Raw genomic sequence first — 144179 nt, forward strand, 5'->3', positions numbered from 1 at the left:
TGCTCATCTTTATCAAAGGTGCCATTCATTTTGGTTGTGACCGTAGATAGTTGCGTGTTCTTAACGCACATTGTTGAAGAACATGACCAATTAAATACCATGCCAGTTTCTAATGAGGTTTATGGTGCTTTTGCGTTACGGAAATGTTGCCCCCTGTGAGATAACAAAAACGCACGAGCCATCGTCATCTACTTCCATTGGCCGCAGTTAGAGACTTCCCTATGCATGGTCTCAGGGGAGACTTGTCTGAACTAGATGATACGCACGTTTACAGTTGATGGTTCCCCCTCAGGTTAGATACAGTAGTGATTATCATCTAGGGACAACCTTAACACAGGAGAACCAAGTGGTGAATGAAAATGAAATGCATGATTAAAATAAGCCTACATGTCCTCTTTAGCCCTTATGGAGCATGTTATATATCCAGCTTTTCCATCTTAAACACTGGATCAAAACAAATCAAACTTTGTCACATGCGCCAAATACAACAAGTGTAGACCTTACTGTGAAATGCTTACTTACAAGCCCTTAACCAACGGTGCCAACAGTGCAGTTCAAGAAGAGTTAAGAAAATATTTACCAAATAATAAAAAGTAACAAAATAAAATAACAATAACGAGGCTATATACAGAGGGTACCGGTACCGAGTCAATGTGTGGGGGTACAGGTTAATCGAGGTAATATGTACATGTAGGTAGGGGTGAAGTGACTATGCATAGATAATAAACAGCGAGTAACAGCATTGTACAAAACAAATGGATTGTTCAGCAATTCCAACTTCTCCATAGAGTTAATGTGTCACACACTGTGTCCTCCCACCACCCATTTTGTTTTACCAACTTGAGCTTGATGAGGTGGAAAGTGCTGACAGAGAATGTTTAGTAAAGTATTCTTGGAGTAGCTGCCAAACATAGGTTATGTATTTTCGAGGGTTGGCACATGCAGCCTTCCCCTGAAAAACCCTTAAACATCAATTTTGTGGAAATAAAAACGTAAAAACAAGGTTGTTCATTTCAAAGAGCATTAACTTCTTTGAGTTTCCCATTATTCCACAAAGGTTGCAGAGTCCTCGGTGGAGATGTAAAACAAGGTCATGGATCAGACAGTGGCTCGTCAATTTGTTGCATTGGAGAGCTTAGGGCAGACGGCTGGAAATGCAAGAGATAAGTTCTGACACAATCTTCTCCAGAGAAACACGGAGTTGACTTGTGACTACTGTTTCAGCTGAATTTCCCACAGTCCCTGCCAGCAATGCTTCGAACGCTGGAAAACCTTTTTCCGCTATGGTGGACAAAGAATAATAATTCATTAACCAGTCAATCAATCACAAGCAGTGTATATTACCACTATATGTGTATGTCCTCTATATAGGCTTGTTGATACACACAGTCATGTTTCTCTGTCTCTCTTTTGGTCTCTCTCTCTCGTCTGTTTGTAGGGAAGGTAGCAAAGGTCATGCTCTGCCACTCAGGCCAGGGCCCGGTTTCCCAAAAGCATCCCAAGGCTAAGTTAAATCTCAGAACCATAGCATCCTATGGTTCTAACGATGACCTTAACCTTAAGATGCTTTTGGGAAACCGGGCCCTAACCAGTTCAAACACACCCTGACATTGTGACTGTTCTGAGATGGCCCTCAGCTCTCTTACACCGTGGCATTGGCAGGAGACAGAAAACACAGGTCAATAGATGCTCTCTCATGTGCATGCGTGTCATTACGCCGGTGTGTGTGTGTGCGCGCGCGTCTCTTTGTATGTGTGTGAATCTGCTTGCATGTTGTGTTCATGATTAACGTGACCCTAATGCGACTGACGTCAATCAATAAGACAGTGACGAAATCAACCAAATCGGATCCAATGATCTTCCCCCTGTCAGTCTACATGAGACAAAACCTCCAGCAAACCCTCTGAGCCTTTCCCTTCTCTGCATTGTGATGCACATAATGATACGCCACACTGAGATGCACTCTGTACACTGGCAATGAATCTGTTAAATCTCTCTCTCTCTCTCAACCCTTCCCCCTCAAACTTTTCCCCTCTCAAAATTTCACGCCAAGTTAAACTGTTTACACTGGCAATAAACCCAGAATCTGATGAGGAAATCTAATATTGCACTTTCTCTCACCCTCTTCTTCCCTCTATTCTGTCCCTCGGGTCGGGTTAAATGCGGAAGACACATTTAAGTTGAGGGCAGTCAGTTGTACAACTGACTAGGTATCCCCCTTAGGCTGTGTCTGATCTGCAGACATTCCCAGCATACATAGCATGCATTGTGGTCAGGGATACAAGCAGAACATGAATTCCAGCCTGCAGGCTCTCAGCTGGGCCTTGTTCACTGGAGAGGCCTGGGGGGGGGGGGGGGGGGGGGTCTGGAGCCTCCACTCCCAGAGAGATTTATGTCCCCAACAACTGCAACTGCCTGTGTAATGCATTACATCACCCTCACCCTGCATGACATCAGTGGCATAAGTAATCACTGAAGATGACTTCCAGGTTGTTACGGTAGAGGAGAGTTTGTTCCCAACAGCTTACCTGGCAGAATACAGGTTAAACGAATCAACAAATGGAGGGCACCGAGGGATAGATTAGCACTGCAGTGCAAGTAACAAACACATTTGTTTTATACTTGCAAGATGTTATTGAGTTAAGTTGAAAAACCCTCCTTTTTCATATCCAATACATGTGCCAGTTATGAGTTTAACATACTCTAGCTGAAGGCTAGAGTACCTTTGTCTGTACATAATGCCTTGACTCTATGCTATCGTGCCCAGAAACCTGCTCCTTTTACTCTCTGTTCCGAACGTGCCAGACGGCCAGTTCTTATAGCCTTTAGCCGTACCCTTATCCTACTCCTCCTCAGTTCCTCTGGTGATGTAGAGGTTAATCCAGGCCCTGCAGTGCCTAGCTCCACTCCTACTCCCCAGGTGCTCTCATTTGTTGACTTCTGTAACCGTAAAAGCCTTGGTTTCATGCATGTTAACATTAGAAGCCTACTCCCTAAGTTAGCTTTATTCACTGCTTTAGCACATTCTGTCAACCCGGATGTCTTAGCCGTGTCTGAATCCTTGCTTAGGAAAACCACCAAAACCCCTGAAATTTCCATCCCTAACTATAACATTTTCCGCCAAGACAGAACTGCCAAAGAGGGCGGCGTTGCAATCTACTGCAGAGATAGCCTGCAGAGTTCTATCTTACTATCCAGGTCTGTACCAAAACAATTCGAGCTTCTACTTCTAAAAATTCACCTTTCCAGAAACAAGTCTCTCACCGTTGCCGCTTGCTATAGACTACCCTCTGCCCCCAGCTGTGCCCTGGACACCATATGTGAATTGATTGCCCCCCATCTATCTTCTGAGCTTGTGCTGCTAGGTGACCTAAACTGGGACATGCTTAACACCCCGGCCATCCTACAATCTAAGTTTGATGCCCTCAATCTCACACAAATTATCAATGAACCTACCAGGTACAACCCCAAATCCGTAAACACAGGCACCCTCATAGATATCATCCTAACTAACTCGCCCTCCAAATACACCTCTGCTGTTTTCGACCAAGATCTCAGCGATCACTGCCTCATTGCCTGCATCCGTAATGGGTCTGCGGTCAAACGACCACCCCTCATCACTGTCAAACGCTCCCTAAAACACTTCAGCAAACAGGCCTTTCTAATCGACCTGGCCGGGGTATCCTGGAATGACATTGACCTCATCCCGTCAGTAGAGGATGCCTGGTTATTCTTTAAAAGTGCCTACCTCACCATCTTAAATAAGCATGCTCCATTCAAAAAATTTAGAACCAGGAATAGATATAGCCCGTGGTTCACTCCAGACCTGTCTGCCCTTGACCAGCACAAAAACATCCTGTGGCGTTCTGCATTAGCATCGAATAGCCCCCGTGATATGCAACTTTTAAGGGAAGTTAGGAACCAATATACACAGGCAGTTAGGAAAGCAAAGGCTAGTTCTTTCAAACAGAAATTTGCATCCTCTAGTACTAACTCAAAAAAGTTCTGGGACACTGTAAAGTCCATGGAGAATAAGGGCACCTCCTCCCAGCTGCCCACTGCACTGAGGCTAGGAAACACTGTCACTACCGATAAATCCACAATAATTGAGAATTTCAAAAAGCATTTTTCTACGGCTGGCCATGCTTTCCACCTTGGTACCCCTACCCCGGCCAACAGCCCTGCGCTCCCCACAGCAACTCGCCCAAACCTCGCCCACTTCTCCTTCACCCAAATCCAAATAGCTGATGTTCTGAAAGAGCTGCAAAATCTGGACCCCTACAAATCAGCCGGGCTAGACAATCTGGACCCTCTCTTTCTAAAATGATCTGCCGAAATTGTTGCAACCCCTATTACTAGCCTGTTCAACCTCTCTTTCGTATCGTCTGAGATTCCCATAGATTGGAAAGCTGCCGCGGTCATCCCCCTCTTCAAAGGGGGAGACACTCTTGACCCAAACTGCTACAGACCTATATCTATTCTACCCTGCCTTTCTAAGGTCTTTGAAAGCCAAGTTAACAAACAGATTACCGACCATTTCGAATCTCACCGTACCTTCTCCGCTATGCAATCTGGTTTCAGAGCTGGTCATGGGTGCACCTCAGCCACGCTCAAGGTCCTAAACGATATCATAACCGCCATCGATAAGAGACATTACTGTGCAGCCGCATTCATCGACCTGGCTAAGGCTTTCGACTCTGTCAATCACAACATTCTTATTGGCAGACTCAACAGCCTTGGTTTCTCAAATGATTGCCTCGCTTGGTTCACCAACTACTTCTTCAATAGAGTTCAGTATGTCAAATCGGAGGGCCTGTTGTTTGGACCTCTGGCAGTCTCTATGGGGGTGCCACAGGGTTCAATTCTCGGGCCGCCTCTCTTCTCTGTATGCATCAATGATGTCACTCTCGCTGCTGGTGATTCTTTGATCCACCTCTAAGCAGACGACACCATTCTGTATACCTCTGGCCCTTCTTTGGACACTGTGTTAACTAACCTCCAGATGAGCTTCAATGCCATACAACTCTCCTTCCGTGGCCTCCAACTGCTCTTAAATGCAAGTAAAACTAAATGCATGCTCTTCAACTGTTCGCTGCCCGCACCTGCCCGGCAGTCCAGCATCACTACTCTGGACGGTTCTGACTTGTATATGAATATGTGGACAACTACAAATACCTAAATGTCTGGTTAGACTGTAAACTATCCTTCCAGACTCACATTGAACATCTCCAATCGAAAATTAAATCTAGAAATCGGCTTCCTATTTCGCAACAAAGCATCCTTCACTGATGCTGCCAAACATACCCTCGTAAAACTGACCATCCTACCGATCCTCAATTTCGGCGATATCATTTACAAAATACCCTCCAACACTCTACTCAACAAATTGGATGCAGTCTATCACAGTGCCATCCGTTTTGTCACCAAAGCCCCATATACTACCCATCACTGCGACCTGTATGCTCTCGTTGGCTGGCCCTCGCTTCATACTCGTCGCCAAACCCACTGGCTCCAGGTCATCTACAAGTCTCTGCTAGGTAAAGCCCCACCTTATCTCAGCTCACTGGTCACCATAGCAGCACCCACCCGTAGCACGCGCTCCAGCAGGTATATCTCACTGGTCGCACCCAAAGAAAAGTCTTCCTTTGGCCGCCTCTCCTTCCAGTTCTCTGCTGCAAATGACTGGAACGAACTGCAAAAATCTCTGAAGCTGGAGACTCTTACCTCCCTCACTAACTGCACCTGTACATAGCTCATCTGTAAATTGCCCATCCAATCTACCTCACCCCCATACTGTATTTATTTATTTATCTTGCTCCGTTGCACCCCAGTATCTCTACTTGCACATTCATCTTCTGCACACCCTACCATTCCAGTGTTTAATTGCTATATTGTAATTACTTCGCCACAATGACCTATTTACTGCCTTAGCTCCCGTATCTTACCTCATTTGCACATGCTGTTTATAGAGTTTTCTATTGTATTATTGATTGTATGTTTGTTTATTCCATGTGTAACTCTGTGTTGTTATATGTGTCAAACTGCTTTGCTTTATCTTGGCCAGGTCGCAGTTGCAAATGAGAACTTGTTCTCAACTAGCCTACCTGGTTAAATAAAGGAGTAATAAAAAATAAAATAAATGTAAAAAAAGACCTCATGACCCCCACACATCATCTGCAATGAGATCTCTCCCTATGATAGCGAATAGGTCATTTAGTTCACCACCACTCCACAACAGCACACTCAGCAGCCAGAGTCACTGTAAACATAAACCAGGAGTTCAGGAGGGCCACAGAATCATTACATAAAGCGTAAGGACAGCTAGATGAATAGGAGGCCAAGGCTTCGATGCATGTAGAAACAGGAACACTGTCTTCCCAGAGGAAGGGTCAATGAAAACATCGGCCTGCCTACCTGCACAGCCCTAGGCTCACAGCTAACCAGAGACAGGAGGAGGCTTGTGATTGGCTGAGACAAAACACGCCCGCTTCACCACACCTCCCTCTCCACAGTCATATGATATGGCCTAGAGGACCTCTGCAGTTTTTGTCACTCCCACGTCTACTAATCTCTTTCCATTTCTATTATTCACATGAGAAATGAGCAGACAGAAATGTGTGTGTTAGAAATGTGATAGTCTAATGGAAATGGAAAAAATAAGAATGACAGACTATTACTTTCTCCATCCAACTTGTTTCCCCCTTTCTCTTCTTCCATGTCTCTCTCCCTCTATTTGCTCATTATCCAAAAAAGAAAAAAGCAGGAGGAATGAGAGAGAGAGAGAGAGTAAAGGAGATTGAACAATTGAAGGAAGAGAACTAGAGATTGAATACATAACAGCACTCTTCCCAGAGCTGGAGATGTCATGTGCTCATGACATGCATGTGCTCTGTCTAACTTTGGCTTTTATTGACATCATGAAGACACTGTGCTGCCCAAACAGCCGCCACGAAGTCAGTCAGCAAGTCTGTAATTAAGTCTTTATTTGTTGTAAAGCCACTTTCCTCTGACTTTGTTTGTACATTCTGGGGTGTATGTGTAGCTGTGATACCTGGCCCTGGAAAGCACAGAGTTCCAGTGTCTGTCTCCCCTCTCTCTCAGAGGTGAGGCCACATGACCGGACGTGTTGTGATTGGTATTTGTATTGGCACTGTGGCAAAGTCAGATACTTCATACCTGTTTTTCACGGCCCTTGTTTGGTGACCCGAGTGGTATACTAAGAAGCAAGCTAGATCTACTCAAGCTTTTATAAAGCTAGCCAGCTTCACATTCTTCACCCGTACTAAGGCAGATATTGCTAGTCCGTCTGCCGCTAACTTTAGCAGGCTTGTAACTTCTGGTTCATGTCGTACGTGGCTAGTTGAATACCAAACTCTTCATTAAGACAATCCTGAAATATCAACCCATGTGTGAGTCAGTGCCACCTTTTCTATTTGTCCCAAAATCAAAATGAAAGAAAAGTTATCTGGCAAATAAGGCACTTGCTGTATTTTGATAGGAACACACACATCCAAAGTTATTATTAGTAAGTTAAACAACAATGTAGGCAATGCGGGTGCCAGCCGGAAAATGTGCCAGGGCGGGAAAAGTTTGTGCAAGTTCTTTACTGACTGGAGAAGCGCAAATGTCTACATACTTGATCTGGGGACATACTGGTGAAGTGCTTGGTCTCGCTTCTTATAAAAGAGAGAAGTTTGTCTGGCTCATTAAAGCCTGAAACATAAATTGTCCACAACAGTGAAATGGGTTACTTCTATGTGAATTAACGAGGAGGCGGAACACACCTCATTTCAAACTGTTTGAAAATAAAACTTGTTTGAAAATAATTGGAAATTGACAAGTTGAAACATAGATAATATATCATTAGCAGGCTTGAGGGCAGCGTGGGTTAACTGTCCTGTGAAATAAAAATCACATGTTGGAACAGTGAGTGCATTCTGACATCAACCGCATAAAAAAAACTCATCCGGGGGCGACCATTAGAGATATTTGGAACTAACATGTGAAAAGGTTAATCGACCTACCAGGGTGTTTACAAACGCTACAGGAACAAGATCACCCACATGTATTGATCACATTTTAATGAATACTGTAGAACTTTTTATCTAAAGCTGTATCCGTACCCATTGGATGCAGTGATGACAATAGTGGCTATTTCCAGGAGAGCCAGAGTTCCAAAAGCTGGGCCTAAAATAGTGTATAAGAGATCATACAAAAGATTTTGCTGTGACTCTTATGTGGATGATGTTAAAAATATTTGTTGGTCTGATGTGATTAATGAGGTGCATCCAGAGGCTGCACTTGATGAATTTGTGAAATTGCTTCTTCCAATTATTGATAAACATGCATCTGTTAAGAAAATGACTGTTAGAACTGTTAAGGCTCCATGGAATTGATGAGGAGTTGAAAAACTGTAAGGTTGAAAGAGATGGGGCAATAGGAGAGGCTGATAAGTCTGGCTGCACATCTGACTGGCTGAGTTACTGAAAATTGAGAAATTATGTGACGAAACTCAGCAAAAAGAAGAAGGAACTGTATTATGAAACCAAAATCATTGATATAAAGAATAATGGAGAATTTTGGCGGGGGGGTTATATTAAATGAAATTATGGGTAGAAAGACAAATTCATCTTTCATCAAATCAGATGATTTATTAATCACAAAACCATTTGATATTGCCAATGATTTTAATGATTACTGTAACTGCAGCCTTCCTCCTCTTCGTCTGAAAAATAACAAATAACAAAAATAACAAAATAACAAACGTGGCAAAACCGAGACAGTCCTATCTGGTGCAGAGACAACACAAAGACAGGAAACAACCACCCACAATCCCCAACACAAAACAAGCCACCTAAATATGATTTCCCAATCAGAGATAACACAAAACTCCTGCCTCTGATTGGGAACCATATTAGGCCAAACATAGAAACAGACAAACTAGACACACAACATAGAATGCCCACCCAGCTCACGTCCTGACCAACACTAAAACAAGCACAACACACAAGAACTATGGTCAGAACGTGACAATTACTTCATTGGCAAAGTGTACAAACTTAGGCAGGAAATGCCAACGACGAACAATCAGCCATTGTACTCGTGCATCAAAAAACAAATAATGAAAGAAAAGCATTGTAAGTTAGAATTTTGTAAAGTTAGTGTGGGAGAGGTGGAAAAATGAGTTTTATCAATCAATTATGACACACCTGGCATTGACAACTTAGATGGAAAGTTACTGAAGATGGTAGCTGACTCTATAGCCACTCCTACAGTATCTGCCATATCATTAATCTGAGTCTAGAAGAAAGTCTTTGTCCTCAGGCCTGGAGGGAACCCAAAGTCATTCCGCTACCAGCCTTTACTGGTTCTAACAACAGACGTATCATTTTGCTGCCAGCTCTTTGCAAACTGTTGGGAAAAAACGGTGTTTGATGAAATACAATGCTATTTCTCTGTAAACAAATTAACAGACTTTCAGAATGCTTATAGAGAAGGGCACTCAACATGTACTGCACTGACACAGATGACTGATGATTGCTTGAAAGAAATTGATCATAAGCAGATTGTGGGAGCTGTACTGTTAGGTTTCAGTGCAGCCTTTGATATTATTGACCATAACCTGTTGATGAGAAAACGTACAGTACCAGTCAAAAAGTTTGGACCCACCTACTCATGGCCTCCACAATCCACAATCACCCGACCTCAACCCAATTGAGACGGTTTGTGATGAGTTGGACCACAGAGTGAAGGAAAAGTAGCCAACAAGTGCTCAGCATATGTGGGAACTCCTTCAAGACTGTTGGAAAAGCATTCCAGGTGAAGCTTGTTGAGAGAATGCCAAGAGTGTGCAAAGCTGTCATCAAGGCAAAGGGTGGCTACTTTGAAGAATCTAAAATGGTGGTTACTACATGATTCCATATGTGTTATTTCATAGTTTTGATGTCTTCACTATTATTTTACAATGTAGAAAATAGTAAAATAATGAAAAACCCTTGAATGGTTAGATGTGTCCAAACTTTTGACTGGTACTGTATGTGTTATGGCTTTTCAACCTCTGCCATATCAGGAATTCAGAGCTATCTATCTAATATAATTCAGAGGGTTTTCTTTAATGGAAGCGTCTCCAATGGAAAATATTCAAATGTGGTGTACCGCAAGGCATCTTTCTTTTCTATTTTTACCTGCCACTGGCATTAAACAAATCATGTGTGTCCATGTATGCTGATGATTCAACCATATACACATCAGCAACCACAGCTAATGAAGTCACTGAAACCCTTAAAGACCTGTAGTCTGTTTTGGAATGGGTGGCCAGTTATAAACTGGTCCTGAACATCTATAAAACTAAAAACATCGTATTTGGTACAAATCATTCCCTAAGTTTTAGACCTCAGCTGAATCTGGTAATAAGTGGTGTGGCTGTAGCACAAGTTGAGACTAAATTACTTGGCGTTACCTTAGATTGTAATCTGTCATGGTCAAAACATATAGATTCAATGGTTGTAAAGATGGGGGGAAGTCTGTCCATAATAAAGAGATGCTCTGCTTTTTTGACACCACAGAACACAAAGCAAGTCCTGCAGGCTCTAGTTTTATCTTATCTTGATTATTCTCCAGTCACATGGTCAATTGCTGCAAAGAAAGACCTAGTTAAGCTGCAGCTGGCCCAGAACAGAGCCACACGTCTTGCTCTTCATGTAATCAGAGGGCTAATATTAATACTATGCAGGCCAGTCTCTCTGTCACGCCCTGACCGTAGATTGCTTTGTATGTTTCTATTTTTTGTTTGGTCAGGGTGTGATGTGGGTGGGCATTCTATGTTTGTATGTCTAGGTTTTGTATTTCTATGTTTTGGCCTGGTATGGTTCTCAATCAGAGGCAGCTGTCAATCGTTGTCTCTGATTGAGAACCATACTTAGGTAGCCTGTTTTCCCACTTTTAGTCATGGGTGGTTATTTTCTGTTTAGTGTTTTATCACCTGTCAGAACTGTTTCGGTTATTCCTTTTGTTATCTTGTATTTAGTGTTCAGTTTCGAATAAATAATATGAACACGTATCACGCTGCACCTTGGTCATCACCTTCTTCCGATGAATGCCGTGACACTCTCTTGGCTAAGAGTTGAGGAAAGACTGACTGTGTCACTTCTCGTTTTTATAAAAAAACATTAATGTGTTGGAAATTACTAATTGTTTCCATACTCAACTTACACACAGCACTGACACACACACACACACACACACACACACACACACACACACACACACACACACACACACACACACACACACACACACACACACTTACCCCACCAGACATGCCACCAGGAGTCTTTTCACAGTCCCTAGGTCCAGAACAAATTCAAGTAATTGTCTAGTACTTTACAGAGCCATGAGTGCATGGAACTCCCTTCCATCTTATGTAGCGCAAATGAACAGCAAACCTTGTTTAAAAAAACAAATAAAGCAACACCTCACGGCACTACGCTTCTCCCCCATGTGACCTACTTGTTGTGTGTATGTACTGACATGTATGTTTAACTGATGGAGGCACACACACACACATTTTTTAAATGTATGTAAACTGTAAAGTCTTTTGTCTGTAATGTCGGATCCCAGTAGGACTAGCTGTCACCATTGGCGTCGGCTAATGGGTATCCTAATAAATCAAACAAACTTGTAGGCATACACCACCTGAATATTGATATTCATTGGATTTGTCTTGAAGGTTAGGGGATTTTAAGTAATTAGTTCTACTATAAAAAAATACAGTAGTTTCCCCAAATCACAAAATACAAAAATGTTTGTGTCCTTACCTTGAAAGTAGTCTATGGACAAGGACACAGCAATCTATGATTTGGTTCCCCACTGCCATCAACCATTAATATAAAAATGTCCTGTGCAGAGCCTTGGTGTGGTGGTGACACTCCCCGACACGTGTCGCATCCAACTTTCCATCCGAGAACAGGGATCACCCGGCACAGCCAGACGAGGACTGGCCACCCCTCATAGCCTGGTTCCTCTCTAGGTTTCTTCCTAGGTTTTGGCCTTTCTAGGGAGTTTTTCCTAGCCGCCGTGCTTCTACACCTGCATTGCTTGCTGTTTGGGGTTTTAGGCTGGGTTTCTGTACAGCACTTCGAGATATTAGCTGATGTACGAAGGGCTATATAAAATAAACTTGATTTGATTTGATCAATCCCTGCTTCCAACCTTCCCACTGTTTCTAGCATTTGCCTGTCTCCCTATCTCATTCAATTACTGTCTGAACATAGTGTCAAACCACCTACAAAATATGTTTAATAAAATGTAATCCCCAAAACATCTCAAATTAACAAAGTCGTGGAATTCTGAGTGTTCATGTAATGTTCAAAGCATCCTGAATACACCTGACTTGTGGTTTAAAAACAATAATAATCCCACCCTGGTCAGAGGCCTAAGCCATGTAAAAAATACGTAGTATTGCAGTAAATGAGCTATAAAACAGTAACATTTTCCTGATGGAGGACCCCCAGTCCCCCCTCTAGTGGTGGTGCCAGGGAGCAATGAAATTCACATAGCAAATCTCACTCCAAGCTTTCTTAAAAAGTTGTCAGCCCTGTTTTTGCATTGTGGCCATATGTAACGGATGTGAAATGGCTATCTAGTTAGCGGTGGTGCGCGCTAATAGCCTTTCAATCGGTGACGTCACTTGCTCTGAGACCTTGAAGTAGTGGTTCCCCTTGCTCTGCAAGGGCCGTGGCTTTTGTGGAGCGATGGGTAACGATGCTTCGTGGGTGACTGTTGTTGATGTGTGCAGAGGGTCCCTGGTTCACGCCCGGGTTGGGGCGAGGGGACGGACTAAAGTTAAACTGTTACATTGGTGCCGTGACCCGGATTCGAACCGGGGTTGCTGTGGCCACAACGCAGAGTACTAACCACTATCTGGGTCACGGGCACCAATGTAACAGTTTAACTTTAGTCCGTCCCCTCGCCCCGACTCGGGCGCGACCCAGGGACCCTCTGCACACATCAACAACAGTCACCCACGAAGCATCGTTACCCATCGCTCCACGAAAGCCGCGGCCCTCGCAGAGCAAGGGGAACCACTACTTCAAGGTCCCAGAGCAAGTGACGTCACCGATTGAAAGGCTATTAGCGCGCACCACCGCTAACTAGATAGCCATTTCACATCCGTTACACATACACATACAATCCATAGACGTTTTGGAACCTCTTACACTGGCAATTTGACTGTTACACTCATGGGTACACTGGCAGCAATGACTTCCAGTCGACTTGAATGGGAACTGCCATTTATGGATTATATGTCTATGGTTGGTTATGGCTGTCAGTTTGCCTATTGCACATTTCAAAATAAAATCGTGTGAAAAACTTAGTTTGGAAAGCAAATGTTGTCATTACTAAATGTGTAATGTGCTAGGTATTTTTTTACACACAAAAAAAAACCATTTGATTAATAAAATATTTAATAAGGGCCTCCCGAGTGGCTCAGCGGTCTAAGGCACTGCATCACAGTGCTTGAGATGTCACTACAGTCCCGTGTTCGATCCCAGGCTGTGTCACAGCCGGCCGTGACCGGGCGACGCATGACGCGGTGCACAATTGGCCCAGCGTCGTCCGGGTTAGGGGAGGGTTTGGCCGGCCGGGATTTCCTTGTCCCATCACGCTCTAGCGACTGCTTGTGGCGGGCCGGGTTCGTAGTACAGGGCTCTAGGCGTTTATAGGCAACGAGAAAACTTTAGAACGTAGGTTGAGAATTCACTCATTTGCAACACGAGACTACAAACATTATACACTAAATACACCAAAGATGCAGACTACTGTTATACATGTGTCGACGACTTTTAACACAGTGAGCTGTTACTACTGTGCATGTACTTGGTTGGGGGTATAGTCTGACTTATTTGACTTCAAAACAGGAAATGCTGTACAAATATCCACAGGTTTAGCTAAGACCCTCCATTCACTAAAAGTTCAGTTAAACCAACAGGATAGAAGTAGAGTAGAGGGGGGGGGACCAGGTCCTCTCTGGTATGGAGAACATGTTGGTGTCACTGAGTGCACCCAGGCCTTTGGGCTATATAGGTTTCAAGGGGAGTTCTACGTTTATTAAAGGAGCTCTTTGGGACAGAGACTCAGAACGTCTTTATTGTCCCATTACATCAGTAGGACAACTTTAAAACTATAAACACAGTGAAAACACCAGAAATAGTTTTAAAACCATTCATAACACATATATTTGCTATTAAAAGGCGTTTTTCTAGTGCGGATATGAAGTACTCAACAAATCAAAAACTTTGTTCAAAAGGTTTGTATATTCACCTAACAGTACAATAGTTGGGCAGCAGCCAGCACATTCTGATTAATAGCAGGTGCAACACACCAAGGTGGAAAGAATTTGAGCACGTGGAAGACTGGGAGGAGATATCTTCTGCTGACCTAATCATTTATATCTAACACACACATATATATCTGGGTTATCATGATGCAGATTGTTTGAATGATTGTGCGTTACGGCAAAATGTAGAAATTCCGCCTAAAAAGACATCCCAAAAGTTTTTTTCATGAGATGGCGATAAACAATAACTAGTAATGCTGCATAGTTCTAGAAAGTTTTGGAACTCAAAAAATCATGCTGATGACAGGTAAGCCCTTTGCTGGGGGAAAGGAGTTCCAATGACAGGGCCTTACGCCCCAAAGAATCGATACAAAACTAAGAGTCGATACAAAACTCCCCATCAAGATCCATCTGTTTAAGTTAGAGGTCTCAGTTTCTGAACGGTATGGCCTAGAAAACAAGTTCCAATGACGGGCCCTAAGGGTAGTATAGCTAGCTGGTGGAGGTGGAAGGTTATCGAAAACTGTTGCTGAAAAACAGCAAGTGAGAGAACATGAGTACGTTGACGTATGAATACATCCCAAGGTTTCCGCCCGTTGGTTGAGAGAGAGGAAAGTGATAATTGCAAGAATGAGCAAATAGGTTAAAAAGCAGCGTGCGGAATCTGCATTATCGTGCCGTGCTTAAAGGCTAAAAGTCAATATGTAGGTGGATGACATTCCGCACATGGCTAATAGGAAGAGGAGAAGAACGAGACGCTATGCTGATGACACGTTTGTATTAATTCCCTCTGCCCGTATAATAGGAAATAGACTGAATTGTTACGATGCTTGATGAAGTTAAACAAGCGTTCAGACCAGCCTTCCTGATTGAACTTTCCTAAACTACATTTGCGTGTAACAGGTAAACAGAATGAATGTCTATGTAACATAATGGTGGGCAGCACCTCTCTGCACCAATCCCTCTGGTCCACATGCCTCTACGGTGATGTTGAGGGAGCTGAGCCAGGCTGCTATAACCACCAGCGGTAGCCATGGTGACAGTGGCTGTGTCCCAATCCAAAGGCACCTACAGTACCTTACTAGATAGCATTTTCTCAGTAGGTAACTGCCATTTGGGATGGGATTCAAAGGCAGCATCATGTGACAACGCATTCGCATTCTGCCCCGAGCGCAAAATGTTTGTTTACGTTGTAGCCGCTTGAGCAACTAGCGCTAGCAATTCAGTGAACAACTATCCCAAAATGGAAATGTCTGACACGAATAACAAATAAACATGTAACAGAATCAATCTCCTCGGTACCTGTTCGCGAATTAAGTTGACACCGGCCAGAATAGTTATCCTACGGTCTAAGGTCCTCCCTCTCGCATATTGCTTAGTCTGCTGAGACGTCGTTTTAGACAGACAAGCGAGCTTGCGTGTATGATATAGGATAGGATTGTTGTTAGACGGCTGAATAAGATATTTAACTGACTGTTTAAGAAGGATTAATAGCCAGAATAGTGGTGTTTCACTGTGAAGCTAATATTGCATTCGAGCTGCTAATGTGTTTTCTCGTGCACAAGAGCAGAGCAACTCTGTAGTTCATATTCTGTCATTAGGACCTGTTACGAAGGGAAGACAGACTCAACCGACTAAATTACTGGCAAATGATTCTCCCTTTCCTAGAACAAGAACAGGGCACTACCTCTAAATTAGCCTAAACTGGCAGAGTTGCTCTGCTTTAGTTCATTAGTACTGACTGACAACAGTAGACGTTGATAAAATCAATGCTGTCTTGTACTGTGACATGTTATTAATGTCCAGTCAATGCCCTTTCTGTAAAAATATGCTTTGACTGACCAGTCGGTTCCCAGAACAGTCCATTTCACAAAGTTATACATTATTCTTCTGGAAAATGTTCTCCCAAAGCAGGGACTTGTGTCTCTCTCCCCCTCTCCTTCCCTCCCTGTGTTATGGGATAGCCTCCCTGGCAAAGGATAAATGGGATGCTGTCTTCAAAATTGCCGGAATGAAGGCACCTAAGAAAGTAGCATTTGAAGGTACCTTTAGATTGGAACATGCCAATTTTGACGTCCTGCCTTGTCGATTTGGACACAGCCAGTATCTCATCTTTACCTTAGAACATCATCTGCGATGGTCTGGTCCTACAAATCACAAAGTAAGTGTGCGTGGGCGTGTGCGTGTGTGAGCGTGGGCAGGGGGTCTGGGACTAACATTTTAGTCACATTTCCCTCCATTCCATAATACTGGGGATAAAGGGCTGAGGAACTCATTTCTTCATGTAACCCACTGAGTTTGTTTCATATCCTGTCATTAGGCACGGTTAGGAAGGGATTCTGCTCAAAATGAAAAGAAGACAGACCCAACTGACTAAATGACTGGAAAATGATCCTCCAAATCCTAGAACAAGAACAGGGAACTAGCTCTAAATGAGCCTAAACCGAGACTGCTCTGGGAACCGACTGGTCAGTCAAAGCATATTTTTACAGAAAGGGCATTGACTGGACATTAATAAGATGTCACAGTACAAGACAGCATTGATTTCTCGATGTGTACTGTTGTCAAGAAGTACTAATGCACAAGAACAGAGCAACTCTGTAAACATTCACTCTGTAAACTTTCGCCGCCTCCACGTCCACGCAGACCTGTACAGGGCCTGGTGTGAAGGCTGATGCTGTAAAGAGGAGAGGTGTCCATACATGCAAGGTGTGTGCCTACGCATAGTTGTCTGTGGAGTGCTTGTAGGGTTTTTGGTAGAGGAAGGAGACGTCGTTGCTTGTGTTAAGTCGGTTGAAAGACCATATGCAGATGTACCAGTCTCTCCAACTCTTTTGGTGGAAAGTTAGAGGGGTGTAGGGTGGAGTGTTAGCTCAGCGATGGGGTTAACTAGGTAGGGAAAGGGATGGGGCTGGGATGGAGAGAGGGATGGGTCTGGGAGTGAGGGGCTCACCAGTGGCCCAGCGTGGGGTCAGACGAGGGGTCAGCCTGTCTAAGCGGCCCTGTGTGGGAGTCGGCCACACACTGGCCTGCGAGAACAGCTACATAACCTGTTCTGCCGTGATACACGCATATGTAACAGTTTAGCTTTCGTCTGTCCCCTCGCCCCGACCCGGGCTCGAACCAGACAACAGTCACCCACGAAGCATCGTTACCCATCGCGCCACAAAAGCCACGGCCCTTGCAACAACTACTTCAGGTCTCAGAGCGAGTGACGTCACCGATTGAAACACTATTTGCGCGCACCACCGCTAACTAGCTAGCCATTTCGCATCGGTTACACATACATACCGACATATTTACACACACACAAATCCATACACACACACACACAAGTAAGGAAGCATACTATTGATTATAATCAAACAGATAGACAGATAAGACCTCATGGGAGAAAGTAATGTAAACGATGCCTCAGAATAGAAATCACTTTTCACCTGATTATCTGGACATAGAAACCTGTCACCATGGAAACTACAGCCATGACCTTAAAGGACATGGTTGACATGATGTTTTCTACAGGCCCAAGATATTCATCTATATCAGGTTGATATACAGTATTGATGGATGCGTTTGCTGAGGGTTCATTCTGACTTAAATCTTACAGAATAAGGTTCATGAGCAGTATGGAAGAGAAGAATAGGTTGTGAACGTGCAGCACACACATGCCATGCCCTTCTCTCTCTCCAAGAAGATATTGTTGTGGATACAAGGACACATTTAATTACACATGAGTTTTTAGTGTCCTTTAAAAAGTGAGCACAATGTTCCTTTGAATTCAGGAGCATTGGCCAGTGCTCTGGAATGTGTGGAATCTAGAAAAACAACTTCAAGTGCCAATGGATGTTCCCTTTCCCCACACACAACAGACAACATGACAAAACTGACTATGTGTGGATGAACAGGTAAAAAATAGAAAGAGGAGCAGCCCATGTTCAAGAAGAAAAACGTAAACATTCAAATGAGGACAGGATAGAAGAGAATCCTCCTTAATACCTCAAGTTGAAGTTGAAAGTTTACATACACCTTAGCCAAATACATTTTAACTTAGTTTTTCACAATTCCTAATATTTAATCCCAGTAAAAAAAATCCCTGTTTTAGGTAGGATCACCACTTTATTTTAATAATGTGAAATGTCAGAATAATAGAAGAGAGAATTATTTCTTTCAGCTTTTATTTCTTTCATCACATTCCCAGTGGGTCAGAAGTTTACATACACTCAATTAGTATTTGGTAGCATTGCCTTTAAATTGTTTAACTTGGGTCAAACGTTTCGGGTAGCCTTCCACAACTTTACCACAATAAGTTAGGTGAATTTTGGACAATTCCTCCTGACAGAGCTTGTGCACCTGAGTCAGGTTTGTAGGCCTCCTTGCTCGCACACACTTTTTCAGTTCTGCTGACAAATTTTCTATAGGATTGAGGTCAGGGCTGTGAAGGCCACTCCAATACCTTGACTTTGTAGTCCATTTTGCCACAACTTTGGAAGTATGCTTGGGGTCATTGTCCATTTGGAAGACCCATTTGCGACCAAGCTTTAACTTCCTGACTGATGTCTTGAGATGTTGCTTCAATATATCCACATCATTTTCCTGCCTCATGATGCCATCTATTTTGTGAAGTGTACCAGTCCCTCCTGCAGCGAAGCACCCCCACAGCATGATGCTGCCACCCCCGTGCTTCACGTTTGGGAGGGTGTTCTTCGGCTTGCAAGCCTCCCCCTTTTTCCTCCAAACATAACGATGGTCATTATGGCCAAACAGTTCTATTTTTGTTTCATCAGACCAGAGGACATTTCTCCAAAAAGTACAATCTTTGTCCCTATGTGCAGTTGCTGTCACACCCTGGCCTTTGTTATATTGATTTTCTTTATTAGTTTAGTTAGGTCAGGGTGTGACATGGGGGATGTTTGTGTGTTTTGTCTAGTTTAGGGTGTGTATATTGTTTAGGGGGTTTTGTAGAATGTATGGGGTTGTGTTCAGTGTAGGTGTTTAGGAAAGTCTATGGTTGCCTGGTTTGGTTCTCAATCAGAGACAGCTGTTTATTGTTGTCTCTGATTGGGAGCCATATTTAAGGCAGCCATAGGCTTTAGGTGTTTGTGGGTAATTGTCTATGTTCTATGTGTGCACTTAGTCTTTCATAGCTTCACGTTTGTTGTTTTGTTTTCGTTCGTTTTTCGTCTTCCAATAAAAGAGGATGTATTTTTCACACGCTGCGCCTTGGTCCACTCATTATCCTCAAGACGATCGTGACAGTTGCAAACCGTAGTCTGGCTTTTTTATGCCGGTTTTGGAGCAGTGGCTTCTTCCTTGCTGAGCGGCCTTTCAGGTTATGTTGATATAGGACTCGTTTAACTGTGGATATAGATACTTTTGTACCTGTTTCCTCCAGCATCTTCACAAGGTCCTTTGCTGTTGTTCTGGGATTGCTTTGCACTTTTTGCACCAAATTACATTCATCTCTAGGAGGCAGAATGCGTCTCCTTCCTGAACGGTATGACGGCTGCGTTGTCCCATGGTGTTTATACTTGCGTACTATTGTTTGTACAGATGAACGTGGTACCTTTAGGCATTTGGAAATTGCTCACAAGGATGAACCAGACTTGTGGAGGTCTACAATTTTTTTTCTCAGGTCTTGGCCGATTTCTTTTGATTTTCCCACTATGTCAAGCAAAGAGGCACTAGGTTTGAAGGTAGGCCTTGAAATACATGCACAGGTACACCTCCAATTGACTCAAATGATGTCAATTAGCCTATCAGAAGCTTCTAAAGCCATGACAATTTTCTGGAATTTTCCAATCTATTTAAAGGCACAGTCAACTTAGTGTATGTTAACTTCTGACCCACTGGAATTGTGATACAGTGAAATAATCTGTCTGTAAACAATTGTTGGAAAAATGACTTGTGTCATGTACAAAGTAGATGTCCTAACCGACTGCCAAAACTATAGTTTGTTACAAGAAGTTTGTGGAGTGGTTGAAAAACAAGTTTTAATGACTCCAACCTAAGTGCATGTAAACTTCCGACTTCAACTGTATATACTGTATTTTATACCATCTATTGCATCTTGCCTATGCCGCTCGGTCAGGGGTTGGAGCGGGGCTAGAATACCAGGTAGGGCCAGATGTCCAAGTGTTTCATAGTCCTCTCGGGAAGCCCGTCTAAGGCCATTGTCTCTGCTGCTGCTTGACAGAAAACAGAAGGCACTCCAGCTATTTGACGTATGCAGGATGTTCATCAAAGTAGGATTCAGAGCCAAACGTCACATTTCCTCATTTGCACGTCTCAAGGCCATAGCTCATACTAATCCCAGTGTATTGTGTGCCTCCTCTCCATGCCTGCCTGTGAACAGAATTCCAATGTGTGACTTCTAGCACTTACTCTGGCTCTTACTCATATCCCACTAGTGCTTACTAAACAGGGGTGCATGCATAGAATTAGGAAGCACTCACAGCTTCCCAAGAAAACAAAAACACTGACATGATCTGTTTATATATATATTTTAGAGGCTATTTAAACAGAAAACTGTTATAAAACTTGTATAAACTGTAAAGTACTACTCAAGTAGTTTTTTGGGGGTATTTGTACTTAACCTTTACTTCACTACATTCCTAAAAAAAAAAAAGGTACTTTATACTCCATACATTTTCCCTAACACCCAAAAGTACTTGTTACATTTTGAATGCTTAGCAGGACAAGAAACTTGTCACCCTTAACAAGAGAACATCTCTGGTCATCTTTACTGCATTTGATCTGGTGTAAATTATGTCTGAGTGTTGGACTGTGCCTCTGGCTATCTGTCAATTAAAATAACAAGAAAGTGATTTATACTTTTACTTTTGATACTTTTAAGGAAAATTCCACCCCAAAATATATATTTTGTTATTTGTTTCATTAGTCCATTGTTGACATAGTCTTCCAATGTTTTGCTCGTCAGCAGTCCAGTTTTCAAGATATGTAACTTTCAAAATACAGAAATCATCCCGTATGATGCATTTTGTTTGCATCCTATGATGGGGCGTTTTGAATCATATGTTGCAAAATGCAAAATGGGACTATGTCTACATACTACTCAAGTATGACAATTACTTCCTTTTCCCATCACTGCTTTTACACAATTTCTGATGTATCAGATGTCTTAGGCCTACTTTTATGATTATGTCTCTACTGCCATTCACTCTAAATAGACTGGTTTGGATTTCTCCCTCACCAATATGGCTGCCATTTTCACCCCGTTCTGGAACTTTGAGGATTTAATAGGGTCTTTATGGTTGCATGTGTTTATACGGACCCGTGCATACGCGCGATGCACACACACCAACTACTTCATGCATTCTAATCCTATTCCATTAAACTGATGGTGATAATCCACCTTTAGCCACCTGCATCAAAAGTAGAGTGTTGCATGATTACAGAAACACTCCACTTATACTAACAGAGTACTAATAACAGTCACTGTAAATGCTTCGATGTCAAGTACACTCAAGTATTATTTTATTATCCAATGAAGGCCAATTCATTTGTTTACATAGTTGGAAAACCTTAGAAACACATTTCTCTGTTTTCCAAAAATGAAAAAAAATACTCAGCATATTGACAACCTATACCACTGATATTGTTCCTGAATGTCACTTCATCCATTGTGTACCAATATGGCAGGAATGCAGCATCCACATAGACTGTGTTTGAAGCTCAGTTTTTTTACATATGGGCTGTGTTTCCTCAATAAAGACAGAAATGCAAAGTCACCACTCTAAATCCCGGTCTTTGAATCCAGATTGAAAGCGCCGAGACACAAGCACGCTAACATGCATGCAAACACACACCTCTGAATGAGCAAACCCTAAAATAATGATGAGTGTTTTCTTCCACAGAGCACCAGGGGGGGGGGGGGGGGGGGTGAGCACAAGAACTCCACCATCCTCACACTACATCCACCCAAGTGGCATGACACAAATTCTATCTTAAATTATCAACAAATCACATTTGCAAAGTAAGAGTTTACTTTAATTGAAAAATCCTATTTTAATAGTTCTTGTTGGATTGTGAGTGTTTGTCTCATTTTGAAGGTAAAGAAGAAGAAAAAAAAGTTATGAAATCTTTTTACGTTGCATGTTGGAATTTACAAGGATTGAAGTCCTCTGCTTTTGGGCTAAAGAGCAGAAACCCAGACTTCCTGAAAGAAATTGATGATGTTGATATTGTAGTACTACAGGAAACATGGTGCAGAGGTGATGTTTCCACTGGCTGTCCACTAGGTTATAGGGAGATAATCATACCATCCACTAAATTAAAAGGAATCAAACAGGGCAGAGACTCAGGGGGAATGCTAATATGGTATAAATCTGAACTAATTAATTAAATCGAATTGATCAAAACAGGAGAATTCTTTATCTGGTTAAAAATCAACAAGGAGGCTATCTTGACAGATAAAAACATCTTCCTCTGTGCCACATACATTCCCCCCTCAGATTCACCCTACTTCAACGAAGAGAGTTTCTCCATTCTAGAGGGGGAGATTAGTCACTTTCAGGCCCAAGGCAACGTACTGGTCTGTGGAGACCTGGATGCTAGAACAGCAGAAGAACAAGACACTATTAACAGTCATGGGGATAAACACCTACCAGGAAGCAACAACCTTTCCCTCACCACATACCCCCACAGAAACAACTATGACAAAGTGAAAAACAAAAACGGAGTACAGCTCCTGAAACTCTGTCGAACACTGGGTATGTACATAGTCAATGGCAGGCTGAGAGGGGACTCTTTTGGTAGGTACACCTACAGCTCATCCATTGGCAGCAGCACTGTAGACTACTTCCTCACCAACCTAAACCCAGAGTCTCTCAGAGCCTTCACAGTCAGCCCACTAACACCTCTCTCAGACCACAGTAGAATCACAGTGTATCTGAGAAGAGCAGAACCCAACCATGAAGCATCACGGCCCAATAAATTACATGGTACTAAACAGGCCTATAGATGGAGTGCAAACAGTACAGACATCTACCAAAAAGCAATTAGTAGCCAAAAATAACAATCTCTCCTGGACAACTTTTTAGCCTTAACATTCTCCTTCAGCAATGAAGGTGTAAATTTGGCCGTTTGGAACATAAACTTTATATTTGACAAATTAGCCTCCTTGGCTAATTTAAAGAAGCATAAGAGCAAACCAAAAATAACAGATCATGAAAAATGGTTTGATAATGATTGCAAAAATCTAAGAAAGTCATTGAGAAATATATCTAATCAAAAACACAGCGAACCAGACAACAAAAATATACGCCTTCAATATGGGGAAACACTGAAGCAATACAAACACACCCTAAGAACAAAAAAGGAACAGCACATTAGAAATCAGCTGGGTGGAATTGAGGAATCCATAGAATCAAACCACTTCTGGGAGAATTGGAATAAATTAAACAAACCTCATCATGAGGAATTGGCTATCCAAAATGGAGATATGTGGAGAAATCACTTTGCAAACCTCTACAGCAATATAACAAAGAACCCAGAACAAAAAGATATACAAGAAAAATGACAAATCCTTGAATTAGCAGTCAAAGACTATTAGAATCCTGTGGATACCCCAATTACAGAAGAATAATTATTGGAAAAACTATGCACTCTCCAACCCAAAAAGGCCTATGGTGCTGATGGTATTTTAAATGAAATGATCAAATATACATACCACAAATTCAAATTGGCTATACTCAAACTCTTCAACATTACTGCAGGTATTTTCCCCGATATTTGGAACCAGGGATTGATCACACCAATCTATAAAAATGGAGACAAATTTGACCCAAAAAATTACACAGGAATTTGCATTAACAGCAACGTGGGGAAAATTCTCTGCAGTATTATAAACAGCAGATTACATCATTTCCTTGACGAACACAACGTCCTGAGCAGAAGCCGGATTGGATTTCTAAAAAATGATCGTACAACAGATCACATTTACACCCTCCACTCTCTAATTGATAAACAAGTTAACCAAAACAAAGGCAAAATCTACTCGTGTTTTGTAGATTTCAAGAAAGCATTTGATTCAATTTGGCACGAAGGTCTTTTTTATAAACTAATAGAAAGTGGTATTGGAGGGAAAATACACTGCTCAAAAAAATAAAGGGAACACTTAAACAACACAATGTAACTCCAAGTCAATCACACTTCTGTGAAATCAAACTGTCCACTTAGGAAGCAACACTGATTGACAATAAAGTTCACATGCTGTTGTGCAAATGGAATAGACAAAAGGTGGAAATTATAGGCAATTAGCAAGACACCCCCAATAAAGGAATGGTTCTGCAGGTGGTGACCACAGACCACTTCTCAGTTCCTATGCTTCCTGGCTGATGTTTTGGTCACTTTTGAATGCTGGCGGTGCTTTCACTCTAGTAGTAGCATGAGACGGAGTCTACAACCCACACAAGTGGCTCAGGTAGTGCAGTTCATCCAGGATGGCACATCAATGCGAGCTGTGGCAAAAAGGTTTGCTGTGTCTGTCAGCGTAGTGTCCAGAGCATGGAGGCGCTACCAGGAGACAGGCCAGTACATCAGGAGACGTGGAGGAGGCCGTAGGAGGGCAACAACCCAGCAGCAGGACCGCTACCTCCGCCTTTGTGCAAGGACGAGCACTGCCAGAGCCCTGCAAAATGACCTCCAGCAGGCCACAAATGTGCATGTGTCAGCATATGGTCTCACAAGGGGTCTGAGGATCTCATCTCGGTACCTAATGGCAGTCAGGCTACCTCTGGCGAGCCCATGGAGGGCTGTGCGCCCCCCCCAAAGAAATGCCACCCCACACCATGACTGACCCACCGCCAAACCGGTCATGCTGGAGGATGTTGCAGGCAGCAGAACGTTCTCCACGGCGTCTCCAGACTCTGTCACGTCTGTCACATGTGCTCATGTGCTCAGTGTGAACCTGCTTTCATCTGTGAAGAGCACAGGGCGCCAGTGGCGAATTTGCCAATCTTGGTGTTCTCTGGCAAATGCCAAACGTCCTGCACGGTGTTGGGCTGTAAGCACAACCCCCACCTGTGGACGTCGGGCCCTCATACCACCCTCATGGAGTCTGTTTCTGACCGTTTGAGCAGACACATGCACATTTGTGGCCTGCTGGAGGTCATTTTGCAGGGCTCTGGCAGTGCTCGTCCTTGCACAAAGGCGGAGGTAGCGGTCCTGCTGCTGGGTTGTTGCCCTCCTACGGCCTCCTCCACGTCTCCTGATGTACTGGCCTGTCTCCTGGTAGCGCCTCCATGCTCTGGACACTACGCTGACAGACACAGCAAACCTTTTTGCCACAGCTCGCATTGATGTGCCATCCTGGATGAACTGCACTACCTGAGCCACTTGTGTGGGTTGTAGACTCCGTCTCATGCTACTACTAGAGTGAAAGCACCGCCAGCATTCAAAAGTGACCAAAACATCAGCCAGGAAGCATAGGAACTGAGAAGTGGTCTGTGGTCACCACCTGCAGAACCATTCCTTTATTGGGGGTGTCTTGCTAATTGCCTATAATTTCCACCTTTTGTCTATTCCATTTGCACAACAGCATGTGAAATTTATTGTCAATCAGTGTTGCTTCCAAAGTGGACAGTTTGATGTCACAGAAGTGTGATTGACTTGGAGTTACATTGTGTTGTTTAAGTGTTCCCTTTATTTTTTTGAGCAGTGTATATGATTTTATTAAATCAATGTACACTAAAAACAAATGTGCGGTTAAAATTGGCAACAAGCAAACATACTTCTTCTCTCAGGGGCGGGGAGTGAAACAGGGCTGCCCAATAAGTCCAACACTATTTAACATCTACATTAATGAATTGGCAAAAACATTAGAAGAATCGGCAGCACCTGGTATCACCCTACACAACACTGAAATCAAGTGTCTGCTGTACGCAGATGACCTGGTGCTGCTGTCTCCCACTAAAGAGGGGTTACAGCAGCACCTAGATCGTCTTCACAGGTTCTGTCAGACCTGGGCTCTGACCGTTAACCTAAAAAAAACAAATATAATGATATTCCAAAAAAGGTCCGGAAATAAGGATGGCAAATATAAATTATTTTTGGACACAGTTCTATTAGAACACACCAAAAACTACACATATCTAGGACTAATATCAGCAACACAGGTAGCTTTCACATGGCTGTGAATGAACTGAGATACAAAGCAAGAAGAGCATTCTATGCCATTAAAAGGAACATCAAAATCGAAATTCCAATTAGAATCTGGCTCAAAATTGTTCAATCAGTTGTAGAACCAATTGCTCTATATGGCAGTGAAGTATGGGGTCCATTCTCCAATAATGAATTTACCAAATGGGACAAACATCCAATCGAAATACTGCATGCAGAGTTTTGCAAGACTGTATTGCAAGTACAAAGAAAAACTCCAAATAACGCATGTAGAGCAGAATTGGGCCAATACCTCCTCCTCATTCGAATAGAAAAAAGAGCCATCAAATTTTACAACCATCTAAAAACAAGTGACCCCAAAACATTCCATCACACAGCTCTACAATGTCAAGAGATGAGTCCCCTCAGCCAGCTGGTTCTGAGGCTCAGTTCACCAACTAAAAACCAACCCCATAGAGCCTCAGGACAGCCCTCAGAAAATCTGGCCCAACCAAATCATCACAAAACAAAAATAAAAATATATCACCTATTGGAAAGACACCACAAAAAAATCAAAGTAAACTTCAATGCTATTTGGCTCTAAACAGACAGTACATGGTGGCAGACTATCTGACCACTGTGACTGATAGAAAACTGAGGAAAACATTGACTAGGTGCAGACTCAGTGAGCACAGTCTGGCTATAGAGACCGGTCGTCACAGACAAACCTGGCTGCCCAGAGAGGACAGGCTGTGCTCACTCTGCTCCAGGGGAGAGGTAGAGACAGAGCTGCATTTCCTATTACACTGTGACAAATACTCAGACCTAAGAGAATATTTCTTTCCCAAAATTATAATTCAATACAAAGAATTTGAAACTATAAAAGATGAAGAAAAAATCAAATATTTATTGGGTGAAAAGCCAAAATGTGCAGTTTTGGCAGCCAAATATGTGTCCTCCTGCCACAACCTGAGGGACAGCCAGTGAAAAGTGCAAAGTAATGTTGATAATATTTCTCATCTTGTTTTGTTTTGTCTTTCATACCAGGTCATGTGTCTTCTCAGTCATGTTGACACTGGTCTACTACCATTGCTTTACAGTTTTTCTCAATTGCTAAAACACTAAAACCCATTGGCTGAACAAAGTTCTCAGTTGCCTGGACTCATTTAGCTAATTATGCAGTCTATTGTCAATACCATGTGAATGAAACATTTCACATGGTGAAACACAATTTGCAGATCTCACTTAGACTTTTCAGCAAAACTCTAAACACATTCTCATTCTCAAAACACATTCTGCACTCTAATGCACATGTCATCCATACTGGTAAACACAAGTGGCAACAGTCAAATACAAATAGAGAACACATGTCATTGATTGAACACAACCACTCTAAATTGATTTAACCTGTTTCAAATGATGCGACACAACCAATATAAGCCAGTTCAGAGAGCAAACAGGTTGTTGAAGGTGGGAAGGAGAAAGTCTGAGAATGGATAGAAGAAACAATGTGAGAGGACGAGGACGTATGCGAGGTGGGCGACGAGGAGGAAGAGGGGGAGGAGGGCAAGAAAGAGGAAGAGGAGGACGAAGAGGAAGAGGAAGACAAAGAGTGGAAATATCTGATGAAAATCGAGCAACAGTTATAGACCATGTTCTTGTCCATGGACTGACAATGAGGGAAGCAGGACTTAGAGTGCAACCCAATTTGAGCCGATTTTCTGTGTCCACCATAGTAAGGACATTCAGAGAAGAGAACAGGTACAGTATACTACTGTATTTTTGTAATTGCAAATTTACTGTACTACACTATATGCAGCTGTTTCAATAGACATTTGTAAAGTTAATCACTGTTAATCACTGTACTGCATGAATATGTTTTGTAACTGCACAACTACTTTTTGTAGAATTGCAAGGCTGCCACATGCAGGTGGAAGGACAGCTATATTCACTCGGGAGCAAGAGGCCGTTATAGTTGGCATGGTCCTTCAAGATAATGCAATACGACTCAGAGAAATCAAGGAACGAGTGATACAAGACAACACACACTTCCAGGGAATCGACGGTGTGAGCATTTCCACAATTGACCGTGTCCTCCATCGTAACAGGATGCGAATGAAACAAGTATACAGAGTACCTTTTGAGCGCAACTCACCAAGGGTGAAAGAACTGCGAGCTCAGTATGTGCAAGGAAGTGTACATTTACTGTAATCCAGATTGTCTACAGTACTAACACATACTATGTGAATGACATTACTCTTCAGTACATACAATGTATGTGAATCAGAAGCCTAATTGTACTCTACAGTATAGCACTGTCTCTGTACGACTTACAAAATCCTACATACAGTATATTGTATTTCTACACGGACAATATTTGACTTGGAATCCTTGGACAGACCCCATGAGTTCATCTTTGTCGATGAAGCAGGCTTCAATCTAACAAAGAGGAGAAGGAGAGGCCGAAACATGATTGGACAGCGGGCCATTGTTGAAGTCCCTGGTCAACGAGGTGGCAATGTCACAATCTGTGCTGCTATCAGCAACCATGGTGTTCTACATCACCATGTTACACTCGGGCCATATAACACCCAGTACCTTCTAAGATTTATTGCCAATCTAAGAGATATTTTATTTGAGCAGCAGGATAAGAGCAGCAGGGTCAAGAGCTAAATGAGAATCCCATTCCCACCTATGTGATAGTGTGGGACAATGTCAGTTTCCACCGAGCTGCTCAGGTAAGGGAATGGTTTAACATCAATGGGCAGTTTATGAACTTGTACCTCCCTCCATACTCCCCTTTCCTGAATCCGATTGAGGAGTTTTTCTCCTCTTGGAGATGGAAAGTGTATGATAGACAACCCTACACCAGAGTAAATCTGCTGCAAGCCATGGATTTAGCCTGTGGTGATATAGGTGAGGAATCATGTCAGGGCTGGATATGGCACACAAGAGGCTTCTTCCCCCGTTGCCTCAGGAGGGACAATATTGCTTGTGATGTCGACGAAGTGCTCTGGCCTGACCCAGCCCAAAGACAAGAAGAAGCACATTGATCACATGTTTACTCCTTTGATTTTTGTCCCTTTTAGTATTGTATACTGTAGTACAGTGTATTGTAGGCTGTATACTGTACAATGGACAAATTGTATGGCCCTGAACATTGTGCTTTCCATTTATTAACAGTACTGACTGCTCAATAGATTTTGACTGGTTGCAGGTTCATATCAACAAAGAACAAGAATTACAGTCTCACAGAGACAAAGGACAAGAATTACAGTATCACAGAGACAAAGGACAAGAATTACAGTATCACAGAGACAAAGGACAAGAATTACAGTATCACAGAGACAAAGGACAAGAATTACAGTATCACAGAGACAAAGGACAAGAATTACAGTCTCACAGAGACAAAGGACACGTTTGTGAGATGCAGGGTACAGTACTGTAAAAATAGGGGTACAAGGAGGAGGAAGAACAAAAAACAAAATTGCAAAGAGCAAAGCAGAGTAGTAATTTCTGATCAATTTTGAGCTACTATGATAGAACATGTTTTCGTTCATCAAAAGTCAATGATGGAAAAATATGAATATTTTTTTAGATAAAAAATGTTCTCCCTGAGAATTGTATGTTTTGAACAATGTGTTTTCTATTTTTCGGTGTATTGTTTACTGACTGCTTGAGAGTGTATATCATTTTGATCACTTTGTTTATGATTTGAGAGCAGTGTTTGATTTTGAACACAGGTAAAACTGTTTTGAGGCGAATGTTTCATTTTGCGAGAGGAGTCAGAGGTTATGTAAATAGTGCTTGAAGATGAGGTTTTGTGTTTAATGTTTTCAGGAAATGGAGCAAGGTTTCAGAAGTTGTGTTTTAGCAATTGAGAAAAACTGTAATGTATTGTTGTTCTGATTAATATTGTTGTTGTAGTTGTTAATGGTATTCCCATGTCCACTATAACTATTATTGCGTATATATATATTTTGCATATATATACATATATATTTAATTTTTTCGATATGTATACTTTGACAATGTAAGTAATAATGAACTTGCCATGTCAATAAAGTCAATTGAATTGAGAGAGAGAGAGAGAGCAGGACCATAGGTCCTAATCAACAGAAACCCACAAAGACACAACAACAGAGAAATTATGTCAACTCACTGAGCCAAAACAGAAGAAGAATACAAGTACAACAATATGCCCTCTTCCTCTGTAAAGAAAAAGTTGAAAAATAGGCAATTCACAATGAAATTCCACACATTCGATGAGGACATTTTCCTATCATACACTCTGAACGACAACAGCTTGGACATCTCTTTCCCCTGTTCCAATCTCCCTCTGCGGCCATGGCCTTGCTGTGTCTCTGTCATAACTCATCAAGTCCCATCAAGTCTCAGGGGAGAGATGTTCCGTTTCCAGGGAAGATTTACTGTAGCACGGGACTTGAGTCTTACACTGCATCAATCAGACACAGACACACTGCATCTATGGCTGCTGCCAGGGTTGGGGAGGTTACTTTCTAAATGTAATCCGTTACAGTTACTAGTTACCTGTCCAAAATTGTAATCAGTAACGTAATTTTTGGATTGTCCAATCTCAGTAACGTAATCTGATTCATTCAGTTACTTTTAGACTACTTTCCCCTTAAGAGGCATTAGAAGAAGACAAAAATGTATGTTACCAATTGAACGACATCTTTTGCAGGATAAATCAATGTTAAAGTTTACATAGCTGGGCATATATGGATGTTCAATTTTACTTTATGGGTTGGTTATGTAGGCTTCTTCTAACCCATCGCTTTCTACTACATATAATAATACAATTAAATTATATCTTTACATTGATATATATATTGTATAAGTCCAAAAATGGATGTAGCAACTACAGATTACCCCTTTAAGTCTATCAAATATTTACGAGTTTGAACATGTCCATTTTTTTTTTCATCAGCATGAATTAGATTGAGCAATAAAAGCCCCACTTTTATTTCATAGGCTGGGATCCGCACTGTGCAGCTGTTGCAAGAGCGCATTTTTCACTGGCTGTCCACTGGTTTCAAAAACAATGATTGATAGGCAGCTTAAACTTCTTGAATTCAACCATTTTTGGGTTCAAATACACATTTAGATTTGTGAACAGCCATCCACAACAACCACAATCAAATAGCTAAATGAGAGAGCAGCAGTGTGGTTCACATCAATGCACTATGTAGATATCAATAATAAGTGATATCCGTATGGCCGTAGACTACACCACTGCTGTCATCCTTACCACCAAGCGTTTATTCAAGTTGGATAATCTTTGGATGCCGACAGCAGTCGCACCATTGGAAGACACAGCTTGGACTGTAGCCTACAAAAGCCTGTTCCTGCTCTTTTCCCATGATCCATCAAACACATTTGGTGTGTCATCATAGTGGTATCTGACTTGTGGTCAGACTCACTCAGTTGGAACAAACTTAAACGCCTTTTTTCCCAATGCTGATTTGAATGTCATTGAGAAAACCGAGAAGTGTCAAAGACATTTGAAAGTAATCCTCAAAGAAATCCTCTAGTTTCTCAAAAGTATCTGTAATCTGCTAACAATATTTTTGCTGGTAACGTAATGGATTACAGTTACCGTTTTTTGTAATCCCTTACATGTAACGGATTACATGTAATCCGTTACTCCCCAACCCTGGCTGCTGCATGGGCAATGGAGCTGGGCTATGTGATTTGTTACATCACAGCACAGGTGTCAGATCACCTATGATGATCTGCAAATAATTAGTGTCGCACACACAGACCGTCCGTCCGTCCGACAGACGGACGGACGTTCGGACAGACAGACGGATAGATCCAGGGTGCGTGTGTTGACCACAGATGAATAAACGGACGGGACTGGACACAGAGTTAGATGCTGAGGACAGTGACAGTACAAGTGAATGTCCTTTATGAGTGTGCTGCTGAAGTGAAACTCTCGATTTAGGGTGTCAGGGTGCAGATGGTGCAGCCAAACAAGAAGAACACAAAACAATCCCTTCTGGGGTGTTACGAAAACACGTCCAATCTGATTGAAATTGTCTACCTGGATTGAAGTTCATCACTGTCATCTTCATAACAGCTATTCAACAAGGACCTGAAGCTGGTAACAAGACATGATACAGTAATGTTACATCCATGCCTGTCGTCTGTGATATGTGATAACAAATGTGATAATGATTGGAACCAAAGCCTGCATACAAATGTCTTTGCATGGTGCCAGAGAAGGGAGGGGAGGGTAACTGGAAGGAGATGGTGTTTATGGTTAGAGCGTTGGACTAGTAACTGAAAGGTTGCAAGATCGAATTACCGAGCTGACGAGGTACAAATATGTCGTTCTGCCCCTGAACAAGGCAGTTAACCCATTGTTCCTAGGCCCATTGTTCCTAAGGTAAAATATGGCGTGCATGTAAGGTTGCCTGGCTACCCAAACTCGGCCAAACGCCATGCCCACGAATTCTTCTTCTCCAAAATGACTATGGATTCGAGTCCCTCCTCTGCGATGTCTAGAACACAAACACATTCTAACAGTTCTGATTGGTCCCAGAAACCGATGGGTTGGGCCAGAACCAGAACACACGTGGGTAAAGTGGCGTTTGGAAAATGTGTCATTGGCTTTGATACTGGGGGTTCGAGACGATCCAATCGCTGATGACTTTGTTTTGTACAACACCCCTCGTTTTGACGTCACCACAAATGACTTAAACGACGGCAGTCTCAGACTGAAGTATGTAGCGAACACAGAGCAGCGGAACAACTCAATTTGAGTTGTCAGGCAACGTGTAACGTGTGTTACAGGGCGCTCGGTCAGAGGGTGAGAGTAAAACATCCCCTAACAACTTTCCCCCGCACTGACTAGAAAGGAAACTCCTGCTATGAAATCAGGTTGCAATTCACAGCTTTGTTACATTAAAGAGAGAAAGAAAATGAATCACGATAGGATAAGTTGGGAAATAAAAGCCGCTTGATGGCCAAGAAAAAGAAAGGCCTTCCAGAAACATTACATTGCAAAACTCCCTGAGTAACCATGCAAACATTGATCTTCCAGGAATTGCATCAGTGTTTGCCTGTAAATGGATGAAGAGGAGACCCAAATTAGACCAATGAATTGTGACCTATGTAGGCGTGCGCATGTGTGTGTGAGAGTGTGTGAGCGTAAATGTGAGTGTGCATGTAGCAGTGGAGGCTGGTGGTAGGAGCTCTAGGAGGACAGGCTCATCGTAATGGCTGGAATGGAATCATTGGAACGGAGTCAAACGTGGTTTCTATGTGTTTGATACCGTTCCAATTCTTCCATTCCAGCCATTACAACGAGACCGTCCTCCTATAGCTCCTCCCACCAGCCTCCACTGTCACGTTGGCACGTTTGAGAACGTGGTCATGTGTGGACTACCGGTAATTGCATGGTGTTTTGTGTATCTAATATATGTGAATGTATTGAGTGAGCGAGCGAGAGAACGATTCTGAATGTATGAACAGCTGCAGATTCCCCTCTCGGGGAGCACACCGACACTAAAAGCCTTCTGTACACAACAACACGGAAAACTCACTCACTCACACACATACTTACCAAACACACACCCATGTGCTGTCCTTACCTCCCCCACACCCACAATCACACGTAAATATAACATAAAATTGGTTAATAAAATGCATGGGCACAAATTTGGGGGGGGGGGGGGGCAAAAATGCAATTTCAGAATGTCACCAGTGAAAGCTGCGCCCCTGATAAAATGCGTCATTAGGTTATGTAGTCAACTGACAGTTTGAGTTACATCACACAATCAAACAGACATCATCAGAACACGAGGCTGCATGGGGTATACTAGCTATTCCGGTAGTTTAGTTTCTGTGACAAGAGGCTTGACATCCAAACTTTTGTCGTCTCGCCCTGTCCTCTAGTGGACATGTTATGTAACTATAGCAGGATTCAATTGGCTTCACTTGAGAAATAGGAAATAAGAATGTCCTGTTTTCCATAGAAATTCTCTGTTTTTGTCATGTGATTTTGTCACAATCCTGCTAACTGAAAAGGCAACGCAGACTTCCCAAACGTAACTAGAAAACCTAACATTTCTATTTAATATGTGGACCTATTATGATTATACGTGCTGATTAAATCAAAATGAAATGAAAATAAAACACAAGGAATTAACCAAAACTATTATTTTCTTATGTACTTCCTCTAATTAGTATCTGGTTTTACAATTAAACCCATCTGTTCTTCAAACTGCTGCGGGATGAGTACTCACCAGAACGTGGCATAAGACAGCAGTACAACACAGTGTTCCTGATCAAGGCTTGCTTCTGAGCTACCTGTATTTCCTTTTCCATGTGGAGGCAGTAATACACTATAGAGCATCTCTGTGACAGCAGGACACAATGTTGGCCAACATTCAGATAGAAATGTATTATGTAGAACAAACATGCCTCTCTGGCATGTAGAATAACATCATCTCTATTGATGACATGTCTATCAGCAACATTCAGATAGAAATGTATTATGTAGAACATGGCCCAGGTAAGTGGGCCATGTTCTACATCTCTATTGATGACGTTTCTATCTGCAAAATTCCACAATGTTAGTGTACTGAGCATGGCCCAGGTAAGTGAAGAGGTGTGCTGAATAAGGGAGAAGGCCCATGTTAAAAATACTAAACTACAAAATATGGTTACACCCGAATGTGCGTGCACATGCACACGTACATGTACACACACACACACACACACACGCTTATAGCTCCATTTCCTGTACTGTAGGTGTGGTCCAGGCAAGCAAGGTTCCCAAGATCCTTTGCAGGACAAATTGTATTTAATGGTGGAGTCTTGCCTGATATAGTGACGTCACATACACTACCTGTCAAAAGTTTTAGAACACCTACTCATTCAAGGGTTTTTCTTTATTTGTACTATTTTCAACATTGTAGAATAATAGTGAAGACATCAAAACTATGAAATAACACATATGGAATCATGTAGTAACCCAAAACATAATAAACAAATTCAAATATATTTTATATTTGAGATTCTTCAAATAGCCACCCTTTGCCTTAATGACAGCTTTGCACACTCTTGACAATCTCTCAACCAGCTTCACCTGGAATGCTTTTCCATCAGTCTTGAAGGAGTTCCCACATGTGCTGAGCACTTGTTGGCTGCTTTTCCTTCCCTCTGCGGTCCAACTCATCACAAACCATCTCAGTTTGGTTGAGGTCGGGGGATTGTGGAGGACAGGTCATCTGATGCAGCACTCCATCACTCTCCTTCTTGGTAGGAGAGTGAACTTTTGACCGGTAGTGTACTTAAGTGAGAACAAGGCTGCATATGTGTTGTGTGTGTCTTGTGTGTGTGAAGTGGGAGGTGGGACGGCAGCTCGTGGAAGCTCTCTTCCTGCTATTGATAACATTTCCCTGTCTACTGGAGTATTAAAAACTCTATTCCCACTATACAGCCACCAGCAGTGAAATACACCATTATAAACACAAGCTATCAGGAAGTGATTAAACTCACAAACACACCCATGGAAACAGATACAAGGCACATACACACACGCACAACGATGTTCTCACACCAAATGTATGATGTAGGTTCGATTCAATTTCCATTGTAATTCACATTAAATGTATAGAAAAAGACAACAGCAGCTGACAGAAGAGAGCCTGCTGATGCTGATCTTTGACATCTGATCTACAGCCAAAACAAAGTCGTTAAAGCAGGAAGGAATCGTAGCCTGACAACAGGCAACAATGTGGGGTTTTGCTTGGACAATGTTTCCACAACATTACTAAACTTCTGGCTGCAAGTCATATTGAGGACACTGAACGGTATGGTAAAGCTTCCATCCTGGCCTCTCATCTGACCATGTAAGAGCAACAGGATATCATTTATTAGGCTACATATTATTATAGAATCTCTTTCCATCACATGTAGCTCTATGCGTCCTACTTACAGTGAATTCGGAAAGTATTTCAGACCTCTTGACTTTTTCCACATTTTGTTACGTTACAGCCTTATTCTAAAATTGATAAAATTGTTTTTTACCCCTCATCAATCTACACACAACACCCCATAATGACAAAGCAAAAACAGGTTTTTAGATATTTTTGCAAATGTTTTTTATTTTTTATTACAGAAATATTACATTTACATAAGTATTCAGACCATTTACTCAGTACTTTGTTGAAGCACCTTTCGCAGCGATTACAGCCTTGAGTCTTCTTGGGTATGACGCTACAAGCTTGGCACACCTATTTGTGGTGTTTCTGCCATTCTTCTCTGCAGATCCTCTCAAGCTCTGTCAGATTGGATGGGGAGTGTCGCTGCACTGCTATTTTCAGGTCTCTCCAGAGATGATCGATCAGGTTCAAGTCCAGGCTCTGGCTGGGCCACTCAAGGACATTCAGAGACTAGTCCCAAAGCCACTCCTGCATTGTCTTGGCTTTGTGCTCAGGACAATGACCTTCAACCCCAGTCTGAGGTCCTGAGTGTTCTGGAGCAGGTTTTCATCAAGGATCTCTCTGTACTTTGCTCCGTTCATCTTTCCCTCGATCCTGACAAGTCTCCCAGTCCCTGCCGCTGAAAAACATCCCCACAGCATGATGCTGCCACCACCATGCTTCACCGTAGGGACGGTGCTAGGTTTCCTCCAGATGTGACGCTTGGCATTCAGACCAAAGAGCTCATTCTTGGTTTTAGAGTAAGGCTGTAACGTAACAAGAATGTGGGGTCTGAATACTTTCCCGAATGCACCGTACGTATTGACACACACACACACCCAAACACACACACACACACAGACGTTGAACCGATTAACAGAATATTCTTATCTTTCAAAACATCCCAAAATAAACGATTAAATAGAGTAAAGGAAGAGCAAAAGAAACCTGTCAGAATTAGATGAGAAAACAAAGGATGGGAACACACACCTGTGCCCATAAATAATTCTTCCCACAGCTTCCTGTTCCCTGTAGCGTTCCAACTGGAACACGACTTACAGTATCTGTTTGTGAGGAGAAAAACACCAACAATAAAATGTAGTTACATTGTAATATCCTATCTAAACCATTAACTTCTATCTGATAACTGAAAGCAAATGGTTTTGTGTACATCTATGGAAACAAAGTAACAGATGAGATATTGGTTGTACAGTGTTTATTTTATTTGACCTTTGTTTAACTTGGCAAGTCAGTTAAGAACAAATTCTTAATTTCAATGACGGCCTAGGAACAGTGGGTTAACTGCCTTTGTTCAGGGGCAGAACGACAGATTTTTACCTTGTCAGCGCGAGGATTCAATCTTGCAACCTTTCGGTTACTAGTCCAACGCTCTAACCACTAGGTGCCGCCCCAAGTGTAGATTACATATCGACCGACACTTATCTTTAACACTTATTTCCCAGAGCAGAAAAACATTGTAACAATCTCCAAGGTCACAGCTCCCTATACAGCTGCACTGGAGTCCCCCAACCTGAATTTCACTGAGGAGTGCTGCTCAGCACATCTCTCTCTCGCTGTCTCTATCTCTGTGTCTCTCTCTGTCTTTGTCTCTCTCTCTCGCTACATATTTACAGTACCAGTCAAAAGTTTGGACACACCTGCTCATACCAGGGTTTTTCTATATTTGTACTATTTTCTACATTGTAGAATAATAGTGAAGACATTAAAACTATGAAATAACACACATGGAATAATTTACTAACAAAGTGTTAAACAAATATCAGTTGTGTTGTGACAAGGAAGGGGTGGTATACAGAAGATAGCCCTATTTGGTAAAAGACCAAGTCTATATTATGGCAAGAACAGCTCAAATAAGCAAAGAGAAACAACAGTCCATCATTACTTTAAGACATGAAGGTCAGTCAATTCGGAAAATTTCAAGAACTTTGAAAGTTTCTTTAAGTGCAGTCGCAAAAACCGTCAAGCACTATGATGAAACTGTCTCTCATGTGGACCGCCAAAGGAAAGGAAGACCCAGAGACCCAGAGTTACCTCTGCTGCAGAGGACAAGTTCATTAGTTACCAGCCTCAGAAATTGCAGCCCAAATAAATGCTTCACAAGGTTCAAGTAACAGACACATGTCAACATTAACTGTTCAGAGGAGACTGCGTGAATCAGGCCTTCATGGTCGATTTGCTGCAAAGAAACCACTACTAATGGTGTGGGGGTGCTTTACTGGTGACAACGTCTGTGATTTATTTAGAATTCAAGGCACACTTAACCAGCCACGGCTACCACAGCATTCTGCAGCGATACGCCATCCCATCTGGTTTGCGCTTAGTGGGACAATCATTTGTTTTTCAACAGGACAATGACCCAACACATCTCCAGGCTGTGTAAGGGTTATTTGACCAAGACGGAGAGTGATGGAGTGCTGCATCAGATGACCTGCCCTCCACAATCTCCCGACCTCAACCCAATTGAGATAGTTTGGGATGAGTTAGACGCAGAGTGAAGGAAAAGCAGCCAACAAGTGCCCAGCATATGTGGGCACTCCTTCGAGACTGTTGGAAAAGCATTCCAGTGGAAACTGGTTGAGAGAATGCCAAGAGTGTTCAAAGCTGCCATCAAGGCAAAAGGTGGCTACATTGAAGAATCTCAAATATAAAATATATTTAGATTTGTTTAACACTTTTTTGGTTACAACATGATTCCATATGTGTTATGTCATAGTTTTGATGTCTTCACTATTATTCTACAATGTAGAAAATAGTAAAATAAAGAAAAACCCTGGAATGAGTACATGTGTTCAAACTTTTGACTGGCACTGTATATTGGTACACTTGTTTCAGTTCCTGTATTGGCTTTGACAGAAAAAAATACAGATAACTTTGCACAGATGTATTTTATAAAGTAGTGTGTAGGCCTATGTGGTGAAAATATTGTCTGTGAGTATCAAAGGAAAAATCCACAGATTTTAGTCTATTGTTGATACAGTCCCAACATATTTTGCATGGCAGCAGTCAAGTTTTCAAGATGTTAGATTTTCAAGACGCAAAATGTCACTTGCCACATCATCATGATGCTGCTTTATGCTAGTGACATTTTGTGTCTCAACAGTCAAATGATGTGGCAAGTGACACTGCTTGAAAGTCCATTATCTTGGGACTGTATCAACAGGGGACTAATGGAAATATACCAAAAGATTGTTTTTGAATGGTGTTTTCCTTAAGGCTGAAGGTTGTGGAAAGTCCCTAAGGAAAGCCCCATACCATGTACACCACTTCCTAATGGTTATGAGTGTCAGTCACAGAGTTGCTGACCCTGTAACCTATGACATAACGGTTTGTTTGGATTCCCCATTGATCCCTGTGTCTAGCCTGTAGGCTTACACTATCGGGCATATCTCCTCTCTGGACTTTGCCTTATTGTCTCTCCATCTCTCTGTCTGGTCTGTGTGCATCTGTCTGTATTGTCCTGTAAGTATTGCACATGTGCCTGCCTGTCTCTCTCTCTCTCTCTCTGTGTGTGTCTGCTGAGGTGTGAGGATGGACAGTGAGGCTGGTGACCCAGTCACTTCACACGGCCCCTGCCCGTACTATTGTTCCTGGAAAATAGTAGACGAGAGTGGCATGCACTGCAGTGACAAAACACCTCCCTGTCTTTAATCCCACAGAGTGGAGCACTAATCCACTGGCCACAGGGTCACATTATCTCACCTCCTCCTTCAACACATATACAGTGGCAAGAAAAAGCATGTGAACCCTTCGGAAATACCTGGATTTCTGCATAAATTAGTCACACAATTCATCTGATCTTCATCTAGGTCTCAACAATAGACAAACACAGTCTGCTTAAACTAATAACACACAAACAATTATACGTTTTCATGTCTTTATTGAACACACCTTGTAAACATTCACAGTGCAGGGTGGAAAAAGTATGTGAACCCTTGGATTTAATAACTGGTTGACCCTCCGTTGGCAGCATTAACCTCAACCAAACGTTTTCTGTAGTTGCAGATCAGACCTGCACAACGGTCAGGAGGTATTTTGGATCATTCCTCTTTACAAAACTGTTTCAGTTCAGCAATATTCTTGGGATGTCTGGTGTGAACTGCTAACTTGAGGTCATGCCACAGCATCTCAATCGGGTTGAGGTCAGGACTCTGACTGGGCCACTCCAGAAGGCCTATTTTCTTCTGTTGAAGCCATTCTGTTGTTGATTTACTTCTGTGTTATGGGTCGTTGTCCTGTTGCATCACCCAACATCTGTTGAGCTTCAATTGGCGGAAAGATAACCTAACATTCTCCTGCAAAATGTCTTGATAAACTTGGGTATTCATTTTTCCGTCAATGACAGCAGGCTGTCCAGGCCCTGAAGCCGCCCCAAACCATGATGCTCCCTCCACCATACTTTACAGTTGGGATGAGGTTTTGATGTTGGTGTGCTGTGCCTAATTTTCCACACATAGTGTTGTGTGTTCCTTCCAAACAACTCAACTGTAGTTTCATCTGTCCACAGAATATTTGGCCAGTATCGCTGTGGAACATCCAGGTGGACTTTTGCAAACTTCAGACGTGTAGCAATGTTTTGTTGGACAGCAGTGGCTTCTACCGTGGAGTCCTCCCATGAACACCATTCTTGTTTAGTGTTTTACGTAACGTAGACTCATCAACAGAGATGTAAGCATGTTCCAGAGATTTCTGTAAGTCTTTAGCTGACACTCTAGGATTCTTCTTAACCTCATCGAGCATTCTGCGCTGTGCTCTTGCAGTCATCTTTGCAGGACGGCCACTCCTAGGGAGAGTAGCAACAATGCTGAACTTTCTCCATTTATAGACTATCTGTTTTACCGTGGACTGACTTTTAGAGATACTTTTGTAACCCTTTCCAGCTTTATGCAAGTCCACAATTCTTAATCTTAGGTCTTCTGAGATCTCTTTTGTTCGAGGCATGGTTCACATCAGGCAATGCTTCTTGTGAATAGCAAACTCAAATTTTGTGAGTGTTTTTTATAGGGCAAGGCAGCTCTAACCAACATCTCCAATCTTGTCTCATTGATTGAACTCCAGGTTAGCTGACTCCTGACTCCAATTAGCTTTTGGAGAAGTCATTAGCCTAGGGGTTCACATACTTTTTCCAACCTACACTGTGAATATTTAAATTATGTATTCAATATAGATAATATGACTGTTATTACTTTAAGCAGCTATGTTTGTCTATTGTTGTGACTTAGATGAAGATCAGATCAAATTTGATGAAGAATTTATGCAGAAATCCATGTAATTCCAATGGGTTCAGATCATTTTTCTCGCCACTGTAGATGTATGATCATCATTTGATCACCCTGTTGTTGTAGGAAATGTCCTGCATAGCAGGAAATGCAAACTTTTAGTGTATTCTAGGTTTAAAAAGGCTTCTAAAATGTGTAATTTCCACTTGCTTCCATTCAGCCACAAGAGCATTAGTGAGGTGGGGCACTGATGTTGGGCAATAATTAGGCCTGGCTAGCAGTCGGCATTTCAATTCATCCCAAAGGTGTTCGATGGGGTTGAGGTCAGGGCTCTGTGCAGGCCAGTCAAGTTCTTCCACACAGATCTTGACAAACAATTTCTGTATGGACCTCGCTTTATGCATGGGGGCATAGTCATGCTGAAATAGGAAAGGGCCTTCCCCAAACTGTTGCCACAAAGTTGGAAGCACAGAATCGTCTAGAATGTTATTGTATGCTGTAGCGTTAAGATTTCCCTTCACTGGGGGGCCTAGCCCAAATCATGAAAAACAGCCCCAAACCATTATTCATCCTCCACCAAACTTTACAGTTGGCACTATGCATTGGGGCAGGTAGTGTTCTGCTGGCATCCGACAAACCCAGATTCGTCCGTCAGACTGCCAGATGGTGAAGCGTGATTAATCACTCCAGAGAAAGTGTTTCCAGGGTCCAATGGCGGCGAGCTTTACACCACTCCAGCTGACGCTTGGCATTGCGCATGGTGATCTTAGGCTTGTGTGCGGCTGCTCGGCCATGGAAACCCATTTCATGAAGCTCCCGGCGGTAGTGAGTGTTGCAACCGAGGACCAACAATTTTTACACACTACACGCTTCAGCACTCTGTGGTCCCGTTCTGTGAGCTTGTGTGGCCTACCACTTCGCCACTGAGTCGTTGTTGCTCATAGAAGTTTCCACTTCACAATAACAGCACTTATAGTTGACCGGGGCAGCTCTAGCAAGGCAGAAATTTTACAAACTGACTTGTTTAAAAGGTGGCATCCTATGACAGTACCATGTTGAAAGTCACTGAGCTCTTCAGTAAGGCCATTCTACTGTCAATGTTTGTCTATGGAGATTGCATGGCTGTGTGCTCGATTTTATACAACCGTCAGCAACGGGTGTGGATGAAATAGTCGAACCCACTAATTTTAAGGGGTGTCCACATGCTTTTGTATATATAGTGTATAAGAGTTTAAGTAAAACATTTTCAACATAGTAGTGCACCCATAGCAATACTGTAGGCCTACTTTTAGGCCCAATCCATAACAAATCCAAATTTCGAGGGTGTCAATGTCAGCTTTAAGTTCAAAAGGTTTCAAAGGCTTTTCATCATCACACTGGGAACAACTTAATAGCCACTGACTATCATTGACTTTTGGACCCATTTCCTACAAACAGGAATGTGATAGCCTACATTGTTGCCAAACTCATGACAGCCAACTTCCTCAAAACAGTTACATTGTATCACAGAGGTTTTCCTATCAGTAGCAGTGCGTGGGTAAAATCACTAGGGAAGCCAGGCCAGTTAAAAAGCCATATTACAACCCATGTTGTGATATTTGCGTTGCTTCGTCTATAACCCATTAGTTCATACACCACAATAAGGCTGTGACAACAAAAATACAACAACTACACAGTAGTGTAAAGTACTTAAGTAAAAAGACTTTCAAGTACTACTTAAGTCGTTTTTTTGAGGTATCTGTACTTTACTTTACTATTTATTATTTTGACCACTTTAACTTTACTATATTCCTTAAGAAAATAATGTACTTTTACTCCATACATTTCCCCTGACACCCAAAATTACTTGTTACATTTTGAATGCTAACAGAACAGGAAAATATGGTCTAATTCACATACTTATCAAGAGAACATCTCTGGTCATCCCTACTGCCTCTAAACAGGTGGACTCACTAAACACATGCTTCGTTTGTAAATGATGTCGGAGTGTGCCTTTGGCCATCTGTAAATTTAAAAAAAAATAGAAAATGTGTCCCGTCTGCAATGCTTAATTTAAGGAATTAGAAATGTTTTATACTTATATTTGTACTTTTGATACTTGCAATTGAAGTCAGAAATTTACATACACCTTAGCCAAATACATTTCAACTCAGTTTTTCACAATTCCTGACATTTAATCCTAGTAAAAATTCCCTATTTTAGGTCAGTTAGGATCACCACTTTATTTTAAGAATGTGAAATGTCAGAATAATAGTAGAGAGAATGATTTATTTCAGCTTTTATTTCTTTCATCACATTCCCAGTGGGTCAGAAGTTTACATACACTCAATTAGTATTTGGTAGCATTGCCTTTAAATTGTTTAACTTGGGTCAAACGTTTTGGGTAGCTTTCCACATGCTTCCCACAATAAGTTGAGTGAATTTGGCCCATTTCTCCTGACAGAGCTGGTGTAACTGAGTCAGGTTTGTAGGCCTCCTTGCTAGCACACACTTTTTTAGTTCTGCCTACAAATTTTCTATAGGATTGAGGTCAGGGCTGTGATGGCCACTCCAATACCTTGACTTTGTTGTCCTTAAGCCATTTTGCAACAAATTTGGAAGTATGCTTGGGGTCATTGTCCATTTGGAAGACCCATTTAACTTCCTGACTGAAGTCTTGAGATGTTGCTTCAATATATCCACACAATTTTCCTCCTCATGATGCCATCTATTTTGTGAAGTGCACCAGTTCCTCCTGCAGCAAAGCACCCCCACAACATGATGCTACCACTCCCGTGCTTCACGGTTGGGATGGTGTTCTTCGGCTTGTAAGCGTCCCCCTTTTTCCTCCAAACATAACGATGGTCATTATGGCCAAACAGTTCTATTTTTGTGTCATCAGACAAGAGGACATTTCTCCAAAAAGTACAATCTTTGTACCCATGTGCAGTTGCGTAGTGTGGCTTTTTTATGGCGGTTTTGGAGCAGTGGCTTCTTCCTTGCTGAGCGGCCTTTCAGGTTATACCGCTATAGGACTTGTTTTACTGTGGATATAGATACTTTGTACCTGTTTCCTCCACCATCTTCACAAGGTCCTTTGCTGTTGTTCTGGGATTGATTTGCACTTTTCACACCAAAGTACGTTAATCTCTAGGAGACAGAACGTGTCTCCTCCCTGAACGGTATGACGTCTGCGTGGTCCCATGGTGTTTATACTTGCATACTATTGTTTGTAGAGATGAACGTGGTACCTTCAGGCGTTTGGAAATTGCTCCCAAGGATGAATCAGACTTGTGGAGGTCTTTCCCATGATGTCAAGCAAAGAGAAACTGAGTTTGAAGGTAGGCCTTGAAATACATGCACAGGTACACCTAATTGACTCAAATGATGTCAATTATCCTTTCAGAAGCTTCTAAAGCCATGACATCATTTTCTGCAATTTTCCAAGCCTTTTAAAGGCACAGTCAACTTAGTGTATGTAAACTTCTGACACACTGGAATTGTGATACAGTGAATTATAAGTGAAATAATCTATCTGTAAACAATTGTTGGAAAAATAACTTGTCTCATGCACAAAGTAGATAAGTCCTTACCAACTTACCAAAACTATAGTTCGTTAACAAGACATTTGTGGAGTGGTTGAAAAACGAGTTTTAATAACTCCAACCTAAGTGTATGTAAACTTCCGACTTCAACTGTAAGTATATTTGAGCGATTATATTTCCTTTTGATACTTAAGTATATATAAAACCAAATACTTTTAGACTTTTACTCAAGTAGTATTTTACTGGGTGACTTTCACTTTTACCCGAGTCATTTTCTATTAAGGTATCTTTACTTTTACTCAAGTATGAAAATTGGGTACTTGTTCCACCACTGCAACTACACATAAGTTTGCTTCATCACAAAACCGAAGAGCAACGTCTGTCCAGCAATGTTCCCTTAATTATTTAGTTTTTGGGGCAAATTTTTAGGTCTTGTGAGCAGAAACTTGAACCTTGTGAGAATTTTGTGAAACTTCTGACGCACGTTTACAGTGAACACTGAGGCTGTACCCTTACAGTTTTAGACAGTAGCCAATAGTCTATTGTGGCGATTTGAGCATAATGTCGGCCTTGTGGCCTACCAACAAAACCCATAACATTTTCACATGGAAATAGCTTTGATTTCTATGATGTAGCCTACAGTAGCCTATATGCGGTGTTCAATGCAGGCCTACATTGCATGAGACTTATAAAACGTTTTTACATCATAAAGGGCTTGACATTAATTAATGATTTGTTAACTTAGTCTGTAACACATTGGGCCAAATAGATAACTGTAAATTGCACTGTATGATGCAAGAAACCACTTTACAAAATATAAAAAATATTATTACCATACAGACAATTATGGTAATAGATGTAGGCTACCCCATTGCTGACCTACACTTATCTAGAACGGGGCTGATACCTCGCTAACTTGCAAAGAATGTCAACAACTGTGCACACAACCGGCTCTGATCTGAACTGTTCTGAATGACGTGTCCATGTGCACGTGCAACTGACAGGATCTTTCATGGACAGGAGAGGGCGAGCGAGCGGAGAGAGGGGGGGAGATAGAGATAGATGCTGGGGGAATTACCGGCGGAGAGACACGGTGGAGAAATGGAGCGTACTTTTTAGTGATTGAGGGGGACCTACTCTGACTCCCGTGGCAGAAGCGGTAGTTCTCTCCCAAGGACAAGCATCTGTTTTCAAATTCCACCCTGGGTGGTGGACATATCTGGATATTAATTAGCTAAACATAAAGAAAATCGTGTGGAACAACAGCAAGACAATCCCGGAAATAACAGACGTACCCTCAGCCGGGCACGTAGGCTACGCTACTGGAGCTCTGCGTTACATATAGGTAAGTGTACAACCAGCTGACAGAGGGCTATATTTTGCCCGGGTTACTATTATTATGCACTTTATTGAATTTATTTCAAAGTCATAGCTAAACTCACTCAAATAATCCAATATAGGCTATTTGTATCTTGGAAGGAATACAAACACGTGTAGGCTATATTTCTTAGTTATAGCCTATGAATACAGGCTACACACTAAGTAATACGAATGAATAACAAGGTGGAGGGGCATGTGTTCTTCAGAGTAGCTGCTCACAATGTGCTTACCCCCTTCTTCGTGACGTGGGGAATTATTCTTACAGATATCCGTATTATTACTTTAATGTGTTGTTATTGCCTGAAATATTTCATGAAAATTAAGTCGCTTTACACAACCCCTTTTTGTAAGCGAACCTTGCTTTGATATTTTAGAATTTAATTGCTGTAACAAATCAATTCCTATTTAACTACCCTGGCCACTATAGCCCAATGTCTGAATATAATATATTATTCGAATATTATATAAGAATATTTTAAAGCAATTTCGACATATTTAAAGTTGGTCAAATGTGAGCCACGCTACAAAAGATATTAGGCCTACAATTAAATGTGTCTAGCAAGTTTCGGGTCCTTTACAGGTTTCTTGATTTAGGGAATGTGAATAGCCTAGGCCTGGTTTGGAAATTAGGCTGCTTTGAGTTTAGCTTGAGTGTGGGCGATACAATTAGCATATTTATTGTAGGCTAACGGTAATCACAGTCAAGTAATTCTTGTATTATTTGGTTTTAGAAACATCGCAAGCTTCAGAATATCAGAAAACATTTCAATAGAAGACAAATGTGAAACCATTTCAAGAAAAACCATGAATGAAAGAAACTGAGGCATATTCGGAGCTATTCGGACTTTTTAATATGAGACTTTCCAAAGCTGTGGCAACGCTCCTCTCTCGCAGACTCGGCAGTTGTACTACACACTCCCTCTCGCACAGTGGCTCTGGTAAAAAATGAGGCGAGGACGTGGGTTACGTGCACATCCAGCACTAGATGAGATGAAATGGAGAGCTTGGAACACACGGACCTTTTAAATCCAAGCTCTTCCCACGCACATCACAGTTTTTCAGCCTCGCATGAGAGAGTGACAAACGGTGAACACATATTCGGAGCTGCCGAGCTTCACCCTTTCCAGACCAACATGGGACTAAATGGACTAAATAGATACTGCCCGGGCATGGCGCCTGTTGGGAGCGCCACGGCTGCGGAGTTACTGTCAGGTCTGGCTTCCAAAGCAAGCTCTTCCGGAATCATGGTTTTAAAGAAGCAGCCGAATACTGGGCTGCCGTTCTATAACGGCGGGATCGTGTCTCCGTGCGCGACCATTGAGGGCAGCCACAGTGGGGTTTTGGCGCAAACTCCCAACGGTTGTCCTCCGCAAGTGAGGGGGGTGGGGGAGACACCGAATGGCCTTGCGCAACCCCTCGGCAACAGAGCACGCCTCGTGGAGAATGGGGACAGAGCACAACATGAGAAATGTGCTCTTCTGGTGAAGAGGGCCAATGGTGACCCGCAGGTCAAACAGCACCATCGGAAGCGGAGAGGCGGGGAGAACCGGGACATGGGTCTGGAGACGCCCAAAGGATGTGGCTTGTCAGCGGGGTCAGGTTTAGGATCTCTAGGTATGATGTTCTACGGACCTGGAGAGTCGATAACCCCGGACTGCAAACGGAGACTAGTGGCGGAGAGCGACGTTCACAAAGCAGAGCCCTCCAAACCAGGCAAGGCGGTTCCGCCCGCTGCTAATGGCGACAACAGCATCAACAATAACCTTAGCAACCACAACCACAACCACGGCGCCACCCCTCACCCCCCTTTGCCCGCCCCTCACAACAACAAGCTGCACCACAATGTACACAAGGTGACACTGCTGAGCACCGGGGCCATTCCAGACCAGACGTCCCCAGTAGAGTCCAACAGCATCCCGTCTCTACGGTTACAGGCCGGGGCGGGCTGGTCGGCGGAGCATATCGCCCAGAAGTACATCGTGCCCTGTATGAATTCCTACGGTATCTGTGTGAAGGACAGTTTCCTGGGGCCACGGCTGGGTGAGTCGGTGATGGGCGAGGTGGAGAGTCTGAATCGCAGCGGGAAGTTCCGCGGCGGTCAGCTGGTTAGCCAGAGGAGCATCCCCTCGCGGAGTATCCGTGGAGACCAGATCGCCTGGGTGGAGGGGCACGAGCCGGGGTGCGAGGGCATCGCCACGCTGATGTCACACATCGACGAGGCCGTGATGCACAGCGCTGCCAACGGGCAGCTGGGGGACTGTGTCATCAACGGACGCACCAAGGTGAGTGAACGGGGAGGGCGGCGGGAGGGCCGAGGTGGTGGGTTTGGGGACAGGAAGGGATGGCGTCATCAATGGGAGCACTAAGATGAGGGGAGATGGGGGGAGAAGTTGGCGAAGAGAGAAATGTAGAGAATTGTGGAAGGGAACAGTGTGAGCTGGGGACTCAGTGTCATCAAATGCCATATCCTGCTGAGAGGAGGATGAGGGGTGAGGAGGAGGGGAGGCTGACTGAAATAGAAAGGATTAGTACCCAAATCAACGTTTATATAATTCTACTCTATAGATAGGGGGTGATTAGCTGTGGAGTCCCATTTTGATTGCATCATCTATTGCGATGTTGAGCTGTCACTGTCATCTCACTGATAAAGGGTGGGTATGTAATCCCATCTGTTCTGCTCCCTGTCTGATTCATTGTGATAGGGCCACGCCCTCAGGTAAGTGGGGCCATAGCTGTCCTATATGCCCCTGACTTCTCCCATGCCACTGTGTATGCCAGTATGCCCCTATTGTCATGCCACTGTTTATGCCAACGTTTCACTAGATTTGAAGGCAACTCTTTCAATCTATATCTCTCACTCGTACACAAACAAGGTATTCTTGTGGCTGGTTTGGTAAGAGTGTGTGTGTTTGTTTGGTTAGTCGGTGTCTGTTTGGATGGCTGTGTACAGTATGTTTGACTGTTTGCTTGCCTAGCCAATCGTAGCTTTTTGTATGGCCATGTATGTATGCGCTTGTTTGGATTGTTTTTGTCTTTGTGCGATTTGAGAATATGAATGTATGAAAGAGTGGTTATTTTTAACCTTCCTTAGCATAGCATTAAACTTTGATTTTACAAGCTTAGACAATGGCCAGACATGACAAACAGGGTTGAAAATTTGAATTGAAGTCTGTGAATTCAGGAAATAAACAAACAAACAAAGACAAAAATAAAATTTTCAAATTAGTAGTTTCTCCTTTTAGGTTTATTGAGAATTCACTCAAAATAAAATGCCTTTTTCAATTATTGAATTGGAATTTCAGTTTACTTCCTGAATTGACTGACTTCAATTAGAATTGACTTCAAATCGAATTTACTCCAACCTTGATGACCAAAGAGTGGTAGTTGATTTTGCCCCATCCCTACTAGCCGTACAGAGCCTAGTTGGCTGCAGTGCTGTAAGTTGTCAGTGACCTTGCTCAGTGACGCAGGTCTGGATATTTGAGCCAGGTTATGTCACGGTCCTACATCGGTCTCACCCACTCTCACTGCATTCCCCCAGGTTTCCACCCCACCCTGAACCAGTTTCTCAGCCCACTCAGCCCTCTCCTAAAGCAGGGTTCAGACCTATCTAGTCCTTGGTTCAACTAGACTAGAGCATGGTTTGAGACCTGCATAAGCCGCAATACATTATACTGAAAATAACCCTATGTAGGTCGCTTTGATATAATCTGCTGCCTAGTCACTATGTTATATTAACATATTATCTCAGTTGTTCACTACTGCACCTTGAGCCCAGGGTCTGCCTCTTATCAGTGGTGTTAGCCATTGCAGAACTGTCTAGACTCTGTTACGCCACCTTTACTCTAGGAGGTTGGAGTGGAATATTTCATAGAAATGTGTATGGTCGCAGAAGTAGTGGTGGTGGGGATAGTAGTCATCCTAGAAGTAGCAGAGGGGGTAGTAGTAAGAGTTGTGGTAGTTGTAGTCTTAATAGTGGTAGTAGCTGTAATGTACTGTAGGGTATTAATAGTTGTGGTAGTTGTAGTCTTAATAGTAGTAGTAGCTGTAATGTACTGTAGGGTAGTAATAGTTGTGGTAGTTGTAGTCTTAATAGTAGTAGTAGCTGTAATGTACTGTAGGGTAGTAATAGTTGTGGTAGTTGTAGTCTTAATAGTAGTAGTAGCTGTAATGTACTGTAGGGTAGTAATAGTTGTGGTAGTTGTAGTCTTAATAGTAGTAGTAGCTGTAATGTACTGTAGGGTAGTAATAGTTGTGGTAGTTGTAGTCTTAATAGTAGTAGTAGCTGTAATGTACTGTAGGGTAGTAATAGTTGTGGTAGTTGTAGTCTTAATAGTAGTAGTAGCTGTAATGTACTGTAGGGTAGTAATAGTTGTGGTAGTTGTAGTCTTAATAGTGGTAGTAGCTGTAATGTACTGTAGGGTAGTAATAGTTGTGGTAGTTGTAGTCTTAATAGTAGTAGTAGCTGTAATGTAATGTAGGGTAGTAATAGTTGTGGTAGTTGTAGTCTTAATAGTAGTAGTAGCTGTAATGTACTGTAGGGTAGTAATAGTTGTTGTAGTCTTAATAGTGGTAGTAGTTTGACAATTCCATGGTAAGGCAATTATCCTGAGACTCACATTTTCCCTTTAAAATGTATACCAAACAAAAACCATTGATTTCAAACTTTACTTAGGAACATTTCATGCAGGAAGTTTTACAAAAACGCATTAAATGAAAAACTGTGCTGATACAAAGTTTGGTAACCGGAAAAAAACTGGGATTTTACCGTAGCTCTGTTATCAAGCTCTGCATCGGCACAGTTTTTCCTGTAAATGTTTTTTTTATTGATTTACTGTGTAAATTGTTCAAAGAAGTCTTTGGCGTACATTTTCGAGTCTCAGTGTAATTTTCTCACCATGGAATTGCCCAGTTGTAATGTAGGGTAGTAGTAATAGTTGTAGCCTTAGAAGTAGTAGTAGCTGTAAGGGAGGGTAGTAGTAGTGGTAGTTGTCGTAGTGGTACTGCAGTAGTTGTGGATTTAGGCTAGCGTGCGAACAGGGCACCAGTTCCAGGGTTGACAGTGTGTGTGTGCAGTAGAGATGTGAGGGGTAGCACCAGTTCCAGTGTTCAGTGGGTCAGGGCTGTCAGAATACATTTTGGGATCTACACCTCACCTGAACTGCAGTCAATACCAGCCCTGTGCATGTGTGTGTGCTGTGAGGTGACCCAGTCGGAGAAGTGAAGAGCGACACCTTACTCCCACAGTGATGTACTTTGTGTAATACCCAGACACCATGTGTTTTAACAGAGATGTCACTATCCCAGACATCGGCCCTTTGCTCCTCTGTCATGGAACTGACTATTATGCTTCTAGGTCAAATGTTATGCTTGCTCTGCTCCATAAGTGTGGCAGGCAGGCAGCTGATGGTAAATGGGTTAGTTGAGTCTCAAGCCAATGTTGCAGCCTATATGTTTCATACCCAACTCCTCTAATCTAGCCTTGGCATACTGTGCCATCTTGAATGGAAAGAATGTCCTTGCTGTGTGTTGAATAGTGTAGTTGAAGTCGATAGAACAGTAGGAATGAGTCATAGATCAAGGAATCAATTGAGGGGGTGGGTGAGGCAAAGGTTAGACTGAGGAACAGTCTAAATTACTGCTGCTAAATTACAAGGCCATTGTACCAGCAGTTCTATTCTCTCTAATATACAGTTGAGTCGGAAGTTTACATACACCTCAGCCAAATACATTTAAACTCAGCTTTTCACAATTCCTGACATTTAATCCTAGTAAACATTCCCTGTTTTAGGTCAGTTAGGATCACCACTTTATTTTAAGAATGTGAAATGTCAGAATAATAGTAGAGAATTATTTCTTTCAGCTTTTATTTCTTTCACATTCCCAGTGGGACAGAAGTTTACATACACTCAATTAGTATTTGGTAGCATTGTCTTTAAATTGTTTAACTTGGGTCAAATGTTTCGTTTAGCCTTCCACAAGCTTCCCACAATAAGTTGGGTGAATTTTGGCCTATTCCTCCTGACAGAGCTGGTGTAACTGAGTCAGGCTTGTAGGCCTCCTTGCTCGCACACACTTTTTCAGTTCTGCCCACAAATTTTTTATAGGATTGAGGTCAGGGCTTTGTGATGGCCACTCCAATACCTTGACTTTGTTGTCCTTAAGCCATTTTTCCACAACTTTGGAAGTATGCTTGGGGTCATTGTCCATTTGGAAGACCCATTTAACTTCCTGACTGAAGTCTTGAGATGTTGCTTCAATATATCCACATAATTTTCCTCCTCGTGATGCCATCTATTTTGTGAAGTGCACCAGTCCCTCCTGCAGCAAAGAACCCCCAGAACATGATGCTGCCACCCCCGTGCTTCACGGTTGGGATGGTGTTCTTGGGCTTGCAAGCGTCCCCCTTTTCTTCCAAACATAACAATGGTCATTATGGCCAAACAGTTACATTTTTGTTTCATCAGACCAGAGGACATTTCTCCAAAAAGTACGATCTTTGTCCCCATGTGCAGTTGCAAACCGTAGTCTGGCTTTTTTATGGCGGTTTTGGAGCAGTGGCTTCTTCCTTGCTGAGCAGCCTTTCAAGTTATGTTGATATAGGACTCGTTCTACTGTGGATATAGATACTTTTGTACTTGTTTCCTCCAGCATCTTCACAAGGTCCTTTGCTGTTCTGGGATTGCTTTGCCCTTTTCGCACCAAAGTACATTCATCTCTAGGAGACAGAACGCGTCTCCTTCCTGAGCGGTATGACGGCTGCGTGGTCCCATGGTGTTTATACTTGCGTACTATTGTTTGTACAGATGAACATGGTACCTTCAGGCGTTTGGAAATTGCTCCCAAGGATGAACCAGACTTGTGGAGGTCTACAATTTTTTTTCTGAAGTCTTGGCTGATTTCTTTTGATTTTCCCATGATGTCAAGCAATAAGGCAGTGAGTTTGAAGGTAGGCCTTGAAATACATCCACAGGCACACCTCCAATTGACTCAAATGATGTCAATTAGCCTATCAGAAGCATCTAAAGCCATGACATCATTTTCTGGAATTTTCCAAGCTGTTTAAAGGCACAGTTAGCTTAGTTTATGTAAACTTCTGACCCACTGAAATTGTGATACAGTGAATTATAGATTAAATAATCTGTCTGTAAACAATTATTGTGCATGGCACAAGTAATTTTTCCAAAGTAGACTCCGGGATGCTGGCCTTCTAGGCAGAGTTCCTCTGTCTAGTGTCTGTTCTTTTGCCCATCTTAATCTTTTATTTTTATTGGCCAGTCTGAGATGTTACATTTTCTTTGCAACTCTGCCTAGAAGGCCAGCATCCCGGAGTCGCCTCTTCACTGTTGACGTTGAGACTGGTGTTTTGCGGGTACTATTTAATGAAGCTGCCAGTTGAGGACTTGTGAGGCGTCTGTTTCTCAAACTAGACACTAATGTACTTGTCCTCTTGCTCAGTTGTGCACTGGGGCCTCCCACTCATCTTTCTATTCTGGTTAGAGCCAGTCTGCACTGTTCTGTGAAGGGAGTAGTACACAGCGCTGTACGATATCTTCAGTTTCTTGGCAATTTCTCGCATGGAATAGCCTTAATTTCTCAGAACAAGAATATACTGACGCGTTTCAGAAGAAAGGTCTTTGTTTCTGGACATTTTGAACCTGTTATCGAAACCCAAAAAAGCTGATGCTCCAGATACTCAACTAGTCTAAAGAAGGACAGTTTTATTGCTTCTTTAAATCAGAACAACAGTTTTCAGCTGTGCTAACATAATTGCAAAATATTTTCTAATGATCAATTAGCCTTTTGAAATTATAAACTTGGATTAGCTAACACAACGTGCCATTGGAACACAGGAGTGATGGTTGCTGATAATAGTCCTCTGTACGCCTATGTAGATATTCCATAAAATAATCTGTCGTTTCTAGCTACAATACTCATTTACAACATTAACCATGTCTACACTGTATTTCGGATCAATTTGATGTTATTTTAATGGACAAAAACAAGAATTTCTAAGTGACCCAGAACTTTTGAACGGCAGGGCATAGAAGAAGAAACAACAAGGTGCAATATGCAGAAATTGTTTGCCTATATTCAGTTTGTGACAAAACAAGCAATTTATAGTGTGGAGCATCATTGTACCATCTAAACTGCTGTGAAATATCTTTTCAATAACCCAAAATATTGTATTTTCAGCTGTTTGAAGCTGGTGCACAAAACCGAAAGTAAAAAAAAAAAAAGAAGCTAAATTAAATTTAAGAGACGCATAGAAATAGCGCACATAGAACAGATCTACCGCTTCTTAGACCTGCTTTCAGTGAGAATGACAGATCTGTAACTCACATTTCAATGTGAATTTAGTCGGGTCTCCAAAACAGTTACATATTGTAGATTTTAATACTTTTTATTCATTGGCTTTTAAATCACAACAGAATCACAACAAAATATATACACATTTACCCCCTTTTCCCAATCTGAAACTTGCTTTCCTTTTCATATGTCGATGTGTACGTAGCTCCGATCTGTAATAGCCTACTGTCTATATGGTTCAGTAAGTACTATGTCCCCCGCTGTGGTTTCTCTCTATAGTTGTATATTCTTTCCCTTGCCCTTCTTTCTCATTGTTCCCTCTCCCCCCCTTCTCTCTTTCTGTTCTCTCTCCCACTCCCTTTCTCCTGCGTCTTATCAGCCCCTCTCTAGCTTGTCTGCCAAACTATTTCCCCTCCGTTTCCTTGGTAACGGGACCATACAGAGCATAGCACTGCAGTGTGTGTGTGTGTGTGTGTGTGTGTGTGTGTGTGTGTGTGTGTGTGTGTGTGTGTGCCCAGACTAATGCCACCAATAGCACCAGCTAGAGCTCAACCCAATGCGCACTCGGCAAACACACACCAGCTCGAGCTGCATCCAAGCACAACCCAGCAGCGCCGGCATATCGCCAGAAAGAGGCGGAGAGAAAGAGCGGTGGAGAGAGGGATGGATAGAGAGAGAGTAGTAGTAGATGAAGAGAAGGAAGAGGGAGATATGTTAGGTAGGGAGAGATGGATGTGCTTATCGAAGGCGTGAGATGAGAGGAGGTATAGAGGGGTAGATTGAGCGCGATGCGGCAGCCGTATCATAAGGAGTGTCTGGTGCAGCGTGCCCTCAGATGCCCCTCCCAGAGAGTCAGCCGCGCTGCTGCACACAGGATCAGCCAGGGAGATGCTAGCAACTAGCATTTTGCCTTGCGCACACACGGTGCAGTACCAAGCTAGCTGCTAAGACAAAGAGATATCTGAAACCAAATGATGAGAGCTGCATCTAGCCTTTAAGGTACTGAGAGGATCACACTGCTCTCACTTTCTGTCCTTACCCATTCCGTTTACAGAAGGCTGAAGGATAATGTAACCATTGCACTTGAATGCAAAAATAGTTTTAAAGAGTATTTACTTTTCTCTGGGTGGCCTCCTAGGAGATTTTAGTGCTTGTTGTTTCTCCAGGGAGAATAGGCTTTGGATGGGCCTGGTTCGTGTGATCTCATCTTGTTTTGGAGAATTGCACAGCAGGGGTTGATGACTCATACGGACTCTGAGGGCAGTCCGGGAATCTGGTTTGGTGTCCTTTGCTAAACATGAACCCACCCACCTTTTTTTCAAGTGATTCTCACATACAGAGAGCACTGGCCAAAATGCATTCCATCTTGGGTTTGACATTGTGTGTCACTGTTTGTCACGGTGTTAGTGTGTGAATGCCTGTGCGTTTTAGATTGTGTTTGTTTGCGCGCGATCTCAAGATGTTGCCGACAGTAGGCTGGCTTGGTTGGGTATGTGTTTGCATGCGGGGGTCACTGGTGGTTAGTGTGATGTTTTGATGTACAGGGCAGGGGAGACAGTGTCGGAACGTTTAAATAGAGAGTGTACATAGTGTAAATGACTGCTTTGCCATGTTACCGGGGGAAGCGCGCTCACACACACACACCCTCAAGCCTCACACACACACACCCTCAAGCCTCACACACATCATCAAGGCTGATCAGTTTTTATCTGCTTGACACTTGACATATTAACAAGTATACACTGGGAAAGTGATAGGAGTTGATTTTAGTATGGAAACTGTGAGAAGATGGATATAAGATTCGAGAGGTGAGGAGAAAGATGGAAATATAATTCGATGTAATGGTTGAATATCCAATAGTTTCTATCACTAGAAATAAACCTGTAATAGTGCACTCCTGGTTATTCAGGCCCGAGACAGACAGCTTACAGTAGGTCCACAGAGAGCCATAGAACCCAGTGCGGCTCCGTCTGTCCTTAGCTCAGCCTTACTGACTCATCAGGAAATACACAGGCCAGCGGAGCACACAGAGTTCACCCCAGTCTGACATTTATCACTGTCTGATCGGCGCGGAATTCGCCAGCACCGCTCACCTCAGCCCAGTCCAGTATAAATCACACAGGCCCACTTCAGCTAAATCCCCAGCCCATCCCAGCCCAGAATACACCAACCTATCCCAGTGCTAGCTAGTTAGCGTAGCACTACCCTGATGCCCTCCCCTCTCTCCTGTCTGTCTGTGTGTCTGTCTCGCCGGCATCAGGCCCTGTATTTGTTCAGCCCTGCCCCCCTCCTCCCTCTATCCTCCATGCCTCTTATCTGCTGGCAGAATGCTATGCCTGCGTGCTCAGCCCTTTATTTTCCTTTCCAGGAACAGCCTGTTCTCTCTCTCTCTGGCCTTCATCTTGGCAGGCAGGCATGCGGGCTGAGACAGGAGGCAGCGCTATTAGGGCATTAATGCTGGTGCCAGTGGTGCCCATTAGATTGGCAAGGAAGCGCAGAGAGATTGAAGAAGGCTGATATGATCGCGACACGTCGGGTCACGCTTGTCGTCACGCCGTTTGACTGACTCGGGGCTGGGAGCAACAGGAGAGTCAAGCGACTGGGATGCCGTTGTCCGTGACGGCGTTTGTGACATTCGTATGCCGGTTTGACTGACTCTTACAGTTCTGGTTGACTACTGGCTTAGAACTGAACGAGCTCTGGTTTGGACTGTCTCATGTCTATGTGAGCGCTGGTGTACAATAACTTTGTTTTCAGGTGTGTGTGTGTGTGTGTGTGTGTGTGTGTGTGTGTGTGTGTGTGTGTGTGTGTGTGTGTGTGTGTGTGTGTGTGTGTGTGTGTGTGTGTGTGTGTGTGTGTGTGTTACAGACTGGGTAAGAGAGAAGTAAAAAATATCACTTTTCAGAAATGCTATCTGTAAATGATAACTGATGATGTCCTCCAGGCTAGGGCTGTGCTGTGGCACGGTACATGTTAATTGTGGTTAAGTAGGGTCATCAAGACTGCGACAGTTGCACGTGCTCTCAGGCCAAGAAAGACGACTTGTAAAAGACTACACACTAATACATACAGTGGGTCAGTGCATGCATCAAACATCTATTGGCTGTAAATCTACTTCGATAGTGCTTTTCCCTTTTTGTTCCGTTGACATTTTTGCACGGTCAATGAGCGAGGTTAGAGGACGCGAGGTTAGAGGATGTGACTATTAGCGACTAAAACGTTCTGGAAGCGCTTGACAACATATAAATGTTTACCAGCATTTCTCTGTGCCCTTGACACTGATTGCTTAGCAACAGAGCAGAGTGAATGGAGACGGTGGGATTTTTCATCATTCATTTCTTTCCCACAATGCAACACCACCGCCCATGGTGCTGATGACGTCGCATTTCCCAGAAGCAGCATGGCCCACTAGGGGCTCACCCTGACCCTGGCGTGAACACCGTTGACTAACTGTGAGCCTCTCCCCCTCCCCCCCACACACACACCCATCTGTCAAAACACAATACATAAGATTTGAGCAACCAGGACTATTCTGAGTGTTTTTACTCTACTGATTATACTGTATTTGTTCACTTGCCAAATCCTTAATCAAGTCTTACTTACAGCTCATGTCCTGTGTGTTATACGCAACAATGTTATCAGTTGAATTATGTAGCCACGTTCAACAGTCCCAGTACAGTAAATCACTGGATTACGGCCATGTGTCGGTCCTCTGAATCCTGGAGGGCCTTCAGATGAGCTCTGGCCTGGCTCTGGTGTGTGTGTGTGTGTGTGTGTGTGTGTGTGTGTGTGTGTGTGTGTGTGTGTGTGTGTGTGTGTGTGTGTGTGTGTGTGTGTGTGTGTGTGTGTGTGTGTGTGTGTGTGTGTGTGTGTACGTGTACGTGTGTGTGTACGTGCGTGCAGGACTTGTTGGAGGGTAGAGATCAGCGGGCTGGAGTCAGAGGTTAATGAACTCCCACAGCATGTGAGCGTCGCACGGTAATGAGGCGAGACAATGGCGGCCGGCAGGCTGGTCAGAGAGTCACACAGACAGAAGGGAACACTTGCACTTTGGCCTGTATCACTCTTCCATAATGAGACTGAGCCAGATTTCATGGTTTGACTACAGATGGGCGTATTTGCGTGTCATTTTTGGTTTCCTGTGACTGTTCTCTATGTCGGATCTGATTATTGAGGTGTGTGTTTGACACCGCTGCTTTTCACCGGTCAGTATGCAAAAGGCTGACCAACACTGTAATGGATTGTGTGGATTTGAAAGTGAAGGACTTTGTCGTCACTCTGTATTGAAGCTTCTGGGCTTGCCACTTCAAGGGGTGACACTGAATGATACTGTGTTCTCCCCCTGCTCGCTCCTCATTGTTTGCTGATAACTGAGCCAATACTTGTGCCACCGAGCCTAGCTGGAGGGAAAGAGGAGCCCAGTCCGCCGCTCTTCACCAGTGTTTACTCCTCCCCCTAGTACTCGGTGATGGGCTGGGAGAGGGGAAGAGAGAGAAAGGATCTATGGAGGGACTGAGGAGAGGAGAGGGAAGGTTTAAGACCGAGAGAAAAGAAGATCTCATTATTACGAGAAGAAGGGAAGACTAGGTGAGAGAGAGAACAAAGGGAGGCGGAGAGAAGAGGCGGTGGAAGAGTGAGACGAGAGAGGAGGAGAGAAAGTTGAGAGTAAAACGAAGGGAGAAAAGGTTGTTGTTTTAGAGCCGGTGAGAGGATGAGGTGTACTGTACTCTCCAGGGTCTGATGAGTTCTGACCCGTATCGTGATAAAGTATCAGTGCCCGGTCGGAACACCACGTCACCGGGACCCTGATGGCTCACATTCCTACACACACACACACCCAACACACACACACACACACACACACACACACACACACACACACACACACACACACACACACACACACACACACACACACACCCAACCTGACCCAAACAACCTCCCCAGCAGAGATACAAAGGCTAGGGGACCGTAACGTAAATAAATGTTTACGCACTTCTCTGTGCATATTCTGACTTTAAGCATGAGGATAGCGTGCTATTCACCTGCTATTCGTTTTGGGCGGAAATTGAATAAATGTAGGTGTGGCAGACGTGTATCTACAGATCCGCCGTATTCTGACCTTGGTGTGTTTCTGTAGAGCTGACTAAGACTTGGGGCCAGTTCTACGGACGAAGATTAACACTAGTCCTGGACTAAAAAGCAAGTTCAATTGAGAATCTTTTTGAAAATGCTTTTTAGTCCAAGACTAGTGTTAATCTGTGTCCGTAGAACTGGCGCAGGGGCGGCGGGTAGCCTAGTGGTTAGAGCGTTGAGCCAGTAAACGGAAGGTTGCTAGATCGAATCCCCGAGCTGACAAGGTCAAAATCTGTTAACCCACTGTTCCTAGGCTGTCATTGTAAATAAGAATTTGTTCTTAACTGACTTGCCTAGTTAAATAAAGGTAAAAAAAATAAGAAAATCTGTGTCCAGAAAACCACCCCTTGGTGTTGAATCAGAGCCTTTGTTACACAGTATTATTATTAGGATTAGTATTGATTCAAGGTCGTTCACCATGTGTGGTATTGGACATGAAGTGCTAATATGGCTACGTTTACACAGGCAGCCCAATTCTGATCTCTTTTCCCTCTAATGAGTCTTTTCGCCAATCACATCAGATCTTTTTCAGAGCTGATCTGATTGGTCAAAAGACCAATTAGTGAGAGGGGGAAAAAATGATCAGAATTGGGCTGCCTGTGTAAACGCAGCCTATGTGATACGTGGCGTTAGTGGCAGTGAGCTTTTCACATAGTTGCGTGCAGCGGAGGAATGTGTACTCCCAGCCCATTCAGACACACTCATCCCTAGAGAAGCACATGGACATGATGTGCTTTAGTACAGCCTTGCCGAGCAGGGGAAATGCCAGCCAGAGGCCATTGTTACTCTACTGATACTCAAAGGACTGTTTCCATTCCAGTACAGATGAGGTTGAAACATTAGCTGATTAGTTACATGCTCACTGTCCTGTCCTCCACAGGACCAGCTAGTTAAGAGTTTTGGAGTACCGTCTTGTGAAGACGGTAGCCCATTTCTCTCTCCGTATGAACGTTTTTAGAACAGTCAGAGTTTATAGTAATGTGTGACCCGTAATGTAGAATCGTAACCGGCCTACACAACAGTGTTTAAGTCACAGAGAAATCACTGGGACGTTGACTGTCTCTATGCAGAACCACGGGACTGTGAAGTGAGTACAGTAACCTATATGGTTCCCCATGGAGTGGAATTTCATCCCTACGAACACCAGTGAAGGGGTTAAGTAACCGTACACACAGCAGAGCCTTACCACTGCCACTGCTCACCGCCTAAAGCCTCTTACCTGATTGGTGGGTAAAGGGTTCCGCCCACGGATTATATGGTATCGGCTCAATGGAATGGGGGTGGAAACATGGCTGCCATACCCGGCCATCGTGGCTTAAAGGCACAGCGTTTAGTTTCACAGCGCAGTGCGTGCTTCACACCCAGTCTTGTGTCTTAAAGGGGAACTGCGCCTTACGTCTTAAAGGGGAACTGCACCTTCTGATTTGGCCTAGTTTTTTTTTATCTTGCTCCTCAAGAAATGCTGGCGGCCATGGTTTGATGTGGGTGTTTCTTGGGTGTGTCCTTGCCACCACCAACACACACCATAGAGTACCACAGTATGAGTCATAATACCCATAAAACCTAGCGATCAAACAGGGAAATGGTTCCAATAGTTTTTTCCACCATTCATTTTTTTGCCATAGGAGATTTTAGAAACACTGCAAATAAGGGCTGTGTTTTGTGTAGGCTTACCCTGGCGTGACGATTTGATAACCATGTAAATCTCTCTCGGACAAGGTGACTTTTATCAGTATATTCAGCTCTATTTACTCTCAGATTCAAAAATGGTAATTAGCATCAAAGTAGACATCATGCAAGACTACAAATCCCTGCAAGCTCCAGCATGTCATCTCTAGCTGACTATTCTGTTCCCCACTCAATCACAACAAACACTTCTCCTGCAGGTTGAGTTCAATAACTACAGGCAGATAGATGTATGGTGAGATAGATATGCTAAACTGTGTTTTTGATAACTTTCAAATGTAGTAACAGTTCCATGTAGAACAGTGGTCAACAGCCTTTTCTGGGTCAAGATCCCTTTCATAGTCATAAAGCAAGCCGAGATCTACCGCTGTAATGTAACATTAACCTAATAAAAACGGTTCTGTAGGAATGAGATTTGTGCAGTACATGATCACAGCATATTGACTATATGCCTGCTAATATTGTTCTTCTCTGACCATATTATATTTCAAAACTCGAGCTTTGATAATAAATTGTATCACTCCCCAAAAATACAAAATAAAAGATGTCTACGTTTCCGACTTGAAATTCCGTGTTGGATGAAACGCACTGAATTCCCAAGTCGGAGATTTCCGAGTTCCCAGTTGTTTTGAACACAGCGTTAGTCTCAGCGGAGGGAGGGAGCAGCAGAGGGTCCGTCTTTCACGGTCCCTGCTCTCACCTTCCTTTCCTCCGGTGAGACTGACCAGAAAGAGGGGACACCGTCTTCCACCTGATGGCGAAACTCAAGTCGCACCTCATCTGCCTCATGCACAAGTTCATGTTGTTTCTGTGACCACAAAGATACATTTTCCTTGCTATTAAAATAGACACGACGAGCTGCTAATAATAATAATAATAATAATAATAACGCAGGGCTATCGATACACTTGACTACTCGTTTCATTGCCGCTGCAGTGGAAGTAGGGAGAAGCACGTTTTATGTTTTGTAATAGTGTTGAATAAAAACAGTGTTGACTGTGCTGAATAAAAACTTAGTCATGAACTCACTCAGCAGCTCTTTGCTGTATTCTTTGACAGTCTCTCGTATCAAACTTTGCTGTGGCCGGGGTCGTGGAAGCTGTTGGCACGGTGATTTTGGGCTATCCGATTGGCCAGCGCAGTAGGCACACTCGATTTAGCCACAGATAACACGGTCCGTCGAGAAATGGTTCCAAATGGAAACACTTTGCCTACCCGGTTCGCAGGGCTTCTGAATCAAGTGTACCTACCGACCAATAGCGCACCAAGGAAACAAAAAAAGGAACGCAAGCCTTTGATGTTGGCTTTTCTACAGAAATGTTTGGTGATCGACTAGGAATGCCTTGAAGATCGACCAGTCGATCGCGATCGCCCGGCTTGTGACCACTGATGTAGAATAAACAACCCTTTACATAATACCATAGAAGCAGTGTTCTGCTAATACTGTGTAACAATGTGCACCTTTCATCTTTCATTGTCATTCCCAGCTGATAAAGACACTGCCTATCTGCATTTTGTCTGGTGGTAATGGGGGCTACCTTGGCAAACATGTCAGAGTGGTCATACCTTCCTTTGTGGTGTCCCATATACAACATGAGTTCCCTGACCCTGGTGCAGAATACACAGGATGTCTTCCTCCCCATATTGACTGACACCATTCAATTCAATAATAAAAAAAGACAATATTGTCTAGTAAAATGTTAATGCAGAGTGCCAGGTCTCTGTCCATTCAGGGACATCAGTATCAAGCCCGTCTGTCAGTCTGGACTTCATCACGTCATCTTGCAAGTTTCCATGTGCTGGCTCCATACATGTTTCTGTGAACACTGTTCAGTTAGGCCTCGTGATGGCATGTCCTTTTCATTTGAGTCGAGGGAGACTGGCAACAATAGAGGAAGTGTCAGAAGGGTACTGGTGTCACATAACACACTTTATTTTTGTCTGACAAGCTGTGAAAATAGCAAGTGAACAGTGAATAAAATCATTTGGGGAGGTTGCTACACCATTGCAATCACATTGCTGGACATGTTATGATACCCACCTTTGCTCCTTCTGGTAGGTCCCGGCATCCATCCATGACCAGGGGATCACTCTGGCACCCAGCTGTGCACTTTGTCTAACAGAGAAAACAGGGTCAACGATTGTCATCATCCCTCATTTGTAAACATTCTGGAAGCTAATTCTAAGCTTTACATTTGTAGACTGACTGGGTGCAGATTGGATTAGATTCAGACCGGTGACGCCGTTACACTATGCAAACAACTGTGACATGTTTTGCTAAAGTCCTGGGTTGGTTTAAGTTTGTTGCTGCTAGTTAGTACACTGTTGACATGAGTTAGCTAGTTAGTACCAACATAGCTGCATCCAAAATGAATGTGTGCCCTAGACATGGGTTGTACTTCAGAGGCTAATGTGACTGTTCAGTCTAAATTACACTAATTTAGAGTGGCATGGAAATAGGATGGCATTGCTTAAGTAGGTAAATAACTAGGAAACAACTTTGCCATAAGATGTCATTATGTTGCCATTACTCTTAGCAAAGTTTGTCAAAAATAGCAAGCTAGCAATGATAATGTTAGCTAGCTAACAACCGAGCCCCATTCAATAAAGAAAAGCGAAGTAGGCAGAGGTGCAATTTGCACTGTGGAGCTTGCCAAAAGGGGGGCGTAATTTATTGACATAATTGTAATCCAAACCCAACCTTCATTTACTCGCACTGAGGTCCCAAACACCATTTTAGACGAGACTGACCTTTAAACCAAAATTATCATATTTATAATTTGTAGTAAATTTTGACACTAGAATAAATGTTTCTGACTCATATCGATGCAGTTTAAGGGGATATTATTATTTTTTTAGGGGCAGTCACTCTTTAAGGGCACTCTTGAGAGGTGTGTGTGTTCTTACTGTAACCGACTGTTAAACATCCCTGCCTTCTCTCCTCAGGCTATGGTGGCCTGTTACCCAGGTAACGGCACGGGGTACATCCGTCACGTGGACAACCCTAACGGTGACGGCCGCTGCATCACCTGCATTTACTATCTCAACAAGAACTGGGATGTCAAGGTACAATTGAAAATGGAGTCTCATACATCCAGAAATAAGTCTCTCGCTGTTGCTGCTTGTTATAGACCCCCTCAGCCCCCAGCTGTGCCCTGGACACCATATGTGAATTGATTGCCCCCCATTTATCTTCAAAGTTTGTACTGTTAGGTGACCTAAACTGGCATATGCTTAACACCCCGGCCGTCCTGCAATCGAAGCAAGAAGCCCTCAATCTTACACAAATTATCTAGGAACCTACCAGGTACAACCCTAAATCCATAAACATGGGCACCCTCATAGATATCATCCTGACCAACCTGCCCTCTAAATACACCTCCTCTGTCTTCAACCAGAATCTCAGCAATTACTGCCTCATTGCCTGCGTCCATAATGGGTCCGCGGTCAAACGACCACCCCTCATCAATGTCAAACGCTCCCTAAAACACTTCAGCGAGCAGGCCTTTCTAATCGACCTGGCTCGGGTATTCTTGAAGGATTTTGACCTCATCCCGTCAGTAGATGATGCCTGGTTATTCTTTAAAAAGTGCTATCCTCACCATCTTAAATAAGCATGCCCCATTCAAAAAAATGTAGAACTAAGAACAGATATAGCCCTTGGTTCACTCCAGACTTGACTGCCCTTGACCAGCACAAAAACATCCTGTGGCGTACTGCATTAGCATCAAATAGCCCCCGCGATATGCAACTTTGAAGGGAAGTTAGGAACCAATATACACAGTCAGTTAGGAAAGCAAAGGCTACATTTTCAAACAGAAATGTGCATCCTGTAGCACAAACTCCAAAAAGTTTTGGGACACTGTAAAGTCCATGGAGAATAAGAGCACCTCCTCCCAGCTGCCCACTGCACTGAGGCTAGGAAACACTGTCACCACCGATAAATCTACGATAATCGATCATTTCAATAAGCATTTTTCTACGGCTGGCCATGCTTTCCACCTGGTTACCCCTACCCCGGCCAACAGCTCTGTACCCCCCACGGCAACTTGCTCAAGCCCCCCCCCCCCCCACCCAAATCCAGATAGCTGATGTTCTGAAAGAGCTGCAAAATCTGGACCCCTAGAAATAAGTTGGGCTAGACAATTTGGACCCTCTCTTTCTAAAATTATCCGCCGCAATATTGTAGCAACCCCTATTACTAGCCTGTTCAACCTCTCTTTCTTATCGTCTGAGATCCCTAAAGATTGGAAAGCTGCCGCGCTCATCCCCCTATTCAAAGCGGGAGACACTCTAGACCCAAACTGTTACAGACCTATATCTATCCTGCCCTGCCTTTCTAAAGTCTTCGAAAGCCAAGTTAACAAACAGATCACCGACCATTTCGAATCCCACCGTACCTTCTCCGCTATGCAATCTGGTTTCCGAGCTGGTCATGGGTGCACCTCAGCCACGCTCAAGGTCCTAAACGATATCATAACCGCCATCGATAAAACACAGTACTCTGCAGCCGTCTTCATCGACCTGGCCAAGGCTTTCAACTCTGTCAATCACTGCATTCTTATCGGCAGACTCAACAGCCTTGGTTTCTCAAATGACTGCCTCGCCTGGTTCACCAACTACTGTCAAATCGGAGGGTCTGTTGTCCGGACCTCTGGCAGTCTCAATGGGGGTGCCACAGGGTTCAATTCTCGGGCCGACTCTTTTCTCTGTATATATCAATGATGTCGCTCTTGCTGCTGGTGATTCTCTGATCCACCTCTACGCAGATGACACCATTCTGTATACTTCTGGCTCTTCTTTGGACACTGTGTTTACAAACCTCCAGACGAGCTTCAATGCCATACAACACTCCTTCCGTGGCCTCTAACTGCTCTTAAATGCAAGTAAAACTAAATGCATTGCTGCTCGCACCCGCCCCGCCTGACTAGCATCACTACTCTGGACGGTTCTGACTGAGAATATGTGGACAACTACAAATACCTAGGTGTTTGGTTATACTGTAAACCTTCCTTCCAGACTCACATTAAGCATCTCTAATCCAAAATGTAATCTAGAACCGGCTTCCTATTTCGCAATAAAGCCTCCTTCACTTATGCTGCTAAACATATCCTAGTAAAACTGACTATCCTACCAATCCTTGACTTCGGCGATGTCATTTACAAAATAGCCTCCAACACTCTACTCAGCAAATTAGATGTAGTCTATCACAGTGCCATCCGTTTTGCCAAAGCCTCATATACTACTCACCACTGTGACCTGTATGCTCTCGTTGGCTGACACTCGCTTCATATTCGTCGCCAAACCCACTGGCTCCAGGTCATCTATAAGTCTTTGCTAGGTAAAGCCCCGCCTTATCTCAGCTCACTGGTCACCATAGCAACACCCACCCGTAGCACGCGCTCCAGCAGGTATATTTCACTGGTCATCCCCAAAGCCAACTCCTCCTTTGGCTGCCTCTCCTTCCAGTTCTCTGTTGCAAATGACTGGAACGAATTGCAAGAATCACTAAAACTGGAGACTTATATCTCCCTCACTAACTTTAAGCATCAGCTGTCAGAGCAGCTTACCGATCATTGCACCTGTACACAGGTCATCTGTAAGGCCACCCAACTACCTCATCCACATGTTATTTCTTTTTGCTCTTTTGCACCGCAGTATCTCTACCTGCACATCATCATCTGCACATCTATCACTCCAGTGTTAATGCTAAATTGTAATTATTTATTTTGCTCCTTTGCACCCCAGTATTTCTACTTTGCACACTAATCTACTGTCAATTCTACCATTCCAGTGTTTTAATTGCTATATTGTATTTACTTCACCACCATGGCCTTTTTATTGCCTTACCTCCCTAATCTTACTACATTTGCACACACTGTATATAGATTTTTTCTATTGTGTTATTGACAGTACGTTTGTTTATCCCATGTGTAACTCTGTGTTGTTTTTGTCGCACCGCTTTGCTTTATCTTGGCCAGGTCGCAGTTGTGAGAACTTGTTCTCAACTGGCCTACCTGGTTAAATAAAGGTGAAAAAAACTTTAGAGTCCCACCAGATTTTCCTGCCTCTCTAACCTCAAGGCTATGGATAAGACACTGTGCATCTAACAGGAAACCTATGTGTGTATGGGGTCAGGTTCAAGGAGGTCTGCTGCAGATCTATCCAGAGGGGAAGAGTGTGGTGGCCAACATAGAACCGCTGTTTGACCGTCTGCTTATCTTCTGGTCCGACCGCAGGAACCCACACGAGGTTAAGCCAGCCTACGCTACACGGTGAGTAACCACTGTGACCACACATGCAGCCACGCACACAAGAAAGGCTATATACGGACACGCTCGGTGCCCAAATTGATGACGTATGTCGCGCAGCTGAGAGTCGAGTGGAGACGAACGGATTTGTTTCAGTCAGTTCCGTCAGTCGTCCTGATGAGCCCTTCCCGGCCAGCTAATTTATGCTTGTTGGCTCGAAAGTTCCGTGAGAATTCGAAACTTGTCTGCCGAAGTTGTGACTTGGGAGAGTGTTCAGAATTCTTTTTTTCGTAGACGTTAATGCCGTAGTTGTAAAGTTTTGGTGAAAACCATGCTTTACCTGTCATCCTGGCCTGATATTGGCTACGCTATCTAGCTACTTCCGTCTCCTCACTGCCAGACAGCAGTGCTCGTCGAGCGGGAGCAAAGGACATTGTGCGCCTTGGTGTTGTTGTGTTGTCGGCATACGACACAAACTCTCCCCGTTGAGCAGTAACGTTAGACTGTATCATGGTGACTTCCAGATGGTTACTACCAATGCAGTATTCCAAGTTCTTCTTGTGTAGGCTGCTATTCTACTCTAAGTAAAATCAAGTGGGATGGAACAAATTGGCTACATGAACTCCCTCCAGCGACATGTGGTACAGCTGCCGGGTGGGAAGCAGCTACATAGCACCTCGATACAACACCGTTGCAATGGTCATTTGCACCTGCTTGTCGTCACGTTAGCTAATTGGCTTGTCACGGTGACATTCAGATGGTGACCAACACTACAAGTTATTTCTCCCTCGCCAATCAAAATAAATATCTCTTTCATTTACAAGTTTGAACTAGCACCATGCTGCTGCTGTTGTTGCCAGCATAAATTAGCTAGTTCCGAAGGGCATATCAGGATGACTGACTGAACCTATCCACTCGACTCTCAGCTACGTGACATACGTCATCAGTTTGGGCACCAGGCGTTCCCGTATGGCCTCTCCCAACACACACACACACACTGACATAAAAACTGTAATATCTTATATTTCACTGAGTCGTCGTGGCTGAATGACGACATGGATAAAATACAGCTGGCAGGGTTTACGCTGAATCGGCCAGATAGAACAGCTGCCTCCGGTAAGACGAGGGGTGGCGGTCTGTGTAGATTTGGAACAGCTGGTGCACAAAATCTAATATTAAGGAATTCTCGAGGTTTTGGCCGCCTGAGGTAGAGAATCTCATGATAAGCTGTAGACCACGTAGCCGTCTATTTACCACCACAAACCGATGCTGGCACTAAGTCCACACTCAATGAGCTGTATAAGGCCATAAGCAAACAGGAAAACGCTCATCCAGAGGCGGCGCTCCTAGTGGCCGGGGACTTAAAGAAGTCAATAAAGAAGTGGTCAGATGGCGCAGATGCTAAGCTACAGGACTGTTTTGCTAGCACAGACGGGAATATATTCCGGGATTCTTCCGATGGCATTGAGAAGTACACCACATCAGTCACTGGCTTCAATCATAATCACTAGTTATAACTACACATGGTTGATGATATTAATAGTTTATCTAGCGTGTCCTGCGTTGCATATAATCGATGCAGTGCGCATTCGCCAAAAAGGAGTGTCGTTGCTCCAACGTGTACCTAACCATAAACATCAATGCCTTTCTTAAAATCAATACACAGAAGTATATATTTTTAAACCTGCATATTTAGCTAAAAGAAATCCAGGTTAGCAGGCAATATTAACCAGGTGATATTGTGTCACTTCTCTTGCATTCATTGCACGCAGAGTCAGGGTATATGCAACAGTTTGGGCCGCCTGGCTCATTGCAAACTAATTTGCCAGAATTTTACGTAATTATGACATAACATTGAAGGTTGTGCAATGTAACAGGAATATTTAGACTTATGGATGCCACCCGTTAGATAAAATACGGAACGGTTCCGTATTTCACTGAAAGAATAAATGTTTTGTTTTTGAGATGATAGTTTCCAGATTCGACCATATTAATGACCTAAGGCTCATATTTGTGTGTGTTATTATGTTATAATTAAGTCTATGATTTGATAGAGCAGTCTGACTGAGCGATGGTATGCACCAGCAGGCTCGTAAGCATTCATTCAAACAGCACTTTCGTGCGTTTTTCCAGCAGCTCTTCGCAATGCTTCAAGCATTGCGCTGTTTATGACTTCAAGCCTATCAACTCCCGAGATTAGGCTGGTGTAACCGATCTGAAATGGCTAGCTAGTTAGCGGGGTGCACGCTAATAGCGTTTAAAACGTCACTCGCTCTGAGACTTGGAGTAGTTGTTCCCCTTCCTCTGCATGGGTAACGCTGCTTCGAGGGTGGCTGTTGTCGATGTGTTCCTGGTTCGAGCCCAGGTAGCGGCGAGGAGAGGGATGGAAGCTATACTGTTACACTGGCAATAATAAAGTGCCTATAAGAACATCCAATAGTCAAAGGTGTATGAAATACAAATCGTATAGAGAGAAATAGTCCTATAATTCCTATAATAACTACAACCTAAAACTTCTTACCTGGGAATATTGAAGACTCATGTTAAAAGGAACCACCAGCTTTCATATGTTCACATGTTCTAAGCAAGGAACTTAAACGTTAGCTTTCTTACATGGCACATATTGCACTTTTACTTTCTTCTCCAACACTTTGTTTTTGCATTATTTAAACCAAATTGAACATGTTTCATTATTTATTTGAGGCTGAATTGATTTTATTGATGTATTATATTAAGTTAAAAATAAGTGTTCATTCAGTATTGTTGTAATTGTCATTATTACAAATAAATAAATAAAATCGGCAGATTAATCGGTATCGGCTTTTTTGGTCCTCCAATAATCAGTATCGGGTGTTGAAAAATCATAATCGGTCGACCTCTACTACAGAGGGTAGTGCGTACGGCCCAGTACATCACCGGGGGCCAAGCTTCCTGCCATCCAGGATCTCCCTTCAGATGAAGGCCCTAAAAATGGTCAAATACTCCAGCCACCCTAGTCATAGACTGTTTCACTCTGCTACCGCATGGCAAGCGGTACAGGAGTCTAGGTACAAAAGGCTTCTTAACAGCTTCTACCCCCAAGGCATAAGACTCCTGAACAGCTAATCAAATGGCTACCCAGACTATTTGCATCCCCCCCTCCCCCCTCTTTTACGCTGCTGCTGCTACTCTGGTTATTATCTATACATAGTCGCTTTAACTCTACCTACATGTACATATTACCTCAATTACCTCAACTAACCGGTGCCCTCGCACATTGACTCTGTACCGGTACTCCCTCTATATAGCCTCGCTACTGTTATTTTACTGCTGCTCTTTAGCTATTTGTTTTTTTACTTTTTTTTACTTATCTATTTTTTTACTGATCACTTATTTGTCTTAAAACTGCATTGTTGGTTAAGTGCTTGTAAGTAAGCATTTCACTGTAATGTCTACACCTGTTGTGTTCGGCGCATGTGACAAATACATTTCATTTGGAAGGGTGCCACATGGTTTGAACATAACCACATCCACTCACCACCCCCACACTTCTTCTCTCTGCTGAGCCCTTACAACCTCTAACCCACTTTACTTCCTTCACAGGCAGTACAGTACAGTATATGTTCACTAAAGGCTCCTAATGTTGTTGGGGAAACGTTGACCTGCTCTATTAAAGGGATACTTTGGATTTGTCAGATGAACTCATGGGATACCATTTTTATGTCTCGGTATCCAGCATGAAGGAAGTTAGAAGTAGTTTTGCGAGTCATCGCTACTTAGCGTTAGCGCAATGACTGGCAGTCTATGGTATCTACTAGCGTGTGCTAACGCTAGTTAGCAACTTCCTTCAAACTGCACACAGAGACATAAAAATAGTTTCCGCGAGTTCATCTGACTCTGGAGAAGTAGAGAAAGGGCTTCATTGCCAAAATCCCAAAGTATCACTTTAACAGATGATATATCCACTCTCATGCTGATGATCTACTGTTGAGAGAAGTATGAACTCAGTCAAAGCCTATTCAGACTCCTGCCTGATGTTGTGATCATGCACAGGATTGTTTTTATCTACGTGCTGAATCCTGGAACGCATTAGTCAGAAGAACACCACAAAAATGTGACACGTCATTGGCTTGATTCTAGTTCATTAGTTAGTCCTCTCCTACTCTCCTCTCTGTCTGACAGCTGGGGGGTGAGGTGGGGCTCAGGACAGGAAGAACGTATTTCCTGACTGGAATTGGGTTCAGGGGTGGAGGGAGGGAGGGAGGAGGGCGGTAGGGGGGCAGTCGTCGGTTCAATTGCAGCTCTCGGGCTTGAGGGAGAGAGACAGGAATAAACAACACAAGAAGCCCACTGAGAAGCCTCACAAGAGAGGCAAGAACCCTCACTTAACCCTCCACTGCCAATACAGTATACTGTGCATTTGGAAAGTATTCAGACCCTTTGACTTTTTCCACATTTTGTTGCATTACAGCCTTATTCTAAAAATGATTAAATCGTTTTTTCCCTCATCAATCTACACACAATACCCCATAATGACGAAGCAAAAAATGTAAAAAAAAAAAAAATGTTTGCTAATTTATAAAAAACTGAAATCACATTTGCATAAGTATTCAGACCCTTTACTCAGTACTTTGTTGAAGCACATTTCGCAGCGATTACATCCTCAAGTCTTCTTTGGTATGACACTACAAGCTTGGCACGCCAGTATTTGAGGAGTTTCTCCCATTCTTCTCTGTAGATCCTCTCAAGCTGTGTCAGGTTGGATGGGGAGCATCGCAGCACGGGTTGAAGTCCGGCCTCTGGCTGGGCCACTCAAGGACATTCAGAGACTTGTCCCAAAAGCCACTCCTGCGTTGTCTTGGCTGTGTGCTTAGAATTGTTGTCCTGTTGGAAGATGAACCTTCGCCCCAGTTTGAGGTCCTGAGTGTTCTGGAGCAGGTTCACATCAAGGATCTATTTGTACTTTGCTCCATTCATCTTTCCCTTGATCCTGAATAGTCTCCCAGTCCCTGATGCTGAAAAACATCCCCACAGCATGATGCTGCCACCACCATGCTTCATCATAGAGATGGTGCCAGGCTTCCTCCTGATGTGACGCTTGGCATTCAGGCCAAAGAGTTCAATCTTGGTTTCATCAGACCAGAGAATCTTGTTTCTTATGGTCTGAGAGTCCTTTAGGTGGCTTTTTGCAAACTCCAAGCGGGCTGTCATGTGCTTTTACTGAAGAGTGGCTTCCGTCTGGACACTCTACCATAAAGGCCTGGCAGGTGGAGTGCTGCGGAGATGGTTGTCCTTCTGGAAGGTTCTCCCATCTCCACAGAGAAACTCTGGAGCTCTGTCAGCGTAACCATCGGGTTCTTGGTCACCTCCCTGACCAAGGCCCTTTTCCCCCCGATTACTCAGTTTGGTCGGGCGGCCAGCTCTAGGAAGAGTCTTGGTGGTTCCAAACTTCTTCCATTTAAGAATGATGGAGGCCACTGTGTTCTTGGGGACCTGCAATGCTGCAGAAATGTTTTGGTCCCTTCCCCAGATCTATGCCTCAACACAATCCTGTCACGGAGCTCTACGGACAATTCCTTTGACCTCATGGCTTGGTTTTTGCTCTGACATGCACTGTCAACTGTGGGACCTTATATAGACAGGTGTGTGCCTTTCCAAATCATATCCAATCAATTGAATTTACCACAGGTGGACTCCAATTAAGTTGTAGAAACATCTCAAGGATGATCAATGGAAACAGGAAGCACCTGGACTCAATTTCGAGTCTCATAGCAAAGGGTCTGATAACTTATGTAACTTTTTTTTATACATTTGCAAAAATTCTATAAAAAGAACTGTTTTCCCTTCGTATTTATGGGGTAATGTGTGTAGATTGATGAGGGGAAAAATGATTTAATCCATTCGAGAATAAGGTGGTAACGTAACAAAATGTGGAAAAAGTCAAGGTGTCTGAATACTTTCTGAATGCACTGTATAGCACAACCCTCTCCTACTCTGTACTATACTGTACTATACTATACTGAATTAGTCTGTACTTCCTCCTGAGCTGAGAATCTCTGTTGTCAGTCTAATCAGATCATCGTGTGTTACAGCTATGCCATCACTGTCTGGTACTTTGATGCCAAGGAGCGGGCCGAGGCCAAAGAGAAGTACAGATTGGGTGAGTTACAGTTCTGAATGTCTGACTTACATGTAATAGTGTGCCTGAAACGGTTTATGCACTTTGTACAGTCCATTTTTCAAAAAGTATTTAGACTCATCTCCTCTGCCATTTCTTGTGTCCATAGCAACCGGACAGAAAGGTGTTCAAGTGCCCGTCACTCAAAACAACAAAACCTAAATCTCGTCCAATTCCCCCCCCCCACGAGCGCTTTCTGGATGTGCATGTGCCAACCCGCGCTGCTATTGGACATTTTATTCTGAGGGGGGGTGCTGTAAACCCAGCAGGCCCTGCCCACTCTGTCTCTGTCAGTCATCTGAAACAGCTCTTGATTGGCTGTGAGGAAATACGGCAGCATCTGATTGAGCGGTTGAAGGAAAGGGGGCGGAGATGGAACACGGTGGAATCAGTTGGTGAGAAGAGCGAGGCAGGGTCAGACTAACTCAGGTGGCATAAGGGCCGAAGAGGATGAAGATGACTCCTCTTCATCAGAGAAGTCAAACAATCATTAGAGACAAGAAACCGATTGGACAGGCTCTTGTTTTTCAGTTTTTGCCTTTTCAATAATCATCGATGTTATGTTATAATCAGCTCAGTCAAAAGAGAAGGGTATTTTGTCCAATCAGAAAGCAGGCCTAAAGAGACAGGAGCACCCTCTGTAGGGTCGGAGGAAAACGATTGCATCCGGATTTCAGGGGAAATGGAAAGAGAGCCTGTGACGCGACTTCCACTTTTGGACGTTAACAATATTAACTCCTCCTCCAAATTGACTAGATTGGTTCAACAGCGCAGAAGAGAACCTCCCCCAACATTTTTTCTTCTTCTCCCATCAGGTTAGAACAGGACAGTTAGGGAAATGTGTTTGGAGGTCCTGACCATCACACACATCGTGACACATCCAGCATGTTGCCTCAGCTACGTCTAGCCATCAATCAACAACGCGCCGTTAAAGAGGAAGTGACCTCACAGGAAATGGTCCTTTACATATCATACAGTAGGGTGGCATTCAGCTCTCCCAGCAGTCATGTTGTTGGAGAAACTGTTAGGGTAGCCACCTGCCACCAGTGTACAGAGAAGACTGAAGACTCTCTTTAACGCAGAGAAGCATGAAGACTCTCTTTTAACTCGACTTTTAACTCAACAGATAAAGTGCTTTCACAGCCTCATCAACAATGTTTGTTTGTTCATGCGACAGTCGGTGAGAAACATACTGAAGAATCTAAGGCGTGTGTAATGTCGGAAAGCAATGTAACAATTCCAAGAGCGTGTTTTTGTTTGTGAAGTGTTTTGAAGACGGCACCTACACAAAGCTCACACAGACACTTCCATAAAAACACTGGAACCTGTGCAAGCCGTCGGCAGGCGGGTCGAAACAGGGTTTGCTGAATGTTATAGGGTGTATTTTGTTGACGTGTGTACGACTGTGTGTATCTGTGTACGTGCCTGAGGGAGTGTAAGAAAATGTACTGTACAAGCAAACCTGTTACTAGTACCTTAATGGTCCCAATTGCACATGTAAGCCCCACCCCTACTTGCACCAAGACTAGAGGCTGCATCAGCACTATCAACATCACCTGCAGTGCATTCTGGTCTACTCACACATACAATAGATTGGACACGGTTTACCACAACATCTAAATCTAACCTAACCCAAACCCTCAGTCAACCGTGTTAAATTCCACAGAAGCAAATGATAATGCACAGAAGGGTCTGTGTGAAACTACTGCAGAGTGTGTCTGGGTGTGTGTGTGTTTGTTTAACTATACTTGTGGGGACCAGAAGTCTCCACAAGAATAGTAAACAAACAGAAATTTGACCAACTGGGGACATTTTGTTAGTACCCATAAGAATAGTTCTATGGGGTTTAGGGTTAAGGTTGGGTTTTGGGGTTAGGTTAGGGAAAATAGGATTTTGAAAGGGAATCAGTTGTGTGTCTCCACAAGGCTAGTTAAACATGACTGTTTGTGCATGTGTGCACCCTGGCCTTGAATGGGGGTGAGGATGCGCTTGACTTTGTGTGTGTGTGTGTGTGTGTGTGTGTGTGTGTGTGTGTGTGTGTGTGTGTGTGTGTGTGTGTGTGTGTGTGTGTGTGTGTGTGTGTGTGTGTGTGTGTGTGTGTGTGTGTTACAGACTGGGTAAGAGAGAAGTAAAAAATATCACTTTTCAGAAATGCTATCTGTAAATGATAACAATGGAAATTTAGAAAATGCTTTTATGCTGTGGATAATATGGTTATTGAGATGCAATAGTAACTAAAACAATGAGAACAAAAAAAGTTGCCAATTTTTTTTCTGAATTTTGCAGTATTTAATTAAAATGTGTTTTTGTATAAGAAGACTTGTTTTTTGCCTTCTTGAATATGGAGTACTGCTTTCTGATTCTGGACAGAGTCACTGATATCACACAGAGCATGGACCTTCACGCTGTGGACGTTCAGGGGAATTATGGATGCTATTTATATACACACACACACACACACACACACACACTGAGGCCATACAGTAAGAAGTCCACTCTCTCTAACCACAGTCATGCAGCCATTTCCTCTCCCAGACCTGTCTCAGCAGGAGTGAGGGAAGAATAGGGAGGTATAACGATGGAACGAATGGCAAGAGACCGAGAAACGGAGAGCGGAATATAAAACTGTGGTAAGGTTGGCAGATTGCATGTCACTAAAGAGTTGAGGAGATTACAATGTGGTCACACATTGTTTTGAAGAACGGAATGAACTCTAGGGCTCCATTCCAAATGACACCCTATTCCCTATGCAGTGCACTGTTTTTGACCAGTAGTGCACAAGGGAATAGTGTGCCATTTGGGACATTAGTCTATGAGATCCCCTTAATCTGCCCCTCCCCATATACTAACCCCAATCCTGCTCGTCTCTCTACTCCCTCTTTTCATAACCCCAATGCTCATAGCCTCAGCCCCCCTTTATGTAACCGTATCAGTGTCACGTATCTACCAGCACGGCTGCTACAGTATGTGCCAACATAAATCCACTCACACACACACTAAGATGCACAAACGTGAGACACACACAGAGGGAGAGCGAGACACACACACCCACACATAATTTGAAAGATTAACAGCCACACAAACACACACACACAAATGGTCCTTCAACTAAAGAGGTTCTCCCACCTAAAGCTTTCACCTACTCCATATATTCATTCCATTACTCTTGGTTTCTAATCCGATTTCCTCCCGTCCCTAGCCCTGAGCATTATTCAGGTAAACACTAAAACTGATCTTAAAACTGGTGTGTGTGTGTGTGTCCAGCATTGTCAGTAGTAGGGTGGCGTGACTGAGACCAGAGTGTCAGCTGCTCATCACATCAAAGGGTTGTTGGCCTTCCTGAAAGCCCCTTGTCAACACACACACACACCCTTGTTCCTGAGACCCCCCGTCTGCCTCCCCGTGCTCCTCACGCTAAACAATTGTCAGGTAGGGCGGGCATGGTCGGTCGGTGTCCCCAAGGACTGCAGGGAGACAAAGGGCCCACCGCACAGAGAGACCGACAGGAAGAGGTCTCCCATTTATCCTACAGTGACCAGTCACACATGCACGCACACACACACATCCAAAAGCAGCAGTAAGCTACACAGTCATTGACACATACAGTGCCTTCAGAAAGTATTCACACCCCTTTACTTTTTCCACATTTCTTTGTGTTGCAAAGAGGGATAAACATTTATTTAATCTTCTTTTTTTTCAACAATCTACCCAAAATACTATGTAATGTCAAAGTGGAAGAAAAATTCTAGCAATTGTAAAAAATAAAAAATAAAAATTGTAAAAATAAAACAAATATATCTTGATTAGATAAGTATTCGACCCCAAATTACCTTTGGCAGCGATTACAGCTGTGAGTCTTTCTGGGTAAGTCTCTAAGATCTTTGCACACCTGGATTGTACAATATTTGCACATTATTCTTTTTAAAAATTCTTCAAGCTCTGTCAAGTTGATTGTTGACCATTGCTAGACAGACATTTTCAAGTCTTGCCATAGATTTTCAAGCCAATTTAAGTCGAAACTGTAACTAGGCCACTTAGGAACATTCAATGTGGTCTTGGCAAGCAACTCCAGTGTATATGTGACCTTGTGTTTTAGGTTATTGTCCTGCTGAAAGGTGAATTTGTCTCCCAGTGTCTGCTGGAAAGCAGACTGAACCGGGTTTTCCTCTAGGACTTTGCCTGTGCTTAACTCTATTCAGTTTCTTTTTATCTTAAAAAAAGTACCTAGTCCCTGCCAATAACAAGCATACCCATAACATGATGCAGCCACCACCATGCTTTAAAATACATACATAATGCTTTGTATTCAGGATATAAAGTCCATTTCCTTTTTGCACTTTTACTTGAGTGCATTATTGCAAACAGGATGCATGTTTCGGAATATTTGTTATTCTGTACATGCTTCCTTCCTTGCACTGTCATTTTGGTTAGTATTGTGGAGTAACTACAATGTTGTAACTGTTTTAAAGTCACCATTGGCCTCATGATTAAATCTCTGAAAGGTTTCCTTCCTCTCCGGCAACTGAGTTATGAAGGATACCTTTGTCTTTGTAGTGACTGGGTGTATTGATACACCATCCAAAGTGTAATTAATAACATCACCATGCTCAAAGGGATATTCAATGTCTTTTTATTTTTACATCTATCAATAGTTGCCCTTGCGAGGCTTTGGAAAACCTCCATGGTTTTTGTGCTTGAGTCTGTTTGAAATGTACTGCTCGACTAAGGGACCTTACAGATAATGTATGTGTGCGTTACATAGATGAGGTAGTCATTCAAAAATAATGTTAAACACTTATGGCACATAGAGTGAGTCCATGCAATTTATGTGATGTAAGCAAATTATTACTCTTGGACTTATTTAGGCTTGCCAATAAAAAGGGACTGAATATTTATTGACTCAAGACATTTCAGCTTTTCATCTTTAATTAATTTGTAAAAAAAAAAAAAAACTGACATTATGGGGTATTGTGTGTAGACCAGTGACAAAAAAAATCTACATTTAATCAAGTTTAAATCCAGGCTGTAACAAAGCAAAATGTGGAACAAGGGGTGTGAATACTTTCTGAAGGCACTGTACACGGCATTGCATAGATCCAAATGCAGAACATTCACACCCCTAACATCAACACTACTGTAACATATTTAGAGTCAGAGATTCTAAGCACATTTATAAAGCCTATCCAAACACGAACCAACTAGAAACTAAAAAGCATTACTGTAGAGGCATAACTTTACAAAAACATTGGAAGTGTTGTTAAACAAAAAACACTGATAACCAAATCCAACACATAACTTCTCACTACAATTGGCCACATTTCGTCTCAATCAGAATGCATGGTCCCCAAAATGGTTGCCCACATGTGCGTAACAGCCGGGCACAGCAATAAAGCAGCACAGACTCTACACTGAACCTTCTAGAAAAAGTTGAAAGCGTCACCATGTCCAAGGGTTGTTTTTATACCTTTTACATGTTCCCCACTAATTAGGGTCCGAGGAGAAACCCTGAAACAAACAATTTCAAACCCTAAAACTGTTTAATTGGCCCTACGATAATGGAATCGATTTTGTAGTCTAGCAATGCCCTCTGGTGGCTGAATGAGCTAAACACAAGGTGCAGGTAAAGTATAAGGTTAACAGGATGCGCCTAGAGAGGAAATCTGGTAGTAAAGGAGAAACAGCCTACGTTAAACATTTATAAAATAAAATACACATTTCATAAAGGAAGATTATGGCACGGTTTATTTTACAATAACAAACGCAGGACGGCGCTACAGTAATATGTTTGCACGGGAGCACCGCCTCCTTCCGTGTGTCGTTTGCAGTGTGAAAGTTCACAGGGCATGCAAAGGTCGTGTTGTGTTTTTAGCGAGCTATGGCTGCCTTGAGTTGGTTTACGTGCAGACAGCTGCCGCGGATTGCAAATCAGTTCGCCTGGGCTGTGAAGCACGTCAGGCCTCAATACCTCGGGGGACTACCGGTGAGGAGAGTCCACGGGTCGTCGCGGAAATGGGTGGCTGAGAAGGGGCCATGGGGCAAGGCTCGGATGCCAGAGTATCATCTTATGACAGAACTCGATAAGGCGGATGCTTTGGTAAGTTCAAAGTGAAAGTAAAGTCTTGCCATTCTAGAAAATGATGTACGACTTGATTCACCTTTTTGCTTTTCCAAATGACTTGAATATACTCCTGCATTACAGAAATGATCTGTGCGTGCTGACATGAACCACCTTTCTAAATCACTGCTATTTTTGTTTTGCTCTGCAGATGCTGAAAAAGTCCCACGAAACTGGTAACTGCACATTTAGATTAGGAAGAGGTTCAAAGACAGGCTATTTATTTGATTACTTTGCTATGCATTTGGCTAGAATTCCTGTTGGCACAGTTAGACCAGTTGTTGTAGCGAAAGAAGAAATGCATGCCACTGTAGGCTATGTGTTTACACATCTGAATCCAGAAACTTGAGCAATATGGGAAAAGCTCCTTACTGCAAACACTGGTAGGGTTAGAGAAAGAGGCGAGGGGTTGTTTTCGGACTGGGCTGTAAGCGTCGTGTTTTTCTGTTCAAGGGTTCCTGTCTTGGTTCCGGAACGGACTCCTGGCCACGGGGATCGGGGTCATCGCTTTCGTCCAGAGTGATGTGGGACGAGAGGCAGGATATGGTAAGGAGACTAAGGAGGGCCAGAGTTGTGGCTCTATTCTATTGGAGCAGAACATAATTATGAGAAAATACCTTAAAGGTAACTGAAACACACCCATTATAAACATAAGTTACTTCTTTAGGTCATCAGTCTTTCCACCTCTCTCTCTCTCTCTCTCCCCACCCCCAGCCTTCTTCATCCTGGGTGGTGTGTGTGTATCGTTCGGCGGGGCGTCCTACGTGGGCAGCCTGTTTTCGCTGAGGAGGATGATGCTTCTCTCCCTGCCAGCCGTGCTGCTGAATGTTGCTGTGGTGAGCAGCGTCGCCCTCTTCTGGCTGTGTGCGGTATCTCTCTACATCGGACGCCTGGAGGTGGAGATTATACATGAGGATGACGAGGACGATGACGGAGGGGAGTGTCCAGACTGTCGGGACCGCGGCAACCACTCGCATGGCAACCGGCACCACGGCAGCAACAAAGGCCAAGACAAGTAGCGATTGTGCGTGGCAAAGGTGACGAGGTGTGTGTTTGCGTGTGAGTGAGACAGAGAGAGGACTGAGAGGAAGTGTGTATGACATTCAAGTTCATAATATCAATGTTAGATTATTTTAATTTCGTTTTATTTTGCACACACACTCTGTGAGAGTGCCTCGTTTGAGTATATTTACTCCTGGTCAAGTTTACTTTATGAATCAAAGTGCCCTGTAGACTAAGCCATACTCTGAGCCAACTCATGCTGCGTTCACCTAAATATGGTTTTGATTGATGTAATTTTTTTTATAGCAGTTTATTCTATATACAAAGGAGTACTTGGATTCTCTGTAGTAGTCCATGCTGTTGATGTAGAATGAGGAGATGTAGCCCATGTGCGGTGTTGAATGGATGAACTAGCCCTATGTGAATTTGCGATATAGGGGTATAAATACTGTAGGTAAGTAATCAGCAATGGTCTATCTGTGTGTAATTGATTTTCTCTGTGTGTAAAAGTCTGTGGGTTTTTCTTCTGTATTCTGTTATTTTAGATTGAAAAGTTTATTTTAAACGATGAAGGCTTTGGCTTATAGTTTTTTTTCTCCAAAGGGTTTTGTGATTCATATAGTTTTGTCACAAAGCAAATGACAGCAACAAAAAAAACATGGCAAAGCGCTGTAAGTTATAATTATTTTATTTAAACATGTTCAATGCAATCTTGATAGTCGATTTCTATAGAGTAGTTTAACTGTAAAGTAATGTTATTTCATACCTTTACTCAATCGAGGATTGAAAGCTGGAGCCACAACTTAATCAAAATACCACCCTGAACCTCTGTCTTTTGGAGAGATTTTAGTGAGAAACTATAACATTTCTATAACCCGTGTGTTTGTGTGAGATGGAGTACATTTACAGTGTGTTCGGAAAGTATTCAGACCCCTTTTTTTCTCCACATTTTGTTACGTTATAGCCTTATTCTAAAATTGCAAAAATTATTTCCCCCCCTCGTCAATCTACACAATACTCCATAATAACAAAGCAAAAACAGGTTTTTAGACATTTCATTTTAAGATATTTTTTTTTTGAACCACCTTTGGCAGCGATTACAGCCTTGAGTCTTCTTGGGTGTGACGCTATAAGCTTGGCAAACCTGTATTTGGGGAGTTTCTCAAATTTTTCTCTGCAGATCCTCAAGCTCTATCAGGTTGGATGGGGAGCGTCGCTGCACAGCTATTTTCAGGTCTCGCCAGAGATGTTAGATCCAGGCTCTGGCTGTGCCACTCAAGGACATTCAGAGACTTGTCCCAAAGCCACTCCTGCATTGTCCTGGCTGTGTGCTTAGGGTCGTTGTCCTGTTGGAACCTTTGCCCCAGTCTGAGGTCCTGATTTGCTCTGGAGCAGGTTTTCATCAAGGATCTCTCTCTAGTTTGCTCTGTTCATCTTTCTGTCGATCCTGACTAGTCTCCCAGTCCCTGCCGCTGAAAAACATCCCCACAGCATGATGCTGCCACAACCATGCTTCATCATAGGGATGGTGCCAGGTTTCCTCCAGACGTGACGCTTGGCATTCAGGCCAAAGAGTTCAATCTTGGTTTCATCAGGCGAGAAAATCTTGTTTGTCATGGTTTGGGAGTCCTTAAGGTGCCTTTTGGCAAACTCCAAGTGGGCTGTCATGTACCTTTTACTGAGGAGTGGCTTCAGTCTGGCCACTCTACCATAAAGGTCTGATTGGTAGAGTGAGATGGTTGTCCTTCTGGAAGGTTCTCCCGTCTCCACAGAGGAACTCTGGAGCTCTGTCAGAGTGACCATCGGGTTCTTGGTCACCTCCCTGACCAAGGCCCTTCTCCCCCGATTGCTCAGTTTGGCCGGGCGGCCAGCTCTAGGAAGACTCTTGGTGGTTCGAAACTTCTTACGTTTAAGAATGATGGCCACTGTGTTTTTGGGGACTTTCAATGCTGCAGACAATTTTTTGGTACCCTTCCCCAGATCTTTGCCTCGACACAATCCTGTCTCGAAGCTCTATGGACAATTCCTTCGACTTCATGGCTTGGTTTTTGCTCTGACATGCACTGTCAACTGTGTGACCGTTATATAGACAGGTGTGTGCCTTTCCAAATCATGTCCAATCAATTTAATTTCCCACAGATGGACTCCCATCAAGTTGTAGAAACATCTCAAGGATGATCAATGGGAACAGGATGCACCTGAGCTCAATTTCCGAGTCTCATAGCAAAGGGTCTGAATACTTATGAAAATAATTGTTTAAAACATTTTTTTTTATATACATTGCAAAAAAAATGTAAACTGTTTTTGCATTGTTATATTATGTGTAGATTGACGAGGAAATGTTAGCATTTATCCATTTTAGAATCAGGCTGTAACGTAACAAAATGTGGAAAAAGTCGACAGGTTTAAATACTTTCCGAATGCACTGTAGGTATGGTTAGTCTCTAGCCTGATCCCCCCCATCCTGACCTGACCGCTGCGCTACAGAACATTAGCATGCGAGACCTGGATGGTGGAACGAGGCGAGTTAGTCGCTGGGTTAGAGATAATCTGTATTGCAGTGTGATGTATTTGATTTCTGCATGGCCTTCAGTACAACTTACTGTATATCATTAGACTTTATGTATGAATATGTACATAAACACAGTTACAAAATCAAACTGGTGTTGTGTGTTTGACCCCTACGTGAAAAGACTAATGTATGTTTGTGGTCAATACTTAAAGGTGCTATGCAGGATTTCTTGAATTTTTGCATTGTAATTTCAGGAAATGTCCATAATATATTTTGCGCTAATAGTGGAATGATTGTTTTTCACAATATTACTTACCCACCGGTATTGTGATTGGCTGTGATATTCGCCTATTGATTTCTCCCTCCGGAGCGGCATCTGTTGTCAAAATGGGGAAGCTGTTCTGATTTTGTGGCTGTGTTATCTAGTGGAAATCGCTCTGTAATTTCCCTGGTTGATAAAATTCTACACTGTTCGCTCAATTTCAGTGTATGTGCGAAAACAAGCACTGAATAGTGTAGGGAATCATTGTACCATCTAAATTGCTGTGAAATTATATTTTCAATAACAAAACATAATTTTTAAAGCTGTTGGACCAAAACAACTTTCGCATTGTCATTTCCTATGTGTAACACCTTTTTAAAGAGATCAGAATTTTGCACAATCAAATGTAGGCTTATCTATCAGATGTGACACCATAGAAATGGAGTAAGAATATGAAATCAAAATGGCTGACATTCCCTTCATTTAAAACCGTGTTGTGTCGTTCGTTTCACTCAACCAAGCATTGATGCCATGTATTCCTCCTCTCTGGGTACACTACACACAGAGCAGCACCTCAGTGCTGTCTGGATAACACAGGGAGGGGGATGATAGTGATCACTTAATAGGTTACTGCCCAGGTGTGGGTTATCTCTCTCATCCATCGATTGATTCACTGGAGAGGTGAGAAGCTTCGGGTCGAGGCATGAGCTGCTGAGACTCCTCTCTGTCCTGAGGTCAGATGCCCATCCGCTTTTTCGATTAATCCCACTTTTTCTCTCTATATCAGTCTGTGTCACTCAGGTAAACTCCAGTGCATCTTACTAACCATCCCTCTCCTCTTTCTCTCTCTCTCTCCCCCCACCACTCCAACCCAGGCGTTTTGGCGCAGTTAGTTTCTCATGCAGGGTGTGTCTGGGTGCTGCAACCTGCCCCCCCTCCTCCTCGGCTGCGTCTGACTGCGCAGGCGGCTCTGTTTGGCATGCAGACGGCTCCTGGGGCCTGGCGCGTCTAAAGGGCACGGCTACCCAGCAGCACGCGCCCACACTGACAAACACCCGGACCATGGACTGACTCACAACACCATCACCAACCCACCTCACGGCACCATGGCCGGTTATAGATGAGCATATTACCCTCCCCTCACAATCTGGACAGAATAGAGGAGGGGAGAGGGATGGGGCTGTAGCAGTGAAAGACTGAGTGGAACAGGCTGTGTGGATGGGGATGGAGAGATTGAAGGAGGAGGGTTAATAGTGGAGAGGAGAGGTGGTGGGGCAAGTAGAGAAGAGGTGGTAAGGGTGGTGTAGTTGGGGATAGGATGGAGGGAGGAGAGGGGATGTAAAGGTGTAGTAAAGGAACGTTCAGTTCTCACTCAAATATTTCCCCTAATGTTTTCAGTGTCAGTGTCAGGCCCATGTGCGAAGGTATTTCCCTAGAGACTGCTCTTCCATTCAGGGGCTGAGATAACAGAGCATTCGGGAAGTATTTATACCCCTTGACTTTTTCAAATTTTACAACCTTGTTCTAAAAATGATTAAATAAAATGTTTCCCTCAATCTACACACAATACCCCATAATGACAAAGCGAAAAGAACTTCATTGGACTCTGTAAACTGGAAACCATATATATCCTGAGGCTGCATTTACTGTAGCTGGGGATTTTAACAAAGTTTATCTGAAAACAAGGCTCCCTAAATTTTATCAGCATATTGAATTCGCGACCCGGGCTGGCAGCATTCTGGATCATTGCTACTCTAACTTCCACGACGCATACAAAGTCCTCCCTCGCCCTCCTTTCGGCAAATCTGACCACGACTCCATTTTGTTGCTCCCAGCCTATAGACAGGAACTAAAACAGGAAACGCCCGTGCTCAGGTCTGTTCAACGCTGGTCCGACCAATCGGATTCCACACTTCAACATTGCTTCGATCACGTAGACTGAGATATGTTCTGGATAGCCTCAGACAACAACATTGATGTATACGCTGATTCGGTGAGTGAGTTTATTAGCAAGTGCATCGGTGATGTTGTACTCACGGTGACTATTAAAACCTTCCCCAACCAGAAACCGTGGATTGATGGCAACATTTGCGCAAAACTGAAAGCGCGTACCACTGCTTTTAATCATGGCAAGGCGATCGGAAACATGACCGAATACAAACAGTGTAGTTATTCCCTCCGCAAGGCAATCAAACAAGCTATGCGTCAGTATAGAGACAAAGTAGAGTCGCAATTCAACGGCTCAGACACAAGACTTATGTAGCAGGGTCTACAGTCAATCATGGATTACAAAAAGAAAACCAGCCCCGTCGCGGCCAACGTGAGTAAAACATTTAAACGTGTTAACCCTCGCAAGGTTGCCGGCCCAGACGGCATCCTTAGCCACCTCCTCAGAGCATGCGCAGACCAGCTGGCTGGCGTGTTTACGGACATATTAAATCAATCCCTATCCCAGTCTGCTGTTCCCACATGCTTCAAGAGGGCCACCATTGGTCCTGTTCCCAAGAAAGCTAAAGTAATTAAGCTAAACGACTATCGCCCCATAGCACTCACTTCCATCATCATGAAGTGCTTTGAGAGACTAGTCAAGGATCATATCACCTCCACCTTACCTGTCACCCTAGACCCACTTCAATTTGCTTACCACCCCAATAGGTCCAAAGACGACGCAATCGCAATCACGCTGCACACTGCCCTAACCAATCTGGACAAGAGGAATACCTATGTAAGAATGCTGTTCAACGATTACAGCTCAGCATTTAACACCATAGTACCCTCCAAACTCATCATTAAGCTCGAGACCCTGGGTCTCGACCCCGCCCCGTGTAACTGGATCCTGGACTTTGACGGGCCGCCCCCAGTGGTGAGGGTAGGAAACAACATCCTCAACACTGGGGCCCCACAAGGGTGCGTTCTCAGCCCTCCCCTGTACTCCTTGTTCACCCATGACTGCGTGGCCATGCACGCCTCCAACTCAATCATCAAGTTTGCAGACGACACTACAGTGGTAGGCTTGATTACCAACAACGACGAATAATAGTGAAGACATCAAAACTATAAAATAACACCTATGGAATCATGTAGTAACAAAAAAATGTTAAACAAATAGATTTTAGATTCTTCAAAGTAGCCACCTTTTGCCTTGATGACAGCTTTGCACACTTGGCATTCTCTCAACCAGCTTCACCTGGAATGCTTTTCCAACAGTCTTGAATGAGTTTCCACATATGCTGAGCACTTGCTGGCTGTTTTTCCTTCACTCTGCGGTCCAACTTATCTCAAAACATCTCAATTGGGTTGAGGTCGGGTGATTGTGGAGGCCAGGTCATCTGATGCAGCCCTCCATATCTCTCCTTCTTGGTAAAATAGCCCTTACACAGCCTGGAGGTTTGTCATTGTCCAGTTGAAAAACAAATGACAGTCCCACTAAGCCCAAACAAAATGGGATGGCGTATCGCTGCAGAATGCTGTGGTAGCCATGCTGGTTAAGAGTGTCTTGAATTCTAAATAAATCACAGTGTCACCAGCAAAGCACCATCACACCTCCTCCTCCATGCTTCACGGTGGGAACCACACATGCAGAGATCATCCGTTCACCTACTCTGCGTCTCACAAAGACACAGCGGTTGGAACCAAAAATCTCAAATTTGGACTCACCAGACCAATGGACATAGTTCCACCGGTCTAATGTCCATTGCTCGTGTTTCTTGGCCCAAGCAAGTCTCTTCTTATTGGTGTCCTTTAGTAGTGGTTTCTTTTTGCAGCAATTTGACTGCATGAAGGCCTGGTTGAACCATGAAGGCCTGGTTCACGCAGTCTCCTCTGAACAGTTGATGTTGAGATGTGTCTGTTATTTGAACTCTGTGAAGCATATATTTGGGCTGCAATCTGAGCTGCAGTTAATTGCCAGTTTCTGAGGCTGGTAACTCTGCTGCAGAGGTTAAGTTCATTAGAGTTAACTCTGGGTCTTCATTTCCTGTGGCGTTCCTCGTGAGAGCCAGTTTCATCATAGCGCTTGATGGGTTCTTGACATTTTCCAGATTGACTGACCTTCATGTCTTAAAGTAATGATGGACTGTTGTTTCTCTGATTATTTGAGCTGTTCTTGCCATAATATGGACTTGGTCTTTTACCAAATAGGGCTATCTTCTGTATACTGTACCACCCCTACCTTGTTACAACACAACTGATTGGTTCAAATGCATTAAGGAAAGAAATTCCACAAATTAACTTTTAAAAAGGCACACTGTTAATTTAAATGCATTCAAGGTGACTACCTCACGAAGCTGGTTGAGAGAACGCCAAGAGTGTGCAAAGCTGTGATCAAGGCTGGCTAATTTGAAGAATCTCAAATATAAAATATATTTTGATTTGTTTAACACTTTTTTGGTTAATACATGATTCCATGTGTTATTTCATAGTTGATGTCTTCACTATTATTCTGCAATGTAGAAAACAGTAAAAAATTAAGAAAACCCCTTGAATGAGTAGGTGTGTCCTAACTTTTGACTGGTAAAGTAAGTATTCTATCCGTTTTGCTATGAGACTCGAAATTGAGCTCAGGTGCATCCTGTTTCCATTAATCATCCTCAGATGTTTTTGCAACTTGATTGGAGTCCACCTGTCGTAAATGAAATTGATTGGATATGATTTGGAAAGGCACACACCTGTCTATATAAGGTCCCACAGTTGACGGTACATGTCAGAGCAAAAACCAAGCCATGAGGTTGAAGGAATTGTCCGTAGAGCTTCGAGACAGGATTGTGTCGAGGCACAGCTCTGGGGAAGGGTACCAAATCATGTCTGCAGTATTGAAGGTCCCCAAGAACACAGTGGCCTCCATCATTCTTAAATGGAAAAAGTTTCGAACCACCAAGACTCTTTCTAGAGCTGGCCGTAAAGCCAAACTGAGCAATCGGGAGAGAATGGCCTTGGTCAGGGAGGTGACCAAGAACCCGATGGTCACTCTGACAGAGCTTCAGAGTACCTCTGTGGAGATGGGATAACCTTCCAGAAGGACAACCATCTCTGCAGCACTCCACCAATCAGACCTTTATTATAGAGTGGTCAGACGGAAGCCACTTCTCAGTAAAAGGCACAGGACAGTCCGCTTGGAGTTTGCCAAAAGGCATCTAAAGGACTCTCAGACCATGAGAAACAATATTCTCTGGTCTGATGAAACCAAGATTGAACTATTTGGCCTGAATGCCAACAGTCACGTCTGGAGGAAACCTGGCACCATCCCATGGCTTCGGGACTAGTCTCTGAATGTCCTTGAGTGGCCCAGCCAGAGCCCGAACCCGATCGAACATCTCTGGAGAGACCTGACAGAGCTTGAGAGGATCTGCAGAGAAGAATGGGTGAAACTCCCCAAACACAGGTGTGCCAAGCATACCCAAGGAGCTGTAATCACTGCCAAAAGTGCATCAGCAAAGTAAAGGGTCTGAGTACTTACGTAATTGTGATATTTAAGTGTTTGCTCTGTCATTATGGGGTATTGTGTGTAGATTGATGAGAAAAAAAAAGAATAAGGCTGTAACGTAACAAAATGTGGAAAAAGTCAAGGGTTGTGACTTTCCGAATGCACTGTAAGTCTTCAAAGTCCCTGACAGACAGCCAGGGCATAGAGTTGAGGAGAGACGCCCATGTCCCCACAAACCCACAGTCCCTATCTGAGATGTAGAGACACCTTTACACCCACCATGGAACAGGCTATCAGCTGAAGAACTCACACCTGAGAAAAGAAGAGATAGAGGAACCTGAGGTCATTTCTGAACTCTCTTTACACACACGCACACACAGCAGACGTCCACACACACACGCACGGCAGGCACACGCACTTACCCTCAAATGTTCTCCCCAACAACTGCTTTTGTTTAGTATGCGCTTCCTTTGGTCTTGAGGAGGAATGATCCTCACTCTAATGAACTGGGGCCTGCCACTTGAATGTAAAACAGGATTTAACCCGTCTTCAATGTCAGAGCCCCTCCCTAGGGCTGCCTGGAACAACACAACACCCGCTCTGGAACACACACACGCTCGCATACGCACACACACAGATACACCAGCCATTCAAACAACACACTCTATGCATACACACGGCCTCAAGCAGACAGACACGCACGCACTCACACACACAAACACTTCCTCAGTCACACACACGCACGTGCACACACACACACACACACACCCTTTGTCTATATCTTCCGAGCTATTACTTAGAGAGCTTTGGCTCATAAACCTGGATATATACTGTCTAATGGGCATGTTCCATCTGCACCACATCAGACCAGGGACACTCAAACCTGGTCCACAGGGACCAATTTGGATGATGGATTTTACATCAGGTACTTTTTCATTAATATTGTTGTGTGGGCAGGTGTACAGTACCAGTCAAAAGTTTGGACACACCTACTCATTCAAGGGTTTTTCTTTATTTGTACTATTTTTTACATTGTAGAATAATAGTGAAGACATCAAAACTATGAAATAACACATGGAATCATGTAGTAACCAAAAAAGTGTTAAACAAATAGATTTTAGATTCTTGAAAGTTGCCACCCTTTGCCTTGATGACAGCTTTGCACACGCTTGGCATTCTCTCAACCAGCTTCACCTGGAATGCTTTTACAACAGTCTTGAAGGAGTTCCCATATTTGCTGAGCACTTGTTGGCTGCTTTTCCTTCAGTCTGCGGTCCACCACATCCCAAACCATCTCAATTGGGTTGAGGTCGGGTGATTGTGGAGGCCAGGTCATCTGATGCAGCACTCCATCACTCTTCTTCTTGGTCAAATAGCCCTTACACATCCTGGAGGTGTGTTGGGTCATTGTCCTGTTGAAAAACAAATGATAGTCCCGCTAAGCGCAAACCAGATGGGATGGCGTATCGCTTCAGAATGCTGTGGTAGCCATGCTGGTTAAGTGTGCCTTGAATTCTAAATAAATCCAGGACAGTGTCACCAGCAAAGCACCATCACACCTCCTCCACCATGCTTCACGGTGGGAACCACACATGCAGAGATCATACGTTCCCCTAATATATATATAATATATATTATATAATATATATAATCTTCGTTTAAAAAAGTACAATACATTTTGTTACGTGACATCTCACAAGGTGGTTGGAACCAAAAATCTCAAATTTGGACTCATGAGACCAAAGGACAGATTTCCACCGGTCTAATGTCCATTGCTCGTGTTTCTTGGCCCAAGCAAGACTCTTCTTCTTATTGGTGTCCTTTAGTAGTTGTTTCTTTGCAGCAATTCGACCATGAAGAGGAAGTCTCCTCTGAACAGTTGATGTTGTGATGTGTCTGTTACTTGAACTCTGTGAAGCATTTATTTGGGCTGCAATTTCTGAGGCTGGTAACTCCAATGAACTTATCCTCTACAGCAAAGGTAACTCTGGGTCTTCCTTTCCTGTGGCGGTCCTCATGAGAGCCAGTTTCATCATAGTGCTTGATGGTTTTTGCGACTGCACTTGAAGAAACTGTAAAAGTTCTTCATGTGTTAAAGTAATAATGGACTGTTGTTTCTCTTTGCTTATTTGATCTGTTCTTGCCATAATATGACTTGGACTTTTGCCAAATAGGGCTATCTTCTGTATACCCCCCTTACCTTGTCACAACATAACTGATTGGCTCAAATGCATTAAGAAGGAAAGAAATTCCACAAATTAACCTTTACCAAGGCACACCTGTTAATTGAAATGCATTCTAGGTAACTACCTCATGAAGCTGGTTGAGAGAATGCCAAGAGTCTGCAAAGCTGTCATCAAGGCAAAGGGTGGCAACTTTGAAGAATCTCAACAAAAAAAAAACACCTCCAGGATGTGTAAGGGCTATTTGACCAAGAAGAAGAGTGATGGAGTGCTGCATCAGATGACCTGGCCTCCACAATCACCCGACCTCAACCCAATTGAGATGGTTTGGGATGTGGTGGACCGCAGACTGAAGGAAAAGCAGCCAACAAGTGCTCAGCAAATATGGGAACTCCTTCAAGACTGTTGTAAAAGCATTCCAGGTGAAGCTGGTTGAGAGAATGCCAAGCGTGTGCAAAGCTGTCATCAAGGCAAAGGGTGGCAACTTTCAAGAATCTAAAATCTATTTGTTTAACACTTTTTTGGTTACTACATGATTCCATGTGTTATTTCCTAGTTTCGATGTCTTCACTATTATTCTATAATGTAGAAAATAGTAAAAATAAAGAAAAACCCTTGAATGAGTAGGTGTGTCCAAACTTTTGACTGGTATTGTACACCTGCCCACACAACAATATTCATGAAAAAGTACCTGATGTAAAATCCATCAACTTTTGACTGGAACTGTACATACTCAGCCATCACCTTGTGACATCTTGAGACGAAGTTGAGACGAAGTTGAGACACGTAGAGACCTTTCAAGACGTCTTAAGATACATTTTGAAGGCATGTTTTCGAGCCAGGCAGTACCTCGGCCCACTCTTATCGACAGTCAGTCAGATACTAGAACAAGGATATCAAAAATCTTTCTTGTGCTCCTCTAATGGAATATTTTATTATCGTCATCAGTTTGATAGTTTTAATACATTGGTTCATTTTAATTTGAAGATCAGAAGTGGATGGTATATTCACAAATATTTGAACAGAAACGGGTTAGAGTCACAGTGATGCTTAGGGTTTTTATCTGGTCTTATTGTAGTAGAGCCAGTGGAATTATAACCGACGCACAGACACCCCCTTGTATGCCAGATATGGTCTTGTACAGCCGACATCCAACCCAGTCCATCAGTAACACTTCATTTATGACCAGGATAGCGATTTAGGATCAGGACATTTTAATGTCTCTTTAATATCAGTTTGGGATGTCTTTCTTTTATGACCTCACAATATTTTGGGATGGAATTTCTGGTGATGAGTATAAAAATGTATATATTTGATATGATTTAATATATGAATATTTGACCCCTGTTTTCCACTCCACCTCTAATGACCTAATATGGATGTTTCACTTTGAGAACAAAAAGTGAGTTATTTTTTTATTGACCACCAAACTGTACTAAATCCCCATGGTCATGTTTGAATGACCACACGTTTAATGACCACGTATTAAACTCCTGTGGTCTTTCTTTAAATGACCCTACATTTTGTGGGCCGTTTGTGGTATTCATCTTGACCACTCTTGTATTTAATTCTTAATACACACAAGGGAATTCAAAAGATGAAGTGCTATGTGTTCACAACTAATTTCAGTAAGTGCTCGGGACAAATATTGTGAGAAGAAAAAAAAAGATTCCTCCCCAAACCCTTCATTTCTAATACATTTGTTGAGGGTTTCTGAATTAAACTGTGGCATTTCCCAAAGTATGTCCTCTAGTAAGACAATAGTTTTTACACCTCTCCCACTTCACCCTATGACAACAACATGACAATATAATAGGAATAAGGCTTTCATCTTATACACAGCACAGCCCAGCGTCTTTAACTTTCACAACACTTCATTCTGTAGGACCATTTTCAGTTTTTACAAGACTGAAAACATTACAAAGTGACCAGCCAGTAGAGGTATTGTACGTTCCCCTCCCATACCTTTCTTTCCCAGACAGAACAGTCTCAGAGTGGAATGGAATGTATCTGGGACTCTCTCACTCCTCTGTGCTTTCAGTGTTTCAAACCCTCTTCAGCGGGGTTCACTTTATGGAAGGAAGGAGTACCCGAGATGTATTCAAATATCATTTTGGGCGTCCATGAGATAGGCTCAGACCTCTATATTTCCACTATTGTGTCAGAGTATGATTTCTAACTCTGTTTAAGAGATGATTCAGTATTTTACACAAACAAGTGAAAAAATGTCATCCATTTTTACCCCTATTTTTTTCATTCACACAGAAGTCAGTCTGACAGGCTCAGGAGCAGTTGGTATAATACTGAGGATGGAGTAGTGAAGGTGTGTATGGTCCTGTCTCTATGTACAATATGGCTTTTCTGAGTGGAAGAAAGAGACATGAAACACTGCACAGTCATTTAACAGCAGCGGAGAGAGGATATGGTAGAGCAGAGAGGGGGACAAAGCTTAGACAGCTAGTGGGGTAAAGTCAAGTGTCAAAGTCCACTTTGAGTGTCACCCATCCTGTCACCTGTGTTGGACACCATCTGACTCCCCATGGAAGCTGTGCAAATGGTCCTTTGTTCAGTTTCCCAACCCCACATGTCCCGATGTCCTGCCCCCATGTCTCTCTAAAGCCCCTCCTCTCTTTCAGTCCTCCTCGGACCCTGCGGCCCCCCTCAGTCCGTTCATACAGAAGGGGTTGAAGGGATTGTCCGAGGCAGAGAACCCACTGAAGGAGGGCAGGCCGGCCAGCCTCTGGAGGTGGGGGAAGAAGGCTGGAGGTCCCTTGTGGTGGTCGGAGCGCAGCCCCTCAGCACCGGGGTGAGAGGGGGGCAGCTCTGGGGGCGCATAGCGGATGGTACTGGGGGCGTACAGGCTCTGTGGCCCCTGGGGGCCGAGGGTCAGGGGGTGGAAGAGCACCCGTCCTGCAGCACCCCCCGCTGCCAGTCTCTGCAACAGCTCAAAGTCAGGCCCGCCCCCCCGGCCTCCAGACAACATTCCCCGCTCCTCACAGGGTAGAGGGGAGGAGCCGGACATGGGAGGAGACATGGCGGGGGAGGGCGGGGTGAAAATACCTTTGGGTGGGGCTTCACTGCTGGAGGAGGAGTCTGGGATAGGGGTCGGGGGACTGTCGCCGTTCAGGCTGCCGCAGGGGGTGTGTGTGTGCGAGGGTGGGGGTTGTGTGTGTGAAGAGGTGTGTGTGTGTGTCCAGCGACCCCCTGCAGCCAGTGCCTCATGTTCAGTCTTGATGTTGTGGGGACCAGAGAGAGGCGAGGACACTACACTCTTAAGGTGCTGGATTACCGCACGACCGTTGTGCACCCTGCCACCCCTTTCGCCCCTCACTGGGGTCTCCCCACCTTGTTTCGAAGGCCCCTCCTCTCGTTTGACCCTCGCGCTATCTCCCCCCTGCTCCCACGCTCTCTCCTCTCCCTCGCTCTCACTGCCCAGGTCTGAGGAGGCGGACACACTCCCCTCTCTCTGGCGGAACTCTTCCAGGCGACGCCGCGTTTCCGGGGGAGCGCCTTCAGAGTCAGACCGCAGCGGACGCTTCCTCCTGTCCCCTGACTGGACTCCGGGATTATAGATCTCTCTCAGTTTAGAGTCAGGGTCACCTTTACACACAGAGCTTTTCATTGGCTGTGGACCTGGGGAGGGGAAAAGAGTTAGATATGTTTTTCATGAGGAAATATGTGGATGTGTCATTACATTTGACGTTTTAGTCATTTAGCAGACGCTCTTATCCAGAGCAATTAGAGTTAAGTGCCTTGCTCAAGGGCACATCGACAAATTGTTTACCTAGTGGTCTCGGGGATTCGAACCAGCAACCTTTTGATTACTGGCCCATTGCTCTTAACCACTAGTCTACCTCCCATCCCATCAAGTATGTTTGTGTGAATGATTCAATGTACACCATAAATGTGTGAGTGATTGCGTGTGTGTGTGTGCCTGTGTGGTTCCCCACCCCGGGCTTGTGGCGAGAGTTCCGAAGGGGAGGAGCTGGCTTTCAGACGCTCCGCCCTCAGACTCTCTGGGAGCTGCAGCAGATCCAGGGGAGTGTCTGGGAGCTCTGTTCGACTGAGAGAGAGAGAGAAAGGGAGAGAGAAAGGGAGAGAGAGTAAATAAAAGACAATAAAGTCCCCTTTTACAGCTCTTAGTGTTGCAGCAAACCACTGTTTATGTCTCCTGATTTAGCAAGATGGGTGCAGGGAGTACTTCACAGAGAGCCCTATATGGTCGTAGATTAAATTGTGTATTTTGTTTTGTCTCCCATCAACTTCCTTCCAACCATTACCATCATCTATCAACAACAACCAGCCTCTTCTCCATGAATACCCCTCATCAGCTACCCCAACCCACAATGCTATATCCAACAACCCCCCCCCCCCCCAATTGTACGCACACGCACACGCACACACACACACACCAGCAACCCCTGCTCTCCCATAGCCAGCCTCGCTCCACTCAGGAGCCCACCCGTAAAGAACAGAGCCCAGACAGGATCAGGGGGGGCTGCTGCTGGAGAAGTTAATGAGCTCTTGTAATTACAGCACTAATGAACTAAAACACCATTCAGACCCAACATTCTGACATCCATTTGTTGTAATTATAAAGCGCTGCTCCAATTAGTATTGTAATTCAGCCTGTTCCTCTTGTTTTTGTCTGACTCCTCTCTTGCTCTGTGCGTGCACGTGTGTCTGTTTGTCTTTGAGTGTGTATGTGTGTTTAGGAGCTGGGGGGTTGTGGCTCCTGAGACAGAGACAAAGGAAAATATAGAATTTCCTTGAATTCATGTGTGAATACTTGTATCATATCGGTGTTGTAAATGAACAAAACTTCACATCATTCTGTAATAAAATGTATATACTGTCATTAGGGTTTAGTATATACAAATGACGGTAGACTGAAGGAGCGGGACGCCTTGTCTAGGAGCGTAATGCTGGACGCGTTGTGCACCGTGTTTGACCTGCTACTGTGGCGACGGGGCTGACCAGCGACGGGGCTGACCTGATGACGTAGTTGACCCAGATGACGTTGCGTTCGTGGGGGGCTTTGTGGTTGATGGAGACGGTGGCACAGGACTGGACCCACAGATAACCCCCTCTCCTCTGGAGCCAGCGGTAGTACCCGGTCACCACCTGACCCTTCCTCAACACTGGGGGGGGGGACAGAGAGAGAGAGGATGAGGGTAAAGAGTGGGTTGGCATAGCACTACAGGACTTTAGCAGCAGAGGGCGCTGATTGCAAAATATGAACTTAGTCAAAAATGTTAGCAGTTCAAAAGGCACAAACACACACACAAAAAACACACACACACACACACACACACACACACACACACACACACACACACACACACACACACACACACACACACACACACACACACACACACACACACACACACACGGCGGGCAGTGACTCACAGTCCTCATGGCTCTGTCTGATGTTATCCAGGTCTTCTACATGGATGAAGTGGTAGCAGGTGTGTCCCACCACCTCTGCCGGGCTCAGGTCCATGTACTCTGAGATCCTACAGGGAACAACGATGGTATTATCCACGTGATGTAAACACAGACACACATACACAGGCAAACAAACGCATACCATCTTAACTGAATCAAATACACCCACATGCATCTTCACAGTACCACCACATGTGCACCCCGTGCAGACATCTGTCCCTGTGTGTTGTCGTGTTGCTGTGTCGTTGTGTCTCTGTAGCTGTACCTGTTCTCGCAGTAGGTGACCTGCAGGTCCATGTTGACCCTGAAGACAAACATTTGGCTCTCCATGCGCACCTCGTTCAGCGTGGAGGGAGGGAGCGTGTGCGCAAGGGCCACCAAGCCCATTGGCCGACGCACCGAGCGGGCGGAGCCTGGCACCATGGCAGGGCGACAGCGGATTTGCCCAGTCACATGGATCACCTGACAGAAATAGAATAGAGTTTACAACAACCTGCATGGTTGTGTATGTACAGTGTCTCTAAATGAATGGTGAGGTGTACATTACTAGAGTTGCAAAAGTCTTGTAACTGTTCAAAATGTCTCTGATTATCCAGAAATTCTGGTTGGAAGATTCCTGGGTTGACGAGGGAATAAACAGGAAATCTGGGAATCCTCCAACCAGGATTTCTGGGAAACCAGGGAATTTTGTGAAAGTTGCTGGAATTTTGCTACCCTATACATTACACACAGTGTTCATGATTTCTAGGAATGGAGAGTTTGATATCCCTATACATTACACACAGTCTTCATGATTTCTAGGAATGGAGAGTTTGATATCCCTATACATTACACACAGTCTTCATGATTTCTAGGAATGGAGAGTTTGATATCCCTATACATTACACACAGTCTTCATGATTTCTAGGAATGGAGAGTTTGATATCTCTATACATTACACACAGTCTTCATGATTTCTAGGAATGGAGAGTTTGATATCTCTATACATTACACACAGTCTTCATGATTTCTAGGAATGGAGAGTTTGATATCTCAAAATATTTCTCTTACTCTGACCTTGTAGCCCGAGGACTTGACGTGGAGGCCTCTCTTGGTGAGGGTGGACTTCATACGGATGAAGAAGCCTCGGTCAGGCGGTTCGTTCCCTGGAGAGAGAGGGCTTGAGGGGGCTATGGAGAGAGACGGGGTGGTGGGACAGAGTTAACTTAGGAACAGTCACATTTGGACCACATCCGTCCAGGCCTGCAGACATGTACGTGAGACGTACCAGGCTCAGGGGTCCCTGCCAGGGAGGATGTGGAGGCAGAGCTGGAAGCGCTCTCAGGGGCCACGTGGCAGCCAGCCTCGGCCCTCAGGTGGGGCCTGATGCCCAGACGCTCAGCCATCTCCACATGGTCCGCTGGGTGGATGTAGTCAAACACACTGCTGCCCATCAACTCCACCTAAACACAATCAAATGTAGGGATGAGACAGTTTGTTTCGCAGACACCACGCACGCATGTCGCACACACACCCCTGAGTCGGGGGCCAGACACAGATTACAGTAATACACATATGAAATCGGAAGGATAAAAAAATCTATTTGGTGATTAAAGTAAGCGAAGAGACCAGGGATACAGCATCTTTGAAGGTCAGATTTGACTATTTTAATCTGTTCATTCATTCCCTATTAATTCATAGGCATGAGCGTATCCAGCCCACTCCCGGAGAGGGATAAAGACCACTAACACCTCCCAGCTATCATCCTCCTGCATCATAGTATCCTACTCTAAACATTTAAGGTAATAATAACAGCATTTAAGGCTCTGGCATGGCATCCATAAAAACACAATGAGAGCGGGTTAGATTCCTTTCCATTTGATAAAGCGCCTGCCTTGCTCCCGGCCTGCCTGCCTGCTTCCTGCCTGGCTGCCTGCTCCCTGCTTGGCTGCCTGCTCCCTGCTTGGCTGCCTGCTCCCTGCTTGGCTGCCTGCCTGCAGCCTCACACCCTTGTCTGTAGGACAAACCCATTTATTAAGGATTAGATCCATTTAGTGTGGGCTTTATGGGATTTCCAGCAGGCCTTCAAGGACATCACAGCCAGAGAGCTGAGCGAGGGAGCACAGATTAAGTGTGAACAAAGAGAGAAAAAAGGACGGCTAGCTCCTCTAAAGTGTAAAAAAACAGAGGGGAAGAGGAGGGGAGTAAGTAAGAGGGATCAGCAGAGAGATAAAAGTTTTAAAACAGCCCGGTGTTAATGAGCTGCTAGAGCTAAACGAGACGTAAACGGACCCGAATCTCCTGGCAGAGACAGGAAGTCAGCCCTGGAGTACCCAAGGCTTCCCACAGTCCTTTTGCCCTCCCTCAGTAAAGGGTAATACAGACATCTATGGTACTTTACCTGTCAGTCTACAGTCACGGGGAGGAGAGAGAGAGAAAACTATTGGGGAAAGAGGCAGCTGAAAAATAGAGGAAGAGAGAGAGAGTAGAGTGAAAGGAGAGCGAGGGAGACAGAGAAAGACACAGGTATAGTGTGTGAGGTGGGGGTGGAGGGGTTGAGAGAGGGGGAGACCTGATATAAATAATAGCAGGGTGCTTTAATATGTATGAGGCATCCGGGCAGTCGTCCACAACACACTCTCAGCCCGCTGCTGACGGATGGAAGAGGAGAGAGGGAGTGGGGGAGTGATGGGGGCTGCATACTAACCAGTCCAGGATCAATTCCCCCATCCTCCATTCCTCCATCCTACCTCCTGCCATGTAGCAGGTAAGGGGGGTTGAGTAGTAGGACCTGGGGTCCTGGGTTCAGAGCTGGCCTCTCCGGCCAGGAGAACCGGGGTGAGGGACATGATCACCTCCAGGTAGCAGGGGAGCGGACGGTGGGCTGTGCCCTTGGTCAAGGTGCCTGACCTGGGCTAAGCCTGTCTAAGAAACCCCACTGTCTGGAGAGGGTCCCCGTGGGTAAGCCGGGGCAGAGGGGTTAGGCTGGGGGACAGGACAGGGCGGTCCACAGGGAGATACATGCCCTCCAACAACAACCACCAGTTACATTTCCCTTCTCACTTGTTTTTCTTCTCTCCGTCTCTCCTCCCTGAGAGACGGGGATTTGTTCTATTAAAGTGTGCATGCCCTTTCTCCCACCTACATCCCTCTTTCTGTCTCTCTCTCTCTTTTTGTCTTTCAGTCTTTCTCTCTCTGTCAGTTTCTAAACGTGGTAGCGTGTGTTTTGGAATTAAGGTAAATCTCGATTGTAATTTCGTTTTAAGGCCGGTGGGTTTAGTTCTGTTTGAGGAGATTTGACTAGTGAGGCCATCTGTTTAATGAATAAGAATGGCCTTTGTTGTTTACCTATTCAGTCCCGTGATGCATTTCACTTCAACTGCACATTTAAGCTCTATTTGCATACCAAAATCCCCAGTGCGCTGCTTCTTTCTCTCTATCCATTGCCATTTGGCTGTGTAGTCTGTTCACATCTGTTCAGATATATTTCATAATTAGATTTTAAGTTTGTGTTTACCAACAGTTAACAGGAGATATACCCGACTGTGACGCAAACAAACCGGCACTTGCACACGCACTTGCAAACACACGCCACTACTAGCCTATCTCCAGGACAGTCCAATCCAACTTGGGCGGACTCCCAATCACACCCAAATTCCCCCTTTTAACATCCACTCAAATACCACCGCCATTGTAATATCCTCCCTCTTTTCTCTCTCTCATTCTGTATCCTCCATGTTTTTTCTTCCAAACATATCTTATCACTGCCCTCCTCTCCTCTCCTCCTCCTATCTGTCTCCTCGTCCCCCTTGGTGTTTTTTCTCCTCCCCACAATCAATGGGGCTTTTAAGATGCCTATCGATTTGCTCCCCTAGACAGGGCCTGCGCGCAGGGGCGACACTTTGATTGCTGGGCCAGTAATTACTGTTATTATTTATGCATCTGGTCGAAATGGCAGGTCTTAACATTCACAGTACAAGAGGCCACAGGCAATCAACAGAGGTGAGCACCTGGAGGGGGGGGGGGGGGAGAGAGAGAGGGGGGGGGGGGGGGGGGGGAACTAGAGAGACAAGCACAAGAGAACAGTCAAAGACATCTAGACACACACAAAGGTGGGAACACCCCCAAACACATTACATCTGATATGAAAAGAGAGATGATGGGAGTAGCCTGTATGAGTAGCAATGTGAGTGACTGAGTGTCAGTGCGTGTGTACAGAAGGCCTTACCTGTGAGAGGCCCAGGTAGATGGAAACAGTCTCTGATATGTAGAGGAATCGTCCCTCCGAGCTTACCACAAACACAAAGCCGTCCAGAGACTGTGGAAGCAACACACACACACACACACACACACACACACACACACACACACACACACACACACACACACACACACACACACACACACACACACACACACACACACACACACACACACACACACACACACACACACACACACGCACAGCCAGACAGACAAATTAGAGCAATTAGTGTGTATTGAGCAAATTACAATGAGCTGCTGCCTGCCGCTGGAGAACCACCAACAACCAGCCCTTCACCGCTCAGTCTCTCCCACCCCCCCCCCAACTTCAACAGTCCTGTCTGGCTGGCTCCTCAGGTACACACGACACACTACTGGTAAACACCACCAGCCTGTTCAGAGAGTCAACAAGGCACATTAAACAAAGAGCAGGAAGACACCAGCAGAGCTGTTTCAATCAGTGTTAATAACAGTAGGACGGCATGGTGTTTCCTGTTCTGTTTGTCTGCTGACCAGAGACACCGGTAGGTAGGTAGAGACAGGGAGTGGTGATTATGATGATAAGTGATAAGGTATACAGCCACCCTATTAGGAAGGACTCCTTCACAGAATAATATTTGTTGTAATAACAAGCTTCCACACAACTGAGTAGTGGTGTGCTGGGAAGCTAGGGCCACTTTGCCCCGAAGAAAGATTGCTATTTTGGCGGCGGCGCTAAAGTGGCGGTAATTTATGCAACCGACACATTCAGTATGCAAATGCGGTGGCCGGGGGGTGGGGCGCGGCGAGCCCGGCTGAATGGCGGAGAAATAAAGTGCAATTATCAAGCTATTACTGACAGAGGTACGGCAAGAGGAAAGAATCCTAGCGTGTTCTAAAGCGCTAATTTGATTTCCATCAGTGCCGTTCCCCCTCAGAACGTTCGGCGCAGACGGCAGTCTTTTGTCTTGGCATACCTCTCTCATTCAGGACATTCTATACACCCCGCCTCTTTCACTTCTATCTTCTTTCCCTCCCTCGCTTTATCGCCCTCTTTCTCTTTTCTGTACTCCACAGTCATTTATTGGTGTTTGGCGGTCATTGATAGTACTACGGCGGGGCGGCGCCGGCTGTTTGTTTTTTGTTTTTTTACGAGTGTTGACTCGCTGGAGCGCAGACGGTTAGCGAGCACTGATCACGATGAGACATCAGAGGGGGTTCACGCACGTCTGTAAACGCAGGAGGAGACGTAACACGGAGAAGCAGCATCCCACTGTCAGACTGTCACGGGAATAAATATGGCTACCTCATCCCATGAACAATTACAGCATGTTATAACAAGAATCATATTTGCGTGGTTGAATATTTGACTATTTTTGGAAAAACAATTAAATAGATTAAACATGGCAACAAACAAATGTTCAGAGAATGTACCTCTTGAATAACCTGTCTAAATGTGTACTATTCTCAACGACTGTTTGTTCTCAATGACACGTGTATAAAGGTTCATATAACAAATCCATTTGAGATGAAACACGGTGATATTAGAGGAGCCTGTGTGTGTGTGTGTGTGTGTGTGTGTGTGTGTGTGTGTGTGTGTGTGTGTGTGTGTGTGTGTGCTGTTTACCTGTAACAGGTGTGCTCCCAGGTGCTGTTCAAACATGTCAGTGGCCAGAGAGTGGGAGGAGCGTCGCACTGCAGGGACACAGATCACCACACAACAGATCACCACACAACAGATCAACACACACTGATCAACACAGATCAGAGACACGAGGCAACTAATCACTTTTAACAGATGCTTCATTGTTAGCCTGCAACTTGAAGTTATACTTTCAATCTTTTTTTGGAATAGTAGTGTAGTTGATTTAGATGGTCCTTGTGAAATGGCTGTTTTTAACACACACACACACACACACACACACACACACACACACACACACACACACACGCTCGCTCCACACAGCCTCACCACTCCTTATGCACCCCAAACACAAGCTATCACAGAAGCATTGCCATCAAAGTAGAGCTGTTTACAGGGGTAATTACAACTGACAGGAAGAGAGAAATAGAACAAAAAGAGACGGAGAGAGAAACCGAGATAGACAGCGACAGAGAGGGAGAAAGATGGATAGAGATTATGTGTGTGTGTGTGTGTGTGTGTGTGTGTGACTGTGTAAGAGAGGGAGAGCGAGAGAGAGAAAGAGAGGAGAGAGATGGGGGATGAATCCACAAATCACGTTTTGACCGTTTTATTTCATAAAGAGTGTGTGCGCGCGTGTGTGTGTGCGTGTGCATGTGGCTCTACCAGGTTTGTTTTTGAACACTGTGCTCTGAGCAGGCAGTGGCAGTGTGTGTGTTAATGTGTGTGTGCATGCGTGCGAATGCGTGTAGGGAACGCCAGACGTCCATGTGTCGTTGCAAGGCTTTGGGAAATCAATACACGTTATGACAGCAAAATGAAAGTGCTGTTCTGGGTTACAACTGAACACGGAGGTGGGGGGGGGCACACATCCATCCCCCATCCGTCTCTTTGTCGTGTCCCTGCCATTGGTCAGCCAACAGAACAGAAGGCATTCCAGTAGACTTGTACACACACACAAATCCCTCACCACACACACACTCTCATAAATACACAGTTGCCGGACAAAGCCACAGTGCCATTGTGAGATTGGGGTCCCCTTGTGTGAAAGCGTAGGAATATCAATGAGGCTGGTCCATTCAGGCTGAAAGGGGGTCTGGGGCTGGGGACCTTACAGCCACAACTCAGAAGCTAACCCAGAGGGGGAGGGGACCCTGTCGCTCTGCCTGCCTGCCTGGACCCTAGTGGGGCTACGGGGAGAGGGCTGGCCCACTGGGGGTCTGGTACCAACCCCCATCATCATAACACACAGCATCGCATCCCCCCCGTGGGTCCCTGGAGATGCTGCTGGTGATCAGTGGCGATGAATACTGTCAGGGGGCCTGAGGAAATGGTGGGTGTGACATGAGGCCAGTGGGGCTGACGGATGAGTCTACACACAGATCCATTTACTACAGTCACTCTACCCGCCTGCGTGCCATGCCTGGGGTCACACAATTGGGTGGCCATGAAACCAAAACAGCCTCAACAGGTTGTGTGTGTGTGTGTGTGTGTGTGTGTGTGTGTCATAGGAGAGCTCTTGGGGTACTTTCTATCACATTGACTTTTCATTAGCTTGGCTAGATTTGCGTGGTTTAATTTCATTTGAGGAATGGGTTGAAGCCACGTTAATTACAGTGTGACTCGCAGGTCAATGTTGGGGTCTTCCTGATGTTCTGCACTGATAGAAGAGCGACATTTGATTGCTTGATTTTTATGCTTCTGTTCTATACATCATTTAGTCCAAGTTCACTCCCCACCTCTCTTTTTTTTTTTTTTTTTTTTTTTAAACTTTCCACCCCCTAGCTGTCGACTTTTTTAAACAAGTTATGAAGTTTCCACGGGAACCAAATACAGTCAGGTCCAAAATGATTGGCACCCTTGAAAAAGATGAGCAAAAAAACGAGTAAACAAATAATACAAATACTGAGCTATATTGTATGTATGCAAAATATTTGTTGACTATTATAGTATTTTATACCATTAAAATTGCTCAGATAAACAGTTTGAAGTCATATTTAGATTTTCTCAAAAACATATGGGTCTACATTAGTGGCAACCTGCTTTCTAATACTGTTCAATACCTCACCATGCGAGGATAACGGCCCTGAGCCTTTTTCTAAAAACAAAATATGAGATTGGATAACATACAACATACAAAAGGCCTAGTGGTTAGAGCGTTGGACCAGTAACTGAAAGGTTGCTGGTTCGAATCCCCGAGCTGACAAGGTAAAAATCTGTCGTTCTGCCCCTGAATAAGGCAGTTAACCCACTGTTCACCGGTAGGCCGTCATTTTAAATAAGAATTTGTTCTTAAAACTGACTTGCCTAGTTAAATAAAATACAATAGTGCCTTCAGAAAGTATTCACACCCCTTGACTTCTTCCACAATTTGTTGTGTTTCAGCCTGAATTTTTAAAATGGATTAAAATTAGATTTTGTGTCACACACAATAACCCATTATGTCAAAGTGAAATTGTGTTTTTAGACATAAAAAAAAAGGAAAATTAAACACTGAAATGTCCTGAGTCATTAAGTTTTCAACACCTTTGTATTGGCAAGCCTAAATAAGTTCAGTAGTAAACATGTGCTTAAAAAGTCACATAATAAGTTGCATACAAAGGATACAGGCATCCTTCCTAACTTGCGGGAGAGGAAGGAAACCGCTCAGGGATTTCACCATGAGCCCATTGGTGACTTTAAAACAGTTAAGGAGTTTAATGGCTGTGATAGGAGAAAACTGAGGATGGATCAACAACATTGTATTTACGCCACAATACTAACCTAAATGACAGAGTGAAAAGAAGGAAGCCTGTACAGAATAGAAATATTCCTAAACATGCATCTTGTTTGGAATAAGGCACTAAAGTAAAACTGCCAAAATTGTGGCAGAGAAATTAACTTTATGTCTTGAATACAAAGCGTTATGTTTGGGGCAAATCCAACACAACACATCACTGAGTACCACTCTTCATATTTTCAAGCATGGTGGTGGCTGCATCATGTTATGGGTATGCTTGTCATCGGCAAGTACTAGGGAGTTTTTTAAGATAAAAATGAACAGAATAGAGGTAAGCACAGGCAAAACCAGGAAAACGTGGTTCAGTCTGCTTTACAACAGACAATGGGAGACATATTCACCTTTCAGCAGGACAATAACCTAAAACACGAGGCCAAATATACTGTACACTGGAGTCGCTTACCAAGACGACATGAAATGTTCCTGAGTGGCCTAGTTACAGCTTTGACTTAAATCGGCTTGAAGGTCTATGGCAAGACTTGAAAATGGCTGTTTAGCAATGATCAACAACCAACTTGAAGAAATTTGAAAAGATTTATGTGCAAATATTGTACAATCCAGGTGTGCAAAGCTCATAAAGACTTAACCAGAAAGAGTCACAGCTGTAATCACTGACAAAGGTGGTTCTAACATGCATTGACTCAGGGGTGTGAATACTTACAGTACATTCAGAAAGTATTCAGACCCCTTGACTTTTTACACATTTTGTTACGTTACAGCCTTATTCTAAAATGGATTACATTTTCTTTATCAATCTACACACAATACCCCATAATGACAAAGCAAAAACAGGTTTTTAGAAATGTTTGCAAATGTATACATAAAAAAAACTGAAATACCTTATTTACATAAGTATTCAGACCCTTTGCTATGAAATTCGAAATTGAGGTCAGATGCATCCTGTTTCCATTGATCATCCTTGAGATGTTTCTACAACTTGATTGGAGTCCACCTGTGGTAAATTCAATTGATTGGACATGATTTGGAAAGGCACACACCTGTCTATATAAGGTCCCACAGTTGACAGTGCATGTCAGAGCAAAAACCAAGCCATGAGGTTGAAGGAATTGTCTGTAGAGCTCCGAGACAGGTTTGTGTCGAAGCACAGATCTGGAGAAGAATACCAAAACATTTCTGCAGCATTGCAGGTCCCCAAGAACACAGTGGCTTTCATCATTCTTAAATGGAAAAGTTTGGAACCACCAAGACTCTTCCTAGAGCTGGCCGCCCGATCTGAGCAAACTGAGCAATCGGGGGAGAATGGTGTTGGTCAGGGAGGTGACCAAGAACCCGATGGTCACTCTGACAGAGCTCCGGAGTTCCTCTGCGGGGATGGGAGAAACTTCCAGAAGGACAAAAATTCTGCAGCACTCCAGCAATCAGGCTTTTATGGTAGAGTGGCCAGACAGAAGCCACTCCTCAGCAAAAAGGCACATGACAGCCCGCTTGGAGTTTGCAAAAAGGCACCTAAAGGACAGACCATAAGAAACAAGATTCTCTGGTCTGATAAAACCAAGATTGAACTCTTTGGCCTGAATGCCAAGCGTCACGTCTGGGAGACTAGTCAGGATCAAGGCAAAGATGAATGGAGCAAAGTACAAAGAGATCCTTGATGAAAACCTGCTCCAGAGCACTCAGGACCTCAGACTGGGGGCGAAGGTTCACCTTCCAACAGGACAACAACTCTAAGCACACAGCCAAGACAACGCAGTAGCTGCTTTTGGGACAAGTCTTTGAATGTCCTTGAGTGGCCCAGCAAGAGCCCGGACTTCAACTCGATCGAACATATGAAAATAGCTGTGCAGCGACGCTCCCCATTCAACCTGACATAGCTTGAGAGGATCTGCAGAGAAGAATGGGAGAAACTCCCCAAATACAGGTGGCCCAAGCTTGTAGCGTCATACCCAAGAAGACTCGAGACTGTAATCACTGCCAAATGTGCTTCAACAAAGTACTGAGTAAAGAGTCTGAATACTTATGTAAATGTGATATTTCCATTTGTTATTTTTAATACATTTGCTAACATTTCTAAAAACCAGTTTTTGCTTTGTCATTATGGGGTATTGTGTGTAGATTGATGAGGGAAAACAACTATTTATCCATTTTAGAATAAGGTTGTAACGTAACAAAATGTGGAAAAGTCAAGGGGTCTGAATATTTTCCAAATGCACCGTACGTAAATGAGAGATTTATGCATTTCATTTTCAATCATTTAGCTAAAGAGTCCAAAAACATGTTTTCACTTTGTAATCGTGTGGTATTGTGTGTAGATGGGTGAGAAAAAACATCTACTTAATCCATTTTGAATTCAGGCAGTAACACAAAATTTGAAATAAGTCAAGGGGTCTGAATACTTTCTGAAGGCACTGTATTATTAGAGATCTTAGACCCTCCATACAGAATCTTTCCAGTTGATATTCCTCACCTGCGCTTATGGACTGCCTTCTTCAATTCAAACAACAGATTACAGATTCTCAATGCGGTCCAAGGCCGGAGACTGAGATCGCCATTGCACATTGTTGATTTTGTAGCCAATTAACCATTTCTTTGTGGATTTTGATGTGTGCTTGGGGTTATTGTCTTTGCTGGAAGATCCACTAGTGGCCAAGTTTCTAAAAGAGGCTACCAGGTTTTTGGCTAAAATGTCCTAGTTCTAGGTAAAGTTCATGATACCATTATAACCTTGACATGGGTGCCAGGACCAGTGGAAGCAAAATAACCCCATAACATCAAAGATACACCACCATATTTTACAGTAGGTATGAGGTACACATTTGGGAGGGATCTTAGACAATTCCACTGCCGTGCGTTGCCAAAGGACTGTATTTTCATGTAATTTTACCATAGCATCGGTTCAAATCCAAGTGCCAATGCCTTTTAGCAGACTCCAGAAGTTTACATTTGTTGGATGACATGAAAATAGAGCTATTTGGCCACACACACCAGTGGAATTGTCTAAGATCCCTCCCAAATGTGTCCTCCAACATTTCAGAAAAGGTTTCAGTGAAAGTTTTTGAAAACTTTGGCAATGGCAATCATTTTTACCCCTATATTTTTGAGAGAAAAAAACATTTCTCTTTCTCTGAGCAATTGTTTAAAATAATATCATTTTCCATTTTTTTTAAGCATACACTATGGCTTATTCTATTATTTATTTGATACAGTCTTTTTTTTGCTCATCTTTATCAAGGGTGCCAATAATTTTGGACCTGACTGTAGATAGCCCACCACGTGTTTTGTCTCTTTCTTACTCGAGTTTACTTATGCTAGTTGTCTTTTCATATGTGAACCTCATCAGATAGCAACTTGTTTACTGAGCTCCAATTTTGATGGTTATCCAAGAGTGTGCGTGTGTGTGTGTCTGTTATCCCTGTAGGAACAGTTTGAGACGACAGACGGGAGAGAAAGAGCGGCCATAATCGCAACGTCCTTCTCCACCGCAATTATCCTCTCACTCTGCAATCCCTCTCTCGCTCGCTCCCTCCCTCGCTCCCTGTGTCTCTTTCTCTGTCGCTCCTTCTGCGGTCGACCATAATTTGAGTGCAATTAACTTCCCTTAAAAGCCATCGCCACTTTAAACGCTGAGAATTAGGGGAGAGGCAGACATTGTGAAAGTGAAGGAGAGAGACAGAGGAGAGGTGATCAGGAGACGGTAAGACAGAGAGGGGAAAGAGAGAGAGAGATGACAGAGAGAGCGACAGAGAGATAGAAATGAGAGGCAGACTAAAAGTCAAGAGACAGCTAGACAGAGAGAGAGAGAGAGAGAGAGACAGAGAGACAGAGACAGAGACAGAGAGAGAGAGAGAGAGAGAGAGAGAGAGAGAGAGAGAGAGAGAGAGAGAGAGAGAGAGAGAGAGAGACGTGAGTTTGACCTCACAAACAGCTGGTCCCTAATTGCTGGATGTAGTCCTTAGAGGATCTGAGAGGCTTGTGTTGTCTGTCAGTGTATTCGGTCATGAGAAAACATCTCTACAATATTGTAAAACTGCTAAATACTGAGATGTTTCTGAAAATAGACACGTTCATATTTGGCATTTATACAGGGTGGAAGTCATATCTGAAAAAGAGATTCTCTCAAAAGCTCAAATCACCTGTGCATATACAGTAGTCTTGAATAATACATTCAATGAAAGGTTCAGGACTAACGCACTCTACTGTAGACCCAACCCCCACCACAGACACAATTTGTGAAAAAAACATTTTACTTCACTGGTCCTCTCCCTTTCTACCGCTACTTATTTTCCTCTTCACCACCTCCCTCTCTCTCTCTCTCTCTCTCTTCAATTCAATTCAATTCAATTTGCTTTATTGGCATGACGTAACAATGTACATATTGCCAAAGCTTATTTTGGATATTTACAATATAAAAATAAAAATGAGAATCAAAATTGTCAATGGGACAACAGTAACAACAATAACCAAGTGTCAAAATAACCATACATTCAACAATAACAATAAGCATACAGTAGAGGACATGTGCAGGTTGATTAGTTTGTCAGACACTGTCCCTCAACTTATGGCAGGCAGCAATGTAGTGCGCTGCCAACCCACAGCTCTCTTCGTCCTCCCCCAACAGGACGGGTAGCCTACTCTCATCAGAGAGGTCTTTGAAACCTTGAATAAGGGTTTCAAATTTTAGGAAATGACACTCTCTAATTGTTTTATATTTTTGACATTTTGTCAGGAAATGCAGCTCCGTCTCAGGTTCTGCTATTGTGCAGTGGTTGCACAGCCTTTCCTCTACAGGGAGCCAGGTTTTCCTGTGTCTACCCTTCTCAATGGCAAGGCTGTGCTCACTGAGCCTGTATTTTGTCAAGGTTTTTCTAAGGTTTTGATCAGTAACCATGGTCAAATATTTAGCCACAGTGTACTGTCGATTTAGGGCCAGATAGCACTGCATTTTGCTTTGTGTTTGTACTTGTGTTTTCCAATAAGCAATATAGTTTTGTTTTGACTGTGTTGTAATTTGGTTTATCCTGATTGATTGGATGTTCTGGTCCTGAGGCTTCAGTGTGTTAGTAGAACAGGTTTGTGAACTCAGCCCCAGGACCAGCTGGATGAGGGGACTCTTTTCTTTGCTCAGCTCTTGGCATTGCAGGGCTTGGTAGTGATATAAGAGGGGGTCACTGTATTTTAGATGTTTCCAAAACTTAATTGCTCTTTTTTGAGTTTTTATTATTAGTGGATATTTGCCTAATTCTGCCCTGCATGCATTGTTTGTAGTTTTCCTCTGGACATGTAGGAGAATCTTACAGAACTCTGCATGCAGGGTTTCAATGGAGTGTTTGTCCCATTTGATGAAATCTTGTTTTGCAAGTGGACCCCACACCTCGCTGCCATAAAGTGCAATTGGTTCAATGACATATTCAATTTGTATTAGCCAAATTTTAATGGGTATTTCAATTTGAATTTGCTTTTTAATGGCATAGAATGCCCTGCGTGCTTTCTCTCTCAGTTCATTCACTGCCTCATTCAGGTGTCCAGTTGAGCTTATTTTTAAACCGAAGTAATTGTAGTGTGTGCAGTACTCTATATATTTTGTACCAATTGAGAACTTTGGTCTAATTCCCTGAGATCTGGATCTTCTCTGGTAAATCATTATTTTAGTCTTTTTGGGGTTTACTGCCAGGGCCCAGGTCTGGCAGTACTGCTCTAGCAGGTCCAGGCTCTGCTGTAGGCCATGTGCTGTGGGTGACAGCAGGCATAGGTCATCTGCGAAGAGTAGGCATTTAAATTCTGAATTGTGGAGACTGACACCAGGATCTGAGTCTCTCTCTCTCCCTCTCCAATTTAATGGCTTTATTTGCATGGGAAACATATGTTAACATTACCAAAGCAAGTGAACTAGATAATAAACAAAGGTGAAATTAACAATACAAATTAACAGTAAACATTACACTCACAAAAGTTCTAAAAGAATAAAGACATTACAGGGAAAATAAATAAACATATATATGGGTTGTATTTACAATGGTGTTTGTTCTTCAATTGTTGCAACAGGCCACAAATCTTGCTGCTGTGATGCACACTGTGGTATTTTACCCAGTAGATATGGGAGTTTACCAAAATTGGGTTTGTTTTCGATTTCTTTGTGGATCTGTGTAATCTGAGGGAAATATGTGTCTCTAATATGGTCATACATTTGGCAGGAGATTAGGAAGTGCAGCTCAGTTTCCACCTCGTTTTGTGGGCAGTGTGCACATAGCCTGTCTTCTCTTGAGAGCCAGGTCTGCCTACGGCGGCCTTTCTCAATAGCAAGGCTATACTCACTGAGTCTGTACATAGTCAAAGCTTTCCTTTAAGTTTGGGTCAGTCACAGAGGTCAGGTATTCTGCCACTGTGTACTCTCTGTTTAGAGCCAAATAGTATTCTAGTTTGCTCAGTTTTTTTGTAAATTCTTTCCAATGTGTCAAGTAATTATCTTTTTGTTTTCTCATGATTTGGTTGGGTCTAATTGTGTTGCTGTCCTGGGGCTCTGTGGGGTCTGTTTGTGTACAGAGCCCCAGAACCAGCTTGCTTAGGGGGCTCTTCTCCAGGTTCATCTCTCTGTAGGTGATGGCTTTGTTATGGAAGGTTTGGGAATCGCTTCCTTTTAGGTGATTGTGGAATTTAACGTCTCTTTTCTGGATTTTGATAATTAGCGGGTATCAGCCTAATTCTGTTCCGCACACATTATTTGGTGTTTTACGTTGTACATGTAGGATATTCTTGCAGAATTCTGCATGCAGTCTCAATTTGGTATTCGTCCCATTTTGTGAATTCGTGGTTGGTGAGTGGACTCCAGACCTCACAACCATAAAGGCCAATGGGTTCTATAACTGATTCAAGTATTTTTTAGCCAGATCCTAATTGGTAAGTTTAATTTTATGTTCCTTTTGATAGCATAGAAGGCCCTTCTTGCCTTGTCTCTCAGATCATTCACAGCTTTGTGGAAATTACCTGTGGCGCTGATGTTTAGGTATGTATAGTTTTTTGTGTGCTCTACGGTAACGGTGTCTAGATGGAATTTGTATTCGTGGTCCTGGGAACTGGACCTTTTTTGGAACACCATTATTTTTGTCTTACTGAGATTTACTGTCAGGGCCCATGTCTGACAGAATCTGTGCAGATGTAGGTGCTGATGTATCTTGGTGCTTATGTAGGCCCTCCTTGATTGGGGACAGAAGCACCAGATCATCAGCAAACAGTTACACCGCAAAATTATTGCAGTAAAAAAAAAATTGTGTCACTTGGATGCAGTATTTGCAGCATACTGCAGTTATACTGCACTCGGCCTGCGGTTGTACTGCAGTGTACTGCAGTCATAGTGCACTCTGACTGCAATCTTTTTTCGAAAGGGCAGCGACCAACCAAGCCGCCTCACGCTATAGTAGACTAATAGCTGCCATAGATAGGTTATTTATCCTCAAATATCATCACATAGTACTTATCTTGACTGCATCAAACCGGGACTAGCTGATTAAGCTCGCTAACGTTAGCTCGCTATGCTAATTGAGGCTGCAGTGCATGAGGTTTCTCATCCTACAGTTGCAACTACCCGAGGCAATCGTATCCGATCCGACCCAGACCTGTGTCATTATTTAGAATTCTGGATCCGGAACCGCTCGGGTCTCGGGTACAGGTAGATGACCTCCAGTCCAGCATCACGCTCAACATTAACCTATGTGCGTGCGTCGTACTTCCCCGTTTGCTGAAGGCTGATGTATAGAGGAGAATTACTTATTTTTTCCCCCCCAGGTGGAACTTCAGTATAGATTTCAGACATTAAAAATAGATCAATGGTTAGATGTACTGCATACATACAGCACTGTACGCATTGAGATGTGTGAGGGGGGGACGGCTCCAGACTGCCATAGATGCATTTGTAAGGCTTTGTTAGAACATCTGCTAGCGGATTGAACGCGTCTCCACAGGTGCATGAACGTCAACTGAAGATTGATCGAAGCATTGAATAGATAGATGTGCTTTTCAATGAGATGTCCACGTCTTGCTTTCACCAGGCTTCTTCCAAGGCCGGCTCCTCGAAAAACATATTCACCAAACAATGGTAATAAAATCGCACACAGTAAAGTCTATGAGTCCTTCAAAGACTTTCTTGTAAAATAAGCGAATGTATGGGCATATGAGAACTGGACTGCCATTGTTTGCTAGGTACATACTATCCATATCTTCGTATCTCATACAGTATCAATGAGCTATCATGGGTTCGTCCCATTTCAGGAGGACTTGCTGAGAGTAACAGGGACACACACACTGGTGCAAAAAATGATAACGCACCCACACAGACAAACACTTCTGCAACCATTGACACACCCACCCACACCCACACACACATACACACACACCTAATTGTAGCTGAGTTGTTTCCCCTCAGTAACAGTAGCAATTAGACAACCTTTATAATCACACTCTCCTCATTATATAGCTAATTTCTGTAATTACCATCCGCACCAGGCTCCTCCTTCCTTTGTGCATCATCTCTCTGTCTGTGTCTCTCTGTCTGTTTCTCGCTCTGTCTGTCTCTTTGTCTGTCTGTCTCTCTATCTCTCTTTATTTCTCTCCCGGTCTCCTGCTCTCACCCTCTCTCTGTCCATCTTTCTGTCTCTGTCTCTCTCGCTCTCTCTTTTTCTGTGACGAGGGGGAAGGTCAATCAGGTATAGGGAGATGTGTGTCTGTGCGGTGCGTTGGGTGAGGGACTAGATAGAATATTATAGTGCTGTTACAATGCTGATACACCTACAGTAACATTTTCAAACTGCTTTTGTTTGCAGCATCGGTGACTGAGTTTTCCAGTCATTCCAGGTTAAGATCCTGGGTAAGGTAAGGTAAGGGTGAGAGCTCACCTTTGCTGCAGTGGTTCTCTCCCTCCAGCAGGGGGCACCAGGGCGGGTCTCCCTGGCTGGCGAAGGTGCACATGTGCAAGTAGCTGATGGTGAGACGGATGACCGAGGCCTTGTCCAGCTGGCTGGTGATGGCCCCGGGGAGAGGCAGCATCTTGGCCAGCTCAAAGAACTCAAAGTTCTCCTTGCCGCGACGGGAACGAGCGGCATTACGAGACTTCTCCTTCCGCAGGTTCTGCAAACTGGAGGAGGAGAATGATAGGAAACAGAGGGGAACTGTAGGTGGAAAGGGTGTGTGGTTCATGCCAAAACTGCACTGATAAGGAATCCTAACTGACCGCAGAACGACCACCAGTGGGCTTGGTCGTGTGCGCTGACGCTGACCCGAGAATAGTCATTTAAAAGGTATATAATGACACCTGCGATGTTAGTGAACCAATCTCAATTCTAACCGTCTCCAGCAGATTGTCTGTCTGTGTAATTACAGACAGAAAGTGCTCCATCTACCAGGGTCTATTCCCCTGTCACACTGGTATACACATGGCTATTACACAGCACAGCTAGAGTCTCTGCTTCCAACACACACACACACGCGCGCACACACACACACACTAGCATCCACACTCTCTCGCTCTTTCTCCGTCTCACACACAGCCATGCGACTGGCTGGCGGATGCTGGGCTGCAGCGGTGATTGAGGGATCAATTGGAGGGGGAGGGGCCGTGTGGCAGTGGGGGCCCAGGGCCCAGGTAGCCTGTCTCTCTGATTGGGTATCGACTCCCCTCAATGGGGCCTGAGTGGTAGAATTATGTTGTCACGGCGACTCCACAGTTTGTGTCTGTGGTAGAGAATAAAGAAACAGCATTTCTCCCCCGTGTCTGTGACATCGATTCTCATTCCGGGCCTGCAGACTGCCTGCCACAGGAGGGTGGGTGTGTGTGTGTGTGTGTGTGTGTGTGTGTGTGTGTGTGTGTGTGTGTGTGTGTGTGTGTGTGTGTGTGAGAGAGAGAGAGGGCAATAGAGAGAGAAATTGAGAAAATAAAATGTGTGTGTACGCATGTTTCCGTGTGTGTATGTTTGTGTGCTATTGCATGCATGCATGTGTGTGGTATTTGTCCTAATCAGCCAACACGTCGGTGTTCTCCAGGGTGTGTAAACAGCTGTGTTTAGAATAGCCCCATCCTCCACAACGTCTCATTATTATACGAGCTCAACTCACCTGAGAGAACAATCGATACTCACCCATTGATTCTGCTTAGTTTTTATATCCGCCTATAAATGACCGTCCCATTAATAATTCCAGCCAAATGTACGTAATCTCCCACTAAGGGAAAGGGATTAACAGCCCTGACAGCCAAGGCCACAGAGCAATAACCATTTTACTATACAGTACAGTGTGTGTGAGAGGGGCTGTGTGGGTGTGATGGTTTAGAATATGAGTAAGTGTTTGTGTGTGTTAGCACTCGCTATGCAATGCTATTATGTGTGTGTGTGTGTGTGTATTAGTGTGTTTCTCACCAGGGCAGGGTGGGGGGTTTGGCCAGTAGTCCCTGTAGGAAGTCCCACTCCACGCTCACACACTTTCCCTCGCTGACGAACGGCATGGTCGCCATCCTCCAATCACACGCAGCCGCCACCTCTAACGGAGGCTGCGATTGGCCGAGGCTGTGACAGGCTCAGACCCCCTGCAGGAGTGAGGAAGCGAGAGAGAGAGAGAGAGAGAGAGAGAAAGAAAGAGCGAGAGAGAGAGAGGGGGGGGGGGATTATGGTTAGTTAGGTATGCATGTCTCTATAAAAGCTTTGAAGAACGTCCACTGTGCTAAAAAAGCCATTCAGTACAGAAGTCTCACTCCGGTTAGCAAAGACAGGGCAAAGCAGAGACATTAGAAGACCCCCCCTGCCTCCCCCACACACTCACCCTCTGGCTCCCAGGTCCACCAGCGGTGCCAGTTGGCTGGCCTCCCTCTCCCCTCCCCCTCTCTGCCTCTGTGCTCTGGTGACCTTTAAAAGGTCAACGTGGCCTGCAGCAGCATGGTGTCCTGCCCTGCGGCCAGGGGTGCCCTCTCCACCGCTGGGTCAACAGTACCAGGGGAGGGGAACCAGGCTGGGCTGGGTAGAATCGGGTCAGGCTGGGGTAGGGAGCTGGGATATGTAGAACCAGACCGGGCCGGGCCAAACGATCACATTACGTTGAGATTTCAATTAAATGACTTTCTATTTAATCTTGGTAATCCAGAACTATAATTTAGCATAATTTGGTGAGATGTTTACTTAGTCTGTCTACAAGAGAACACTTTCTAGTGCATTTAACATGACTGTGACCACAATTCCCAACCCGGCATCACATCACTGTAGAATCTCTGTAGCCGACACACCATCCCTGAACCGTGTGTAACAATGACATTTTACATCACCCTCCCCAACCTTGCTAGCTGAGTACATCGCATTGTGTGCTGGGGAAATAAAAGTCACACAATGTATCTTCCACTCATCTCTCTCTCTCTCTCTCACACACACACACACACACACACACACACACACACACACACACACACCCACAGCCGCTCTGTCCCGTACCTGTATGTTTATCTCTTAATTGACCCTATCTGTCCTTATCTAATCTGTGTCTCTATCGACCGGCCGTCTCTATCTCTATAGACAGAAGGCCGGCAGCACATCAGCGTGGGCCGTAATGGACGGGGCCTCAGCGCTAATTATTCAATCAGCTTCATAACCTTGTCGCAGGTTGGGAGGCTACTAATGCACTCCCCCCAAACGGACCGCGAAAAAACACTCTCTACAGTACCGCAAACAGCAAGCTGTATGTCAACCCTGTCATCTGTGGAGGGTTATTGAAAACAACAAAAGATTATTCAGATATAAAACATACTGTGATGAGGCTCTTACAGTAGCCCTGCCAAAACAGCATGACTTTGGTTTACAGGACCTAAAAGTATTATGGTGTGTGCATGCGTACGTGTGCATCCAAGCACCTGTGTGTGGGACATGTGCATGCATGTGCTTACATCTGTGTGTGTATCTCTGTGTGATCCCCTCATGCTGTGGCTGCCCTGCTCTCTGCTCTGCGGCTGGCTCTCGTGTAGACAGCACAGGGCTGGAAGGGAGGGCGTTCGCCGTTCAGAGCCTCTCCGTCGGGTTGGTCGGTCGGTGAGTCAGTTCGTTTGGCCGCTCCGCTGTCTGTTTTCAGCGGGGGACGTTTAATTAGAGCCTCCAGCTGTCAGAGGTTTGTTAGAGCGCTCCGACCCTCCCCACGGAGCTCTGACTGGGGGAGTCGGGCAAATGAACACATTTAAGGCAAACAGCACGCAGACAATTGCCTGCTGGAATGCCACTGGCTCCCCAGGCTGCAGGGAAATGGCTGTTGTATGCCTCACATTTCTCCCCTAGAGCCCCACAGATGACCTGGCCAAGGCTGGGGGGAGCTGGGTCTAAATACCAGCTAAGACCCCCACCCACCTAACTGTACACCTCAGGGACACAGTCAGCCCTGGTAATGTCAGTTGGAATAGGATAGAATAGGATAGAATAAAATAGAATGGAAGTGAATGGAATGGAATAGAATGTTTGGAGCGCTCGTTAAAAAATACAAAATGAATGAGTTAGCCGGGTAACATTGGCCGGGTAACATTGGCCTGTGCAGCGATACAGTTAGGCCGTCTGCTTTGACACTGGGAAAGACAACAGCCGCACACCTCTCCTTATTTTACCGTTTCCCGTTTCCCCTTATCTTCCCGTTATCTTCCCGTTTCCCGTTTTCTTTCTACTCCTCTTACCACAATGAAATACTGTCTGTTTTAAAAGGTTTACTATACGGTATGACTGGTCCCTCAACCACCTGACAGGACAGCTGGTTCCCCATCTCACAGAAGGAGAGAGAGAGCGAGGGACCGTGGAGGTGTGAAAACGTCCAAACCATACAGAGGCAAAAACTCATCCATATCAATTATGTAGACTAGCGCAATATTTTACTTGTAGAAGGTGAAATGTTTTCTTTCAGTGGGGGATATTATCACATAGGTGAACAGACCTTGATGAGTGGCTGGAGTGTCCATAAAGAGGTAGCTCAGTATTCTGGTCTTCCATGGGTAGATGTTTCTCTATTTACTTTTTACTCAACTACCGATCAATCCACAGCTACACTGGATCGTTGGACATTATGATTTCTCTCCCTCTCTCGCCTCTCTCTCTGTCTATACTTTTCTCTCGCTCTCTCTCTCTCTAAGGTTCGGTATTCCGGTCCTCAGCCGGCAAGCCACCTCCACATCGAAGCGCAGGCTGCGTCTGACCTTGACTCATTCCTGGCCCAAGGTTCTCTCCAACTCTCAAGGGCTTAAGCACTTCCCTCCGCCCACTGCACCCCTCCCTGTCCTCCCCAACCCCCAACCGGGTCATTAATTATCTAATGGAATCAATACGCTGTTAGATTAGACCAGAGTGACCCTGCCCACCCCCAGGTATCGTCACGGCAATGAGGGAAGGAGGGATGGAACGGAAGGAAGGGAGCGGCCACGAGGGAACAACAGCAGTTTGGGTTAACCGTTCATTCCTAAAACAGGCCCTACCTATAGCTGAGTGACCCCAGAACCAAGAGGTCTACTGTAGAACCTTCCAGAGAGAAGGATGAATGGAGAGGAGAGGGGTGGATGGAGAGAGATGGAGAGATAAAGAGAAAGAAGGATCGGTGGAGAGAACGAGAGAAGGGAGATAGAGGGGTGGATAGAGAGAGCAAAACGAGGAGGGAAGTTTGCTCGTGTTTACCTCCACTAATCGATAGCTCTCTCCCTCCTCTTATTTCATAGGGCCTCAGTAGGCTTTCTTTGATGTCCTAGTCCTCACGGACACGCTGCAACAGAAAATCCATGCTTTTCAATGATGATGATCCACCGTGGGGCTGGAGCTCTGAGATAGCATGGTAATACTGTATGTGAACACTGTCGATACACCACAGACCAACTTTAACAGTCCTACATGAAAGTAGTAGCCCTGACAGCCGGTAGATTAATATCAGAGAGGGGAATAAGCAGGGAAATAAGATTTCTTATGAATACAATTACATTAGAGTTATATAGATATACAGAAGTATTGGTAAAGGCTTTATAAATGTAACGATATAAAGTTGTAGCAAAACTTATGAGTCAGAACTGCGACAAATTCACCAAAGATCTCCTGAACCGTCCGAAAGGAAAAGAGAAAGGACTTAAAGATAGAGAGAAAGATGCATAATGTTGCTGTACCTGATTTTTTTTATTTATCTGGGAACAGTTAAGAAGACACTAAATCCACTTCCCTCGGGCAGGGAGAACATCACCACTGACCTCTAAATAACCACATGCCATAGCCCAGCACACAGTGTAATGCGCGGGTTGACTCATAACGTGTTGGTCCCGTGTTTCATGAGCTGAAAAAGCTGATTTCTCTCAAAGTTTGTGGACAAATTTGTTTACACCCCTGTTAGTGAGCATTATCCTTTGCCAAGATAATCCATGACAGAGGTGGCATATCAAGAAGCTGATTAAACAACATGATCATTACACAGGTGCACCTTGTGCTGGGGACAATAAAAGGCCACTCTAAAAGGTGCAGTTTTGTTACACAAAACAATGCCACAGATGTCTCAAGTTTTGAGGGAGTGTGCAATTGACATGCTGACTACAGGAATGTCCACCAGATTTGTGCCAGAGAATTTAATGTTAATTTCTCTACCATAAGCCGCCTTCAACATCGTTTTAGAGAATTTGGCAGTATGTCCAACCGGCCTCACAACCGCAGAGCACGTGTAACCACATCAGCCCAGTACCTCCACAACTGCGGAATTGTCTGAAACCAGCCACCTAGACAGATGATGAAACTTAGAAGTATTTCTGTTTGTACTAAAGACCTTTTGTGGGGAAAAGCTCATTCTGATTGGCTGGTCCTGGCTCCCCAGTGGGTGGGCCTATGCCCTCCCAGGGCCACCGATGGCTGCGCTCCTGCCCAGTCATGGGAAATCCATAGATTAGGCCCTAATTAATTTGTTTCAATTGACTGATTTCCTGATATGATCTGTAACTCAGTAAAATAGTTGAAATTGTTGCATGTAGCGTTTATATATTTTTTCAGTATACAGGTAAATACTATTCGTATTGAGTGATTCCTCACAAAACCCAGAAAAAAAAATACCATGATTTGGGGGATTTTTACTTAGTGTAATCCATAGAATGGTCCTTTGGAGGATGGATTGTTGACGTGTATTAGAAATGTGTATTTAAAAGCATAATTGAGAAATAATTTATCATAGTTTATGACATGTTGGCCTTACCCAGGCCTCCTTTAAGACTCCATAGTGTTTCATCTGTAGGTGCTGCAAATATGAGTAGTATTTTCATTTTAAAAAATAAAATAAAATACAATCATTTATGAATATTGAAAAATATAAACATGAATATTTCAATATATTGTTGAACATAATATACTCTATGGGCATATCAAAGTTCCAGAATGGGATCTCTGCTAGTTTTAAAGTTATGGCCCATTTTATAGAGAGAAATTGGCATAGTAGGCAATGTAACCAATCACAGCACTCCTTTTACTTGCATCATTGAACATCCTGCAAATCACCAGCAGAGGGCAGCCATTTTGAATACATTTTCACATTCACTCTGTTGGTAATGCTTACATAGGGTATGTTCGTAAATTCACTCTGGGGTGCCAGAGTGCGTTCAGGGTGCGCTCTGGGCATTTGTAATTTCAGAGCTTTGTCAGATTGCCTGTTTGTAAATTGGACGCTCTGGCCGGGGAGTAAGTTTGATCCGAGCGTTCCCGACCTCCCAACGCCAGTCACGCACCCAAGCTAACTGGCTAAAGTTGGCTAGCTTACTAGCTACTTCCAGACAAAAATGAGAGAACACCTCACTCTGACCATTTTACTCGCCATAGCAGAGCTGGTTAGGCTGCTTTCATGTTATCCAGAGCGTTGGTGACTGCGACTCTGCTCCTGGCAAAAGAAAAGATACAAATGTACCTTCGTTTACTGACACCGGCCATATTAAACGAGTGTTGCGCGTTCGTAAATTCATCAGTTATTCTGCGTTCTGGCACACTCAGACGAGAGTGTTCTGAAATCGGAGTAGATAGCCAGAGTGAATTTACGAACGCACCCAAATTGGATCAGAACTCAAAGTAGCAGAGATCCCACTTTGGAACTTTTATATGTTCGTAGAGTATATTATGTTCAACAAATATATAAAAACATTTGCCCCAAATTTTTTAATGCTATGTTTATATCTTTAAATATTCATAAACAAATGTAAAAAAAAGTATTTGAAATCAAAATACTACTCATATAACAGAGCAAGCAGTCAAGCTTCATATTACACCAATGTTGCTTTGTAGCCTCTACAGATGAAACATTATGGAGTCTTACAGGAGGCCTGGGTAAGGCCAAAATGTCATAAATATGTCAACTTTGATAAATTATTTCTCAATTATGCTTTTAGGTACAAATGTCAAATATATGTCAACAATCGTTCCTCCAAAGAACTATTCTATGGAATACATTTAGTGAAAATCCCCCAAATCATGGTCTTTTTTTGTCTGGGTTTCGTGAGGAATCACTCTATTAGTATATAAATACCGGAACCAAATGCTTGTAAATATAGCTACATTTTCCTCCAAATGGTGACAGATTTTCATGCAAATTATTCAAAAATCTGCACAAAAACAATAGACGCATTTTCCCACCAGAGATGTGTTTCCATCACATTGACTTGTTGTGGATAAAAGGCGGTGCGTGATGACGAAGTGCACATAAAAATAACTTTTGCGGTTAAATTCCCATGTACTGAAGAAAGAAAAAAATATCTGGTGAAATGTGTTTCCATCACATTTTCAACTCCACTGATGGTTTTGTCACAAACAAAATTGTTATATAGCGCAGATGTGTCCACTCTGTTCTTGGCATGTGTGCAGGTATAGTTTACTACATGATGAGGTTATTATGGACAAAATGGCAGCCAAGCACAGATCATCATGTCACCAGAATAAGACCTTCACCGTGCACTTTCACCACCCTGTGAAGTTCATCGTCACTTATTTCATCTGTAGCCTAATAAACTGAAGCGTTCCCCAGTCCAAGCGGGAGCCTGGGAGAACCCCACAACATATCGTTGCGTGACTCCAAGTTTACTATGATGATACTTACATCAATATTAGCACATAAAGGCGTTTCCACCGCCATTTCACGGATAATTAATTTTACCGATCCCACCTTGTCTAGCGCATTTCATTTTGTCGACATTTGAAAATATTTGTGTGTATGACGACACATGTCTGTACACTCTCAGAAAAAAAGGTGCTATCTAGAACCTAAAAGGGTTCTTTGGCTGCCCCCATAGGAGAACCCTTTGAAGAAACCTTTTTGGTTCCAGGTAGAACCATTTTGGGTTTCATTTAGAACCCTTTCCACCGAGGGTTCTCCATGGAACCCAAAAGGGTTCTACCTTTAACCAAAAAAGGTTCTAGCTGTAACCAAAAATGGCTCTCCTATGGGGACAGCCAAATAACTCTTTTGAAATAAAGGAAACACCAACATAAAGTGTCTTAATAGGGCGTTGGGCCACCATAATAGGGCGTTGGGCCACCACGAACCAGAACAGCTTCAATACACCTTGGCATAGATTCTACAAGTGTCTGGAACTCTATTGGAGGGATGCGACACCAATCTTCCACAAGAAATCCCATAATTTGGTGTTTTGTTGATGGTGGTAGAAAACGCTGTCTCAAGCGCCGTTCCAGAATCCAGTGTTCAATAAGGTTGAGATCAGGTGACTGAGACGGCCATGGTATATGGTTTACAACGTTTTCACGCTCATTAAACCGACCACTCATGCCCTGTGGATGGGGGGCATTGTCATCCTATGGGGACATAGCCATGGTAGCCAAAATAATGGCCTGCCCAGCATTTTTATACATGACCCTAAGCATGATGGGATGTTAATTGCTTAACTAACTCAGGAACCAGACCTGTGTGGAAGCACCTGCTTTCAATGAGCTTTGTATCCCTCATTTACTGAAGTGTTTCTATGATTTTGGCAATTACCTGTATGTATGCATGTTTGCATCCGTGTGTGTGTTTATATACGTGTGTGTGTGTGTGTGTCTATGTGAGCGTGTGTATGTGTGTGCATGCGTCCGTCCGGTGTGTGTATGTATGTGTGTGTGTCTGCGTCCGTGTGTGTGTGTCTATGTGTGTGTATGTATGTGTGTGTGTCTGCGCCCGTGTGTGTGTGTAACTCTTCGCGCCGCTGGCTCCCTGCAGGGCAGTGTGTGAATGACAGCAGGGGTTATGTAAGGAGCCACAGCGGGACAGAGTGGACAGCCTGACCGGAGATCAGGTCAGCAGAGTGTGACACTAAACACATCTCACTGACACTGAGCTGACACCCTCTGTCACTGACGCAGCCAATATCTGTCCCACTCGCACACTTCTCTCGCTCGTTGGGTGTGTGTGTGTGTGTCAACAGTCAGACACCTCTGTGTGTGAGTGTGTCGGTCTGTCCTCTTTGATGGTGAATCAACAGTCAAACGAACGAGAACGTCTACCTATCGGTCTACATATTTACCTTTTCTTGGCCCTGAAGAAAGTCTTCAGAAAAGGACATTTCAATGACTATCTGACGGTCTCCAAACATGTCTTTCCCATCCACAACTACCGACGCCATCCCAATGTCAACCTGTCAGACCAAGAATTGTTCCAGACATCTCCTCTATGTGACTGTTGCCTCTCAGACCCCCGTTCGCTGCAATAAGGTTAGTCCATTGACATGTTATTCAACAGAGCAAAATATATCACGGCCCGGTTGCCCAGGACGATCCCTTCACCCAAGCGTCTCTCCATGTCGTGGGAAAATGTTCAAGTCATTTTGCGAGCTCGACTGCGTATTCTCGCTAGTACGGAAAAGGACACGGTCCAGAATGTCAAATCCCCCAAACAGACAGAGATAGAAACAAATGAAAAAAGACAAGTTCTGGTTTGAACACGGTCCGTGGTCAACAAGGACGAACATGAGCTATTACTGATTGACGGACACAATGCCCATCTTCTCCTTTCAGAGCCTATAGGAACGAGTGACTTTAGAAATAGCCAGTGTCTGTGAGACCAATCACGTCTGGAGCGGTTTTCAAATCTTTTTGGTGATACAGACACAACCACCACAGCCTGAAAACATCATCTGAGATCAACACTTTTAGTGTGGTCCATGAAGTGGCTGTGTATTATTGGGTGGAGGGATTTCTCCTTACAGCTGCAGTGACTGAGCAGGTGGAGCCCTACAGATGGTGGTGGTGGTAGGATCATGTGCTGTTATACCTCACAACACACTCACACAGCACAGAAACATTCAATTACCGTCAACAAACAACACACTCCATGAAGGCAGACCAGAACACACCTGGGTAAAAACACTGGTCCCTGTGTTTGTTTGCGCACACGCACACGCACACATGATTGCACACACACACACATTTGTTTGTTAATGTCTTTCCTAAGTCACTCTTCTGTCCTCCCTTTTATATAGTTGAGCTGTGTCTCTACAAACACACAGCTAACAGAGCCTTAGATGAACAACATAGTCAAGCATAACATACCTGATCCCTGTTCTTTTGATTGGTGTCATTATATAATAACATTGGTGATATTTACTATTTTATCACTAGGCACCAGATTACACAGGCATTTTGTAACAGTCATTTACCCAATTATGGCCACCTGCTGTTAGTGCCCTAAAGCACTACAATCATCCGTCCAGCCAACTGGCCTTTTCTCTCGTTCCTTTACAGCAGCTCACTAATACTATTCTGAACGAGCTACAGAGGACAGGAAATTACAATATTTATATATTAAAAACAACAATGGCTTTAATGATAATAATAGATGTTGACCTTTCAGTGCGCTGGCAGAAATAAACAACTTAGGAAGCAAGTCCTTTTCCTATGTCTGTTATGGTAACAACTTTTATCCAGTTTACTTTAGAGAGGTACGGTAAATACACAAGACAATACATCCAGTCCTGAGCAGACAAAAAAAACAAAAGCAGATATTTACACACATATTTATATCCAATGTGTTTTCCTTCTCCGGGACCAAAAATATCACATATCCATCCAATTCTAAATTTAAAATACACTATTTCACATTTCTTGTAACTAAATTGTTTTCCTGTCCGAGGTAAATTGAACTAATGATACACACTGATATTTCCCCAGACGCTAATAATCTAGTTCAAAGGTGAATATTTACCAGTAAATGACGTGTTGTTACGGCTCAGACACTTTTTTTAAGAGCAGAGGACTATCATGTGCCAGCACGTATGACATCTTCCAAACTTTGCTTAGAAATGAGGAGAGTAGATGACATACAAAAAGTGAGACTTCCCCTAAAACAAGTAACTGTCATTATTCAATAAACGTGACATCTAAAATACACTCTCAAACTGACATAACCATCTAAGTACATAACACTCACATGACTGTTGGAATGTCATCCAGTTTCTACAACATCAAATCAACTTCATCAAACAGTGGAAGTGTGTGTGTGTGTGTGTGTGTGCGTGTGTACACTGACCAGAACTTGTTCCAGGATGGCCTCACCTGATGGGCATTTCCAGCGTTGACTCCCCTACTCTGAGTGGACGTACTTTTTCCTCTTCGTCCTCTATCCTTCAGACTCCTGTGCCCCCCAAAACGGCCCGGCTGGGGTCCCCTGCTCCCAAACGCACTGGGGGTGGGCTGGCTGGGCTGAGAGGCTGGACCGACTGGAGGCAATCCCCTCACGCTCACAAAAGACCTGGACACGCAGGAAGGCGGACCCACCGCGGAATCCGTTGCAAGTGTGTGTGTGTGTGTGTGTGAGTACGCAATTGGTGCTAGCTGGTGGAGAAGAGAGGCTATGCTGGCTCAGGATCACTTCACTAACACTCTGCTCCCTCCGCCACTTCTTAGAGATGGACTAGGATTAGGAGACAGCCAGCGTGAGATTCTCTCTCCCTCGCTCTCTCGCCGGCATGCTCCCTCTCGCTCTCACTCCTCCTCTCCCTCTCTCTCTTCGCTGAGCTTCTTTCTTTTCATTTCCTCTTGGGAAAGCTGCGCACACCGGTTGTCTCTCTCTTCACCCTCTCTCGCTCTCTCTTCCCCTCAGTCGCTAGTAAATATAAAAGGCATGGTTGTACAGCTCTTGCTTCGGTCTCTCTCTCCCTCGCTTTTCCTCTCTCTCTCTCTCTCTCTCTCTCTCACTCACTGTCTCTTGCTTTCGTTTACCCCCTCCTCCCGCAGCCCCTCACTTTCTTTCTCTGTCAAAGCTGCCTTTCAAATGCTGATTAGCAGGGAGAGTAAAAGACAAGCAAAAGAGAGGGAGAGAGAGGGAGAGAGAGAGAAAGAGGGAGGGAGAGAAGGAAGGAAGGAAGGGAGAGAGAGAGGGAGGGTATGTGTAACTGAAACAAGTGGGAGATTCCATCACATACAAACACATTGTAAACTGTTTCCCTGGTCTTATACAAAGTCTATCCAACAAATACGTCCACATTACGCACCCAAGTGAGCATCTGCAAAACAATCACACAGAGGGTGCAAGTGAACAAGCATTTACACACACACACACACATGCACGCGCACCAACAGATTTACGCACAAACACACACATACAGACACACACGCACAAACACACACATATGCGCACACACACACAAGCATGTGCATACATGAGCAAATAATCACATTCAGAGACTCACTCAAGTACTCTCCCGCCAACCTCCCTCCCTTCCTCCACCCTCGGTCCCCCCTTCCCCCTCTCCTCTGTTCGTTCCCCTTGCCCTCAAACACTACTCAGAATATTGATACATCCCCCCCTCCTTTTTTCTCTCTCCATCTCTCTCCCTCCATCACTCACTTTCTCCACTGAATACTGATAGGCTGTCTACTCCGTGGTCTGGGTCTCAAATCTCCCCCTCTCTCTCTCTTCCCCGCTCTCTCTCTCTCTTCCCCGCTCTCTCCCTCCCTCTCTCTCTCCCTCTCTCTCTCTTCCCCGCTCCCTCTCTCCCTCACTGCACTCACCAAAAAAAGAAAACAGCTACATAAAGGGGAAATAGCTGAAGTTAATGCATTGAGGTGGACATAAAATCAGATAAGTACCATTTTAGATTATGTCAAGCTAAAAATGGGCTTAACATTGTGCGACGGAAAGGGACAGAAGGGAGAAGAAAAGTGCTACTTTGGTACCCGGGCGGGCGACGGAAACGAGCTGACTCGTAGTAACAAAAAGAGAGGCGTGTGAAAAGTTCAGGCAAATGAAGACGCATTCAGTGTTTTGGTCTCCCTGGCTCATTGATGTGAAGGCAGCCACGACCGTGAATGAAAGAGCGAGAGAGAGGGGCCAGTAAAGTCCTCAAACACCCCCAGTGGACCCCCACCTCTCAGCAGTTTAAACAGCCGACAGCCCAGCCACTAGAACAAAAACAACACTGAGAACGGGAGTAAAAAGTTCCCCCACTCAAAAGAAGAAGCCCAAAGCGAGAGAAGGGCCTTTTGGGGGTTGTGTTTGTGTGTGTCTACTCCTCTCTTCTGTCTGTTTTTAGAAGAGATCCGCTGTGAGACGGAGAGACAGAGTGGGTGATTTTGCCCTCCAAGCCTTCCTGCAACGCCCTTGAAGGAGTGACTCACGGGGACGTGTGTCGGTCTCCATATATAATAAATCATCCACAGGGTTCGGAATACAGGTCTGTACAGAGTTGCCAGGCACTCCCATATCAAAACAAGGAACCCCCTTGTGTCTTAAAAATATCACCTTGGGAACAGTCATGAGCACAAGTATCAACATTGCCTTAGGGCACCCCCAGGAGTTAGTGTCATTCAGACTTCAATGACCCATATCAAAGATGGTGAATAAATGAAGATGTCCCACTCTGTTTACACTGGGAATACTTTTCAGTTCCGGTACGCTTAACGTATCTATGGCTCTCCCATAGGCACCAATGCATTAGCAGCTGGGTCTGGTCTGCTTATTAGTTCATTGACTGTGTATGAACCAGACATTTTTGGGGGAGTGGGACGTCTCGCTTCTTCTTTCGTCTCTGCCCATATGATCACTGATATTGATGTGTGTGACCCTATTGGACGCTAAGAGAGACCCGCCCCTATACCCTCTGAGCTCACCTGGCTCACCCAGCATGCTCAAAAAGTATTCTGGGGAAATAGATTAAAAAAAGCTCCAACAAAGTCTTGCGAAATATTATATTTGACTAATAATACAAATGTGTCATTATTTTTTAATAACAAGAAGTGAAGAACCTTAAATGTGAAGTGTTATATTCCTCAAATCTGTTTACTTAGGTTCCCAGTGCCAAAAAATACAAAAAACAGATGTGTTGTTATCCGCTGTGACTATAAAACAAAACCGTAAAATACAACGATGGCGTTAATGACTGTAAGAGCCCTATAAAATACATTGCACCAGGTGGCATATAGCAAAATAACAATACGCTTTCTATATTATCCCTGGCCTGTATGCAATATGCATGAGGGAACATGGAAGACAGAATCTGCTTCATGGAAATGATTCCAAATCGTTCAGAAGATATTCTTAGAGGACATGTACCCATTAATCCGCTTTTTTCCCCCTTTGTTGAGTGAGCTGCTCTACGTTTCATTGAGATGTGTATCTGTCTCGCCCACTGTCTCGTTGATTTCCTGTTCTCCATTCAACAGTGACCCATTGCTCTCCGCCACACAATCCTTCACTTCTCTAGTCTTAAAAGTAATTACCACTTTCATTTGCTGTCCTCGTTTGTGCTAGCCTGAGTGGCTCGTTGGCGCCTGGATATTTGTGTGTGTTTGCATACGTGTGTGTGTGTGTGTGTGTGTGCATGTGTATACCGTATGCACTAGTGTATGTGTGCATGCCTGTGTATGATTGTGCATGTGTGTGTGCGCATTAGCGTATGGTTAACCTCCCCTTGGTCCAATTACTCCAGAACCAAACACTTCTGGTTCCCTCCTCCCCTTTAAATCCCTCACCCCTCCCACCCCACCATCCCCAGTGACAGACCGCACAGCCCCATAAACCTCCTTGGCCAGATCGTACCCCAACCTACCCTCCCCTTGTAACCCTTTCTACCCCCTCCTCTCCCCAATCTGCCCTCCACCATATCCCCTTCTTCCACCTCTCCCCCTCAGCCCTATGTGAGCTGACGACACAAGGAGGGCAGAAACACCAGACGCATATTAATCCATCGATCTGAATATTAACAAACCATGCATCCTAATGAGCTAAAAACACAGGGCCAAGTCAAACAGGGCCAGACTCACACGAGCAGACACACACTGTCCTATAAGTGAAAGCCCGATCCTCTGACCCACTGCGTACACGCTGAGTGTCACGTCCAAGATAAACGTGTTGTCTTTTTACTTTTCACTCAATTAAGACACCTCTCCTTTCCCACGTCCTTCTCCTCTATCCCCTCCTGTTGCTTCCTTTGGTTTTCTTTTTATCTTCTCTACACTCCCTCAGTTCAGGCATCCTCTTCCCTATTCTCCCCCTCTCTCTCCCTCCCTCCCTCGCTATGTATCTCCCGATCTCCCACTCATCCCGACCCTCTCCCTCCCTACTCTCTCTAGATTACCCCATCTTACACTCCCCATCTCGCTCTACCTCCCTCCCTTCTATCTTTCTATCTCTCCCTTTCTCTCGCTCTCACCTACTCGATATTCCACCCTTGTTCTCCTGCAGTCTCCAGCACAACTTTTTGACCCAGTTCCTCTCTCCTCCCTGGCCCTCTGATCAAAGCCTGCAGGACGGCATTGCCTTGGGCGGAGGACAGAGAGATGGGGGGGGATGAAGGGATCCGAGGAGAAGAGAGGGGGAAGAGGAAGAGAGGGATAGAGGAGGGATAGAACGCACGAGAGGGAAGGAACGGAGGGATCACAAGGACGGGAGAGGAGCCAGGTGCCCTCCCAGCCCAAGGACAAAAGCTCTTCCTGCTGGCTGATCACAAGTGTGTGTGTGTGTGTGTGTGTGTGTGTGTGTGTGTGTGTGTGTGTGTGTGTGTGTGTGTGTGTGTGTGTGTGTGTGTGTGTGTGTGTGTGTGTGTGTGTGTGTGTGCGCGTGTCCTGTCACTACTGCCATTCTTGCTGAGGTAAATGAAGTATGACAGGGTTGACGTTAATAGACGTGATAAGAAATGCTAACAGTTATAATTCATGCCCAGTCTTACTACACCAACAACCAAAGAAAACCTAGAAACGAACACTCACTCATTTCACTCAGGACCCTTTTTAAATACGTTATAAATCATGTTCAAAATTGCAACGCAATAACAAACGCCTATTACTAACGCCGAAAAGCAGTCGGTACGTCGCTTTCCATTCCGTCTCAACCATTTACCTGTATATCTGTGTGAGCATATGCCCGCGTCCGTCCGTGCGTGTACGCGTGTGTGTGCCGCTGCGTCCTAAGGTGCTGGCCTTTGTCTGGGGCTGTGGTTGCGGCTAGCAGCAGAGCTCTCCCTACTGGCCGGTGGGTCGCTATGTTGGTGTGTTGAGGAGAGGCAGGAACACTAGCCCATTTGTACCCAGAGCGGAGTGGCTTGTACTTTAACATTCCCCGCGCATCCCGACAAAGAGCACTAATTATAAATAAATTAGGGACACGACACGGTGTGCCACAGGGGGACCAGCCAGAGGAGCCAGAGAAAAGAGAGACCGATAGAAATAGAGAGCGAGAGAGAGAGAGAGAGAGAGAGAGAGAGAGAGAGAGAGAGAGAGAGAGAGAGAGAGAGAGAGAGAGAGAGAGAGAGGAGAGGAAAACAGATAAGAAAATAGAGGGATGGAGCATGGGGAGATGTGGGGCTGGAGTGAGGCGAATGTAAGTGAGATGATATACAAGGCTGGAATGTTCAATGTAAACCTTCACATACAGCGTACGGGGGAAAACAACCAGAAGGGGATGATTTAGACAACATAATGTATTTGAACTGAAGTAGAAAAGCAATGAGCAGGCATTCAAACTGATCAAGTTGAAACCCTGAAAATAAAACACAATAATTGTATTATTGCTTGTCTATTTTAAAATTGTAAATAGTATAAATGTACCTAAAGAAGCATATAACCATAACTCAAGACATACACTTTCCAAACATTTACTACCTGTCTGTCAAGCTTATCTGGGATGACTTTCAACCAAAAAAACTGCATGACTGCGTGTACGTGATTGTGTGTGTGTGTGTGTGTGTGTGTGTGTGTGTGTGTGTGTGTGTGTGTGTGTGTGTGTGTGTGTGTGTGTGTGTGTGTGTGTGTGTGTGTGTGTTTGTACGGGCACACGTGTGTGTGTGTGAGCGTGCATGAGTGGTTGTGTGCACAGGAAGAAACTAACCACTATCTAAATGGATCACACTTCAAGAGTCTCCAACCTCTGAAGATGCCATGGGCCTGCTGAAAGCCAGGGGGAGATGGGGGAGACGCTAGATTCAAGGTTACGTCCTGAAATTTAACAGATGACAGTTAGAACAGCAGGGCTCTGTGCATTAGTTCAAGGGAGAAATAATACTCGTTTTTACTGGGCAGGGGCATTGCGCTGTGATGTGAATGCTTCAAATGATAGAATGACTGGCTTGGGTATTTAAACAAACAGACATTTATCCTCTTGGAGGTCTCACGAAACAACTGCTCTCTGTCTCATCTTTCAGACGGGGCTGCAAGGCACGGGTCAAAGGTGACCACCCTGTGACACAGACAGATAGTCAACTACGTGACCTGCGATTGGCCCCTGACCCCACGACCTCCCACCGACAACACTGTCGCCATGGCCACTGAGCCGCAGACAAACATGATGCCTGTGAATGAGCCGAGGGGTGGGGGCATTTTGGGCTGTGGAAGTGGAGCAAGGAGATAGGGAAACCTTTAGGATGGAGGGAGAGAGGTGGAAACAAGGAAGGTGTAGGGGTGAAAGAGTGTCTGTCCCAGACTCCAAACACACACGCATGCACGTACACACACACACACACACACACCTTGTTTCATCATGTATGTTAGTAGCAGCACCATCATCCTCATCAAAGCCCATAAAACAGTCTCGTCTCTGAGAGAGGGGAAGAGAAGTAAAATGAGAGAAAAAGAAACAGCTTGTTGAATTAGCATTCCTGCAGCGGAGTGGCTGTCTGTTCGCCTCTGGCGGCAGCGGAGACAGGCGGACACTCTCTTGCGTCCTCACTTTCTCGCTCTCTTTTTCTGCCTCTCTCTTTCTCTCTCTTCCCCCTCTCTCTCTATTTACCTATTTCTATCAAGAACTCTTTGCCTCGTCTCTCTGTCTCTCTCTCTCTCCCTGCCTCTTTCTGTCTTTCTCAAATCAGCTAGTGTTGTTCAGTTGGGAGAGCCGTGGGCGAATAGGATGCCTCAAGCCACGGTCGCTGGCTGTGTGTGTGTGTGTGTGTGTGTGTGTGTGTGTGTGTGTGTGTGTGTGTGTGTGTACGTGTGACATTGTGGCTGTCTTGAGTGGTATTAACACAGATCTGTCTATCAGACAGTGCCAGAACTAATCAATAGATATTCAAATTTACTGGCACATACGGCTAGAGCAAGCTTAGGTGACAGACACACACACACATACAGAATCGTGCTCTTTTGCCGTACAATAACGCTCTACATTAGTGGTGACATTAAACGTTGTTACACAGAGAACAAGTGTAAAATATGACGTTCTGTAGGTCACTGTACCAAGGTCGAGGACTCATAATACTGTAATACGAAATCACCGTATTCCATTCATAAAGCACTTTTCCCAATCCCCAAGATATTACATTTGTATTTAAATGAGATTGTTGAGATAGAATGAAAGCTTCCCTAAACGTACTTCAGCCCAGCTTCAACAAAAACATTTAAAATCATGTGCCTCGGCTTCTAAACGGTAAAAATCATGCAATTGAATGTGCAAATCATAAAGATGAATGTGCAAATCATAAAGATGAATGTGCAAATCATAAAGATGAATGTGCAACAGGAGCTGAACTAAAGGAAAACAAGTACATACTGTAGGATTAGTCAAACAGCAGGCACAAATGCATTAAAACAAACCAATAGTCTATTAACAAAGCTCTAAATAGTGCCTTCGGAGCATATTAGCGTTGGAATAATGAGACACTCGTGGCTCATCCATCCATCGACCTATTAATTCACAAGAACAAAAAAGACATCTGCTGAGGGGCTGCGCTTCCTCCTGTCCCTTCTACAGCAGATACGCTAACACTTTAATGGTACCTAATATACAAACTCACAGATGATTATGCCAATGCACATCCCTGCTCTTTCTATGTCTTTCACTCTTTCCCTTTGTCTCTCTCTCTCTCTCTTTGCGCTTTCTTTTTTCTTCCTCTCGCCCTCTCTCTCTCTCTCTCTCTCTCTCTCTCTCTAGGGCTGGTCACTCCTGCATTCCCAAAGTCATCTGCAATCAGCCATCTTAAATTGATTAATTACACTGGTCTCAGCACAGCTTGATGGAGAATCTAACATCCATCCACATACACCCTCAAGAAGACCCCCCCCCTCCCCACCCAGCACCTCCACCCCTTACATGCCCGGTGAGGTCCCCCTCTCCCCTGGTCTCACCTGGTCCACGAGGCCTCGCTAATTGGACATCGATTGGCGGGCCCTCCGATCTTCCTCGAGTATCTGGCTCATGCTAATTGAAGAATTAACTTGGGTGTGACTTCAACCTGTAGGGGGAAGAGATAGAGACAGACAAATGCTTCAGCTTAAAGAAATACGATAACACACACGGCAAGGGAGCGTCCTGGCAAACCATGGCTAACACATTCACATGCATGACTGCACCCACGTACCACGCTGTACACATACAGTTGAAATCAGAAGTTTACATACACTTAAGTTGGAGTCATTAAAACTCTTTTTTTGAACCACTTCACAAATTTCTTGTTAACAAACTATAGTTTTGGCAAGTCGGTTAGGACATCTACTTTGTGCATGAAACAAGTAATTTTTCCAACAATTGTTTACAGACAGATTATTTCACTTATAATTCACTGTATCACAATTCCAGTGGGTCATAAGTTTACATACACTAAGTTGACTGTGCCTTTAAACAGCTTGGAAAATTGCTGAAAATTATGTCATGGCTTTAGAAGCTTCTGATAGGCTAATTGACATCATTTGAGTCAATTGGAGGTATACCTGTGGATGTATTTCAAGGCCTACCTTCAAACTCAGTGCCTCTTTGCTTGACATCATGGGAAAATCAAAAGAAATCAGCCAAGACCTCAGAAAAAACATTGTAGACCTCCACAAGTCTGGTTCATCCTTGGGAGCAATTTCCAAACGCCTGAAGGTACCACGTTCCTCTGTACAAACAATAGTACGCAAGTATAAACACCATGGTACCACGCAGCCGTCATACCGCTCAGGAAGGAGACGCGTTCTGTCTCCTAGAGATTAACGTACTTTGGTGCGAAAAGTGCAAATCAATCTAAGAACAACAGCAAAGGACCTTGTGAAAATGCTGGCAAGTGAGTCCTATATCATGAGTCCTATATCAACAAAACCTGAAAGGCCGCTCAGCAAGGAAGAAGCCACTGCTCCAAAACCGCCATAAAAAAGACAGACTATGGTTTGCAACTGCACGTGGGGACAAAGATCATACTTTTTGGAGAAATGTCTTCTGGTCTGATGAAACAAAAATAGAACTGTTTGGCCATAATGACCATCGTTATGTTTGGGAAAAAAAGGGGGACGCTTACAAGCCGAAGAACACCATCCCAACCGTGAAGCACGGGGGTGGCAGCATCATGTTGTGGGGGTGCTTTGCTGCAGGAGGGACTGGTGCACTTCACAAAATAGATGGCATCATGAGGGAGGAAATGTATGTGGATATATTGAAGCAACATCTCAAGACATCAGTCAGGAAGTTAAAGCTTGGTCGCAAATGGGTCTTCCAAATGGACAATGACCCCAAGCATACTTCCAAAGTTGTGGCAAAACGGCTTAAGAACAACAAAGTCAAGGTATTGGAGTGTCCATCACAAAGCCCCGACCTCAATCCTATAGAACATTTGTGGGCAGAACTGAGAAAGCATGTGCGTGCAAGGAGGCCTACAAACCTGACTCAGTTTCACCAGCTCTGTCAGTAGGAATGGGCCAAAATTCACCCAACTTATTGTGGGAAGCTTGTGGAAGGCTACCCGAAACGTTTGACCCAAGTTAAACAATTTAAAAGGCAATGCTACCAAATACTAATTGAGTGTATGTAAACTTCTGACCCACTGGGAATGTGATGAAACAAATAAAAGCTGAAATGAATCATTCTCTCTACCATTTTTCTGACATTTCACATTCTTAAAATAAAGTGGTGATCCTAACTGACCTAAGACAGGGAATTTTTACTGGGATTAAATGTCAGGAATTGTGAAACTGAGTTTAAATGTATTTGTCTGAGGTGTATGTAAACTTCCGACTTCAACTGTAGGTGTACATTTAGACAGTGAAAACGCTGAAAGGCAAAAATACACACACACACACCACAGAGTCAAAACACAGTTCCTAACCATTCAAGGAAATGTTTGTATAACATAATGAGAAATGTTGCAGTGACGGTTACAAATTGGTTTACAGAAACCTTTATCACAAGAGTCTTCCCATAAGATAATAACTCTAACACAAGAGAACCATTCTGGGAACCTATACTTCCAAGCTGGGCAGTCCACCCTGATACTCCCATCTCCCCTGCACTACACACACACGCATGCACACACTACACCAGCCTCCACGTCACATCAATCACAGCTCCAGACCATAACCCCAAAAACATAGCGCTGCTGTGAGTCCATCTGAAATCATGATGGATTACAATTTCCAAAGCAATCCCTCCATCTGCCACCATCATTTAGCTAAAGGCATCAAACTGCCCTGGCCAATACAGGTCTTCCCTCTGTCTCTCTCTGGACTGGGCTCAGTCTCCAGGACCACTGTTCCTAACCATCAGGGCCTGTACTCACAAAGCATCTCACAATAGGAGTGCTGATCTAGGATCAATTTAGCCTTGTAGATCACAAAGAGTGAAAATGTGGGGACCTGATCCTAGATCAGCACTCCTAATCTGAGATGCTTTGTGAGTACGGGCCCAGCTCCCTGGCTAATGCAGATCCTCACTCTCTCCCTGTTGGCTGTCTCCAGGTAAACTGTTCCTAACTATCAGATCCTCACATAATCAACCCAGTAACAGGGCCTTAAACACAGAGACATCTAGACCAGACCTGTTCCTGAATAGCTACAGTACCCTCCTGTAGGTTTCTTTTCTCCAACCCCAGTTGTAACTAACCCGATTCACCTTATCAAGCGGCTGATTATTAGAATCAAGTGTGCTAGATTAGTTGGAGTGTAAACCTACAGGACGGTAGCTCTCCAGGAACAGGTTTGGAAAGCCCTAATCTAGACACATCTCAATGAATGGACTATACATGACAAACTATACATGACCATTTTCCCAAAAATGGTCTTTTATTGTTAATGAATAATAATCATAGGTATATTTTAAATGGAGCGTCTTTCACCTCTACATGATGATACAGTTCAGTAAAGGAGTAGCTTGAGTGGAGGAGGCGTCAATGGACCAGCCAGGGAGTGAGAAACATTCGTCAGACAGGCAGGCCTAGAGCTCTTTATCAGGCTCCTCCGGAAGAATAATACTAATAATTATTATTATTTATTACATTTGTAAAGTATTTTTCATTATACTGTGATAATCTCAAAGTGCATAAAATAAAACAAAAAATAGTAAAATAAATAAATAGCTAAGTAAATAGTGCCTTAGGAAATAATTCACTTTTTTCATATTTTGTTACGTTACAGCCTTATTCAAAAGCGGATTAAATAAATAAAAATCCTCAGCAATGTACACCAATACCCCATAATGACAAAGCGCAAACAGTTTTTTTGAAAGTTTCGATTAAAAAAAAAAAAAAATCTTTAAATAACAGAAATACCTTATTTGCTTAAGTATTCAGACCCTGTGCTATGAGACTCAAAATTGACCTCAGGTGCATCCTGTTTCCATTGATCATCCTTGAGATGTTTCTACAACTTGATTGGAGTCCACCTGTGTTAAATTCAATTGATTGGACATGATTTGTAAAGGCACACCTGTCTATATAAGGTCCCACGGTTGAGTTCAAAGGTCCCACTAAGCCATGAGGTCGAAGGAATTGTCCATAGAGCTCTGAGACAGGATTATGTTGAGGCACAGATCTGGGGAAAGGTACCAAAACATTTCTGCAGCATTGAAGGTCCCCAAGAACACAGTGGCCTCCAACATTCTTAAATGGAAGAAGTTTGGAACCACCAAGACTCGTCCTAGAGCTGGCTGCCCGGCAAAACTGAGCAATCGGGGGAGAAAGGACAACCATCTCTGCAGCCCTCCACCAATCAGGCCTTTATGGTAGAGTGGCCAGGCGGAAGCCATTCCTCAGTAAAAGAGGCATGAAAGCCCGCTTGGAGTTTGCCAAAAGGCACCTACAAACTCTCAGACCATGAGAAACAAGATTATCTGTTCTGATGAAACTAAGATTTAACTTTTTGTCATAAATGTCAAGCGTCACTTCTGGAGGAAACCTGCCACCATCCATACGGTGAAGCATGGTAGAGCCAGCATCATGCTGTGGGGATGTTTTTCAGTGGCAAGGGCTGAGAGACTAGTCAGGATCGAGGGAAAGATAAAAGGAAAGTACAGAGAGATCCTTGATGAAAACCTTCTCCAGAGCGCTCAGGACCTCGGACTGGGCGAAGGTTCACCTTGCAACAGGACAACGGCCCGAAGCACACAGCCAAGACAATGCAGGAGTGGCTGCGGGACTACCTCAGGGCACCATGACAACCAATACTTACAAAGTCATCTTTATTTAGAATCTTTTTGAAATAGATAACATTTCTTTGGCTGAGAATGTAAGATTTATAACTTTGAGACAGCATCCATGGGCTAGAATTTTGTATATAGAATGTATGACACAAACAAGAATTTTGAAAAATAATTCTAAAATCTTCAGAATTCTGAGATTTTTGGCCATAATAAAGAGTTCAAGCCAACATTCCAATCTCATTATGACTCAACAATTAGGCTTGGCTACAACCATAGAATTCAGAATTAGAACTTGGCAACAAGAAGTTCCAAACCAAAGAAAACAACCAGCATATCCATTCACCACACCAAAACTCCTCAAGTGTATGACCTTATTAAATCTTCATAACTGGACAGAAATCGCGGAGGAGAGTTAACACTGAAACAGGTGAGTCAGAAAATAATCATGTGTAAAAGTGTTTGACTTCTAAGCAAATCAGTGAAAGTAGGCCTACTTATTAGCATTTAAGAAATGATACAAATTAGCTTGAGGGTAACTGAAGTTGAAAAACAGGCATGGCCAAACAGTTTTAAGAAAATTACAGGAAAAATAATTTAAAAAAAATAAGGAATACATGTTTCTCAATATAGATCGATGCAGAGAGGAGTCAGTGAGACGGAGAAAAAGATGACTGAAAGTGAGGAGATGGAGAAAGGCAACAAGATGACGGAACGAGATAAAGAAAGACAAAGAGAAATGGAGGGGCTGCTTAGAATGAGAAAGGAGATTGAGACTTGTAACAAGGTAGACCACAACCGATGGAAGCTGGAGAGAGAGGTGTTGGAGAAAGTCAACAAGGTGAGGGTGGAACCAGAGAAAGAAAAAGAAAGGCTAATTGGAGAGCTGCTGAGGCAGATAAGGGTGACTGAAGCTTCTATTGAGGTACACCGCAACCAGCGGAAGCTAGAGAGAGAGTTGTTTGAGAAACAGAGAGAAAGCATAGTGTCAGACAGAAAGAAGATGGAGCTCAAGATGGCAAAGCTGAAGGTGCAGAACATACTGAACTTGGCCAAGATAGGAGAGGTGACAGTGGAGAGTACTAAGCTGTTAGCTGAGAATGAAAGGGAGAGAGAAATGTTGAACAAACAGAGAGAAAGCTTAGAGGCAGACAAAGAAAATCTAGAAGTCAATATGACAAAGGTGACGATGCAGAACATACTGCACTTGGCCAAGATAGGGAAGTTGACCGTGGAGAACACGAGGCTGTTAGCAGAGAATGAAAGGCAGCGAGACGTGTTGGACAAACACAGAGAAAGTGCAGCGGCCGACAGACAAGCGTTGGTGGACAAGATGTCAAAGGTGAACATGTCCTTGGCCAAGTTATGGAAGTTGAGAGCGGACGACAAGAAGAGACTGTTAGCTGAGAATGAAAGGGCGGTGAAGGAGAGGGTGAGAGAGAGGAATGGATGGAACCTCATAAGAAATGGTTTGAAGACAGATTTGGCCAAAGCAGACCTGGCGAGGAATCAGACCTTAGTAGGCTGGAAGGAGGACAGGGGGAGATGGGCCAAGGCCAAGGCTGGCCTACGAAGAATCTGGGATCAACAGGGGGAAAGATGGATGACGGAGAAGGAGGAGATTAATAGAAGGAGCACACAGGCAGCAGAGGAGTGGATGATTGAGCTGAGAGAAAAGGAAAGAGCGATAGAGGCTCTGGAAGGAGAAAAGATGAGGATTCTTTGCCTGCATGGACAAGAGAAGAAGGGATGGGAGATGGAAAAGAGAGTGATGGAAATGGAGAAGTTGGAGATTACAGGGGAGCGGGAGAGAACGAATAGTGAAATTGAGAAAATGCAAAGGGAGAAAGACAGATGTGAAATAGAGAAGAAAGATATGGTGGAGAGGATGAAAGAGGCATACATAAAGCTGTACCAGATGCAGACTGCCCTGAGGTTCGGAGAGCAAGAGCAGCCACAGGTACAGTACTCCATTTAACCAGTCACACTTCAGGGCGGTCACAAGTCACCTCCTAATGGTTATACTATCAGATTCAATAGATTAAGTTGACTGCATGCTGGAGAATGATTAATAATAATATCTCAGATCACTGATTAACATGTATGGACTTTCTCTTTCAGAAGGAAACTAAAACTGCCCAGAGAGTCAGGGCAAAGCTAGAGAAGAAGAAGAGGAAAGAAAGGGAGATGTTGGAGAAGAACAACGTGAAAGAGCTGCTCAGAGCTAGAAAAGCAGAGAGTAAGGAAGAAGTGAGGAAGAATAAGGAGAGGGTGAAAGCCCACCTGGACGAGGTGACAAGGAACTATAACGAAAAGAAACAGAGGGAGAAAGAAAGAGAAACTCTGTTGAAAAAGGCACATGGCAAAGAAAATCACATGGAGTACATCCCAGACATCAAACCGAAGAAGTCAGAATGCAACACAGATGGAAAAGTAAATACTGTCGGCTGGCATTGGTTAAAATTTAAAATCAATAAAGCATTATGAGCATTTGAGATATTTGTCATTATTCATTGCCATATGGGAAGAAAGAACACACAAAATATAAGAAAAGTATAAGATATGGATTAAAGGTTGATGTGGGTAGAGAGAGAGAGAGAGAGAGAGAGAGAGAGAGAGAGAGAGAGAGAGAGAGAGAGAGAGAGAGAGAGAGAGAGAGAGAGAGAGAGAGAGAGAGAGAGAGAGAGAGAGAGAGAGAGAGAGAGAGAGAGAGAGAGAGAGAGAGAGAGAGAGAGAGAGAGAGAGAGAGAGAGAGAGAGAGAGAGAGAGATGCCATCAAAAGGAACATAAATTTCAACATACCAATTAGGATCTGGCTAAAAATACTTGAATCAGTCATAGAGCCCATTGCCCTTTATGGTTGTGAGGTCTGGGGTCCGCTCACCAACCAAGATTTCACAAAATGGGACAAACACCAAATTGAGACTCTGCATGCAGAATTCTGCAAAAATATCCTCCGTGTACAACGTAGAACACCAAATAATGCATGCAGAGCAGAATTAGGCCGATACCCACTAATTATCAAAATCCAGAAAAGAGCCGTTAAATTCTACAACCACCTAAAAGGAAGCGATTCCCAAACCTTCCATAACAAAGCCATCACCTACAGAGAGATGAACCTGGAGAAGAGTCCCCTAAGCAAGCTGGTCCTAGGGCTCTGTTCACAAACACAAACACACCCCACAGAGCCCCAGGACAACAGCACAATTAGACCCAACCAAATCATGAGAAAACAAAAAGATAATTACTTGACACATTGGAAAGAATTAACAAAAAAACAGAGCAAACTAGAATGCTATTTGGCCCTAAACAGAGAGTACACAGTGGCAGAATACCTGACCACTGTGACTGACCCAAACTTAAGGAAAGCTTTGACTATGTACAGACTCAGTGAGCATAGCCTTGCTATTGAGAAAGGCCGCCGTAGGCAGACATGGCTCTCAAGAGAAGACAGGCTATGTGCACACTGCCCACAAAATGAGGTGGAAACTGAGCTGCACTTCCTAACCTCCTGCCCAATGTATGACCATATTAGAGAGACATATTTCCCTCAGATTACACAGATCCACAAAGAATTTGAAAACAAATCCAATTTTGATAAACTCCCATATCTACTGGGAGAAATTCCACAGTGTGCCATCACAGCAGCAAGATTTGTGACCTGTTGCCACAAGAAAAGGGCAACCAGTGAAGAACAAACACCATTGTAAATACAACCCATATTTATGCTTATTTATTTTAACTTGTGTGCTTTAACCATTTGTACATTGTTACAACACTGTATATATATAATATAACATTTGTAATGTCTTTATTGTTTTGAAACTTCTGTATGTGTAATGTTTACTGTTAATGAGAGAGAGAGAGAGAGAGAGAGAGAGAGAGAGAGAGAGAGAGAGAGAGAGAGAGAGAGAGAGAGAGAGGCACCTGGGCTCTGTATCAGACTGCGCTTAATAAATACATAGCGAACAGGCCTCTAATACTGCTGCTGTGAACATGTCCAACAGCAATACTTACAACCTGTACATTTCTGATTATGAGTGCTGCTTGCCACATGGTATCGTAGGGAATATGTTCGTGATACAGCTACTATCTCTGTAAATTACCAATACATACAGTACCAGTCAAAAGTTTGGACACATTCAAGGGTTTTTCTTTATTTTGACTATTTTCTACATTGTAGAATAATAGTGAAGACATCAACATTATGAAATAACACATATGGAATTATGTAGTAACCAAAAAAGTGAAACAAATCAAATTATATTTTATATTTGAGATTCTTCAAAGTAGCCACCCTTTGCCTTGATGACAGCTTTGCACACTCTTGGCATTCTCTCAACCAGCTTCACCTGGAATGCTTTTCCAACAGTCTCAAATTTTTAGTTTTCATAGTTTTGATGTCTTCACTATTATTCTACAAAGTAGAAAAAAGTCAAAATAAAGAAAAACCCGGGAATGATTAGGTGTGTCCAAACTTTTGACTGGTACAGTACATCAGAAGCGCATCAACAGTAGTACATCAACAGAACACCCTTAGGTGCATGAATGCCTAGTGTGTTTATGTATATGTGTGTGTCAGAGGAGGCTGGTGGGAGGAGCTATAGGAGGACGGGCTCATTGTAATGGCTGGAATGGAATTAATAGAACAGAGTCAAACATGTGGTTTTCATTTGTTTGATGTGTTTGACACCGTTCCATTTAAACCATTACAATGAGCCCATCCTCTTATAGCTCCTCCTACCAGCCTCCTCTGGTGTGTGTCAGTGGTGGACGTGCCTCCGATGAGCAACACTGCTCTTACCCCCTCATCCCCATCAGTGGCTCTCTCCTGTCCCCTCTCCTCCATCCCTCTCTGGCCCTCTCTCCTGTCCCCTCTCCTCCATCCCTCTCTGGCCCTCTCTCCTGTCCCCTTTCCTCCATCCCTCTCTACTGTCCCCTCTCCTCCATCCCTCTCTGGCCCTCTCTCCTGTCCCCTCTCCTCCATCCCTCTCTGGCCCTCTCTCCTGTCCCCTTTCCTCCATCCCTCTCTGGCCCTCTCTCCTGTCCCCTCTCCTCCATCCCTCTCTCCTGTCCCCTCTCCTCCATCCCTCTCTGGCCCTCTCTCCTGCTCCCTCTTCACTCTCTCCTCTCCCCTTCATTTTTCTCTCCATCTCTCTCCTCCTCTCTCCTGAGGGTTGACTCTGTGGCCCTGTAATCCTGGCAGTGGCCCCGGCCGAGACCCCATCAAGCCCCCATCGGCCCCCGTCAGGGATTAGTTAGGGTTCACACTGGGGCCCCAACACAGAACAGAGACAGACACACCAGGGACCAAGGGCCAGGGACCATGGCTACACACACACATCCTTATTTGCATAAGTGTAAACAGAGCACTGCTTAATGCCCTCGAAAACACACACACACATTTACATACTGTGTACACAGGCCACAGCTTAAAACCCCTAACTACCCTGAAACACACGTACGCTCACACACTGGTCTCACAATGGGACCAGCATCTTGACCTTTATACTGCAATAGACAGGGAACAATTTCAGGTTCAATGTTAGCTATTCAAGTCATTAAAGTGCAAATAACCCCATGCAGGTACCATGTGATAACGACCATCTTTTCTGTATGTACCAGATTCTATATCTCCTTTTCTTCCAGTTACCATTTATGAGGGAACCCAACATATGTGGTAGCACGGGAAAACCAGTCTGTTGTGCTAACATTCCACTTCTTGTCACTCCTTGTCATGCAATGTTTGGAATGACAAGGAT

At 43.9% G+C, this 144179-nt stretch overlaps 3 protein-coding genes across 3 annotated transcripts; 2 read left to right on the forward strand and 1 right to left on the reverse strand.

Moving 5' to 3' along the window:
- The first annotated feature begins 46219 nt into the window (after window positions 1–46219).
- On the forward strand, window positions 46220–76409 carry LOC120018398. Its single transcript, XM_038961579.1, has 6 exons — window positions 46220–46517; window positions 47284–48834; window positions 64631–64750; window positions 67823–67959; window positions 74007–74074; window positions 74202–76409. Exons 2-6 carry the CDS (start codon window positions 47548–47550, stop codon window positions 74252–74254), a joined length of 1665 nt encoding a protein of 554 aa, XP_038817507.1. The 5' UTR covers window positions 46220–46517; window positions 47284–47547; the 3' UTR covers window positions 74255–76409.
- A 3526-nt stretch (window positions 76410–79935) lies between these two features.
- tmem160 (transmembrane protein 160) lies at window positions 79936–82184 on the forward strand. Its single transcript, XM_038961580.1, has 4 exons — window positions 79936–80186; window positions 80359–80383; window positions 80661–80753; window positions 80922–82184. Exons 1-4 carry the CDS (start codon window positions 79968–79970, stop codon window positions 81224–81226), a joined length of 642 nt encoding a protein of 213 aa, XP_038817508.1. The 5' UTR covers window positions 79936–79967; the 3' UTR covers window positions 81227–82184.
- Window positions 82185–94220: 12036 nt separating this feature from the next.
- npas1 (neuronal PAS domain protein 1) lies at window positions 94221–116134 on the reverse strand. The gene is made up of 11 exons (XM_038960966.1): window positions 116040–116134; window positions 114525–114763; window positions 102888–102955; window positions 101247–101336; window positions 98307–98481; window positions 98096–98208; window positions 97305–97501; window positions 97001–97107; window positions 96582–96729; window positions 95538–95651; window positions 94221–95229 (listed from the first exon to the last, which is right to left on the reverse strand). The coding sequence occupies exons 1-11, from the start codon at window positions 116132–116134 to the stop codon at window positions 94221–94223; spliced, it is 2355 nt and encodes a 784-aa protein (XP_038816894.1).
- Between the last annotated feature and the right edge of the window lie 28045 nt (window positions 116135–144179).

Source organism: Salvelinus namaycush, chromosome 23 (genome assembly GCF_016432855.1).
Source record: "Salvelinus namaycush isolate Seneca chromosome 23, SaNama_1.0, whole genome shotgun sequence".
NCBI lineage: Eukaryota > Metazoa > Chordata > Actinopteri > Salmoniformes > Salmonidae > Salvelinus > Salvelinus namaycush.

Coding starts and splice junctions, on each gene's coding strand:
- npas1 (XM_038960966.1), bottom strand. CDS start 116,134: ATGGCGACCATGCCGTTCGTCAGCGAGGGAAAGTGTGTGAGCGTGGAG. Junction 98,482..101,246: donor TCTACCTGGGCCTCTCACAG/GTAAGGCCTTCT, acceptor GATTGTGTTTAG/GTGGAGTTGATGGGCAGCAG. Junction 97,108..97,304: donor GTCACCTACTGCGAGAACAG/GTACAGCTACAG, acceptor TGTTCCCTGTAG/GATCTCAGAGTACATGGACC.
- LOC120018398 (XM_038961579.1), top strand. CDS start 47,548: ATGGAGAGCTTGGAACACACGGACCTTTTAAATCCAAGCTCTTCCCAC. Junction 48,835..64,630: donor TCATCAACGGACGCACCAAG/GTGAGTGAACGG, acceptor TTCTCTCCTCAG/GCTATGGTGGCCTGTTACCC. Junction 67,960..74,006: donor AAGCCAGCCTACGCTACACG/GTGAGTAACCAC, acceptor CGTGTGTTACAG/CTATGCCATCACTGTCTGGT.
- tmem160 (XM_038961580.1), top strand. CDS start 79,968: ATGGCTGCCTTGAGTTGGTTTACGTGCAGACAGCTGCCGCGGATTGCA. Junction 80,384..80,660: donor GAAAAAGTCCCACGAAACTG/GTAACTGCACAT, acceptor TTTCTGTTCAAG/GGTTCCTGTCTTGGTTCCGG. Junction 80,754..80,921: donor GGGACGAGAGGCAGGATATG/GTAAGGAGACTA, acceptor CCCCACCCCCAG/CCTTCTTCATCCTGGGTGGT.